The sequence below is a fragment of the Medicago sativa genome, chromosome 4 (genome assembly GCF_051527215.1).
Source record: "Medicago sativa cultivar Bolivia chromosome 4, Bolivia_mono, whole genome shotgun sequence".
NCBI lineage: Eukaryota > Viridiplantae > Streptophyta > Magnoliopsida > Fabales > Fabaceae > Medicago > Medicago sativa.
The window spans coordinates 26,667,983-26,812,161 of record NC_140752.1 but is presented as its reverse complement, the minus strand read 5'-3'; the positions used below and the strand labels follow the sequence as shown (position 1 = coordinate 26,812,161).

Here is a 144,179-nt window from a genome sequence, read left to right as displayed (position 1 = left end):
AGATGCTGTGAAATGCTCATGATGCAATTATGAATGCAGGACGGCAAAGATGATTTGACTGGGACGAGAAACAAACAACGGGATACCCAATTCGTTAAAGAAAGGGATCCGACACTGCTGGGGAATGTAGTTTTACTGGGGAAAAGATTGTCTACTACCGCATTAGTTTGGAACGATAGCTTAATGAAGACAAAAAAAATTTAGCGACATCACTTGAACAGATAAACTGGGGATGACACTTTTGAAATTGATTGGCGACGTCTCTAGAACAGATAAACTGGGGACGACACCATTGAACTTGAAATTGAAATAGAAATTGACTGGTGACATCACTGGAACAGCTAACGCTGGGGATGACACTGGAGAAAAATGTGATTTCAAACCGTTCATTGGTTGGAACTGAAAAGTGACGAAAGGTAAACTCATGCGGTCCATTGTTTAGGACTGGCTGCTTAAAACAAGATAAAAAGGAAACTCAAGCGGTCCGTTGTTTTTGACTGGCGGCTTGAACGAGATGAAAAGGTAGACTCAGGCGGTCCGTTGTTTAGGACTAGCAGCTTGGAACAAGGTGAAAAGCAAACTCAAGCGGTCCGTTGTTTGGGACTGGCAGCTTGGAACAAGATGAAAAGTAAACTCAAGCGGTCCGTTGTTTAGGACTGGCAGCTTGGAACAAGATAAAAAGTAGACTCGAGCGGTCCGTTGTTTAGGACTGGCAGCTCGAAACAAGATAAAAAAGGTAGACTCGAGCGGTCCATTGTTAAGGACTAGCAGCTTGGAACAAGATGAAAAGTAGACTCAAGCGGTCCGTTGTTTAGGACTGGCAGCTTGGAACAAGATAAAAAGTAGACTCGAGCGGTCCGTTGTTTAGGACTGGCAGCTTGAAACAAGATAAAAAGGTAGACTCGAGTGGTCCGTTGTTTAGGACTGGCAGCTTGAAACAAGATAAACTCAAGCGGTCCGTTGTTTGGGACTGGCTGCTTGAAACAAAAAGTAGACTCAAGCGGTCCGTTGTTTAGGACTGGCAGCTTGAAACAAGGCAAAAAGTAGACTCAAGCGGTCCGTTGTTTAGGACTGGCAGCTTGAAACAAGATAAACTCAAGCGGTCCGTTGTTTAGGACTAGCAGCTTGAAATAAGACAAAAAGGTAAACTCAAGCGGTCCGTTGTTTAGGACTAGCGGCTTGAAATAAGACAAAAAGGTAAACTCAAGCGGTCCGTTGTTTAGGACTGACAGCTTGAAACAAGATAAACTCAAGCGGTCCGTTGTTTGGGACTGGCAGCTTGAAACAAAAAGTAGACTCAAGCGGTCCGTTGTTTAGGACTGGCAGCTTGAAACAAGGCAAAAAGTAGACTCAAGCGGTCCGTTGTTTAGGACTGGCAGCTTGAAACAAGATAAACTCAAGCGGTCCGTTGTTTAGGACTAGCAGCTTGGAACAAGACAAAAAGGAAACTCAAGTGGTCCGTTGTTTAGGACTAGCAACCTGAATCAAGACAAAAGGAAACTCAAGCGGTCCGTTGTTTAGGACTGGCAGCTTGGAACAAGATAAAAAGTAAACTCAAGCGGTCCGTTGTTTAGGACTGGAAGCTTGAAATAAGACAAAAATGTAGACTCAAGCGGTCCGTTGTTTAGGACTGGAAGCTTGGAACGAGACAAAAGATAAACTCAAGCGGTCCGTTGTTTAGGACTGGCAGCTTGAAACAATTGAAGACTGAAACGAAAAGATGCGACCAAACAAGACTTGCGACAACTGATGCAACCATGTATGAATGATGTTGTGTATATATTGTGTATGCATGAGTGCATGAATGCGTGAAATGTATGAATGTATGATTGTATAAATGTATGAATGTATGGATGTAGCTCGTACGACTGTATAAATTGGATATGACAGGCGACTCGATGAAACGAGACAAGATATGTAGGATGGGAGGCGGACTGACATTGCAGTACAAACACTCAGCAAACTTCCTTGGAGATGATATTATTGTGAACAAATTGAGCCGTTGGCGGTGTAAAACCCGGCACAAGGTAGCAACTGATGCCTCTTGGGGAGAGAGCCCATTGTTTAACCAAAAGTCTGGAAGAAGTCGCTGTTTGTAAACTGGCGCAGAGTGTTCTTCCACTGGTATGCTTCAGCAGTCATGTTTTTTTTTTTTTTTTTTTTTTTTTTTTTGAAAATCCCTAACTTTTGCCTGGACCGCCCTTTCGGGTTTTCAGTCCAACGGGAATATATTCCTTTTTTGTGCCCCTAATTTTTGCCTGGACCGCCCTTTCGGGTTTTCAGTCCACCGGGACGCTCTCTATTGCCTAAGTCGCCTTTTCAGGTTTTCAACTTAGCGAGCTTTAAATTTTTTTTGTATTTCTTTTTTGAATTTCTGGATTATGACTGCGTCTTGCTCAAAGCAGAGGTCCTCTCCATAGTGCTTAGCTATGTTTCTCTTTCGGAGTGTAACCGTTCTCGAGGCGGATGCGGATGTACGCTTCAACTACTCACGAGTTCAAAGAGGATGTGTTTGTTGTTCACACTTTTCAAAAGATGTAAAAAAGGTTTTGTATTGTGAAAATTTTTTTTGCTTCAAGTATTGCCATCAAAAATAGAAGAAATTTTGCAAATAGAATAAATGAGAGTTCCAAATAAATGGGCACATGCTCAAATTTGATGAATTGAGTGGTGGCCGCCAATGGCGTGGCTCCACAGATCTTTGAATAATTTGGAAAATGGTAATTGTGATAGGGAGGTACATTGAACACAATAACCATTATACTCCCTAATAACTTTGAATGCCCCTGTTCCGAGTCTTTGATCTGCAGATGCTTCGAATTGGAGGTCTTTTGATAACTGAATGCCCCAAGTGGATTGTGCCTGACCGGATGCAGTTACTTTGTCATGATCCTTAACTTTTGCATAGATCGCCCTTTTCGGGTTTCAACCTATCAGGATAATCATCATCATGTTTTTTTTTTTGTCTCTAATTTTTGCCTGGACCGCCCTTTCGGGTTTTCAGTCCACCGAGACGCTCATTTTTGCCTAAGCCGCTTTTTATGATTTGCGACTTATCGAGCTTTTATTCTTTGACAGAGTATTTCTTGACTGCATCGGCATTCATGGGACGTGTGAGTTTGTCACCATCCATAGTCATAAGAGTCATTGCACACGAGCCTTCATAGTCGTCCACTTGCCCCAGGAGTCTGGTTGGAAAGTAGTACAAAGTTCCCTTCTTGAAATTCATGGGGACGAACCTTTTTGTTAGAAGCTTGTTTTAAACCTCTTTTGATGTATTTGCACAAGGTCGTCATGCGTTTAAATTCGATCAAGCTTGGATTTTAGCAGAACTTCTATTGACTGGACTTCGACCTCCACAGGAAGTATGACCTCCATGTTATATATTGGGGAAGGAGGGGGGTTGCCCCTGTTGAAATGTGTACTGGAGTATGATACTCATGAAGTGTAGACGATAGCATCTCGGGCCAATCTTTGTAAGCGACTGCCATCTTCTGGACAATCTTCTTGATTTTTGTTTGCAACTTCAACGGCTAAGATACCCCAGTGTGCGAGAGATCTCATCGCGAGTCTCTTCATTCCCTTCTTCAGCTTCGGACACAGGGAACTCAAAGTTGGAAGAGAGTACATGATTAATGTGTTCAACGGGTTTATTAATGCATGATTTGATTATTGATTTTGACAAGTGTAAGTTATGATTATGCAGATATTTGGGAATGATTATATTTTTTGGTTTTTTGTATTACCATTTTTCCAGAAAAAGCACAAAATAAAAAACAAGGTCAGGATCAAAACGACCTTTTTATTAATGATGAAAATGCTTAAAGTAAAAAGCCCTACACCAGTTCACTTTCGTCTCGGGCAGAACGAAAGGGTTTTTTGAAAAGTAGCAAACAACAAACCAACGCATTATTTGAACAGATAAGTAGTAGAAGGAACATCAAAGATGACCCAAATGTGGCTTGCAAGTACGAATTCAATCTTCGAAGAGCAATATATTGGCTTCAATCAGCTTCCGGACTTCAATCTTCAAAGAGAGACAGTGCTCAATGTCATGGCCGGGTGCTCCTTGATGAAAGGCACATGAGAGGTCAGGTTGATACCCAACCGGCAACTCGTTAGGCACTCGAGGAGGCTTTCTAGTTTTGACAAGGTTCTTCATGAGCAGGATGGGAAGTAGCTCCGCATACGTCATTGGGATTGGGTCAAACTGCATCTTTGGAGCCTGTTGTCGAGGCTATTGTTGATGTTGGCGTTCTGGCCTTTGCTGGAACTGCGGCTGCTTTGATTCGGCCTGGAGCGTTGTGGTCTCTTGTTCAAATTGATACGTTCACTCTTTTTGTTTGCACGAGTGTTGTAGCTGCGAGTTGGCCTTGGACGAGGACAGTCAGACCACTTTTGAGACAGATTGACCTTTTATGGAAAAGAAATCTTGTGAGACTCGGAATCGAGACTATGAAATGAAAAATGATGCATGATGCTTATGCAAAAATAGACACTTTTTCGAAGGACTTATAAAAGCAAATTTGTAAACATCATAATTGAAAAATTCATTGACTAATTAAAGTACTATAAGATAACTCCCTTTTAACAAAACTGAGCCAAAGGATAGACTCCAAAGTACATCACAAAAAGTTAGGAAATAACATAAAGTGGTGAATCAACTAGGAAACTCTTGAGCTCTTGTAGTAGACTATTCCTCGAAATCTGGGTGCACCCCTGCGAAGAAATCCATGCACTCCTTCTTGCTGATAAATTGTGCAAGCCTCGCACTTTGAGCTTGGATCTGAGCGTTTTTCTCGATCAATTGTCGCTCTTTGTTGAGGAGCTCATGCTTGAGCTGCAGTATTTCCACATCTTTATCCCCTACTTCAGACATAGCTTCCTCATACTTCCTTTTCCAAGTGGTACACACACGGTTTAAGTCAGCCATTTTCTCTTGGTACTTTTCTTGGGTACTAAGGGGTAGGGGTAAAGGTATTGTTGGAGTGGTTGAGGACAAGTACCTCGGTATAGGGTAAGGCATCATATACTCAGCAGCTCTATCGATAACCCATTGGGTATAGGTTTCATAAGTGAGGTTTGACTTATCCCCCAATTGATTGCTGTTTTTTCTGCGGATGGTACGCCAAGCTTTCATGAACTGGTCTCTCATACCCTTGCTATCGGTGAGGTTGAGATAGAATGTGCCCTCTAGTGCAATGTTGCAAGGCTTTTCTTTCATAGGATACCCGAACTGGCGTCTAGCTAGGATAGGGTTGTAGCTGATACCCCCATGAATACCGAGGAGAGGCACATTACCGAAGTCCCCACATGAGTCAATGATGGTTCCGGTATCGTAAGCTGGGTTGTACCAAACTACATCGGCTGGAGCAAGGGACATGATTTTCTCTGAGTATATAGCTTTGTCTTTGGAGAGGTATAATTGGGGTAGGTGTGAGATGTACCACCTATAGAGTAAAGGTGCACAACAAAGGATGGTTCCGCCCTGCTTATCGGTTCTATGGTGGATGGAGTGGTAAGTATCAGCAAGGAGAGTTGGGACAGGGTTTTTGGTGAGGAAAATTTGGATGGCATTAACATCGACGAAACCATTAACGTCGGGGAAAAGCACAAGGCCATAGATGAGCAAGGCCAAGATGGACTCGAAAGCAAGGGTATTCTTTGATGCAGCAAAAATGTTGGCTTTACTGATTAGGAATTTGGAAGTTAGCCCCTGGATTTTCTCTTTCCCTTTGGTAGTGAGGTTATCAGTTATGTCGGATATCTTGAGGTGAAGGGCTTTTGCAATATCGGATGCTGTAGGGGGCCCCTCGAGACCACTGAAAGGTATTCTGTCAAGTACTGGTAAGCCGACCAAGTAGGAATACTCTTCAAGGGTGGGGACAAGCTGGTAGTCCGGGAAGGTGAAGCAGTGGAGACGAGGATCGTAGAATTGGACCAGAGTCTTGAGGATCCCTCCGTCGAACTTTGTATTGAGAATCTTGAGCAACTTCCCATGGTGAGATTGAAACCTCGCTCGATTAGTGATGACATCTCCCAAACTCCTCAAGCTTTCCAGATCTTGGCTTTGGAAGCTATACTTCTTAATACTCCTAGTAGTCATATCTACAATGTTTACAAAAAAACTTGTTTAAGTCCTTCGATATTTTTTTTAATGAGAAAAAGAATTTGTTTTATGAATGAATGCATGTATGCATGATTATGCTAACACAAATGGTGAAATTATGGTGAGGTTAAGTCACATGTTGGAGTCAAGGGTAACAACGCCATTTGGTAAGGACTATGGTTTTGAATTGCACTCGTAACAAAGGTTCTACCAAGTTCCCAAATTACAACTACCCTTATGAACATATCGGTGCGTAGGACTGCTCCTAGTCCAATAATATTCGTAAGGAAGTCTAGTTTGAGTGTAGTATCGCGTGACGACTAAAGTCAAGACTGCTCTTGGTTTAGCCACCGCACTACGTCCTAAAAGAGGCCAAGATGGGTTAAGGGTGATCTAAAGGTCCTCAACGTTTGAAGGATTTCAAAAATAATAATGCCAATCACGACTGCTCATGGTGACATAGTACTACTCTTGAAACCCACGTTGAGTGGAGTTATATCACATGCACACATATCGCAGGACCGCTCCTGGTATGGCACTATGATCGTACCCCGTCCTATCTTATTTTTCACTCAAGCCCGGGTGTAGGACTTATGATCTCACCACTCACGTTTTAAGAAAGGAGAAAGAAGAAGGGAGAACAGATATACACGTAATTTCCATCTTTTATTTTTTTGGATTTTTTTTTTTAAGCAAGTTATAGCACAAAAATTAAATAAGACCAAGTTAGGCTCAACCCTCTTAGGGGGCTCCCCAGTGAAGTCGCCATTTCTGTCGCGTCATTTTTCGGAGGTCAAGCTATTTGATTAGCTTTTGACTCACTTTTTATTTCACGACTTTGAAAAAATTTATTTAAATTGGGGGGTCCGGGGGTTGGTTATATTTAGGGAAGGTATTAGCACCCTAAATATTCGTAGTACTCTACGAGAACCTCTTGATTTTATTTAACTTTTTGTGCTTAAACTTGCTTGCTTTTTTGAAAAAAAAAAAATGAAACTTTGAAATGATTAAAAAAAAGGAAGACCTAATTATCTACATTTTATTGATTTGGAAGGACGAGTGTCCTCTGCCTACGTACCCGTGAGGGATCAAAACCTCGTAGTTCGGGGTAGAAATTGACGTTTGATTTGTTGTGTGTTTTTTATTAGTTTTGAAAAAGGTTTTAAAATAAAAAGCCAAGTGGCAAATAAGATTTGGTTTGCATTTTTTAATTTAAAAGAAAAATGGACTCAAGGTATGATTAAATTGATTGAAGTTTGATTAAGAAAATAAAATGAAAAAAGACGGTCACTTGATTTAGGATCAAGGTTTGTTTATGAAAATATTTTTTGTGATTTTGTTATATGCATTTTTTTTGTTGTTTTCAAATAATTGGAATGAAAATTAAACTAACGGAGCAGAAAAAATAAAAGCGTAGGGACCTTATGGTGGCGTTGGATCACCACGAGGACCTTTGACCTAAACTACCAAGCATAAAAGGTAAACACACACACACACACACACCCGCGCACATGCACCTAAAGCTATTACATAAAAACCTACTATACATTCTAGGGTCTGCAGTGAAAAAATAAATTACATTAAAGCCTATTTTTACATTCTAAATTGTGCAATAATATAAACGGCGGAAAATTAAATATGCTTGATATTAAACCTAAACTAAACTCGAACAATTTACTACCTGTTAATTGATGAATGACTTTCAATTAAGGGAATAAGTGCATAGCAACAATGAAAGGCAATATCAATTTGGATTAAAGTGGAACAGCAGCGCAACAACAATGAAAGGAATTGGAATTGAATTGGTGCATCCCTTTGTTAATCACGGAACCAAGGAAGTAACAGGCTGCAACAATAAAATATGAGAATAGCAAATTGAAAGAAGTAGCGTGAATAAAAATAAGAAATAAAGGACAATTGAAACTTCAAAATTGCATGGGAATAAGGTTTCTCAAATTTATATAATCATATAGCGGCTGCAAATTGAAATCAATATAGAACTGCAGCGATTATATAACCATATAGCGGTTGCAAATTGAAATCGAATGAATTGAGGTATAGAACAACCGGCTGCAAATTGAAATCGAATGAATTGAGGTATAGAACAACAGCGATAAAAATAAAAGAAACAAAACGAAAATATTTACGGTGGCTAGGGCCTTTTTAGAAATAAAATTGAAACTGAAAACAGGGTGAATATTTGTGCGTGTGAAAATTGTTGTTGGGTGAAAATTGTGTGTTGGGTGAAAATTGTGTGTTCGGTGAAAATTGTGTATGTGCAGGTTGGCTTTTATAGAATTAGGATTGATGTAGAAATGGAAATAACTTAGTGAAGAAGAGAACGTGTTCCTGGATTTGGCAACAAAGTGTCTTGCTCCTAAAGTTGTGGCATAGAGAAGAGAAAAATATTTTTGGACATGGACATTTTAATTTTGGACTCATTGAACTTTGACACTATTATTTTTTGAACATTTTGGACAATTAGTAAAAACTAAAATAAAAGTGATTAAAGTAAAAAAAAAAAAATGTCTAATTAAAAATAAAAACTAGAAATTAAAATAAAAAGAGAATTAATAAAAGAAATTTTTTTTGGACCCTTGCGGGCATTTCAGACTTATTGGACTTTGCAGTTTTTTTTTTTTTATGCCTTGGACAACTAAATTAAAAACAAGTGATTAAAATAAAATATGAAACACTACTAATTAAAAAAAAAGATAAAAATAAAAATTGAAAAATTAAAATTGTAAAATCAAATAAAAGATGGAAATAATAAAAAAAACTAATAATAAAAATAAAGTGAGAAGAGGGCCCGAATCAGAACAAAAAAGAGGTATTTTAAAATATCTTTCTGCCGATTTTTTCACTAAAATGTCAAAGACTAATCAGGATCGAACGGTGTATGAATGTAGGACCTTAGGTCAAAAATTGGGGTATGACAATATGTATCAAATTTTGATAAAAAAAAGTGTGGTATTTTCTTGATTAATTGTTTGCTCTTTGTTGAAAATTGTGAAGTTTTGTGTGTTCTCGTGTCCAAACACCCTTTTAAAAAATTCCAAAAAATTCATGGGTAGTTCTTGATAATTTTGTGGTGTTTTGTGATGATTTTTACATATTAAAAATTGGTAAAAGATAATGTGGTGGTTCTCATACTATTTTCGTGATATTTTGTGCTAAAAATGGATGAAAATTTGCTTGATCTCAATCCCAATTGCTTGATGAATATTTGTGACCTATACCACTTGATTTCATGGAGTTTTAGCTACTGTTTGTGTTTGATATTGCTGTATGAGTGTGAATTTTGATTGGTTACTTAGTTTACAAGTTACTTGTGTAAATAAATAATGTAAATATGCTTAAGTTTGCTTCCAAAATGTCAAGTTAACCATGTTGCCTTAATTCTCATTCCAAGATTTGATTCTAAACCTTTAAAAAATGTATTGGAATGTGAGAATTATAGGTCATATGGCTCTTGCATTCTATGAACAAATTTTAGTCATGTTTGCACTCATTTTGCCTTTATTTTGGGTTGTTTTCCATGCTTTGTGCTATAGTGTGTTTCTTGCTCTATTTCTCTTGATATTACCATGTGTTACTAACCACTTCATTTCATGTTTCATATATTTCATAAGCATCTCCATTTCATCCCATATTCATCTCTATTTTTTCTTGCAATTTAATTTGTACCAAGGCTTAGAATGTAATATTTAGGAGCTTTTGTAATATTTTACTTCATGCAATATTAAATTTCTTGCAAGACCATAGAATGTATCTAGGCCAATGATGTAAAGGACAATGGACTCTAATAATGTACACCGACACAAGCACCGACACATGCACACACACCACTTTAGGTATATAGCTAGAATATGCATGTTTAGATGTATGTTTAGGATTGTATGTTTAGATGAATGTTTAGGCTTTATACTTAGAAAAATCATTTTCCAAAAAATATGAACAAACATCACTCAAACCATTTTCTAAATAAACCTTGGGATCAAAATCCCATTGTAATTTTCCCTTTTTTTTCTTAATCAAATTTCAATGAACCTTAATCATACTTTGACTTTCTTTTTCCAAAATAACTAATCAAACCCCACCTTTTTCCTTAAATCTCAATGCTTATGAAGCCTCTCAATCTCCATTCTTCAAAATTCCAATTTCCAAACTTAAAATCAACCAACAAAAACAAAAACATTTTTGGAAGAGAACTACGGTGGATTTGATCCCTTAAACGGGTACGTAGGCAAGGAACAAAATTCCTTCAATTCAAATAAAATAAAAATTCAAACACATTCTTCTCCCTCCAATTCTTCACTTAGAAACTTTTAGGTTTAATAAATACTTTTCAAAATAGCATTTAAAAATAGAGCGCGCGCGTAGAAATTAAAGACGGTTCCTATAGGATACTATAGTCGTTATGGGTGCCTAACACCTTCCCGTAGCGAAAACAACTCCCGGACCTCGATTCTCAAGGGTTTTGCTTACTTTTTCCCTTCCCAAGAAAAAATAAGATATCACCGGTTAAAAGGTTCAAACGTAATCAATGTTTGACACCCGAAAACCAAGATAAAACAGCTGGCGACTTCACTGGGGAGATTCGAGAGTTACGCCTAGTCTTTATTTCCACGCTTGCGCTTTCATTTTTACTTGCTTTCCTATGTGAATAAATGTTTAAATTCTTGCAAACGTGTGGGGTGAGAATATCAAAAGCCCTGCACCCGGGCTGAGTGAACTTAGGATTTAGGGGGGATATAATCGACAATTCATTCCGGGGGTTGCCTCGTGTTTTGGATTATGCGATCAATCCCACATAGCTGAGGCATTTTGGGGGTGATATTGTCGGCGCGTGTTGTCGCGTTTAGGCACTTTACTTCTAATTGTTCTATGACGCTATGAACCGTAGATAACCAAACCCATCCATGGCCATTTTCTAGGACGTAGTGCGGAGGCTAAACCGAGTGTTGTCTCGAGTTTTAGTCGTCACGCGATACTACACTCAAGTTAGACCTTCCACGGATAATCATGGAGCCAGTGTTGTCTCGTGACACCATGATATACGTCGGAGAGGTTGCAACTTGGGAACCTTTTTAGAACCCGGTTACTATTATCCTAAAGCCCTAGTCTCACCGGACACCGTGTCCACCCATGACTCCTCGACTTTGAACTTCAACCCACCATGTTTTCTCCGAATTTGAACATAATCATGCATTCATGCATACATGCATACACGCATAAACTTTTTCCATGCATTGTTATCGAAGGGCTTAGACAAGTTGAATTTGTAAACATTGTAGGGATGAAGAAGACTAAGTCCTACAAGTTCAAGGAAGTGGATTTGGCTAGTTTGAGAGATTTGGCACTCAAGATCGAGGATCCGACTGGTTTCCGACGTCGTTACGAGGCTTTACTCACTATTCTCCAGACTAATGTGGATGAGAAGCTTGTGCACACTCTAGTGCAATTCTACGATCCGGAGTATCGGTGCTTTACTTTCCCTGACTTTCAGTTGGTGCCTACTCTAGAGGCTTATTCTTCCTTAATGGGTCTATCTATTGCTAAGGGGATACCTTTCTCAGGACCTGAAAATCCTCCGACTCCATTGGTTATTGCTAAAGATCTCTATCTCAAGACCACCGATGTCTCCAAGAATCTTGTCACTAAGGCACGCATCCGAGGGTTCACTTCAGAGTATCTTCTTGGGAAAGCCAACCTCAATACCACTTGTCAGGACACTCTTGAGGCTATTCTTGCACTTCTCATCTATGGGCTTATTCTCTTTCCGAATCTTGATGGCTTCGTGGACATGAATGCTATTATGATCTTCCACTCCAAGAATCCGGTTCCTACTTTGCTAGCTGACACATACCATGCTATTCACGATCGTTCCGACAAAGGTCGTGGATACATTCTTTGTTGTGTGCCTCTCCTATATAGGTGGTTTATTTTGCACCTTCCGCAGTCTTTCCACGACAATCCGGGGAATTGGTCTATTTCACAGAGGATTATGGCTCTCACTCCTAATGAAGTGGTTTGGCTCACTCCCGCTTCAAGGGTTAAGGAAATCATCTTTGGTGGTGGGAAGTTTCTTAATGTACCTCTTCTTGGTACCCGGGGTGGAATCAACTATAACCCGGAACTTGCTTTGCGACAATTTGGTTTCCCTATGAAAGAAAAGCCCATCAATCTTGCTACAGCTCCTTACTTCTTTCACTACTCCAATGCTCCCACGGGAATTAGAGAGGATTTCATAGATGCTTGGTCTAAACTTCGGAAGAAAGAGGTGAAGCATATGGGTGTAAGGTCCGGTATTGCTCATGAGGCCTATACACAGTGGGTGATAAACCAAGCTGAGGAGATTGGTATGTCTTACCCCTCTATGAGATATGTGTCTGCATCTGTTCCTACCATGCCTTTGCCTCTACTCCCACCTACCCAGGAGATGTATCAGGAGCATCTAGCTATGGAGAGTAGGGAGAAGCATCAGTGGAGGGCTAGATACTATGAGGCTGAGAACTTGATCATGACTTTGGATGGAAAGGATGAGCAACAGACTCATGAGGTCTTGACACTGAAGAAAGAATTAGCTAAGGCTAGGAGAGAGATTGAAGAGAAAGATAGGTTGCTTATGAGAGACTCCAAGAGGGCTAGGGGTGCCCGTGACTTCTATGCACGATACTGCAGCTATGAGTCTGAGTCTGAGGATGATGCTTCCACTTCCTATGCTTGAGGATTTCTTTTTCCTGTTGTTATTTCCAGTTATTTATGTTGTTTTACATTTCAAAGTCTATCCCTTGGCTTAGCATTTCAAAGGGAATCGTCTTATAAAACTATATGTTGGTTGTTTGTTTCCCGTTTATGTTAATTGTTGTTTAGTAATGTTTACAAGTTTCTAGTTTGTCTAAAAACCCTTCGATAACACATAAAAAGAGTCTTTTTGCATATACATTAACACATTTCATGCATCATATGCATTCGTTGGTCACAAAAAACTTCTCTCGTGCTCATTGCCTCCTGGTTTTGTCCGCCGCAGTCTGAAAAGTGGCTCGTGTTCGCAAAGTTTATCAACCAGAGAGAATTCATCAAACAAGACTTCACAAGAGAAGAATGATGGCTAACTTTGAAGAAGAAAATGCTCAGCTCCGTGCCGAATTGGCTGCTATGAAGGAAGACTTGGCTAAGGCTTATGACGCTATGTCCGCTATGATGGCTGCACAAGAACAGCCAGCCACTTCTATTCCAGTTACTGCTGAGGTGATTCCCTCTATCCCACTATCTACTGTGGCTACTGATGCTCGTTTTGTTATGCCCAACGGCCGTCCTTATGGTCTCTCAGCTTACTACTCTCCTAATACTGCTGCTGGTGTCTCTGGTTTTGCTGGTCACGGACAGATTCCTGTGTCCACTGCTATGCCTCAGGTAACTACTGTTGTCACCGACCTTATTGTACACACTGTGCAACAGGTGATTGATGTTGACACTCCGCGTGGACAAGATCCCGCAATGGAAGCTATGAAGAGACAGTTGAGGGAGTTGGCTGGAGAACTCCGTGAGGTCAAGGCTAGCCGGGGAAGCAATGGTGCTCCTGCTAAAGCTCGTGATCTATGCTTGGTATCCCGATTTGAGGTTCCTAAGAAATTCAAAGAGCCAGAATTTGACAAATACAATGGAACTTCTTGTCCACACAACCATGTCATTCGGTATGTCCGAAAGATGGCTAACTACGCAGATAATGACGCACTGATGATCCACTGCTTCCAGAGTAGCTTGGCCGATGATGCAGCAGATTGGTACACTAGTTTGAGCAAAGACAATATCCATACTTTTGAGGAACTCGCTGCTGCTTTTGAAGGTCAATATGAATTCAATACCCGTCTGAAGCCAAATAGGGACTCTCTTAAGGCTCTGTCTCAGAAGTCAGATGAAACCTTCCGTGAATATGCTCAGAGGTTGAGAGGGGCAGCTGCCCGTGTTTCTCCTCGACTTGATGAGGAAGAATTAACTCAGACATTCCTGAAGACTCTGAAGAAGGAATATAAAGAAAGGATGATAGTCTCAGCTCCAAACAACTTCTCTGATATGGTTACCATGGGAACTTGTCTAGAGGAGGCTGTCAGAGAGGGTATTATTGTCCTCGAGAAGGGTGAATCTTCGACCAGTGCACCAAAGAAGTACGGTAATGGCCACCATAAGAGGAAGGAATCTGACGTAGGGATGGTATCTGGTAACCCATCTGCAGCTGCTACACAAATACCTTTGCCCTATCAATACATGCAATACTCTCAACATCCTTTCTTCCCACCATTCTATCAGCAATATCCTCTGCCACCGGGTCAACCACCAGTGCCCGTCAATGCTATTGCACAGCAAGTACAACAACAGCCTCCTGCTCAACAGCAACGGCAGCAACAACAGGGTCCCCGACCCAAACCTTCTTTTCCACCAATACCAATGCGGTATGGTGAGCTGCTCCCAACTCTACTTGCTAAGGGACACTGCGTCACCAGACCAGGCAAGCCTCCGCCTAATCCATTGCCTCCCAGGTTCCGTCAGGACCTAACATGTGAATTCCATCAGGGTGCTCAAGGCCACGATGTTGAAGGTTGCTTTGCTCTGAAATATATTGTGAAAGACCTGATAGAAAAGGGACGGTTGACTTTTGAGAATAGTGTTCCTCATGTTCTAGACAACCCGCTTCCAAACCATGCTACTGTTAACATGATCGAGGCCTTCGAAGGAATCCCTGTTCCTCAGGAAGAGCCCATATTGGATGTCCGCAATGTTGTCACTCCCTTGGTGCCGTTACATGTCAAGCTCTGCCAGGCTTCTCTTTTCAAACATGATCATATTTCTTGTTCAGAATGTCTTCGAAATCCTATTTGCTGTTGTGTTGTGCAAGATGATATCCAGAGGCTGATGGATGACAAACACTTGATCGCCAGTGATGTATGTGTGATTGTCCCAGTGTTCCATGACTCTCCTGTTAAAAATGTATCTCAGACAAGGGATGTTGAGCCTTTGGTGATCAGGTTACCTGGTCCGGTATCATATACCTCTACCAAAGCAATTCCTTACAAATACGATGCAACCATGGTCGAGAATGGAGTGGAACTGCCTCTGGTATCCCCAGCTATGGTTGACAATGTTGCCGGTGAAATTACAACTCTGAGAAGCGGAAAAGTCCGTCCACCCTTGTTTCAAAAGAAGGTGGTGACACCCATTGCCACAATAACACCACCAGTTGCTCCTCCTGTTGACAAGAACCCCGGCCCATCAGGCCAATCTATTGAAGAGTCTAATCTGGATGAAATTCTGAGGCTTATCAAGAAGAGTGACTACAAGATTGTTGACCAGCTGCTGCAAACCCCGTCAAAGATATCCATCCTGTCTCTGCTCATGAGCTCAGAGGCTCATAGGAAAGTGTTAATGAAGATACTGGAGCAAGCTTATGTTGACCACGAAGTCTCTGTGGATCAGTTTGATGGGATAGTGAGTAATATTACTGCCTGCAACAACTTGGGGTTTGGTGACGACGAACTCCCCGAAGCAGGGAAACACCACAACTTGGCTCTGCATATCTCAGTACATTGTAGATCTGACATGATATCCAATGTGTTGGTGGACACTGGATCGTCTCTGAATGTAATGCCTGAATACACACTAAGGCAATTGAGCCATCACGGAATTTCTCTGAGGGGTAGCAGCTATCTGGTTAAAGCTTTTGATGGATCCCGCAAGGATGTTCTCAGGGAGGTAGACTTGCCAATTACCATTGGTCCAGAGACATTCCAAATCACTTTCCAAGTCATGGACATCAATGCTTCTTACAGCTGTCTCCTCGGAAGGCCGTGGATTCATGACGCTGGGGCAGTCACTTCTACTTTGCATCAAAAGCTCAAGTTCATGAGGAACGGTAAGATTGTCACTGTGCATGGTGAAGAAGCATTTCTGGTTAGCCAAGTATCATCTTTCTCTTGTGTTGAAGCAGGGTCCGCTGAAGGGACGTCGTTTCAAGGCTTGACCGTTGAGGGTGCAGAACCCCGGAGGGCTGGTACTAGCATGGCTTCACTGAAAGACGCCCAGAAGGCTGTTCAAGCAGGGCAAGCTGCTGGCTGGGGAAAAGTAATTCAGATTCTGGAAAACAAGCGCAAAGAAGGCCTGGGATTCTCCCCAACATCGGGTGTTTCAACAGGAACTTTCTACAGTGCTGGGTTCATCAATGCTATTGCCGAAGATGCTGCTGGAAGTAGTCACGTGCCTACATTTGTTGTACCAGGAGGCATTGTGAGAAATTGGGAGGCCATTGATGTTCCTTTAGCCATGCATGCTTCCATGTAATGTGTCGTGTTACTCATGTTTTCTTTGTTTTCAAAATAACAATCCTTTCGCTCTGCCCAAGGCGAAAGTGATATCATTGTAAGGGCGTGTTTGTTTCGGCATTGCCGTTATCAATAAAATTTGTCGTCTTTCTCACGACTCTTTGTGTTTTTACCTTTTAGTGCCTTTTTCTTGGAAATAATGGTAATGCTAGAAAAAAAAACCAAAACATTTGTTATTTTCTTATTAATTTCAAAAAAATCTGCATAGAAAAACTTTTTCTAAAAATCATCCCAATCATATTATGCAGATTGAACCATAATAAACCCGTTGAACACAGTGACCCTATGGTTCCTCCAAATTTTGAATTCCCTGTATATGAAGCTGAAGATGAGGATGATGATGAAGAGGTACCGTATGAGATCACTCGACTGCTTGAGCAAGAAAGAAGAGCCATTCAGCCTCACCAGGAAGAAATTGAGCTTATCAACCTGGGTACTGAAGAGAACAAGCGAGAGATCAAGATTGGTGCAGCACTTGAGCCAGAAGTGAAAAAGAAGATCACTCAGCTTCTCCATGATTATCCAGATGTCTTTGCATGGTCCTATGAAGATATGCCGGGTCTAGATCCCAAGATTGTGGAACATCGGATACCGACAAGACCTGAATGTCCTCCTGTCAAACAAAAATTGAGAAGGTCTCGTCCAGACATGGCTCTTAAGATCAAGGCTGAAGTACAGAAGCAAATTGATGCGGGTTTCCTCATGACAGCTGAATATCCTGAGTGGATTGCCAACATCGTACCAGTACCAAAGAAAGACGGGAAAGTTCGAATGTGTGTTGATTACAGAGATCTGAATAAAGCCAGTCCAAAAGATAACTTCCCATTGCCTCATATTGACGTTCTTGTTGACAGTACTGCTCAATCCAAAGTGTTCTCCTTCATGGATGGTTTCTCTGGTTATAATCAGATACGAATGTCTCCTGAAGATAGAGAAAAGACGTCCTTCATCACTCCATGGGGAACGTTCTGTTATAAAGTAATGCCGTTTGGCTTGATAAATGCTGGTGCTACCTATCAAAGAGGTATGACAACTCTGTTTCATGATATGATCCACAAAGAGATTGAAGTATATGTTGATGATATGATTGTGAAGTCAAGTGATGAAGAGCAGCATGTTGTGTATTTGAAAAAGATGTTTGAAAGACTAAGAAAGTACAAGCTGCGGTTGAATCCTAACAAGTGCACATTTGGTGTAAGATCTGGAAAGTTGCTAGGCTTCATTGTCAGCCAAAGAGGCATTGAAGTTGATCCTGACAAAGTTCGAGCTATCAGAGAGATGCCAGCCCCTCAAACTGAGAAGCAAGTCAGAGGTTTCCTCGGACGTCTGAATTATATTTCAAGATTCATATCTCACATGACTACTACTTGTGGTCTAATTTTCAAATTGCTCAGAAAGAATCAGCCTGTTGTATGGAATGATGAATGTCAGGAAGCTTTTGATAGCATTAAAGAATACCTGTTGGAACCACCTATCCTTGTCCCGCCAGTGGAAGGAAGGCCTTTGATTATGTATCTGTCAGTGTTAGATGATTCAGTGGGTTGTGTTCTCGGTCAACAAGACGAGACTGGTAAGAAAGAGCGTGCTATCTACTATCTGAGCAAGAAGTTCACCGACTGTGAGACTCGGTATACAATGCTTGAAAAGACTTGTTGTGCTTTAGCTTGGGCTGCCAAACGACTGCGTCATTATATGGTGAATCATACAACTTGGTTGATATCCCGAATGGATCCAATCAAGTACATCTTTGAGAAACCTGCTGTTACTGGAAAGATCGCACGTTGGCAAATGTTGTTGTCTGAATATGATATTGTGTACAAAGCTCAGAAAGCAATCAAAGGAAGCATCCTTGCTGAGCATCTTGCTTGTCAACCTCTTGATGATTACCAGCCGATTAAGTTTGATTTCCCTGATGAAGAGATCATGTATTTGAAAGCGAAAGACTGTGAAGAACCACTGATCAATGAAGGGCCGGATCCCAATAGCAAGTGGGGACTGGTGTTTGATGGTGCTGTTAACGCTTATGGTAAAGGAATTGGAGCCATCATTGTAACTCCGCAGGGGCACCACATTCATTTCACTGCACGAATAACTTTTGAATGCACCAACAACATAGCTGAGTATGAAGCATGCATCTTGGGCATTGAAGAAGCCCTTGATCTGAGAATTAAGCACCTTGACATCTATGGAGATTCTGCACTTGTTATTAATCAGATAAAGGGTGAGTGGGAGACTCATCATGAGAAACTGATCCCTTACCGTGACTATGCAAGACGTCTGTTGACATACTTTACCAAGGTTGAGTTGCACCATATCCCTCGGGATGAAAATCAGATGGCTGATGCTCTTGCTACCTTGTCTTCCATGTTTCGTGTCAATCACTGGAATGATGTGCCTGTAATCAAAGTACAACGTCTTGATAGACCCGCTCATGTGTTTACTATTGAAAATATGCCAGATCAAGCTGATGAAGATGTGAATGATAAAAAGCCTTGGTATTACAACATCAAACAATTCTTGCAATATCATGAATATCCAACTGGTGCTTCCAACAGGGATAAAAAGACTTTGAGAAGATGGGCCATCAAATTCCTTCTGGACGGAGAAATCCTATACAAGAGGAACTATGACATGGTCTTGTTGAGATGTGTTGATAAACAAGAAGCTGAGAAGTTGATGCATGATGTACATGACGGTACTTTTGGGACCCATGCTTCGGGCCACACTATGTCAAGAAAGCTGTTAAAAGCCGGCTATTACTGGATAACTATGGAGCGTGATTGCCACAAACATGCCAAGAGATGCCACAAATGTCAAATCTATGCTGACAAGATTCATGTGCCTCCGCATGCTCTCAATGTTATCTCTTCCCCATGGCCCTTCTCTATGTGGGGCATTGACATGATCGGAAGAATTGAACCAAAGGCTTCCAACGGACATCGTTTCATTCTAGTGGCAATTGACTACTTCACCAAGTGGGTTGAAGCTGCTTCCTATGCAAATGTGACCAAACAAGTGGTTGTCAAGTTTATCAAGAATAACATCATCTGTCGATATGGTGTTCCCAACAAGATCATCACTGACAATGGTTCCAATCTGAACAATAGCATGATGCAAGCTTTATGTGAAGAATTCAAAATTGAACATCACAACTCTTCTCCTTATAGACCTCAGATGAATGGTGCAGTTGAGGCCGCTAACAAGAATATCAAGAAGATTGTTCAGAAGATGGTCACTACTTACAAAGACTGGCATGAAATGTTACCTTTTGCCTTGCATGGTTACCGTACTACGGTGCGCAATTCAACCGGGGCAACTCCTTTCTCTCTTGTGTATGGTATGGAAGCAGTCCTCCCTCTGGAAGTGGAGATTCCATCTCTTCGTGTGATCATGGAAGCAAAATTAACTGAGGCTGAATGGTGTCAAAGTCGGTACGATCAATTGAATCTGATTGAAGAGAAACGTATGGATGCTATGGCTCATGGACAGTTGTATCAAGTGCGAATGAAGAATGCTTTTGACAAGAAAGTCCGACCTCGAGAATTCAAGGAAGGCGAACTTGTATTGAAAAGAAGGATAAGTCAGCAACCCGACCCAAGGGGCAAGTGGACACCTAACTATGAGGGCCCTTATGTTGTCAAAAAGGCTTTCTCTGGTGGTGCTTTGATTCTTACACACATGGATGGTGTTGAACTCCCAAATCCTGTTAATGCCGATATAGTCAAGAAATACTTTGTCTAGAAAGAAAAGAACAGTGTGGTAGGTCGAAAACCCGAAAGGGCGGCCTAGGCAAAAATGCGCTTCCCGGTGGATCGAAAACCCGAAAGGGCGATCCAGGCAAAAGTTAGGGACAAAAAAAATGAATATGAAAAAGCTCGCTGAGATTGTACGCAACTCAGGCAAGAATGAGCGCCTCGATGAGCCGAGAACCCGAAAGGGCGGTTCATGCAAAAATGAGGTTGACAATAAAAGACAAGTAACTATATCTGGCAAATCACCATCCCCCCTTGGGGCATTGCAACTGTCAATGATTTTCTTCATCAGAGGCTTCTGTACTTGTGAATTCAAAATTTCTAGGAAATGTAGCGGTCATCGTGTTCAATGTATCACCAACCAATAAAACTACCATTTTCCAAGCTTTGTAAATCCGTGAAGTCATGCCTTTGGCTGACTCTCACTCTTCTACATCAATTTGAGCCTTTCTATTGTTTGAAACTCTATTTTCTTTCTACTTTCAATGCTATATACAAAATGTTTTCCTTCTATTTGATAATGTCAATGTCTGAAACAAACATCTTTTGAAAATTTGAAAACTCTTTCCATGTCTATTTTGAAAGCAAACCTGAGCAATAGGGTACATTTCAATGAAACATGCATGAATAAATGAGTGTCAATGTCTATTTCAATACATGTTACAAGCAGGTTACTCCCCAGGATGATCTGTGGTCAATGGCAAGGATGAAAAACAGAATAAAAATGAAAAATTGAAAATGAAAATGAAAAGCTCGCTAAGTTGAAAACCCGCAAGGGCGTCTTAGGCAAAAATGAGCACCCCGCTGATTGACAACCTATAAAGGCAATTCAGGCAAAATGGGGCAATGAAAAGAATTTATTCCCCGGTGAATCGAAAACCCGAAAGGGCGGTTCAGGCAAAAATGGGGCTTGAAAATGAAAAATGAAAGAATGAAATATTGAAAAGCATTGACCACAGATGCGAACATCCAATGTTTACCCAGCACTGACACGCCTAGCAACGGCGACCTGTATCCAAGAATTTTCCAAGGATATCTCCTCTGCAAGTTTTATTGCCCTCAGCCATGGTTTCAATACGTCTCTCAAACGACGGTCTCTCCAAAGAGGTTTTCCCCTGTGAATATGTTGCAGCACGAGCCACTACGTGCCCAATCTTCCAATGATTCGTCTGCCTCCGCGAAGTTTCTCTGCCAAATTACAAACCAATCATGCATTTCAAGCATTCATACATGCATAATCATGCATTTTATGTGCTCATACATCCAATAATCTTGCTATACCATACATACATGTTGCATATCCAACTCTCAACTGTCAAATTCAATCCAAGCTTCAACTGTCAAACTCAATTTCAATTTCGATTTCAATTCCAACTGTCAAATTCGATTCAATTTCAACTGTCAAATTCGATACAATCTCCAATCTCAATTTCAATTTCAATTGTCAAATTCGAAGCAATCTCAATTTCAATTCAATGTCAAATTCGAAGCAATCTCAATTTCAATTCAATATCAAATTCGAAGCAATCTCAATTTCAATTCAATGTCAATTCGAAGCAATTTCCAATCTCAATTTCAATCCAATGTCAATGTCAATTTCAATTTTCAATTCAATTCCAATTCAATTTCAATGTCAATTTCAACCCTCAATCCAATGTCTATGTCTCTGCTCAATCTCAATTCTCAATCTCTCTTCCAATGTCAGCTTTCAATGCAAATCAATGTCAATTCACTCTCAATTTGCTTTTGGGCCAACAAAAATGGTCATGTCTACCTTCAAATCAAGTCAATGACAATTTACCCTCAATTGGTATCTTGTTAAACCAGACTTTCAATTTGTATCTTGTTACTGGTCAAGTGCCAGGTTCGATCCAAAAAGAACCACTTGTACCTGCTTATATGCCTATGCTTCCGGACAGACGACAAGTTCAATCCAAAGAACAGTTTGTACCCAGCTTATGCTTTGTTATCGGTCAAACTGCAAGTTCGGTCTAAAAGAACAGTTTGCACCTACCCATATGATGTGGTGATAATCCAACGGCAAGTTCGATCCAAAGAGTAGTTTGTATCAACCCTTTTGTCTATATCTCCGGCCAAACAGCCAGTTCGATCCCAAGAACAGTTTGTGTCTGTCTATCTGTTTGTGTTTTCAATCAAGTGTCAAGTTCGATCCAAAGAACAGCTTGTATCTGCCTATATGTCTATGTTTCCGGTCAAGTGCCAAGTTCGATCCCAAGAACAGCTTGTACCTATCTCTTGTTTTGTATTCCTTGGTCAAGTGACTAGTTCGATCCAAAGAACAGCTTGTACCTCATTTTCTATCCCCTGGTTTGTCTACCCTGTCAATGTCCACCTGAATCCCCAGTGACATGACATGTTCCATAGACTCCAGTCGTTTGTCTTGCATTCATAATCAAAGTATTGCATGGCATTCATATCTTTGAAACTCTGAAAGCGTATTTTTATGTCCAAAAGCAGTGCAAATGTTAATATTTAAGTATCTTCGTCCCGTCAACTCAAAGACTTCGTCTCTTGACCCTCCGGACAAAGAAACTTAAATAGGGGCAGCTGTTATACCCTAATTTTGGACCTAAAAATACTTGTTCAATTCTTCTTTTCTTGCATTTCGGGCCATCTGATATGTCTCTGATCAATTACTTCTTCCTCTGCATTTTATTTCAATGTTATTTGCAAAATTCACATAGAAGGGTATTTTAGTCATTTCCTGCATTTCAACTCATTTTAATCCTTGAAAATTGTTTGAGTCTTTTAATTTGGTTTGTATAAGTCCTTGTTTCAATCTCATGTCAAAATCCGTTTCAAAAATATCAGTTGAGTCATTTTTTAGTCAGTTTAGCCCCTAGGGGGCATTTTAGTCATTTCCCATGATAAAGTCCTTTCAATCTTTAAAAATTTGTTTAAATCCCTTCAAATAGTTTGAATAAGTCTTTATTTCAATTCTGTGTCAAAATCCATTTCAAAAATTGCATTTGAAGTCATTTTGAGTCAGTTTTGCCCCTAGGGGCATTTTAGTCTTTTCCTGTGTTAAAGCCCTGTTTAATTTCTAAAAAATTGTCTCTGAGTCTTTTTTAGTTTAAATAAATTCTTGCTTTAATTTCCTGTTAAAAATCCATTTTAAAATTTGCATCTGAGTCACTTTTAGTCGTTTTAGCCCCCAGGGGCATTTTGGTCATTTCACATAAAATCTCTTGTCTGCTTCGTTGTTTTTAATCGTCTCGCTTTACGTTTATTCTCAATTTACTTTTTCAATTCAATTTTAGTTTTTAATTTTCATTTCGGTCCTTGTACTTTTGTTATTTACATTTTAATCCCTTTTTTAAGTTTGATAAGTCCAAGTGCCACGTGTCCGAACGCTATTAGTCCACAAAAGTTTGTTAGAGTCCAGTGCCACATGTCCCACTCCAATTGGTCCAAGGCTTACCACATCACCTATATAAGTCAAAGTCATGGTCAAAATAACACATTCAATCATTCTTCACAAAAATTCATAAAAAAATCACAAAACAATTTTTTCCTCTTCCCCTCCTTCCCTTTCACGTAACCAACTCCTCCACAACCAACTTTCAACCACCTCTCACCACCTCTAACAACCTCCACCACCACCCTAACTAACTCATCTTTGTTGGAACAAAATGTGTTTAACAATGAACCTTAAAGAGTTTTGATGATAACAAGGTATTAAAAATTGTAAATTGGACTAGCTAATATTTGTTCAAGTGTACAGGACCATAATTATAAAGTTACATCATCATTGGTTCTGAATGAGCAAATAAAGAGCTAAGGAAACAACAAAAATTTGAAGCTTGGACGCTCCTGAAGGCAACTTGCTACTGAAGAGAAAAAGCGCTCCTGAAGTTAAGTCGCTTCTGAAGTAAGGATAGTGCTCCTGAAGTTAAGTCGCTTCTGAAGTAAGGATAGTGCTCCTGAAGTTAAGTCGCTTTTGAAGTTGGAATAGTGCTCCTGTAGACAAGAAGTTCAGAAGCTGCATCATCAGAAGCTGCAGAAGTCATCTCATCAGAAGCTGCATCATCAGAAGCAGCATCATCAGAAGCTGCCTCATCAGAAGCTATTTCACCAGAAGCTGAATCTCAACTGGATTTGCAAAAGATTCAAGAATTGAAGAATTATCAATGCAAAAGCTGTCTATTGGATTCGAAAACACAAACAAAGGATTAGTGGAGTTTGCAACGGTCATTTCAAAGGTGTTTGAAGGCATGTGCTTGCAATTTGGACGAAAGCGTTGACATTGTACTTTGTACGAATTGTACAACCACGTTCTCCACTACTCTGTTTTGTGTCTGCGCTTCAAGACAAGAAAACAGCTCCAGAATACGGTCTCGCCTGCATAGATGTTCCTTTGGATAAGGAATGGATTTCAAATTGGTTCTTCATAGGACAACAACCAAATCAGGCAAAAGATCATTGGTGAAAGATCAAGCTTCAACAACGACTCTTTGGTGTGCTGGCAATTTCACAACGTCTCTTTCACACCTCTATATAAAGGAGTGAAGACCTAGAGAATTGGTAATGCAAGAACGCTGAACGAAAGACTCACAAGATTTTCACAAGTACCAAACCTCTGCTGAAATTGTTCTGCATTCACTTAGAATTTCTGTGTCTCAAAGTCATATCTTAGAAATTCTTAAGTCCATTGAGTCTGTATCTGATTTGTATTGTGAGCACCTCTGATTGTATATCAAGTGTTCAACCTTAAACAATTTTCTGTGTAATTTTGTTTAGTTAGGAAGTCTCTTGCAATTGTGCTTGAGCAGGAAGTCTCTTGATTGTGTTCTTGAGCAAAGGAAGTCTCTTGCTTGTGTGCTTGAGCAAAGGAAGTCTCTTGCTTGTGTGCTTGGGCATTTGTAATCAGATATTACTCATAGTGAAATCTCCTTGGAAGTGCAAGGGGGACTGGACTACTTCCGGTTTGTGGAAGGAACCAGTATAATTGCTTTGTGTCGTTCTTCTTCTCTCTCTCTATTTTATTCCGCTGCATTTAGATTCTGATTATCACTTCAGAAGCTGTCTCGCTTAGCTTCTGATCAGTGTGTTCAGTTTTTAGGAGAAACGAAGAATTTTTCTAAAACACAATTCAACCCCCCTTCTTGTGTTTTTCTCACCTTCAATTGGTATCTAGAGCCTTGGTCTGTTGTGTAACACTTAACCGTGCAACAGTCAAAGATCTGAGAAAAACATGACTACTCCTCCTCCTAATGGTTCTGGTTCTGGTGATACTAGCTATAAAAATGTCTCACATGATTATAGTGATAGTAAGAAATCCAGTGTTGGAAAAGTTCCAAAGTTCAATGGAGATGCTGAAGAGTTCTCTTGGTGGAAGACCAACTTTTACAGTTACATCATGAGCCTAGATGAAGAATTATGGGATATTCTGGAAGATGGTGTTGGTGATTTAGTCCTTGATGAAGAAGGAGCTGCTGTGGATAGAAAGAAACATACTCCAGAACTGAGGAAACTCTACAAGAAGCATCATATTATCAGAGGAGCTCTTGTCACTGCCATACCCAAAGCAGAGTACATGAAGATGAGTGACAAAACCACTGCTAAAGCTATGTTTGCTTCTCTCTGTTCAAATTATGAAGGGAGCAAGAAGGTCAAAGAAGCAAAGGCTCTCCTGCTTGTACATCAGTATGAGTTATTCAAGATGAAGGATGATGAAACTATTGAGGAGATGTACTCAAGGTTTCAAACCTTAGTTTCTGGGCTACAGATTCTAAAGAAGAGCTATGTTGTTTCTGATCATGTAAGCAAGATACTCAGAAGCTTACCTGCCAGATGGAGACCAAAAGTGACTGCCATTGAGGAAGCTAAAGATTTAAACACTTTAAGTGTCGAAGATCTTGTTAGTTCTCTCAAAGTTCATGAGTTAAGTCTTAATGAACATGAGTCTACTAAGAAGAGTAAATCAATAGCTCTTCCATCCAAAGGCAAGTCATCAAAAGCTCTCAAAGTGGTTGAATCTGAAGAGGAAGAACAGTCAAGTTCAGATTCTGAACCAGATGCTGCTGAAATGGCCATGCTCTCAAACAGACTTCAATATCTGGCCAAGAAGAACAGAAAGTTTCTCTCCAGAAGGGGTAACTCCAGAAGCTCAAAGAAAGAAGATCAGAAGGGATGCTTCAACTGTAAGAAGCCTGGACACTTCATTGCTGAATGCCCTGATCTTCAAAGAGAAAAGTCAAAGGACAAATCAAAGAGGTCTACATTCAAACCAAGCAAATTCAAGAAGCAGATTAAGCAGAGTTTAATGGCAACCTGGGATGATTTGGGTAGTGAATCTGGTTCTGATAAAGAGGAAGCTGATGAAGATGCAAAGGTAGCTGTTGGGTTGGTAGCAACAGCAACTTCAGAAGCTGGATCAGATTCAGACTCAGAAGATGAAAACGAGGTATATTCCAAAATTCCCAGAGATGAACTTGTTGAGTCACTTAAAGAACTTCTTACACATTTTGAAGTAAGAACCAATGAGTTGAAGGATTTAAAAGAAAAATATGCTGATTTGGTACAACAGCAAAAATCAACTCTATTGGATCTGAAAGCTTCTGAACAAGGACTTAGGGGCTTTGACTTCATGTGTAAAACATATGAAGACCAGCTCAGGTTCTTATGTCAGAAGCTACAAGAAAAGTGTAATGAAAAACCTTTAAGTAATCATGAAATTGCTCTTGAAGATTTCATTATATCTGGCATTGACAGAAGCAGAGTAGCTTCTATGATTTATAGCATTTACAAGAACAATGGCAGAGGAATTGGTTTTCCAGAAGTGAAACTTGAGAAAACCAATCTAAAATCTTGTTGTGAATGCATCAAGGAAGGTCTGAAAACATTCTTTGTACCAGAAGGGGCTGAGTTGGAAACTATTGTTCAATCAGAACCTGAAGCTTCTAGTCCTAAGGCTAAGATTACTTCAACGCCATCGAACTCTAAGTCAAAGGCTATGATCAAATCTGATTCCAAGACTTCAAAGGTCAGGATCCTGAAAAGATCAGAACCTATTCCTCAGAGTCTGGTGAAACCAAAATCTGGGGTTCTGAAGTCTAAGTTTCAGAAGAAGATAGTTACTGCTTCTGAAGTACCAAAACCTAAGGTGATGGTTAATCAGAAGCAACCCAACTCACAGCACAAGGTACAAGAAGTGAAGAGTAAAGCCTTAAGTACTAACCTTCCAGGACCCATAGAACAATGGGTACCTAAATCTAAAAATGTCAATGATGCAGGTATGTCTAAGAGCAGTGCCAAAGCAAAGGTCATGGTACCTAGACAGCGGTTGCTCAAGACACATGACAGGAGACAAGTCCATGTTCCTCAGCCTAACAATGAAAGAGGGAGGAAATGTGAAATTTGGAGGCAACCAGTCAGGCAGGATCATAGGTACAGGAACTATTGGTAATTCCTCTACCTCAATTAATAATGTATGGTTGGTAGATGGTCTTGAACATAACCTTTTGAGCATTAGTCAATTTTGTGATAATGGTTATGATGTGCTTTTTGAAAAACCCAACTGTACAGTAATCAACAAGGAAGACAAATCCATTGTGTTCAAGGGAAAGAGAGTTGACAATGTCTATAAAATCAATTTTTCTGAACTGGCTGATCAGAAGGTGGTTTGCCTACTATCAGTGAATGATAAGAAATGGATGTGGCACAGAAGGTTGGGACATGCTAACTGGAGGTTAATCTCTAAGCTTAGTAAGTTACAACTTGTGAAAGGGCTACCAGACATTGACTATCATTCAGATGCACTCTGTGGTGCATGTCAGAGAGGGAAAATTGTGAAATCATCTTTTAAAACCAAAGACATTGTTTCAACCTCAAGACCTTTAGAATTACTCCATATTGATTTATTTGGACCAGTAAGTACTGCATCCTTATATGGAAGTAGATATGGATTAGTCATTGTTGATGATTACAGCAGATGGACTTGGGTGAAATTCATAAAGAGTAAAGATGTTGCGTGTAATGTATTCAGTAGCTTCTGCACTCAAATTCAATCTGAAAAAGAATCAAAAATTTTGAAAGTCAGAAGTGATCATGGTGGAGAATTTGAAAATGAGCCATTTGAAGCTTTTTGTGAAAAATATGGAATTTTCCATGAATTCTCTTCTCCTAGAACACCACAACAAAATGGGGTTGTAGAGAGGAAGAATAGAACTTTACAAGAAATGGCCAGAACCATGATTCATGAAAACAATTTACCAAAACATTTTTGGGCAGAAGCAGTGAATACAGCATGCTATGTTCAAAACAGGATCTATATTAGACCTATTTTGGAGAAAACAGCATATGAACTCTTTAAAGGAAGAAAACCCAATATCTCTTACTTTCATCAATTTGGATGTACTTGTTACATTCTGAACAACAAGCTCTACCTAAAGAAATTTGATGCCAAGGCCCAAAGAGGAATCTTTTTAGGTTACTCTGAAAGGTCAAAGGCATACAGAGTGTATAATTTAGAAACACTCTGTGTTGAAGAATCTATGCACGTTAAATTTGATGACAAGGAGCTTGAAGATAAAACTTCAAAGCAAGGTGAAAGTTTTGCAGAGATACAGGTTCCTGAAGCTACTCCAGAACCTGATCAGATAGCTGAGTCTGAAGATAGTCCAGAAGCTGAACCCACATCAGAAGCGCAAGATGAAACTGCTTCTGATGAAGCACAAGATGGCTCACATCAAGCAGATCCTCCCAGAAACACATTCAAACACAAGTCTTCACATCCTGAGGAGCTAATCATTGGAAACAAAGATAGTCCAAGAAGAACAAGATCACATTTCAGACAAGAGGAGTCAATGATTGGACTAATCTCAATGATTGAACCTACAACAGTTGATGAAGCACTTTCAGATGATGGATGGATTCTAGCTATGCAAGAAGAGTTGAATCAATTTCAAAGAAATGATGTGTGGGATCTGGTACCCAAACCTCAGCACAAGAACATTATTGGAACAAAATGGGTATTCAGAAACAAGCTGAATGAGCAAGGTGAAGTAACAAGAAACAAAGCCAGGCTTGTTGCACAAGGGTATAGTCAACAAGAAGGCATTGATTACACTGAAACGTTTGCTCCAGTTGCAAGATTGGAAGCAATCAGGTTACTTCTTTCCTATGCAGTTAATCATGGCATAATATTATATCAGATGGATGTCAAGAGTGCATTTCTCAATGGTGTCATAGAAGAAGAAGTGTATGTTAAGCAACCTCCTGGATTTGAGGATATTAAATATCCTGACCATGTTTTTAAACTGAAGAAATCACTATATGGCTTGAAACAAGCTCCCAGAGCTTGGTATGATAGACTAAGTAATTTCTTAATCAAAAATGATTTTAAAAGAGGACAGGTTGATACTACACTCTTCAGAAGGACCCTTGAGAAAGATATTCTTGTTGTGCAAATATATGTTGATGATATAATATTTGGTTCTACTAATGCATCTCTTTGCAAGGAATTTTCGGAGTTAATGCAGGATGAATTTGAAATGAGCATGATGGGAGAACTGAAGTTCTTCCTGGGCATTCAAATCAATCAATGCAAGGATGGAGTCTATGTTCATCAATCAAAGTACACAAAGGAGCTTCTGAAGAAGTTCAAACTTGAAGATTGTAAAGTGATGAACACTCCAATGCAACCTACGTGCAACCTGAGCAAAGAAGATGAAGGAGCTAAAGTAGATCAGAAGCTGTATAGAGGTATGATTGGTTCTTTGTTATACCTCACTGCATCTAGGCCAGATATTTTATTCAGTGTATGCTTGTGTGCAAGATTCCAATCAGATCCTAGAGAATCTCATATGACTGCTGTCAAGAGAATCTTCAGGTATTTGAAGGGAACAACTAATCTTGGACTCCTTTATAGGAAATCCTTAGATTATAAGCTAATTGGATTCTGTGATGCTGATTATGCTGGTGATAGGATTGAAAGAAAGTCAACCAGTGGCAATTGTCAATTTCTGGGTGATAATCTTATATCCTGGGCTAGCAAAAGACAAACAACTATTGCTATGTCTACAGCAGAAGCAGAATACATTTCAGCTGCAAGTTGTTGTACACAACTACTTTGGATGAAACATCAGTTGGAAGATTATCAGATAACTGCTAACAGTATTCCCATCTATTGTGATAATACTGCTGCTATTTGTTTGTCTAAAAATCCAATTTTGCATTCAAGAGCGAAGCACATTGAAATCAAACACCATTTTATCAGAGATTATGTTCAAAAAGGAATTTTAGATATACAATTCATTGATACTGAAAATCAATGGGCTGATATATTTACTAAGCCTTTAACTGTTGAAAGATTTGATTTTATAAAGAAAAATTTGAACATGCACTTTGTATCTGATTAAATGCTTGCTTGCTCCTGAATAGGATTTTAGGTTCTGAAGTTAGTTCAGAAGCGGTAGTCCATCAGAAGCTCTTTATTGAGGTTCTGAGGAAAACTCGCTTCTGATGATGACGTCAGCATCTGAAGTCCAGAAGCTGGATTTGTTGCTTCTGAAAAGTTGAATTAGTGGAAACGTTGGAAGTTACCTTTTAAAAAGTAACTTCTGGCCCACTAACTTGGTAGTTACTCTGTGAACTTCTTACGTGGCCTGTATGTGTTGGTGTATAACTAAAAGGGCAATGATGATTTAATAGCTTTGAAAGTACTTTTCACGCGCCCCCAATTTTGTCATTAATGTTATGTTTGTTTGTCTCTTTTGAATTGCAATCGTTTTACTTTTAACACTTTGACAATTCACACACTACTCACTCACAACAAACACTTTTGCTCTCAAACCTCTTGCGAAGTAAGCGCATTCTCTCAACCTTAGAACCCTAAAATCTTCATCTTCTTCAAATCTTCGTCAATCATCAAATGGCATCATCAAGCTCAAAAGTCTCAGAATCTACATCAAACATGCAAAGCGTACCAGAATCCGGGTCCGTCTACAAAGAAAAGACTATGGATATTCCATGGGAATCCTTAATAGTTCAAATAGAGTCACCGGTGGATTTTACTTCACTCAAGAAGTACGAAGTAAACATGGAAGGATTGATAGAGACACAGGAGCTGTCTGAGTATTTCAGGATGCTAAATGGGCCAACATATGTGAACTTGGTCAAGGACTTTTGGTTAAAAGCTGAAGTGTACAATGAAAAGCCTGCAAAAGTTGTAAGCAAACAAGCTGGGTCAAAGAAAGGGAAAATGGCCATGGATATGAATCCTACATCGTTTGACAGCTTAGAAATAAGGTCTGAAGTGATGGGCATTCCTATAACCATCACTGAGGAAGTTATAGCTAAAGCTTGTAAAAGGCATGCAGAGGGAAGATTCCAAGAAATAGTCAGGAAGGAAGATGTCCTGCTAAAAGGTTACTACAACTCTCTTCTGGGTGGGAAGAAAGATGCCAAGCCTTCAGAAATGGAGATTCACAACAGAATGTTGGTGAAATTCAGTAATGATTGCTTCTTTCAAAGAGCAGGAGGGTCTGACCAACCCAACAACCAACAGAAGTTAGCAATTTATTTCATGACCAATCTGGAAAAGATAAACTTCCCCAGATATGTAATGGATCATCTCTGTTGGGCCATAAACGAAAGCACTACAAGAGGAAGAAAACAAGTACCCTATGGAAGATTGCTGTCTGAAATCTTTCATCAAGGAAGGGTGCTGGAGCTCTTAAAAAGGACAAGGAGTGCTTCTGATAAATGTTTCGAAGTCTCTACTGCTGAAAGGACAATCAGTAGCAGGAGCTTATGCTCTATGAAGTTCATCAAGGAAGTATCTAAAGATGAAAAGTGGCTAGAGATGACAACTGCTGAAACTGAGATAATCAGGGACTTTCCTTCCATCTTTAAGGAAAGTGACTCTGATTTCCTAGGTCAATCAGTAGCTGAGTACGTCTTGGAGGAAGATGCGAGGTCTCAGGAGGAAGCTGCTCCTGCAAAAGGGAAAGGCAAGAAGGCCAAAGCAGTTGCTGTGTCAGAAGCTGCTGTTTCTGATGCACCTAAAGGGAAAAGGGCCAGAACTAGTTCTGAATCTGATGCCGCTCCTACTAAAGGAAAGAAGGCCAGAACGAGTACTGAGTCAGAAGCTGCTAAACCTGTTTCTATCAAGGAAAAAGGAAAGATGCAGAAGGTTGGTGCTGCCTCTATTCCTCAGAAAAGAAGAAAAGGTAAGGCAGATTTGGTAATCACCCAAGAGCAGCTGGAGGAAGCTCTTGAAGAAATTGAAAAAGAAGAAGCTGATCCCAAGCTGAAGAAGAAGAAGGCTCCTCTTCAACTTGTGAGTCCTATGGTTGAGATGACTCCAATAAGGAAAAGGATGGCAGATGAACGTGCTTCTGAACTTATTTCAGACAAAAAGGATCTAAAGGCACAATACACTCATCAAAGAGATGAAAAGCTCAAAGCCTTGGGTATGGAAGATTGTGATAGGTACTTCAAAGAGAAATTGGCTGAAGTAAGAGCCATTGCTGGTAAGCCTTCTGAAGACAATGAGGAAGACGATATGATGCTCATTTTTGAAAATGCTCCAGAAGAGGGAACTTCAGAAGCAGTTCCTCAATCTGCTGGTCCACAGAAGATCACTTCTGAAGCTGGCCCTGCAGATCAGGTAATCCAGATTCCAGACACCTCTATCCCCATTTCACCCTCTTCACCATCAGCACCTGAACCATTAGAAGACACTTCTGTCTTAGACAATCTTGCTCTCCACTACTCAGGTGAGTTACCCATAGACAAGTCTACTTCAGAAAAGGCCTCTGAAACAACTCCAGAAGCAGCTGCTTCTGAAAATGTTGTTTCAGAAAACCCCCATCAACAAACACCTGAACCACATAAACCCACAACACCCCCACAATCACCAACAGCTACCATTGACCCCCAACTCAACACTCAAACATCATCTTCACCACAACAACCACAAACTGAAACTGAATTTCAACCTTTACCTGAACACTCCCCAGAACCAACTCCCATGGATGTTGACATCTCTCTAGTCAATGTTCAAGCCTCAACCTCTACCACTCACATTGCCTCTGACCAGCCTTCATCTTCAAACACACAAACACACCTTACCATTCCAGTTCCTAACCCTATTCAAGATTTAGAAATCAGTGATTCTGATCTTGAAACCCTTGAACATCCACCCACAAACATCCTGGAATCTGGATATATTAACTCTGAGCTTCTGACAATCCTGAGTCAGATGCATAATCTTGTGGATCAACGAAGGACAATTGATCTCACAGGTGCATATGAAGACTCCTGGGCATCTCTTCAGAACCGGGCAGCTGAGCTTATTGAAGAGATCAAGGCTAAATGCATTAGAGTCAAGCAAGCATCAGTCAGAAGGCTAATGGAGTATGTCAATCAGAGTCTCAGAGTAAGAAGTTCTACACTGCTCCTGGCAAACCAGCCTTTCTTCTTTGAAACGGACTACTTGACCAGAGAAGCCAGGTTGTGTAAGCTTCTGAAGAAACAGATGGCACAGCAGCAGCAAGAAGCTAAGGAAAGGGAACAAGCTCTTCTCCAGAGGCAACAACAACTTGAAGAACTGTTGCAGAAGAAGATTGAAGAAATGGAGGAGATGAAGAAACAACAACAAACCAACCCTTAGTTGCACACCCTTGTGTTTTACTTTTTGTTTGTTGTTTGTTTTATTTTCTTAGCTCTTGCTTCTGAAACCATCTTGTCTTATTTCTCTTGCTTCTGAATGCTTACTGATTCTGACTATTTAGCTGCTTCTGACAATTGAATATACATGTTCATATTTTTTGCTCTGATTTATTTGGTTCAATTCCTATTATACTCTCTCATGTTTGAGTTTTTCTCATATCTTTTTGTCTTTTTTGCTTAAATTTATTTCAATTTTTTTTGATAATGACAAAAGGGGGAGTATATGTGACAAGTATTTAAAGGCTCTGAGCCCCATTAATGGCATTTGAATTTTTTGAAAAACTTCTATCATTTTTTTTTACCTTATTGGTATAAGCTATGAACGAACGAAGGAGTATCAAAATTCAAGTAAAGTTAATTGAACCATTCTTCTTATCTATAAGTTAATTCTTTCAATGATTCAATTTTGTTTTTAAGCTCTGACAATATTATTGCGCGAAAAATGAATTTAATTAACCTGGATAGAACTTAGGGGGAGCTTACAAACCTCACCTTAAAGACTATCAGACTCAGGGGGAGTTTGAGCTTACAAACCTCAGATTCTGAGCTTACAAACCTCAGAACCCCAAAGTCAACTTGTTAATTAGATTAACAACAATTGATCAATTTTAAATACTTTTGTTTGTCATCATCAAAAAGGGGGAGATTGTTGGAACAAAATGTGTTTAACAATGAACCTTAAAGAGTTTTGATGATAACAAGGTATTAAAAATTGTAAATTGGACTAGCTAATATTTGTTCAAGTGTACAGGACCATAATTATAAAGTTACATCATCATTGGTTCTGAATGAGCAAATAAAGAGCTAAGGAAACAACAAAAATTTGAAGCTTGGACGCTCCTGAAGGCAACTTGCTACTGAAGAGAAAAAGCGCTCCTGAAGTTAAGTCGCTTCTGAAGTAAGGATAGTGCTCCTGAAGTTAAGTCGCTTCTGAAGTAAGGATAGTGCTCCTGAAGTTAAGTCGCTTCTGAAGTTGGAATAGTGCTCCTGTAGACAAGAAGTTCAGAAGCTGCATCATCAGAAGCTGCATCATCAGAAGCAGCATCATCAGAAGCTGCCTCATCAGAAGCTATTTCACCAGAAGCTGAATCTCAACTGGATTTGCAAAAGATTCAAGAATTGAAGAATTATCAATGCAAAAGCTGTCTATTGGATTCGAAAACACAAACAAAGGATTAGTGGAGTTTGCAACGGTCATTTCAAAGGTGTTTGAAGGCATGTGCTTGCAATTTGGACGAAAGCGTTGACATTGTACTTTGTACGAATTGTACAACCACGTTCTCCACTACTCTGTTTTGTGTCTGCGCTTCAAGACAAGAAAACAGCTCCAGAATACGGTCTCGCCTGCATAGATGTTCCTTTGGATAAGGAATGGATTTCAAATTGGTTCTTCATAGGACAACAACCAAATCAGGCAAAAGATCATTGGTGAAAGATCAAGCTTCAACAACGACTCTTTGGTGTGCTGGCAATTTCACAACGTCTCTTTCACACCTCTATATAAAGGAGTGAAGACCTAGAGAATTGGTAATGCAAGAACGCTGAACGAAAGACTCACAAGATTTTCACAAGTACCAAACCTCTGCTGAAATTGTTCTGCATTCACTTAGAATTTCTGTGTCTCAAAGTCATATCTTAGAAATTCTTAAGTCCATTGAGTCTGTATCTGATTTGTATTGTGAGCACCTCTGATTGTATATCAAGTGTTCAACCTTAAACAATTTTCTGTGTAATTTTGTTTAGTTAGGAAGTCTCTTGCAATTGTGCTTGAGCAGGAAGTCTCTTGATTGTGTTCTTGAGCAAAGGAAGTCTCTTGCTTGTGTGCTTGAGCAAAGGAAGTCTCTTGCTTGTGTGCTTGAGCATTTGTAATCAGATATTACTCATAGTGAAATCTCCTTGGAAGTGCAAGGGGGACTGGACTACTTCCGGTTTGTGGAAGGAACCAGTATAATTGCTTTGTGTCGTTCTTCTTCTCTCTCTCTGTTTTATTCCGCTGCATTTAGATTCTGATTATCACTTCAGAAGCTGTCTCGCTTAGCTTCTGATCAGTGTGTTCAGTTTTTAGGAGAAACGAAGAATTTTTCTAAAACACAATTCAACCCCCCTTCTTGTGTTTTTCTCACCTTCAATCTTCAACCTCTCAATTCTCTCTTTCCTCCATAACTAACTTAAACCACCACTCTAACCCCCTAAACCACCACTCAAACCCCCACAACCTTCTCCAAACCGCCACCATCATCATCAATATTCACCACCAAATTCACCACAAGCCTCCATAGCCAAAGCTCAATTTCAACTGCTCCAGACCTCCAAATTCCATCATCTTTCGAACTCCAATTCAGCGATACAAACCAAAACGCTTCTGTTCCGATCATCAACGAACCGGAATCAAACTCGTGTTCATCCAATTCAAAGAAAGCAAGAACGGTGGTGGAATCTGAAATAAAAGAGGACATACGAATCAACGCAAGAAGAAGGTTGTGGCTCCTCAGAATCGAAAAACCGTAACAGAGCCGAAACTGAAGATCATTGCAATTGAACCGCGAAAGGAAAGGATCCAGAGTTGAAGCTGAAGCAAGGAGTCCAGAAGATTGAATCTGAATCAAAGGGAAAGCGGTCCAGCATCACAAATCATTCAAGAGTTCGAACGTGAGCAAGAACAAGCTTTGGTGAAGCTTTCCGCATCCAATCCGTCGAATCTCCGATTCATCTCAGGTATCGCTCCATTCTTCCTTCTTGGATTCAATCTATGACCATTATTGTGCCCGTAATCGTGTTGTCTGTCCAAATCAATTGTTGCTTCACGTGCGAATTCGTTTTCTTTCTCCATTTTTGCGTCAAATTCAAAGCTTTTATCGTTAGTGTTTGCTTTTTCTTGTTTTGTACCTGCGTTCATTCTTGTTTCGAGATTGTGTGTTTGGGGATGAGGGACGATTGATGGTATGTTAGAGAAAGGCGATTCAGGGAATGGTTAAGAGGAGAATTTTGTGTTTTGTTTGCGATGGGAAAAGAGGGAATGGAACGATGGGGAAGAAGAAGAAAGCTTTTCACGTTTTGACTAGTTAACCCATTTTACACAAAAGCTTTGACCCATGCCCATTTGCAATACTGGTTCAGGGTCAACCCTACCCGATCCATCCCTTTTGTTCTTAAGCCCAAGTTGTTTCATTGCTTTCTGTTTCCTGCTTTGCCTATGCTGAGTACACCCCCCTTGTATCTGCTGCTTTTGTTGATTTTCGCTATTTGCACCCCTGTCCATTTAATCTTTTCATGAAAAATCCTAAAAATTTTCCTATGCATTCTTGGACTTTCATTTGATGTTTATATGTATCAAATTTTGATAAAAAAAATGTGTGGTTTTTTCTTGATTAATTGTTTGCTCTTTGTTGAAAATTGTGAAGTTTTGTGTGTTCTCGTGTCCAAACACCCTTTTAAAAAATTCCAAAAAATTCATGGGTAGTTCTTGATAATTTTGTGGTGTTTTGTGATGATTTTTACATATTAAAAATTGGTAAAAGATAATGTGGTGGTTCTCTTACTATTTTCGTGATATTTTGTGCTAAAAATGGATGAAAATTTGCTTGATCTCAATCCCAATTGCTTGATAAATATTTGTGACCTATACCACTTGATTTCATGGAGTTTTAGCTACTGTTTGTGTTTGATATTGCTGTATGAGTGTGAATTTTGATTGGTTACTTAGTTTACAAGTTACTTGTGTAAATAAATAATGTAAATATGCTTAAGTTTGCTTCCAAAATGTCAAGTTAACCATGTTGCCTTAATTCTCATTCCAAGATTTGATTCTAAACCTTTAAAAAATGTATTGGAATGTGAGAATTATAGGTCATATGACTCTTGCATTCTATGAACAAATTTTAGTCATGTTTGCACTCATTTTGCCTTTATTTTGGGTTGTTTTCCATGCTTTGTGCTATAGTGTGTTTCTTGCTCTATTTCTCTTGATATTACCATGTGTTACTAACCACTTCATTTCATGTTTCATATATTTCATAAGCATCTCCATTTCATCCCATATTCATCTCTATTTTTTCTTGCAATTTAATTTGTACCAAGGCTTAGAATGTAATATTTAGGAGCTTTTGTAATATTTTACTTCATGCAATATTAAATTTCTTGCAAGACCATAGAATGTATCTAGGCCAATGATGTAAAGGACAATGGACTCTAATAATGTACACCGACACAAGCACCGACACATGCACACACACCACTTTAGGTATATAGCTAGAATATGCATGTTTAGATGTATGTTTAGGATTGTATGTTTAGATGAATGTTTAGGCTTTATACTTAGAAAAATCATTTTCCAAAAAATATGAACAAACATCACTCAAACCATTTTCTAAATAAACCTTGGGATCAAAATCCCATTGTAATTTTCCCTTTTTTTCTTAATCAAATTTCAATGAACCTTAATCATACTTTGACTTTCTTTTTCCAAAATAACTAATCAAACCCCACCTTTTTCCTTAAATCTCAATGCTTATGAAGCCTCTCAATCTCCATTCTTCAAAATTCCAATTTCCAAACTTAAAATCAACCAACAAAAACAAAAACATTTTTGGAAGAGAACTACGGTGGATTTGATCCCTTAAACGGGTACGTAGGCAAGGAACAAAATTCCTTCAATTCAAATAAAATAAAAATTCAAACACATTCTTCTCCCTCCAATTCTTCACTTAGAAACTTTTAGGTTTAATAAATACTTTTCAAAATAGCATTTAAAAATAGAGCGCGCGCGTAGAAATTAAAGACGGTTCCTATAGGATACTATAGTCGTTATGGGTGCCTAACACCTTCCCGTAGCGAAAACAACTCCCGGACCTCGATTCTCAAGGGTTTTGCTTACTTTTTCCCTTCCCAAGAAAAAATAAGATATCACCGGTTAAAAGGTTCAAACGTAATCAATGTTTGACACCCGAAAACCAAGATAAAACACCGGTCAATATTGGATCAAACAATGGAGAGCCGTAGCACTGACCTATTTATTATTATTTTTATTCAATACAGGGAAAAGATCGTAAAGCTCCCTACCGATACAACAGACACTCTCAACGGATCCTCCGCGCTCCGGGCATACCTCTTCCTTCTGTGCGTCTTTCTCGTGGCGGGAACAGAACAACAGGGAAAGACCCGGCCGACCTGCCCAAGGCTCGAGGGCGAGCTTTATTTAAGAGATAATGGGGAGTGAATCGAAAGGCTTCCGTTTTCGTTCTTGGTTTTTTTGGGGCTCCTCTCGATCTTATTCGTAGTTGGGAAGGGGGAAGGAGTCTAAATCGATGGACATTAATGATGGAATTGTTGGATAAGTCTAATGACATAATTCTAATCAAACCAAGCCTTAAACCTTAATTTTATGTAACCCTAGTTTCCAATCTAAATTCACCGTTTTAACATGAATTAACAATTATCAAACTGTAGAAGCGAAAGTGGAGGGTAATTGTTAATTCATCATCTCAAATATCAATTCATAAAACAAAAGTGGAGTTTTGATATTCGAACAGGTGAATTTAGACAAGGATTGTGAAACATGAAAATAGTCTAGCAAACCTTGAGACATATAAAATTTCGAACTTCTTGGATTCTAATAACAATCAACCATGAAAATAGGCGTGATTGTTAGAGGAACACACTCACTGAGACCGAAAGGAGATGTGATAGGCTAAAGAGAAACTTGTCTTTAGAAATTAGGTCTAACATAAAGTTCTAAGTTTAAAGGTTTGGTTTGTGAAGGGTTTGTCACCATGATGGACCAATAATCCCAAGGCTCTCTTTTATTTTATTATTGTTTTTTCTTTTAATTAAAAATTCAAACTTTGCAACTTAAACCTTTTCTAATCATTGTTGAAAGTTAATTGAATTCATAACTCCCTGTCGGAACGATACTCCTTTATTACTACTTCGGTAGAATCGTGCACTTGCAGTTTTATCCCATCAGTAGCATTGAATACTCGAGTTAAGAGATCGAAAGAGTGCACAGGCAATTCAAGGATCCGAATATTCAAGGAGCACCAAATTCAAGGGGTACTTGAAGTTTGGGGGAGCTTTGTTTTACATAGAAGTTGAAGAATTTGGGCTTTAATCTGAAGGAACTCTTGTAAACATTGTAATCAACTTTTCATACATAGTGGATGGCGTTGGTGAAGGATTACTTCATCAAGAAGAGTAGACGTAGCCCTTAGCGAGGATGAACAAGGGTGAACTACTATAAATCTTGGTGTTCTCTCTCTCTCTCTCTCTCTCTCTCTCTCTCTCTCTCTCTCTCTCTCTCTCTCTCTCTCTCTCTTACTTTCATTATAGCACTTGAGTATTTGAATAATTGATTAGTGAATTGCTAGCTTTTATCTAAATAGTGTTTTTCTCAATAGATTAATCTGAATCCATTTGATTTAGGTTAAAACAATTTATGTTGGATCAATTAATTGCAATACCAATTCAATTATTCAAATTCATGTGTTTTATTTTTCCAATTGATAATTAGGTTTATTGCCATATAGGTTTGGTTTGAAATTTTATATCATTTTGTATCTTGTTTAAGGATTGTTAATAATTGATTGTGCTCAAAGATTTGTATCGTGAATCTCTTAATTCTAAGATAAAATCTTATTCCACATATATTTTGTATTTGTTGATTCATTGTTTGTGATTCCTCTAGCAAATTTCAAATAGTCAATTTGTTAAAATCGTTTTTCACAAATCTCCGAAAAGTTTTTCAAACGCGTTATTCACCCCCTAGCTTGGTAACTACCTAGCCATATAGACCAACAAGTGGTATCATAGAGCTTGGTCTCTTCTTACGGCTAACTACCGGAAGAGTTAGCAAGGAGCCCACAGGGTTGTATAATAGAGCACCTATTTTCGACGGAGAAAATTATGACTATTGGAAAGAATGCATGATTGTTCACATCCAATCGGTGGATATGGATGTGTGGGATGCCATTGTCAATGGTTGGTTTCAACCACAAATTGCAGCCGATGGTGACAATGGTGTAGTCCTAGATAAGCCTAAAGCCGATTGGACCGATGATGACAAAAAGAAAGTCCAATACGATTTGAAGGCACGAAATATTCTCATCTCCTCTCTTTGAGTAAATGAGTATCATTCTGTATCTCATTGTAAGACTTCCAAAGATATGTGGGAGGCATTGGAAACCCTTCACGAAGGAATCGATGAATTTAAACAATCAAAAATTAATACCTTTGTGTAACAATATGAGCTTTTTTGCATGAATGATGGTGAAACAATCTCATCTATGCAAATGAGATTTATTCATACTGTAAACAAGTTGCAAAACCTTGGTAAAACAATTTCAAACCAAGATTGCACTAATAAAATTTTGATATGTATTACAAGGGAATGGCAACCAAAAGTCACCGCTATCAAGGAATCACAAAATCTCAATGCTCTTAGTATGATCACACTCTTTGGCAAACTAAAGGACGATGAGCATGAAATCAATCGCTTCAAATCAAGTGAAGATGACTCCAAGAAGAAGGAAAGGAAATACATTGCTTTAAACACCACCTCGTCTGTTTCTACCTCTTCGGTTCAAAATGATGATGAATCCATTGACGATGCCATCGATGAAGAGGAAATGAGCTTGTTTGTTAGGCGGTACAACCGCTACATCAAAAGAAATGGGTTAAAGCACAATAACAAGAATCTATTGAACTTTAGGAAGGCCTCAAGAAAAGGAAGAGAATTGGATAATGATAAGAAAGTGGTTAGTTTCTATGGTTGCGGAAAGGTATGCCACTATAAGAATGAGTGTCCGGAGCTTGCTAAAGAAAGAGGAAGATCTGGAGCTAATCAAAGCTCAAAAGGAAGGAGGGCTTACATTGTTTGGGAAGAAGATGAAGTTACCTCCAATACTAGTGACATCGAAAACAAGTATGAAGATGACCTATGCTTCCTGGGTCAAACAAAAAAAGATAAAAATGAAGTAATCTTCTCAGACTCTGATTCCGATTCATACTCTGATTTTAAACCCACTTATAAGGACCTACAAGATTCCATTAAGGAAATGCATGCCAAATCTTTAAATGCTTTTGATAAACTAATTGCTCAAAAGAAAACTATTTTGAAACTAGAAGCCGAAATTTCTAAACTTAAGGAAGCATTTGAAAGTTTGAGAGATGAGCATGCTTTACTTGTTAATGAGAAGATTGTAAGTCCCGCAATTGAGTCACCTAAGACAAAGTCACCCAAATATGATAATTGGATGGACTTTGCTAGTTGTGAGACTTGTCATAGTCTTCATGAAGAGATAAATTCTCTAAATAAGAAGCTAGATCGTATCTCTAAGGGAACCATGATTTTTTCTATGAGTTCAAAAGATGAAAGAATTCCTTTTAAAAGACCTTACACTAAATATTCTTATGTAAGGAAAAACAAGTTTCATAGCAAAAATTATGTTCCTACAATTAGGTGTTATTATTGTGGCATAAGTGGCCACACCACACCTCATTGTCACATTAGGAGGGTTGAAGTTCCTAAAGGGATAATGATGTGGGTGCCTAAAGTTACTTGTTGTGAAATCCATCCCAAGGCTCCAACTTGTGTTGGAAGCCAAAGGAATCCTAATTGATTTGTGTAATTGTGTCTTGCAACTTTGAAGGATCTTTGTCCCTCTAGGTTGTCCAAGACATTAAAAGTTAGATGTGCTCTCTTTATCACTTTCACATTATTAAGTGCATCTTATATCTCACAAATCAACTTTGGTATTCCTTGTTTTCCACTTACTCCCAAAAGCTTGGGAAAATGTTTGTTTTGTTCTAGTATGTGTAGGTTTGATGATGATTGAAGCATGTCAAGGATGATGCTCCACAATAAGCTCCTTAATTCTTAAGGACATCATGAGCAAAAGTGTGATGAAGACGTATTCGAGGACTTTAAATACTAACCTCTCCATTTGTATTATCATGTTGGTTGATCACGAGTGACCTCTCTTTCATCACTCTCATTGAAGCACTCTAACAAGGGAGTAAGTTTACTTTGATAGTAGGTAAAATTCTCTAAGAAGATTCAAATGCGTTTGATCTATCTTGGGAATCTCCTTCTTACCTCTCTCGCTTTATCCTTGATATCTTTTCTAATTGGTTAGTTATGTTTATCTGTGTGTTGGTTGTCTTCTTTTTTCATCCTTTCCGTGCTTTTTTTTTTGTGCCTTATATTGCATGCTTGCTTGTATTTCAATTGCGGTTGTCTACTTGCTCGGTTTAGGATGTTCTTAAATGACTTTCTATCACATTATCATTAATATGATCAAATTTGTGCATTCATATTTTAAATTTTAAAACCTTGTGCATAAATTTTTTTGGTTATGAATCGATTCACCCAAATTTCACTAAAGAAAATGAATTGATTCATGCTGAATCGATTCATATGCATAAAATCAGATATTTCCTCTACATCCTGGCCATTCATTACAAATACAACTTTCCCTCTTCCAACTTCTCTGAAACCGAACCCAAACACTAACACAAACCCTCAACTGCTCGAAACTCCTCAACTTTTCCCATAATACATTCTCTTCACATCCAAATGGGTTCAAAAGTGGGTACATCAACAGGAAGAGGCAGAGGTCGAAGGGGTGGTGGTGTCCGTATTGGGTCTGACATGGCTGGTGTTCTTGTGGAAGAGCTCATTCTTTCGGAAGAATATGACAGGTATATTACTGAATTTCACAACTCTAGGGTAACTGCCAGCCAATTCTAGTGTGATATTGATGCCTTGGAAAGATCAGGTTTTGGCTTCAAGGTCCTCTTAGCATTTCAAGGTTTAGGGACTTTCCTTGGCTTGAAAAATAAATATGATTCATCCCAAGTGAAAGCCCTCTATTGCATTGCTAAGAGACAACCAGATAATGTCAACCTTATGTGTCAGTTTAGGAATAAATTTGTTACCCTAACCCCTGTAATTTGGTCAAAATTAACTGGTCTGGAGTGTGCCGGTGTGGATATAGAGAGTCCGGATGTATTTCCTAATTATGATAAGGACCAATTTGAGGTAAGTGTCTCTAAAGCCTGCATTGCCCCTTTAAGATACTCTAATTTTAATGCCATGCAACTTAAATGTGAAGATAGGATACTTCACTGGATTATTGACAAAATGATTATTTGCAAACAAGACAACTTTGGTAGAATTGATGTATTTGACCTTCAAGTGATGTTGATTATTAAGAACAGGATTAAGGTGAATTGGCCTCTCTTCTTTTGTAATAGGATGATTACTTATAAACTTGATGTTTCCAAAAAACTGCCTTTTCCCTCGTTCCTTGGCCTTGTCTTGAATGAAGGTGGTATCCAATCATCTAACCCTCTCCTAAACAAGCCTAGCCCTAGGAGTGGTCTTGACAATGGTGTTGTAAACAAAATGCACTATTATCAGGATTCTGAAATGGAGTGGTTCCATTCTGATGGTGATTTCTGGTATTATGATGACATTGTTGTTCCTGCTAATACTGAACGTGTGTTGGTGGAAGAAGTAAGGGCTAATCACAACAATGAGGGTGTTGGGCTAGAAGGAGATGCTGAAATGGAAGATGCTGAGGAAGACAGTGATCCTGATTATGTCCCTAACTCTGAAGAAGCTGAGCCAGATGCTAATGCTCAAGGATCTAACTTCTCTCAGGTGTTGGATAGCATTAGTGATCTGAAATCATTCATGTCTCAAAGGTTCAATGATCAAGAGGATCGATTTGTGGAGATTAATCACAGGCTTGATACCCAAGAAAACCAATTCAATGAAATGAAGATACAATTTCATCAGTGGAATACAAATCTTGGCGTGTCAACAGATGACTTCTTTACTGAAAAGAATGATGATGGTGGCTCCTTCAATCCCTGAAATGATGGGACCTAGTGTGGTTGGATGCCTTGGAGCACTGAATTTTTCTCATGCATTTTAAGTTTTTATGTCTACTAATTTAGACGTACATCCCTTTTTGATGTTATCAAAGGGGGAGTATGCATATGATATGTTTGGATATGTTTTTTTTTTATGTTGTTAATGTTTAGGTTCTTCTGTTTTGAGAAATGCTTATGTATGAGATGTTGTCATGTCTTCTGTGTTGCCATATTCATGCCTATGATATGACATAAGCCTTGGTTGCTATATTCTGTTGTTCTGTTATATTTTATAAGTTTCAGGGGGAGCTGTGTTACATAAACCAACATATCCTTCTTTTTTTGACATCATCAAAAAGGGGGAGATTGAAGCCTAGAAAAGGTTTTTGATGATGTTCTCTGTGTAATGGTTTATGCTGTTAATTAGATAGTTTATTAGGTGTTTGTTAGTTCATTATTAACTAGCTTTTAGTTTGTACAATGCACCATAATAAGCCTACATACTCTAGATCAATGTGTCCCTATGTCTTGTGTCCAAGTCATGTTGTCTTTCCTTTTGACTCTGAATGAATCGTATCAAATAGGGGTTGAATCGATTCAATAGTTTGTGGGATCAAAATGGTACTCTCTGACTTACTATGAATCGTATCAAATTACTTGTGAAACAATTCAATAAAGTTTCTGACTTCATATGAATCGATTCACATATATTTGAATCGATTCATCCATGCATCGTTTCTTTCTTGGTTGAATCGTCTCACAAAAGTTTTTGACTTGCTCTGAATCGATTCACATGGTGGTTGAATCGATTCAATCTTCATCTGGGTACATTTGAATCGAGTCACAGGCACCTTGAGTCATATCATCCTTCATACTTATCTGATGTGCCTTTTTGCTGTTTGAATCGATTCACATATTTAGTGAATCGATTCAACCTATTGTTTTTGTGCGAAAATTTAGTCTTATCTCCTCTTCATATAAATAGTCTCATCCTCATTACTTCCAATTCATTGAATCATTTGCATCTATTCTCTCTAGGTGTCAAAAACTCATTGTTCATACATTCTTTAAGATTAAAACTTTTTCTTAGAATCACTTTATCTTTGAGGGTGTAGATTCTCTAGGGTGCTAGTAGGGATTGTAAGTTGGTTCTCTCAAGGAGATTGATTGCGCTTAATCAAGGCTCTAAAGGAAGTGAATAATCTCATTCCACCTCCAAAGGGCTTGGGGGTCTTTCAAACCGTTCTTGAAATCGAAGGGGGTTCGTTTGTCGGACGTAGCATTGAAGACTCGAGTGAAGAGATCGAAGGAGTGCACGGGCAATTCAAGGATCTGAAGATTCAAGGAGCACCAAATTCAAGGGCTACTTGAAGTTTGGGGGAGCTTTGTTTTACATAGGAGTTGAAGAACTAGGGCTTTAATTTGAAGGAACTCTTGTAAACATTGTAATCAACTTTTCATACATAGTGGATGACCTTGGTGAAGGCGTACTTCATCAAGAAGAGTAGACGTAGCCCTTAGTGAGGACGAACAAGGGTGACCTACTATAAATCCCGGTGTTCTCTCTCTCTCCCTCTCTCTCTCTCTCTCTCTCTCTCTCTCTCTCTCTCTCTACTTTCATTATAGCACTTGAGTATTTGAATAATTGATTAGTAAATTGCTAGCTTTGATCTAAATAGTGTTTTTCTCAATAGATTAATCTGAATCCATTTGATTTAGGTTAAAACAATTTCTCTTGGATCAATTAATTGCAATACCAATTCAATTATTCAAATTCATGTGTTTTGTTTTTCCAATTGATAATTAGGTTTATTGTCATATAGGTTTGGTTTGAAATTGTATATCATTTTGTATCTTGTTTAAGGATTGTTAATAATTGATTGTGCTCAAAGATTTGTATCATGAATCTCTTAATTCTAAGATAAAATCTTATTCCACATATATTTGGTATTTGTTGATTCATTGTTTGTGATTCCTCTAACAAATTTCAAATAGTCAATTTGTTAAAATCGTTTTTCTCAAATCTCCGAAAAGTTTTTCAAACGCGCTATTCACCCCCCTCTAGCTTGGTAACTACCTAGCCATTGGGTGCTATGCTCTAGTTGTGAGCAAGGGAATTCTTCAAGAAGACGGAAGGCATTCCGGAGTTTGAAGAATGTATTGCATAACTTGTGTGATTACCTAAAAGACCAAGGGTGGTTGGATGCAAGGAGATCTTCAAAGCAGCGAAAGAAGTTCTGTGGTTGAAGAGGGTTTGATGTAGACTTGTGGAACTACAAAAAGGTAAAGGTGGAAGCTTGTAGAGATACATGGTGTAGTTGGAAGCAAGGGAACATGAAGCACGGAGAGAGCAGCATGGTGGTTGATAGTTAAATTGACATCATCACTAATTTAGAGTCAAGATGGAGAAATGTTGAAATTGACTCAAAATCTGATGGATGAAGAATATTGTTGCTAAAAATATAAAAGATTTGTTTTAAATATATTTTGTGCTGAAAATATATTTATAAACTATAAATATATTTTTGTACCGTATGAAGGAAGATTTGATGCAAATATATTTTGAAAGGGAATATTTGATGCAAATATCCTTTCACTGAAGGAGAAAAAAAACGTATCTTCAACGTGATATCCATTCCAAGTTTAAGAGTTATATTTCTCTATAAATATACACCTTGTATCAGATGAAAGAAGAGAGAGAGAGAGAGAGAGAGAGAGAGAGAGAGAGAGAGTAGAAAAACAAGGGTTTATAAACCAACACTAAAAATAGGGTTTGTAGAGAATTCTCTTGGGAACAAACACTAGGGTTGGGATTAATTCACCTGGGATAAACACTATTAGCATAGAGTCTCTTGGTCACGGGAAGAGATTCGGGACTTTGGGTAAAATTAGGTTTGAAGACTGATTCTTGTAACCATTTGATATCTCTTTGTAAAGTTACTCATCATTACAGTGGAACGAAGAGCTGCTCTCTCCACCAGACTAGGTTAGTATTGGACTGAACTAGGTAATCAAATTTTTGTGTGTTCTCTCTCTCTCTCTCTCTCTCTCTCTCTCTCTCTCTCTCTCTCTCTCTCTCTCTCTCTCTCTTTCTCCTTTTATTCTATTATTTGCTTGTGTTTATAATTGTTACCCACGTTGTTTTGGTTGCTTGATTATTTTGCTCCACACATCAAGTATTTTATTGGTGTGATTTTTGACGAATTCACAACAATTTGTTATCATCATTTTTGTTAACATAAGAGTATTTTTTATAAGGTCTCCCACATGGAGCCCTTTTTCCTTTTGACTTCATAGAAAACATCATAGGGCCCTTGGAGACTTGTTGTAGTCTAAGTCTTAGAGATTTGATCTCTTCATGTAAACTAGGACAAGTTTTACAATTTGCGAAACCCATCCAATATTTGGGTGAACTTGTCTTAGGTAACTCAATTCAAGAAATTAGAAATTGTTCATTAAATAGAGATGCATGGTAATCTTTCAAGCATTCAAAATAATATTTTAGTTGTGAAAGTTCTTCTTCCAATTTAAAATTAACTTTCTTTTCTACACTTAATTTCTTAAATGCTTTCATTGCATCACCATGCATATCTATTAGAGCCTTTTGTAATTCTTCATAGGAAGGATTAGATTCGGAGTCAGAGTAAGTTACCTCATTTCGCTTTTTCTTGTCACCCGTGAAACACAACTATGCAATTTTGTAATTTTTTGAGTCACTAATTGTGGATGCCAAGTCATCGTCCTCCCAAGCAATATATTCTCTTCTACCTATTGACTTCTGAAAGGAATTGGTTTTTCATTTTCTTTAGTTAGCTATGGACAATCAGTCTTCATGTGACCGACTTTTCCTCATCCAAAGCAAGTTCTAGACGTTGTTGGTGACAATTACCTAGTCCCAAGGAGTAGAAAATCGACAATAAACAGAATAGGTTAGGCGACACCAACCAATCTCCGTCTCATTGGCCTAGATTTCCCACAGTGAAATGGTGATCCTGAGATAGAAAATATAACCTAGAGTATATTTAACCATGTAATGCACCGTCATCCACCCAACGTCGACAACCTATTTCCAATCTCTTTAATAGTGATATATATATATATATATATATAGGGTTTTGCTAGAAGACACCTTTTATGAAGGTGTCTTTTAGCAAGTTATCCTATTAGCATTAACTAAAAGACACCAAGTAATTTTTATGAAGGCGTCTTTTAGCAAGTTATAACTAAAAAGTGGATAATCATACCTTGAGGTGTGGATTGCTAAAAGACACCTTCATGGGTGTCTTCTAGCAAAACTCATATATATATATATATATATATATATATATATATATATATATATATATATATATATATATATATATATATATATATATATATATATATATATATATATATATATATATATATTGAAACGATTCTAATGAATGATGTGGAAGATTGCACTTTAGTCACCTACGAAGTGACCAACAACAGTAGTTAATTGTCGTTCAAATCATTTTTTTCTTTTTAAATTGGCTTAACTGATTTAAAAAGTGTTGAAGGTAGTTAACTATCGTTTTGGCAGGTGCCTATGACCGATCGCTAGTTGCCTAAAGAGCGACTCTCATGAGTTGGATACGTAGAACTCACCTAAAAGTATCAATAGAGTATTGGGTGAAAGATGTCCTTTGGTATCTTAGACAGTACAAGGTGAATGCTGTCCAATTTAATTTCTGGCCCCAACAAAAATGCTAATTGATCAGCTATACGCATGCAAACTTAAAGTACGGCTAAGAGGCCATTGGAGAAAGTACACATAAGAAGACTTATTAGCATCTGGTTGGTGATTAAACTAGTAAAAGGACTTTGTGGTCTCAGATTCTGAGTCAGCAGTAGTTACACAAGAACACTACTCTTATAAATGCATGCATAATTATGACTTTAAAAAAAAAAAGTATTCCCACTAGATTTTACAATAATTATGACCACAGTGCTAAAAGCTTCCTCTGTACCGAGTCATACCAACGGTTCTAATATTTTGGTGCCAATAAAGACTGAATTTTAAGGTATTATTGATAACGAGTGCCTTCGTGATAAATTAGAAAAGGGAAATGTTAACTTGTATCCTTAATCTTAATGTATAAATTAATGAATCAAATATAGAGAATTTTAAGGTATTGTTAACGTGTGTATTACATTTAATCTTTAACTTTTTAATGAATTGAATGCACCAAATTTTAGAGAATATTTCTTCTTTTGGGTTTCTTAACATGTGCCCTAAGGGCACAAGTTAACACCACCCCATTAGAAAATTATTTTAAAAAAAAAAGATAAATAGTTCAATTTGCAATGCATTAAATGCATAAGTTCTTATAAAAAAATTACCATTTAAGGTCGTTAAAGAAAGTTCGGAAGCACTCGTTAATATTCTCCTTTAAAATTTAATGTCTTTATTTTTATTTTTAGGTATGAAATTTCCACCACTGATAACTAGCTAGCTATAACTAATCTTCGTCGAAAAATTTATAAAGCACATCCGGAAGATTAATCCTGATAAGATGTGAACAAAAGTTTATAAGTAAGGTGGTTACTTATAAGCTAGTTTTATAGGTATCTTCTCTAATAATTATGTTTTCCTCTATTAACTATTTATTTATTATTAGCGGTTCCAATTATATGTGAAGTTCTTGATATGACTTATATGAAAAAAGTTCTTGTTATTAGAATATAAACGTGCTTGAACTCATTATGGGTTACCCACTCAGTTTTATTGTTCAATAATAATTCAACCAACAAAATGTACACGAGGGGATCCAGGGTTACCCAATAATTTGAAGTCACAGACATAGTTTAAGATCATCAATTGCTTATTGGAGGAAATATAAGTTTATGAATAATATACCCTCTGCTAGCTGAAGTTGTGGCATAATTTCTTGATGTCTCGACCTAATTTGTCAAAGTTCCAAGTTATCCATTGAATGAAGTCCATAAAATTCAATTATTTAGTGAAGAGAAAAAAAATAATATATATTTATTAATTTCCATGTACTCAAGTATATGGAACCAAAAGCAATGTTGACATATAGATAGTTAATCTTTTTTGCTGTCAACCTTCCTGATTTAAAGAAAAAAGAGACTCTAGTAATATGAAGTTTGTTCGTCAAATATAAATAATATTCTCATGAATAATTGTTTCATCTAAGATTTGAATTTAAATTCTTCCAAACAATTCGTTGAGTCTAAATAAATAAATAAATTTATTTTATAATGACCAAAACGCATTTCTACATTTCCTCCTATACTTGGCTCATACTATAAAGAGATGAAATTCATTTAATAATTTTGGTTTCACGAATTTAGCATGATAAACTATTACTACCTAAATTCAAAATAAGTGTTGTTTGTTTCACATATTTCAACATTAACAATAAATAAATGTAGCGTCTGTTTAGCAAGGCCATGAAGGAAAATAAATGTTGGGTCTGTTTGACAAGTTCAGAGTTTCAAATCACTTGAAGGAAAAAAAAAATCAATTGGTTCTTGACTAAAACAAAAAAACAAGGGTGAGTGAGCAAAGAAATCGTGCCAGGTTCTTCGCTATCATTTCGTGAGACTAATATTTGTTGTATGAGTATGCTAGCAACAATCTCTCTTAAACATTTTCTCTAATATTCACTATTTAATTGGATTAAATTAATGTAGGTCCTATATTTTGGAAATGAAACCCACATAAAGTGGTGATGCATATATTGATTTCACCCAATAAATGAGTGAATGTTCAAAAGAATGTTGAAAGATAGTATTGTTAGCATTCCTCTTCGTTGTATATAACATTTTTTTAATTATAATAAATACTAACATCAAGACTAAATTAATAATATCAAAAATAAATATATAATTTCAGATATTTTTGTCAACTTTATGAATTCATGATGAATTCTTAGCGCCAATAACTTTAGGAATGGACTTAGAGAATAACTCAACTAAAGCCATTGCAAGTTCCAACTAATTAAAATGTGAGTGATATTTGTCAAAAAATGAAATGGAAGATCAACTTTTATGTCTCCTCCCAAACTATTTATAAATTTGATTTAAGAGTTCCACATGCATTATGGCTTCAAGGTGGAAAGATGACAAAGTCTTGTTAATAATTGATGCAGACCAAAAGGTTCTTCAACATTGAAAAGTTTAAATTTCAGAATATAAAAACGTAGAAGTTAACGTTTTGTACTTCCTTTTATATTAATTTATAATAAAAAAAACTGTATAGTCGATTTCCGTGTCCTTATATGGTGTAAAAGGTATAAGAATGAAAGAATTAAATAAAAAGATGTTAAAAATGATAAACATAAAGTGTGCCGAAACTGACTTTTGATGTCGATTTAAAAACCTTTTTAAGTTGGTTATTCATGTTGTTTAAATAGTTTGGACTTAGAAATTGGGGATTCTATAAATCAGTCAAGAAAAATATATTCTATAACGGATTTATAATGTTGTTTCAAAACATATTGTTAGCCACATTTTAAGCGATATTTTAAATTAAATAGATTTAAAAGGTATACTTTTAACGGGCTGTTGTTATTATCCGATTTAAAAGTCTTTTACATCACTTTTGAAAGTTTTTTAAACAAAAGTCGATTTGAAAAGAGTTAATCTTTTTCCTTTTAAACTCTTTTAGCGACAAGAGCGGAAAGAATATCATAGAGCAGACCAAAGTCTTCACAATTTATTTAAAACAATAATTTAATACGACAAATAAGTAAGTCATAAAATCATTAGTCACTTAAATTGAATGGATCTATCATTTTAACCCTAAAATTTAAGGACAGACAAAATCAAACATCTTCAATATTTTAAGACATCAATAAGTTTAATTAGTTTTTTCGTTACGCCATTTTCTAACACCGCATGGCTAAGATAGTTAAATGCATATGTGACACTCCACACTTGCAGCCACGCTTGTTATGTGTCATAGAGATGAAATTGAAGCTTTGTGTCTTTGAAATTATTGTACAGTAGTTTTACTGAATCATTAAAACCAATGCTACCCACACATAGAAATTATTTTTCAATGACACCCAGAGTTTTTGTTAATGCTAAAAAAATGGATTAAATATTACAATTTTTCATTTTTATCTTTGAAGTTACTATCTAGAGCTAAAGCAAAAAGATAATTATTTTTGCGGTATAAAAATATATGCTTAACATTCATTTAGTATTGAAATTGAATTTTGCACTTTATGCACTTCAAAGTTTATAGCTTAAACTAGGGGGAGCTTACAAACCTCACTTTAAGTTAAATTATGTTTTATTGGTTTGAAAAATTATTCTTTGATGTTTGTAATCATCTAAAAGGGAAAGATTGTTAGACTAAAATTGGTTAAATAACAAAGCCTTTAAGTTTTGATGATAACAAGTCATGTAAAAAGCATGTTCGTGAAGAATTAGGATACTCAAATGTGTGTTTAAGTGTGCAATAAATTATAAGTGTAAGAGAAGTTCTACCTATAGACCAAGTTAAAGCTCGGTACATATGTCAATACTGTAAACTCTAGTCAAATCTCAGGACCTTGATGAAGCTCTGCGTCATAGATAAAGACAATGCTCAGTATCAAGATTAAGGTAAACAATGTAGAAGTCAACTTCGTGGCTAAAGCGTTTAGACTGAGATCGTTTGTACTATCATTGACTCAATTATTCATTAATGATGCATGCAACGACTCTTTGTTAAGAAAGGAAACTTTGTTCTGATTTATGCAAAGAAGTAAATTTATTCAGAGAGTCATTGATTGAAATGAATGGATGGAACGTTGACAACATTTACTAAAAAATATTTCAAAATTCAGTCAAACATTCAAATACAAGGTTAATCTTGAGCAATGGTCATCGAGCTTTAGCTCTATATAAAGGACCAAGATTTGACTGAAGAAGGTGACACACGTAAAATAGATGGATATACATACGTACATGTGAATACAATATACACATTTGTTAATATTGTATACCTTGTATTGAAACAATCATACTAATTCATTAGAAATACACTTAAAAGTGTATTAAGCTTAAATTTGTTTACTACATGTGTGTAAACACAAACTTTTTTGTAACCACTGGTTGTTTGATATTTTTAGATTGAGATTATGAAGTCTTATAGATTAAGGCAAGGATATCTAGGACTAGTTTGTCATATTGGAATTGTTGTAATTTGTTGATTATAGTAAAATCTCTCGGAAGTGCGAGGAGAAACGATTAGCCAAGTATTATTGAGTGAATCAAAATAAATTTATTGTGCCTTCTCTTCTCCTTTATCTCTTTACTTTCAGCTTTTACCTTCAATTAAAAAGAAATTCAAAAAGAGACCAACACAATTCAAACCTCACTTTCTTGTGTGTTTCGCACCTCCACCAATGATCTTCCTAAGGCGATTAACCAACACCTTAGCCAAGACTTTATACTTGCACCCAACATTAGAAATGGGTCTAAAATATTTCAAACTATCAGTCTTTTGAATTGAAACTTAAAATCTACAATTTAGCCCTCTTGCCAATTTACAATACCGATGAAACTTTGATAAAAAATGCAACACTTCACCTTTAATCTCAACTAAAAAGTCCTTGGTAAATTCAATAATACCTTACAGTCCAAGACTTTTAATGGTATCACAATCCCGGACAGCCTATCTAACCTCCTCCTCACAAAACAATTTAATGAAATCTCCCTTACTAATTTAAAACACTAAGAGCCCGTTTGATACACATGATAAGATATAAAGTTGGATAAGGATATGATTTGATAGGGACATGATAAACATGACCGTATCATACGTTTGGTGTACACAAGAAAGTTGCATGATAGCATTATTTTATTCTATCTTGTGTTTGAAGCCCATTTGCTATTGACACGATAAAAAAACCTATTATATTTAAATTACAAAGTTATCCTTGTAAAACAAATACATGTTTTTTATGAAAAAACTATTTTCATATTTTAAATTGTCAGTAAAAAATATTAAAAAATGAAATAATTTCATATATTTGCAAAAAAAATAAAAAATTAATTTATGGGCACTACTAAAATTAAAATATTCAAACACAAAAGTACCACTAAAATAAGTAAATAAAAATAAATAAATATTTCGTCAAAATGAAACTTGTATCAACTTTAAATTGTCATACAGATAAGTAGCAATAAAATAGATGCAACAAAAAATGGCAAAGCAACAAAATATTGTCAAATATTTTCATCAAACAATACAAAAATTATTGCGCCAATGACTTCACAAAGGCAATACCATCATCAACATTAGCATAACTCCAGAATATGTGAAGACGATGTGGCACCAATAAAATGTTATTAGAAGCAACAAAACAAATTTGTTCTGTTAACTCTGTTTTCTCAAATTCTGCGATAACATTTATGGAATCATCAATCACGTATTTGTCGAAACCTAGATGATTTGCAGCTTCACACAATCGTTCTGAGCTTTTTTCAATTAAACTCCTGAAAGTCTTTCCTAACTCAAATATACTATGAGCAATTATATTTACTCCTTTGTTTCTTTTTCTGGATTGGCTTTTCATTTGGTCAATTTTTCTTTTAGATTGATTAATAGAAGGCGACTCTGAGATTTCTTCTTCATTCTCCTTTCCATTAAGTTGTTGTTGTTGTTGTTGTTTATAACATTGTTAACAAAAGGAGCAGCACCTTTACCAGTAGCATGATCTTTTTCAAAAGCATGACCAAGTTTGTCAAAAAGTGGGGTTAAAGCAGACTTATAATCTTTTGCATTTGGGTGACTATACACAAGAATAAAAAATATATAAAGTAATCAAAATGAGCAAACTAAAACATTAAAAAAATATTAATAAACACTAACCTTTACATGTTCCTTCCAAACTTAATTACTCTCCACCTTAATCATTTGTTTCTCTTCATTCCAACCAAATCCATTTTTGTTTAACATATCATAAATTATTGGCTAAATTGATATTTTCGTCCCTTAACTATTTAATTAGTATCGTTTTGGTCCCATACTTAAAATTTGTTCCGGTTTGGTATTTTAAGTTTATCTCTATTACACATTTTGGTCTTTTCCATTAGATTTATTAAAAAAAACGTTAAGGTTCTTCCCCTTTTCTTCATCTTCATATCATCTACATCAACCTTCAACAAAAAAAATCCCAGAAAAATTCCAGAAAAAAAATTAGAAAAACCTTCATTTCATCTCCAACTTTCAACAAAAAAAATCCTAGAAAAATTCCAGAAAAACAAAAAGATTCTAGAAAAATCTTCATATCATCTCCATCAACACAATAAGACCATCATCTTCTTTAACAGCACTCTCCACAAGAACTTTCAACACATCAAAAACAGTAAACGTCTGCTTCTTCTTATCCTTCCCAGACCCCCTTTCAACTTGTTAGGTTTCAACATTTTTCTCCAAAGAATCAAACATTAATTTCAAATTTTCCTCATGAAAATAAGAAATTTCGTTTTCAAAATTTCTGAATTCATTATAATCCTGCTCAACATTCTATGATTCAACTCTCAAATGATCAAACCCTAATTTCAACTTTTTCATGGGAGCCTTATCAAAATCAGAAATTGCCCATCCAAAACACAAAATTCATCGAGATGAATCTCATAAAACTCACTGAATCGATCTTCCTCAAAAGAATGTGATTTTCAAACCCAGAGAAGTTAACGAACATTTGAGAAACATCATCAACATCAATAACAGCTTGATTAAACTCACAGTGAGGAACATTAATAAAGGAAGATGGGTCCTCCGACAGAGTGTGAAAAACTTGGTTATCGACGTGCTGGGTCTGGAGTGGAGAAGGGAATGATAAGGAGAGTGGATGATGTTGGAGGGATGATCTCAGCAGTGGCGTCATGGTGGTGGTGGTTGTTGCAGTTGCAGGGTGAAGTGAGAGTGTCTCCGACGAAGGGGACGCTGTTGAGAAGTCCTTCTTGGGAAGTGGATATGCGAAAGGATTCGTATGGATCTTCCATATTCGATTTTTGTTCTTCCAATTTCCTTGGTAACTTTGTGTCTACAAAAAAAACTTACCCAATTTCTTACCATCCTCTTTCTTACTTTATTTTATCGTACCTGAAAATTATTTTCCAGTGTATATTTTCTGGAATTTTTTTGTTGAAGGTTGATGGAGATGATATGAATATGAAGAAGAAGGGAAGAACCTTGACATTTTTTTTTAATTAAACTAACGCAAATGACCAAAATGTGTAACAGAGATAAACTTAAAATACCAAAACGGAACAAATTTTAATTATGGGACCAAATTGATACTAATTAAATAGTTAAGGGACGAAAATAGCAATTTAGCCTGAATTATTTAATAAAGTATCCTTAGTCTGTTCATACTCGATTCAATATGCAGTTTTACCTTAACTCCACATCCAGAAAACATCTCTTCCAACTTTGTCTCAAATTTTTTTAGGGTATATGATTTGAATTGCCTTCATCCTCTAATTCAGACTATTGTCTACGATCTCTCTTTTGATTGTTGGTTTGTTGCATGCTGTTCTCAAATTCCTTTCCTATGATATTACCAAATTATCAATCATAAAAACACAACCGACTATCAAAAAGTATGCAACATTGAAATAATTAATGGTAAAATAAATCAAAATACGGTGCTCCTTTAGTTTCATCATAAATTCAAATTTCCATGTAAAAGTGGAAAGAAATCAAATCAACAAAATAGGCAATCAAGCAAAAAAAAAAAAATCATAAAGCCATATTGAAGAATGACTCACTATCATTAAAATTTGAAAAGAAAAAAAAGTTCAACCATATCTAAACACGATTGTTGCAAAGTTAGATATAGCATTATGTTCAGTTGTTATTGTAAATCAACCAGTTTTAGTTATAGAAAGGAACAAGTATTCTAAGAGCACTCACATAACCATTCAGACAATATTAAAATAAACAAATACACAAACTTTTCTTCGAAGAAATCAAACAAATAATCAAAATGATAATATGTTAATTATCCCACGTGAAAACAAAAAAATGCACAAAAAGCTAAAAACTGGGGGATCTAAACCACCCGAAAACAACACAACAACACAACTAGCATAAGGAAAATAATACACCAAAACTCCCCCACATGAAAACAAAAAATATAGTCAATCATGTGAACAAAACAACATCTCGATAACAACATTCTCACAAAAAATTTCAATCAAAACGATATTAGCATAACCTATTACATGTAGTATTTCAATCGACATGTTTTTTTTCTTCCAATTAGAAAATTCATTTTGTTGTCAATCGTTACAACTTTTCAATCAAACCTTCAATCGTGAAGCACAAAATATGAACAAAAAATAGGAATGATTAGAAGAACAATGATGTGATTAACAGGAAAGCCATACTTGAAGGTTTTGAGAGAGAGAGAGAGAGAGAGAGAGAGAGAGAGAGAGAGAGAGGAGAGAGGAGATACATGAAAAATCCTGAAACGTAGAACGTGAAAGAATATTGATATGCGATATAGGTTTCTAATCCTATGAGATTCGTAACCAACCAAAAAATAAGGATCGAAATAACAAAGGAGGAGTAGGATAGGACTAGAAATAGGTTAAACTTATCATTTCCTATTAGTGCACCAAACAACGGACTGAGTCAGGATAGGATATTCTAATCATATCCTATCTCTTTATCCTTCACACCAAACGGGCTCTAAGAGTCTTAATTAAAATCATCCATCCTAGGTCTCACCACATTATTTTCCTAAAAGTTATTAAAAAAACGGTCCTACATTGTACCTCGAACATTAGCCACTCCCTCAACCTGATCATTGTTAACATTGATTGAAATTATAGAATTGATCCTCCTTTTACTAGACATAATCTCGTTATTATTTTTTTTAATTGCATCATCCTCTTTGAGCCAATTAAGTTTAGACTTTATCTGATGTGCTTGCATATTTGTATGAATATAAGACAAAGAAAACAAGCTAAATGTAAGAGAATGTACCTCTTCCACCATTCGATTCCTTTAATTCTCCATCCTGCCCTTAAAAATCAAGAGAGAAAATATGATCTTTCATATCTTTCAGAATTTAAGAATGGTTCTGATGCCCAATTTTAAGCCTTCTTTTGATTAATTTTAATTTCTCCTTTTGGACGAATCCAACCAAACAATCCACTTGAAAGAACGCCATTTATCAATAACAAATTTTTTATACTTAAGGAATTCAACCTAGGATTGAAACATACACGATGGTATAGGTCCCAAATTTTCCTCATCAATAATCAATATAACATGGAAATGATCATGCATTCCTCGAACCAAAGCGACCATGTTACAATTTGGGAAATGTAAGCACCAATCCTCTGTCAACAAGAATTTATCAAGAAAGTTAATAGAATAAACATCACCATGGAATCACGTAAACCATTTCCCATAAAGAGAAAGGTCAACTAACATACTATCATTACAAAAGTTGTAAAAATGAGTAAATTTATCCTGTCGAGGGGTTGTCCCCTACATTTTCTTTCCTTCTCTGGGCGAATGGCATTAAATTTAGCACATACATACCAATTAGCCCTTAGAAGATTCTCAATTAGGCCTCTTAAAAGAGCCTAAATAGCTTATTTACGACCCAAATCACAAGGTGCATGGACATTAGCAAAGAAAATATACTTTGCCACTCCTTTGGAATCTACCTTGAATAATGAGAACATGATAAAAACTCATAGTCAGCCACACTTCCACTTGTGAACTATCCCACATCATCAAAACCCCATCGGAGGCTCCAACTAAAGACTAATAAGAAAAACAAATGAATTAATTCTAACATATAAACACACAAAAACCATCTATGACTTCCATCTTCCTCTCGTAAATATACAAAATCGATGGCCTCTTTTCCAGGACCAGCTGCACCTCCTTCCTCTTTACCAACCCTCTAACATTATAAGAGTTAATCTTCATCTTGACCCCCTACTCTTATCTTTACCTCCATCACCTATTCCCTTCTCAACATCTTTCGCTTTCAACTCTTTATCCCTCCTACTACCTTCATCCCCTACCACTACCTTTTCATTTATCATCCACCTTGGAAAACACATTGAACATATTAATTTTATCACATCTATACAGAAGAGGAATGTACATTTTTCAACGAAACTCCATTACCTTTTAACATTGATTAATACACTCCTCACACCTCTCTACCTCTTTCTTTTATTTCTTTTCATATTCTTGAGCATAGTTTTCCTAATTTTACTGGAAAGCCTCACAATGTTTCGCATGGGCAAAAGAGATGGTTGTTTAAATTTTTCAACTGAATTTTTATCCGTAACCTTTCTTTCCTTTAAGATTGTTCGTCTCCAAGGTCCTAACACATATTAACACTGGTGTTTGTGGGTGGGGGGGGGGGGTGTTAAGATTGAGGTTGTTGTCCCTTCTTAATTGTTATACCCCCCCCCCCCCCCCCCCCCCGTGATCCTTTTCCATAGGTAAAATGAATGAAGAGACAATGACTTCTTGATCCATATTCCCACTACCACTCTTAAATATTCACTTGATTATCATTATTTTCTGCTACCTCACTTTTCTCCCATATCCTACCTCCCTTAAAAATAGTCTGTATCACTTGCAAGTCCAAGTTTACGTCTTCACCATTTTACCGAGCCTCTGACAAAATTTTACCTTCTGGCACAACATTTGATTTCACTTCACCAATCTCTTTGTGTGTTCGTGATGTTCTTTTACAAGAGCATCGACATCACGATCGTCCTCATTCAACCCATAATCCTCATCATTCACAAAATTATCATAACCATTCTCGGGCTCCGCATATGGAAATAAACATATTCACCTAAAGCCATACATAATTCCTCCACTAAAATTATATCACACAACTTTTGGTCAATCTGAATATCTTGGACAAAATTAATTACCTCCAATTAGGGAATATATATCATAATGCAAATGTAATGAAAACATAATTTATTCCCCATAATCCAATAAACCTATTGAAAATGACCTTTAGAAGTGGCAATCAATTTAGAAAACAAATCATTACAAGCATGGATCAGAACACAATAAAGTTGTAACTGCACCCTTCACTTATAAACCAACGTCTTTTGAGTCCAAGCACTAAGATTATTAAAGAACTGGCTAAAAATATCAGAAACATCATTAAAACACTCAAAACCTCCTGTGAGCCTAAGAATTGCAAAAACAAATTGAAATTCTAGCGCGTTAGTTAGAAGATGTTCTATGTGATGTTCCAACACCAGGCATACAGAAAACGGATGTTGAGTTTAATGTTTAAACATCATGCTAACAAACATAAAATACGTAAAAATAAATGACAAGACAGTAAATGGCACAGAAGGTTTGTTGACCCAGTTTGGTGACAAACACACCTACTCTAGGGGCTACCAAGTCAGGAAGGAAATCCACTACTGTAGTCCTTATTCTAAAGTTCTCAGCAAACCACGTTTACAACTTAAGACCTAGGACCTACCCGTCTTGATTTCAACCTAGGAACTCCTAGATTTGAGATCTCATCTCACTATCCCACAAACAATCACAGCTCCTGTGATTATGAGATTACAACTCAAAATAGTGAAGTTACCTTCAAACACAAACTACTACCTTGCTTCAAAGCTTTGGTGTAGTAACAAGTTACAACTCAATAAACAGTCCTACGCTTGCATCAAGGTGATACAAGAAAGGCTCACAAATAACAAAAACACAGTCCTAGACTTGCATCAAACGATACAAGAGAAGCACAAAGAACATGACTCAAAACCCTAAAAGCTATTCTTTTGAATGACGACTTGAATGAATAATTAGGTCTTGAAGTGTTGAATATATACTGAAGTAACATGGGCTAAAAAGTCTTGTTGGACTTCAGAACAATGTAGATCCTTCAGCTGATCTACGTAACAAGAATCAGTAACAAATATAGAAAGTACTAAAAGGTATGAACATCTTTAGGAACCGCCAAACAAATCCAAAGATTCCCTAAAATATTGTTACTCCTTTAGGAATAAAAACACAGTTGATTATGAACAAATAGCGTGTTGCTTGGCCAGCAAGAAATAAAGGCGTGGATTCCTTAATAAGATAAAGCGCGCGTACATCTAGGCATAAAAATAGGGCACACTGAACCGTGCCAGGATGTTGGAACATCACATCCAACATCTCGTAGAAATGCCAAAACATGTTGGAACATCGTATCCAACATCAACACATGGATATTTGTTTTAGTAATAATGAAGCCAATACAAATACCCAACACAAATTTGTCTCCACCTAACGATACAACATAAAAATCATATGAACCCGCATCCATTATTAGCTGTTTAATGAGAGGTATTTTTTCCCTTCAAACACCGTACCAACCACTCTTTTGCTGGCCCATATCACATCTTCCCTAACATAGCTATACTTCCATACATAACCTTTAACCAAGTAACATCCCCATATTTCCCTTCCTTCGATAAACAACCCCCCTCCATGACTTCAACATTGTAGCATACATTTTCATATCCCTCTCGCGTTCCACCCGTACGACCCTCATTCTTCCCCACTCTTGAATACCCTTGCTCCTCCCAATTACCCAAGGTTATCTCAACCCTTTTATCTTTAGTATTCCTCTCTCCCCTTATCTCCTTCATCAACCCTCCCCTTCACCACACGTTCACCAACCCTACTATTTTCCTTTTATTTTTTCTCCCTCCTTCCTCACTTCTTTCACACCGTCCTCCCTCAACAAAACCACTCCATTCTTTAACACTTCCTTCCAACCTTCAAAGCCATCAAAATGGACAACATTCGCCCCCTACTCTATACTGGCCAAACCAAAGATTGTTAAAGGATCGAGCAAGTTTCTTTTCATCTCGAACATGACTATAATGAACAAACCCAAAAACCTGGATGCGGGGATTTCTTTTTTTAGACAAGTACACATCGAACAATATACCACACACATCAAACCCTTTCCTTAATTCAACATACGAAATTTGCAAGGGCACATTGGTGAAATATAAAGAAGCGACACCTGCCCCTCTTTGAACATGATTTCGCGGTGCACCGTGAATATGATGATTGACTCATATTTGTCTAGCCACGCATTACTAAAATCCACGTGAATAAAACTGTTCTAGACGATGTGATCATGTTAACACTGTGATCACTACTAAAGGCACGCCACAGTTGACCAGTCTGTTGCAAATGTACCCATAAGCGCCCACTCCTTGACCCCGTAACCACAAAACCCTAACCTCTGAACCTTGTTGAAGTCTTCAACTCTTTGATGACTGTCGATTCTGCCCCTTGTCGAGAGAAACTCTGAAACTTGGCATGCCCTTGATTATCCTCCCTTATCCCCTATTATATCTCACCCTTAGTGGAACCTTTCCGCTCCCATGATGTCTCACCTCTGGCGAAATTGAATAATTTGTAGTGGTTTTATCTTAAAATTGCATAATTTTATTTACAAAATATAAGAAAATATTCAATCACATAACACTTTCATGATAAGTTGTGATATTATTTCATAATATATATTCATGAATATTCAAATAATTAATTATGTGACTGGAACACCATGTAAATTCTTCTTACATTATTTTTGGGGAAAGTTCTTTTTACATTGTCAATTATACTATTAAAATTTTAATTCAATGAACTTTGATATTCGGGATAAGTATAAAGTTAACAAAAAGGTTCACTACTAGAAAAAGCAAAATTAGAGATGGAAATTAGTGACGGAAAAAATAAAATCCCTCACAAATTTCTTGATAGCAAAATTTAGTGACAGAATTAGAAAGTGGTTTCACGTTTTCCCTATCTAAATTTCCCTCACTAATTTTTTTCTTTTTTAGTAGTGGTTCAGGGGATAATTGTAAATGTTTAATTAAGTAGAAAGTGTTTAGGTTCTACAACTGTTTTTGAGTCCCAAAACTTCATATATTCCTTTGCAGGTATACTTATTCTACAAATAACCAACAAGACTTGCAAAGTTTAACGACATGCTGCAGTGTCCGTACACATTTTTTCTTAAGATACTATGCATAGGTTTATTATTATTTTATTTAATTAGGTTATAAGCTTTTGTTTATAATGTTTCATTGGCTACATGAAAACTCCTTTTAGTTTAACCATTCAATCATTTCAAAACCAAGTTGATAATTTTTTTAATTTACTTTACATTTCATCACTTTTAAGACATTTTAATTATTCTTTGGTCTTTTGGGGGGATGGGGAAGGATCAATGTTTTGCCGTTGTTATCCTTGCATTCTTATAGTGGCTTTTATATTGTTGACATGCAATATAAATTTCATATCTATGAAATTATTGTGTTGTATTGTGTACTTTTAAAGGTTTGTTTTTTCTATCTTGTTTTACAAAAGGTTTGGGAGAAGCATGTGCAATGGTGCTGAATCTCGAGGAAATATAAATGGTGAGGTAGTGATATCAAAGGTTGAGAATTGCCATGAAGAAAGAATGCGAAATACAGAAGGTAGTGAAAGAGCTTGCCATTGTGGCACTGGTCTTCTTCAACGTATATATCATCATCTTAGTACTCTTCTTCCTAACATTTCAGTATCTGAGGTTAGTAACCTCGATCTATCATTCTATCTATCTATCTGTCTGTCTATCTGTCTATCTCTCTCTTCGTGTTTTCGTTATTGGACCGAGCAAAGTTTTTCTCATGTTTTCTAAACTTGTTTGTTGGGTTTAAAAGATGAATTTAAAACATTTTGAAAACCTAACATGATATCATATAATGAACTAACGTTTTTTGTTGACACATACACAAATGAAAACAGAATATAGGTGTCGTGGGATCCAAGTCCAACCCACACACCTACACTATGTCCCATTACTAACCACTGCACTTCAACAACATAAGGGGCACATAATGAATTTAAGGGTTTCCATAATTAATGTTTGTAAGGTAACTAGAAGAACATATTCATTTATAGCAAAATGATAATGATATTCTCGTGAAAATTTTTGTAGGTTTCAATATAATTTTTATAACCAACCGACATCAGGCTTAACAAACATGAGTAATAATGTAACAAAAAAACATGAGTAATAATGTAACAAAAAAACATGAGTGATACTTGGAAAAAAAAAATGTCTGAGTTGTTATGGCTTCACCTCGTGAAATTGTTCAAATTGGTAGGAAGCCTCCTTTAGAGGGATGGGTTAAGTTGAATACGGATGACTTTTGTAGAGGTAATGAGTTATCTGGTTGTGGTGGTGTTATCCATGGAAGTGATGGTGAATGGTTGGGTGGCATTGCTAAAGGTGTTGTTATGTGTAGCGCCTATATAACATAGCTTTAGGGAGTGTTTGAAGTATGCGAAATTGAATGTGAATTCTCTAGTGGTTTCTAATGTCCTTTCTAATAATGAGAACGGAAGCCTGGTTGGTAGATCATTGGTTGTGAAGATTTGTCGATTGCTTGAGTTGGAGTGGGAGGTAGTGATAAATCACTCTTACTGTGAAGCCAATCAATATGCTAATACCTTGACAAACTTCAGATGCTCGAATGCTGAAATTGTTTATTACGAGATTTGTCCAGTTAAATTATCTCTTTTGATTGACATTGACGTTAGAAGATTTATTGCCCCGCGTTTAGCTCATTGGTTGTCTGTCTTTTTCTTCGACTTTCGGCCTCTATGTAATAAAAAAAAGAAAAACATACGTAATACTTAAAATCTATAATTAAATCGGAGATTCGAGGTTATATATTGTACCCTTCCATTAATAAAGTCAATTGCTCTTTTTTTTTTGTTCGGGGTTTAAACTTCGGACCTTGTATATATTATACATTGTCCCTACGAACTGAGTCAAGCTCACAAAGACAAAGTTAATTGCTCTAAAAAAACAGATAACTTTTTCCAGCCAATTTGTCATTTCATGGTGACGTGTAGTATCAGTAGGATAAACTAGAAAATGTTGAAAATTCGGGATATGATAATTATGAAGAAAAAAACATTTTTCATGAGTAAAATTCTTTTGCATAGGAAATATAAAATATAAAGGCATGCAGTCTACTTCGAGTGTTTTCAATTTTTATTTTTAGCGATAAATTTAACATGAGATAATTACAATGATTTTTCTTAAATACATTTCAAAATACATTGAATATTTTAAAAAAAATTATAAAAAAATCATAATATTAATAGAAGGAAAAAATACAGCTATAGATGTCATTTTAGTTACTCACGTACAACGTAAAAAATAAAAATAACATTAAAAATATTATTAAAAAATAAAATGAGACTTTGATTTTCAGTTTTGCAAAATACAATCTCTTATTAATCGTTATATTTAAGATTGACTCGTTCTCTATTTATTCGACACTGACAAGAGTAAAAAAATATAATTTTATATAATTAAGTGATTGAACTCAAATGTTAATGAGGTTCATCAAAAGATGAATCGTTCGAAAAAAACTAGAGTTCAATTTTTAAGTGGAACAATTCATGATTAAATTTTACTTACTTCACTCTTGATTTCAGATTATTAAAGACCCCTTACCGTAGGAGTAAGAGGGTTAACACAAAAAAATAAATAATAATCTCATATTGTTGCGGTCGGTTACTCCACACACGCTCACATTAAGAAGATTTGTGATCATTTGATTGTCGATTGTACTATCCAAAAACTAAGAATATGTTTTTTGTAAAAATTAAAATTACCGAGCCCAAGATCATTGTGGATAGTTCGATCTCAATCAGACGTAGATATTAAGCCTTGATGGCGTGAATGCAGGAAACCCGAGTTAATGAAGTATATTTCATTGAAACTACTGCAACAACTAGTATATAAGAAATGATATTTATACAATAATTTTTTAATACAACATTGCTATTTTCCACGATACAAATCATCCCGACTGGTTCCCGAAGATTTGCCAGCCGTTGGATTTGTTTTTTTATTGGAATACATGGGTTATTGAAAAAAAGGAGGCGGTACCCACATGGCTATTTTGCACTATCGGGATAATCTCGTGAGATTTGTTTTCGGGAACTCTAGCATTTTCCTTTTTAATAACTTAAAAATCATCCGTTATGTACTTTGTCATGAGTTGGAACTACAACCTTAAACATCAAATAACTAATCTCTTCTACTGTACAATGAGAACACAAAGGAACATCAATAGAAAATTATAAACACAAGAAAACACAAATGGAAGATATGCCCATGAATCAGATTTTGGGTTTCCATCTTCATTGTTGTGAATGAGTCAGCAGTGTACTATTCCATATTATTTAATATACTAGTATATACTACTATTATAATACTACTATGCGCGTGCGTGTGTCTAATACAGTTCATCATAATAAACCATGTCTTGTTCTTCATAGTGTTTGTCCATAATTCTTGAATATTTTATTTTTGTCTAATAAATAAATTATGACTATGATTATGGTGTTCAATACTATGCCTTTAAAGCTTCCATCATTTCTTTAATATTAAGTTTTAGATTCAAATGATTCTTGTTTTATATGACCCCAATTTTTTCTTACTATATATTTATGATGACGTCATTACATGGATCATCTTCCCTTAAAAAAATATGTAGTACGATATCGTAGCTAGTCTTAACTCTAATTGTCTAGGATGCTACTAATATATTATGAGAGAAGTGAGATTTGGGAGCAACTTTACATTACTATTATTTTCTTTTATTCATTTTCACTTATTGTGTCTCTTTCTCCCTCTTAGCTACGTTGTAAATAATAATACATCTTGCTAGATTCCTATAATGTGACGAATCAAGGTTTGAATTCTATTTGAGAATGATATTTACATTTAGTGGTCGACATTCATCATATAATAGTACCTCCACTCTAGGGAACTTAAGGAAAAAAAATACTTCATTAATACACCCTGATTCTACATTAACAATCTAAAAATATATCATAGAATGTCGATAATGTATATTTAGGTTTAAATGCTCAATTAGTCCCTTAACTTGATTTCAAGTATCGGTTTAGTCCTATAAGTAATAAAAGGTCCGTTTAGGTCCCTTAATTTTATTTAAAGTAACGGTTTGGTCCCTTCTGTTAATTTAATTCAAAAAAAACGTTAAATCTTGGTCCCTTAACTTATTTAATTAGTATTAGTTTGATCCCTAAATTTAACGTTTTTTTGAATTAAATTAACAGAAAGGACCAAACCGATACTTTAAATAAAGTTAAGGGACCTAAACAGACCTTTTATTACTTATGAGACCAAACTGATACTTGAAATCAAGTTAAGAGACCAATTGAGCATTTAAACCTATATATTTATAATGTTTAGAAAGTGATCTCAAACTGAGTATATAGTAAGATATGATTAGATACATGTGTAATTTTTTATTATTTAATTAATGTATAGTACATATTCTCCATTACAGTTGCTCATTTCATGGCCCTTTTGCCAGCAGTTTTACTTGAAAGTTCAGCATGGATTGATTTTTCATAATACATAAAGGCTTGATAATCATACACAATAGTAATTAGTAGTATCTTCTTGATGAACAATAACACAATAGTAATTAGTAAAATTACAATACTTTTCGTTGAAATATTTGCAATAACAAAACAAATAATTTGCATGCAGGTGAAAGAAGAGTTGCGATCGCTCTCAAAGATTGCATGTCCCATAACAATGACAAGCCTAATGATGTATTCTCGGTCAGTTATCTCAATGCTTTTCCTTGGTCGACAAGGAAAAGCAGAGCTAGCTGGCGGTTGCCTAGCGCTTGGTTTCGCCAACATCACCGGAAATTCCATTCTCAAAGGCCTAACAATGGGAATGGATCCACTTTGTTGTCAAGCTTTTGGAGCCAAAAGATGGTCAGTTCTAAACCAAACACTTTTCAGAACACTCTCTCTCCTCCTACTAGTTTCAATTCCAATTTCACTTTTGTGGCTAAACATGGAACCACTTCTTCAATTACTAGGTCAAGATCCTAGTGTCACAAAAGTTGCACAAATTTACATGCTCTACTCAATTCCTGAACTATTAGCTCAATCTTTTCTCAATCCATTAAGAACTTTCTTAAGAACTCAAGGCTTAACAACACCAATTACTATGATTGCATCAATTGCAGCACTATTACACCTACCAATAAATTATTTCCTAGCTACATACTTAAAATTAGGTGTAAAGGGTATTGCATTAGCAACTGGAATGAATTCAATAAACATAACATTAGGGTTGTTGGTTTATATTGTTTTCTCAAATAAACCACTTAAGCCATGGCAAGGTGTTAATATATTTGACTCAATTTTTCATGGTTGGAAACCATTGCTTAGCCTTGCAATTCCTAGTTGCCTTTCAGTTTGTTTAGAATGGTGGTGGTATGAGATAATGCTATTTCTTTGTGGTTTATTAAGTAACCCTCAAACTTCGGTTTCTACAATGGGGATACTTATTCAAACACTTGGTTTTCTGTATATTTTTCCATATTCACTTAGTGCATCTTTGACAACAAGAATCGGTCATTCATTAGGGTCAGGACAGGCCTCTCGAGCACAAGGAACAGCTATAATTGGAATTTTGGTCGCGTTTCTACTTGGAGTTTCGGCTTTTATTGGATCGATTTTAGTGAGGAAAAATTGGGGGAAATTATTTACCAACGAGGTACAAATTATTGATATGATAAGAAAAATACTTCCGATTTTAGGGTTATGTGAAATTAGCAATTGGGCACAGACGGTATCGTGTGGGATTTTAGCTGGCACCGCACGTCCTTATGTTGGTGCTAGGATTAATTTGTGTGCATTTTATTTAATTGGGTTGCCAGTTTCAATTTTTGCTTCATTTGTGTACAAATTTGAATTGGTTGGTTTGTGGTGTGGAATGTTGGCAGCACAAGTTTCTTGTTTTTGTATGATGGTGTATACATTGATTCAAACTGATTGGGAACAACAAACTAGAAGGGCATTGGAGTTGGCTCAAAAAACAACGGAGCAAGAAAGTGTAATCATCGATGAGGAAAGTGTGTTGCTGGATTCTCTTTAAGTGAATGTTTGGATCTGCGGTTGAAAATTGTAAAATCGCATTCCAATGCATGTGATTGTGAAAGTTACAACTTTTTGTTGCCGCGGTTCCAAACATGCTATACGGCTTTTAATGCTATTAGAAGCATTTTTTTCCCCTTTCAAATTACACTTTATTAATAGGTGGATTTTATTCAAATTTCATTGATATAAAAGAATTCTCAAATTCATTCTCTTTTTAGTGAAATTCATGGAATACCCCCTATCATAAAGTGTTAATTTTGAAGAGTTTGCTTTTTAGTCAATGAGATTTTTATAATTTTGAAGAGTTTAGCAATTTTTGTTTAGTGATGGTAGTCTTTGAGTGTAAGTTATTTTCCTTTTTGAGTAATTTTATTCATTGTTCATTCATTAATTGTAATAGGCAATTTAATTTGTAAACTTGCTGGTGATTAATATTTTTTCCATGATACATATTCACTATTGTGTGCAAAGAAAAAGCTAGCTGCATTGTGAACAACTCGTTCACAATCAAGCTTTTATCAATATTGTTGAAGTGTAGATGGAATTTGAATTAGTATTAGTTTGTTATTGATTCATTTAAGTTTGATTGTATAAATACTAATTCCATGGTAGCATTTCAGTTAGTGTAGATGATTTATCCTCTTGCAACATAGTTTTTTATGATGTGAGTTTTGAGAAGGTGTAATCCTTACTATTACAACAGAAGCATGTAAAAAAGGTATATTATGTTTCACAGATTTATTAAACAAAGTTTTGAAAGTTTTTCCATTCAAAGAAAAACCCAATTTTTTCTTTAAAACATTTTGCTACTGTATTTTTCAAATTTAATTTTCTTCTTCTAAACTTGCAAAATTTTCGCATTTGAAAGAAACATTAGAACATCTAGTAGTTTGGGATTTTTTATAAGAAAGCTTTAAGGATTTGCTCAAATCTTTTTTTAAAATGGAAAATTTATTTTCTTAAATATATAAGGTTTTCTTTTGAGAAGTAATTAGTTTAATGATCATATTGGTTTTCACTTATAATTCCTCATATGTAGGCAATGGATTAAGTTTATTATCACTTGCCTCATTATTCTCCTTGTAGCGAACATCTGATAAACTAGCTTATCGCGTATGGGCTTATAACGAATATTTGATAAGCTATCTTATAATGGATGAGCTTATAACGGATGACTTATAAGCTAGCTTACAACTGATAGCGGATAAGCTAGCTGATTGAATTTGTAGTGTTTGAATAAATTAGTTGTTAAAGTAGCTTATAAATATGAAATGACGTAAAAAATATGTATTTAATTAATATTTCTTTTTCAATTAAGATTACATGGGTAAAACTTAGATAAAAAGTTTTAAGCTATAAACTACTTGAATTATAGCTCATCACAAATCACTATAAACTCATAAAAATAAACTATAAGCTCATGAGAAAGTGACCGTTAACAAATAAGTCTTTCTTAATCAAATAAGCTTACATGACATAAGTTATAAGTCATAAGCTCAAAAATAGGTCTTACCAAAAGACCCTAGACCCTTCTTCCTTTCTTGCCTTCTTTTTGTTTTTTTAATTTTAAAAAAGGACATCTTTGAAATGGAGACCGAACATTGCATCTTCATATGTGACCGGTTTTTTTTTTTTTTTTTACATTCATAGCATGTGTAATGGATGAAAAAATTTCTTCCTATTTTTTTTCAAAAGCAAATTTATGTTGATAATGGGTAAACTAGCACAAGAAGTGCAAAGCAACTCCAAATGAAACATATATATATAAACAAGGTCTCCCCTAACATTCTTAGGGGATTAGGCTAAGTTTGAGAAAATGACCTAAATATTTTATAATATTTTTCCTGATAAACGATGACTGTGATACGCATTAATTATGGCGGTTGACATCTCAAATGTGTTGGCACCCAAGTTACCATAATACAATATTTTTAATTACCAACTATGCTGACATCCAAAAAATAACGTGTATCAAATGCACCTCATCCTATGTATTATTAATAAAAAAATATTAACAAAAAAAGTTAGGGGCCAAACAAAACCCAACAAAACTAAATAAAACGATATGTAAGCATATCAAACATATCTAAAAAAAATAAGCCCCAATAAAACTAGGATATACATATTGAAGCTGACCTTGGTGTTGGAGTTGTTTTGGTGATGTTTGATTAAGACTAGCACCTAGTGATCCATGATCTTAAGTTTCTTCAAAGTGTCTTGTGTGTCAAGTTTCATTTTGTGGCAAAACTCCATTCTCTATACCTTTGAATCATATCGAAAATTGTCGATTCGTATCATACTCCGCAAGTCTAGTTCTTAGAAGTGTATTCTTTGTTTTGGTTCAACAAGTGTGTTGTTAGAAAGATTGTCATGTTTGAAGTCAAGTTTTCTGTTCAATGTGTTCAAAATCATTTATTTTAGTGATTTGATTCGATTCACATATTGCATTCAAACTCTTGGATGTTTGGCTCATGAAAAATTGTTCAAAAACAATTTTTTAATGTTTTGGATCGATTCATTGAAATTCTCGGGTGTTTGGCTCATGAAAACTGCATTTGAATAGATTTAAATATGTCCTGAAAGTTTTGATTTGAATCAGAGTTTTTCTGATTCTAATCATTTGATTCGAATCAAATTATTTTGAATAGATTCAGAGTTGTTCTGGAAATGCTGATTCGATTCAAAGCTTCTTTGAATCAAGTCAACCTTCATCTGTAATTCTTTGATTCGAATTAAAGATTCTCTAATTCTATTCAATCTTCATGACAACCCGGATTTCATATTTTACACTATTGAATCGATTCAAACTTTTATGATTCGATTCAAACCCATTTTTTAGTGTTATTTTGGGTCAAACTTACTCTTATCTTACTGACCTATATATACTGTTACACACACACACACACACACACACACACACACACACACTCATTTTTCTATCAATTGCAAGTAAGATTTTAGAGTCTCCAAAAGCTCTCTCTCCACTTTTTCTTCACATTAAACACTTTTTCTAAGATTCTTTGTGGATTTTGAGTCATAGATTGCTAGGGTGTTATAAGGATTATATATTGGTTTCCTTCAAGGAAATTGGTTGGGAATCAAAGGTCCAAGGGTAAATGAGTGATTTCTTTCCACCTCCAAAGTGAATTGTGGGAGTCTTTCTAATCTTCTCAAGTTCAAGGGGATCCAAGCTTCGAACATAGCAAATAAGAATTCAAGGTGAAATAATTTCAAGGATTGCATGGGAGCTTGATTTTGGAAGACTTAGAGAATCTTCGGTTTCAAGGGTTACTTGAAGATTGGTGATGTTGTGGTTTCTTAGGATTGAAGATTAGGATTATCGAGGAAATTCTTTGTAATCATAACAATTTGTAAACAATTGTCGACAATAGTTGAAGTCCTTGATAGAGACTTTTTCTATCAAGAAGAGTAGACGTACCCCGGAGCGAGGACGACCGAGGGAACTACTATAAAATTCCGGTGTTCTTCTCTTCCTTATCCTTTAAGATTTTTGCATTATTTTTTGTATATGAATTTTATGTTTGAAGCTACTTTATTTGATTGTGATTAACTTTTTCACTTAACCTAATCTTGATTCATTGAATTAAGATTCTTTTCAAATACAATTTTATCACAATTAAACTTCAATTAAGTTTCACATCATTAATTTATATACATTGTGCTCCTTAGTGTTATTGTGGTTTATTGCAATTAGGTTTGGTTTAAGTTTGTGTAGTTTTGTGATTTGTATAGTTGATTATTGATAATTGATGTGCTTAATAAGATTTAATTTAACATTTGAACCTCTCAGTTCAATTTAATTTGTTATCGTTGTTGTGCATAAATTTGGTAAGTCATAACTTTTCAATTCGCGCTTTCGCAAGCTCTTTTGAAAATCGAAAAATGCCATCCACCTCCCCCCCCCCCCCCCCCCTAGCGCACATTCTTGTTCGCCATATAGACCAACACATATCACCATCGAGAATCTACAAATTGTTTTACAAAATCTCAACCAAAAAAAAAAAGCTTCACTTTTATCTGAAAGTCATAAGATTGCAGTTTCTTCGAACATTTTGAGATGCAAAATCATCTAAAATGTCTTCGATTTCTCAAATATATTTTTTACAAAAGTAATTTCCATATAAACAACAATAAAAAAAAAGTTAATTTTTATGAATTCTTGATCAAATAATTTGTTGTAATAAATATTATCTTAATTTAAATGTATTATCAATTTTTGATCAAATAATAAAATGTGTTTAATTCTTGACAATTTGTATTATGTATCTTTAAATTGTAATTTTCATTTATGTCATTTTAATAATTTATGTCACTGTTTTCAAAAAAACTAGTAAATCATAATTCGGATTATAAAACCCGAAATACAACAAATAAGTTTCGAATTATTAAGTCCAAACAGAAAAACTGATCAATTTGAAAGCACTTAACAAGTGAGTAGGGTGAGAAAAGAAATTCTAAAAAAAAAAAGAAGAAGATGAAAGTCAGTTGGGCTTAAATTTGTTATTGTTTGGAGCCATGTGAAGTAGTTTTGCAAGAAACAAAAAAGAGAAGAGTTGTTGAGCTTAAGTCTGTCGGGACCTTTTTTTTATACATTTTACTATATACACCCCCATAAAATGTAGCCTTATTATATACACTCCCTTCTTATAAAAAAATATTTTGGACCCCCTTGGTTGGGCCCTAGGACGTCGCACCTCTGAACTATGTCTTGGGTCGGCCCTATATTTAAAATACACACGTTGGCTCCCACACCAGTAACTTTAAAAATAATTATCGAGCATATTTCAGCAAAAACTAGTCCCCTGTAACATAAAACCAATTATTTATAAAGAGAAAACCACCTTAATATATAAAGATCCATCAATGAAGTATCATAAATCTCCAAGATCTTCAATTACATCACGGCAAAATGAAATGCATTGGAGACAATAAAGTGGATTCGCCACCAATCTTTTTTTAAAAAAAAACTAAGCTTTTGTTTCCTACTTATTTGACTTGTTAAAGAGCCTTCCATTTTTGTTCGCTCCATTTTGGCCTTTCACTTTGATACTTGGTTTCAATATCTTCATCATTCATCATTTTGAATAGTGCATATTGTTGGACAAAAAGATTTGTTTTGGTTTCCTTCACTTGTTGATTTCCCTCATGAGTTGAACAGATGGAATTAAATATACTCTTAGCAGCAAATTTGTCAACGATTTTGGTATATTATGGAAAAGGAATAGTTTCCACCATGATGCCATAAGCTTTGTGATGCTTCTTGTAAACCGTTTTCTATTCCTCTGTCAGCCCTTTTATATCCAGATATGCTCCATCCACATTCATTGGAATTTTGATATCATCTTCAATTACATTTCATAGTTCTTCATCAATGTCAATGATATATGACTATATAACTTGTTTTTTTCCACCAAGAAAATTACTCAGCATCTCCACTGAAGGTTGGATGTCTAGACAAATAAGAGTTTTTGATATTAGAATAGGTGGTGGAATTGTTATAATCACCAGAAGGAGGGACAACATTGTTAGACGTGGAAGTAGACATGTTTTTCTCAGGATTATAGTTGTTACACGAATAAGTGTTGAATCAACATACCATGCGCTCTAGTACCGACCGAAGATGAGAAAAACACAAGAAGGGAGGTTGAATTATGTTGGTTTTTTATAAAAATCATTTTCGAAGTTATAACACAAAACAGAGTATGCAAATATATATTTAGAGAAGAGAGAAGAGAGAAACACAAGAAATTATTCTGATTCATTCCACAATCCGAGGCTAGTCAAATCCTATAGCACTTTCAAGGGATTTTCCACATAAATCACACAAGATTACAATTACTTAGACACGCATGTCTAAGATTTCATACCTCTCCTTGAGGGCTTCTACAATCTGAGTTTACAAATAAATTGATTTGTGTTTACACTTGATTCTAAGAGAGTGGTAAACTAACTTAAAGCTCAATTTTTTTTGAACACTTACAAAAATCTAAGATTGAAACTTTGTAAGATTTTTTCTAAGTGTTTGTGCGCTATAAAATTTTTATCAGAGTTTTGGCACAACTTTGATAAGTGAAGTCTATTTTTTTTAAATGCTTCAGATTCCTAAATAGCAGAAATGAATAAAGTCGTTATTTGAAGAAGTTCCAACATAAATCTTCCTAGAGAAGCTTTGATCACGTTGGAATACTTTTCCTCTAATGGATAGTTCCGTTGAATGGTACTAGAGGTATCTTTTTCTTCTTATGTTTCATTCTATTTATCTTTTAAAAGCTTTGTTCGTTTCCACACTGATCAGAAGATGACAAACTGTACTGCAAAACTTGGACAACAATGTTTCTTCAGAAGAAGACAAAACTAGTCAGAGTCCATCAAATTGTTGATTGTTGATATGAGTGCCTTCAAGGCTTGATGCAATTCTTATTAAGGCTTTGCCTTTTGTTGATCTTTCTTCAACTCATAGTTTAGTCTTCAGAGCTTCTTCTTGAGTACTAAATGTGTTTCACTGTGTTCATAGTTTGGTATTCCGGAATCATCAAATTGAATTCAAAGTTAGAATTTAATTATGTAGTTTTGCATATTTAAACAAACGTCAGAGTATCCACTTGTTCTTTCAAACATTGTTATCATATTTATAGGGACTAAAACGAAAAGTTGACATATTTATAGGGGACAAAAACATATTTAATCCTAAACTTTAAATATAACATATTTGGGGTTTAGGGTGTTACATGTTATAACCTCTACATGCAACTGTATATACTAATCCCTCGAGTCAGATATGACTATCATGAGTGACAAAATTGTCCCTAAAAAAATTAAACATTAGTGCATTCCTACGACTAGATTTGAACTTGCAACCTCTGTTAAAGTTTGAATAGATCTCTTATTGTATCATCCAAGTGATTTTGGGTCTTATTGATTTGATTTTTTTTTTTTTTGTCAATTAAGCAAGTAGCTCACCTCTTTAAGATGAATAAGTGAGATGTATGAGTTTCAAACTCAAGAGATGGGTCTTATTAATTCCATATATTATGTATTGTCTCTATCAACTGCTAAAGTCATGGGATGAGTCTTATTGATTTAATATACCATTTTTTTACAACAATTTAATATACCTTCTTTTTGGGTGTACATTTTAATATACCTTTTTAATAAACCTTTATTTATGGTACTTCTTGTAATGGTTTATTTAATTAACGTATATTAAATAACAAAAATAACTTGACCCCAAAAAAAATAACAACATTTAAAGAAAGATAAAGTAACTAATAATAATGAGTTGATTCAAATAGATAGAGATTCATACTGGGATGAGGATTATATAGTGAAAACTTTTGTACTTATAACATGATAACAAAAATAAATAATTGTGTTTTTTTTTTTTGTCAAGTAGTTTATCGGCTAGAATTCACCTTTTTAAGGTGAATAAGTGGGGTGTCCGGAGTTCGAACCCCGACCCCTGTATATAACAATGCATGTTCCTGCCAACAGAGCTATGCTCACAAGGACTGTGTTAAAAAAAATTTAAAACGTGTGTTTGGTTGTCCGGTGAAGAAAATTGATTTTGATGGAATTGATTCTATATAATTGATTCTGGTTAAACATGATTTTGATTAAAAGTGATTTATGTTTGAATACATTTATCTAAAAGCGAGTTAAACTTATGGAAAACAATTCTATAATAAAAAATTCCAAATACTAACTTTAACCAGAATTAATTCTATAGGTAAAATCAATTCAACTCAATAATAACCAAACATTTTTACTTAAAAATTACTCTCTCCGTCCCATATTAAGTGATACAGTTGACCTTATTACACATAACAATACACAATTTTGATCTTAAATAACTTTACTAATCTCTTAGAAAAAATTATAAAAATTTAATATTTTGAAAATATTCATCGAGACGAATTCAACGACATCTTATATATATTATTTATCTTTGTATATTAGTAGAAAAATACAGTCAAATATATTACTTCAATAATACATATTTTTAAATATGTCATCTATTCCACGACGGAGGGACTATTAATTATGAAACTTGTAGAAGTGGAATGAAACATTGTAAATGAATGTTTAATTTCATACTCCCTCCGTCTTATAATAATTGTCTCTTTACAATTTTTTCTTTTTCTCAAAATAATTGTCACTTTAGAATACCAATGCAACATTTATTATTTTTTTCCAATAATATACCCTTATTTATTGAAATTCATCCAACTTAACTACTCCACTAACTACAATTAATAAGGGTGTTTTAGTAAATTATACAAATTTTACCATCAAAATCAACTCAATTAATTATTTCCTTAATAACCGTGCATAAACCTTAAACGACTATAATTTAGAGACGGAGGAGTAGAAAATGGAAATGTTTCCATCCTTTACTATTAAAGCCTAACTTGATGTGCTGGCACTTTAGCCCTAATCACTCCCTCTTTTCCCTCCCAAATCACGTCATTAATGCTAATCTCACCTGCCCACTGCACACTTCATCTCAGCCGTTCATTTCATGACCTTTCATGTACTTGGATAAACCAATCAGAATCTTTGCTTTTACACTTCCCCATCCCTTATACTGTTTGACGTGCAGCTCTAGACAAATTAGCATTTACTGTTTGATACTTTCAATTCAAACAAAAAAAAAAAAAGCATTCTCTCAATCGCTCCTCTCCATTCCACTCTACAACGTTTTTCATCCCCAATTCATTCTGCAAATCCAACGGGATACCACTTCCTCTGTTTCTTTTCCATTTCATCCCTCCTCTCATCAACTGAATATGACTCGGCGGGGAAGGCACCTACATCTCCACCCTCCTCCGTCACCACTGAACGCAACTCCCCTAGCTTCAGCCCAATTTCACCACCACAACCTTCCTCCCTTCCCGTAGTCGTTCAAGATCATCGACCCAAGCAAATAATCAAAGTTTCGAGTTTCGGCAACGTGACTCCTTCTGGTTTTGTGTATCTCACCAGGATCAATTGTTGGTTGAGGTAGTATCTCTCTCTATCTTCACATTAAGCACTAATAAATTTCACGACATTCATTTATCACTCTGTTTGAGAGTTTTGACTTATGAAATTGTTTGATTTGGGTTTGGTTTTGGTTCAGGTGTCGAGGAAGGTGATGGGTTTGCATGAATGGAGGAGTAATGTGTGTCAAGGTGTGCCTAATCTCGCTGGGATGCATTATACATATGTGGAAGGTGTTATTTCTCTTTCAATATATGCAGACATGATAAATACTAATTGTTGTACCTCTTTCAATTTGCAATATGACCAAGGTAACAAAAAAATTTCTCATTTCTTAATTTTTTCTGGTGTATATAGAGTAAGTAAAGTCAGTTTTATTCTGATTTAATTTTAAAAATTGATGGGATTGGTTTCACTTTGGAAGATGATCAATTTTAATTCTCTTAAATCATTGAACAATGGTCTCCATTAACAATGTTCCATTTAACTTGATTCATTTCATACAATGGCGCTGGCATAAAATTGGTGTTTTATTTGTTTGGTGGTTTGTTTTCAATCCATGGAACTAGGATGCCAGGAATGAGGGATCTTGAATGTGATTAAATAGATTTGTTTTGTTCTTTCATTTTTATTTTTCAATCCTCTACTAATCTTTGTATTTCTAATAGGAACTAAACGTTGATGACAACTAAAAGAAGATTGGGATGAGGCTTTTTAGCTATAGAGTGATTTGAAAAACATTAATTGGGTAAGATGGATTACACTTTGATGTAAACTTAACTAACCAGTTTCTTGATAATGGGCTATAATCTTTTTTTTTAGTAACATGGGCTATAATCTTGATGGTAATATAATATGTGAGAATTTTTTATCGACTTTGGAGAATAAATTTTGAAAGCGATATACTTTTGGTTTTCTTAACGACCTTTTTTTGTCATCTGCAATTCATTTTGTTTTAGATTGGGTTATGCTTTGTGAAGAATTGCATGGCTTATTAATTTTTGAGGCCTCAGTGATGCAATTTCATACTTCTTTTCTCTGCAATTTCATACTTCTCTTTATGCTCTTTATTTAATAATGTGATGGGTATTAAGTGATTCTACCTCAAGCTATGATGCAAAAAAGATGCATGTCAATCATGATTTAGTTCCTGGCCGTCAAAAGAACTCAATAAACTTATGGTTAAATAGTTGATTTCATAGTGAAAAATATCATTATTCATTACTATAATTCATGTTTATGAATCATATATTAGCATAGAAGATAAGTTCTGATATATTCCTTCAAAAAAAAGTTCTAATATATAGTTATAGAAAATTCAGTAAAATGGTTTTCTTTTTTATTAATTAATATTATTAAAACATATTTCTATCATCATGTTTCCTAATTTTAGCAATCCTAACACTCTATCTACATTGACAGCAAAATTGCTATTGTGATATGAAAGTCCATGATGACATCAGTTTGCATGCAATGAGATTGAAATGTTTTCTACCTTAATGATTATACCATTAATTATTGTGATAGTTCTAATTATGTTTTACATGGACTATGTAGTAGAATGTCTACAATTTGGCGGAGTTGCATCAGATATACAAGTGGAGGACTAAGATGCATATTGCTATTCCAACAAATTAGAAATCAAGTTTCAAATGGTATGAGTATATTTGGTCATCCAATTAGGATATTGTTCAAAAACTTTTTAGGTTTCTAGGGGTGGAATTTTCTTCTATTATATCTCTAATTGATTTGTTTCAGCAATGCATCAAATTGAGAACTAGCAGTGAGGGGAGACAAGACGAACAAGGAAATAAACAACGAAGTGAAAAACCATTAGCCACTAGCCCGTGAGTGTTTCATATACAACCCTTGCCTTTTATTCTTATTTTTTTCTTTTTTTTTTATTCAAAATATTGGTCTTATTTTAGACAAATTGCAGCCTTAAGTCGTTGCATAAAGAAAATGAATTGAAGAAAATCTATTTTCAAATCCATTGGCCAGCATGCTCTTTTGCATTTATTGATGAAAGAATTTGAAACCATATTGCAAACTTCAATGGAAGATTGACTGGATAATGCCTATTTTCATTTTTGAATCTGTTTTAGTAATTAAACCGAATTCATAACAGCTTATATTAGACCCAATGGTACATTGTATTTAAGTTAAAAAACTGTATTTGGTTTGCGGATGGATCCTCCCATGTAATTTACACATGAGAGAGTTAAGTGTGATTTATCACCATTCAAACTCACCTTATCAAAATTCTTCATGAGTTTCTTTCTCTTGATACACATTGTGTTACCAAAGCCACTTAGCCATATAAATATTTAATAATTAGTATAACTCTGATTATTAATTACATCCTACCTTGCATATTTATTGGTTTATATGGGCATATTTTCCTAATGGGATGTTGTAATTTGATTCTCAAAGCATCTGTTTTTTCTAATTGCAGATGGAGGATAAGTTTAGTTACTATTCTGGTGGAAATGATAAGAAATATAGTGAGTAAATGCAATGTGCAACATGCGCTTCATAGAAAAATTGAAAGGAGCATGTTCTAATTGGTTATTGTAGTACATTGGTCACTCCATGATCAAAATAAACAATGTATGGGCTATGGGTAGCTAGCTACACATGTTATTATTGCCACAAACCTACAACTCTTAAATGTATTTATGTCAACTTAAACAATCACTGTATCAAAATGAATAATTATAGTCTTTCAAGTTAGAACCCGTGCGACGTCAAAAGTTTAGAAATACAATAATTAGACTACGATATTATCAGTTTGTTATCATTATTTTTAATTATACATGTTTAATATTTATCATGTTACTTCTTCCGGTTACCTATATACTCATTATGCTATAACTATATTCTTTTAAATTTCACTTGGTAGGACCCGTGCGATAGCACGGGTCAAGAGTCTAGTTTCTTTATACGTTGGACACACAAGCAAGAATGAAAGGTCAAGATATTAGACAAAACAACACGCAAACGTTTGTTTTTAGATGAAAAGTAAACTGAAGCTGATGAAGTCAATGTCTCTTTTGACAAACTAACCAAACGGAGTCTCCTATGGTTAGAATTTCCAACACTATTCTACACTGTACGATGATGTCTAGAAGTTAGAAAAAAACAACGAGGTTTTGTTTTTGTTTTACAGAGAGGAAAAAAAAACATTTAGAGAGAAAAAATCAATTAAACCTTAATCTCTCTGAGATCCATTGATTTCACCTTCAATCAAGTGTTTTACATCAATACAAAAATGGGTTGTCCTCAAAAGTCATGATTTTGTGGATTTATTCATCTGGGTCAACTTTGTTCAATGACTTATAAACTCACATAGTTAAAAATCGTGTCTTTTTGAAGTTTTTGTAGGATTTATTCATCTGGGTCATTGTAATTTTGTTTGATTGTTGAGTTAAATTTGGTTTTTGGTTTAATTTAGAATCTGGGTTGGGAGAGTTTTTTGATGAGATATGGAGGAGCATGTAGCAGCTTTGCACACTGCTACTAACGCTTTGCAAGCATTAGGAAGGGGTTTTGATGTTAATTTTGATACTAGGTTGCTTTATTGTAAAGGTGGTTCAGGTTCTAGGGTAGTTGAGATTGATCAACAGTATCAAAGGGATTTGTTTTTGTATGAGGATGTTGTTGTTCCTAATGTTTCAAGGGATATTAGAAGCTTTCGCGAACCTGTGGGGCGTTTGAGTTCTGGTGTCTGCAGTTTTCAAGAGGTAAAGTTGAGGATTCAATTTTTGTTTTTCTTTGGTTTTCTGATAAAATGTTGCATGTTGACTTGCTGACTGTTGTTTTTCTCTGTTTTTCGAAACGTTGAATGTGTCGGTCTCTTTTTGTTTGGCGAATTTGAGTGTGATTTTAGATTTCAATTCATGATTGTGAAGAAAAAGTTGCTAACAATGGATATGTTGAAAACCCCAAACCCAAAGTGCTATCAGGATATCTTAAACATTTTAGAGGCTCTGTTTAATTTTGGGCCCTCAAAATTTTGATGCCCTGTGCAATGACTCACCTTGAACTTGTTAGCCTACCCTGAGTTATATTATTGAGGATGATTTTGTTTCTCGCTTATGTATAATATGGTTTTGTATGGGAAGTAGTGGTTTAAAAAGTGGTGGTTTAGTATTTGTCAATTATATAGGTATGGCCTAAACTAAAGTCATTGGAGGCTATGCCTTTAGCTAGATATAGCCTGTCCTTTTTAGCATGGACACAAAGGTCATGGTTTTCAACTGCGGGAGAGATTTGCTGGTTATGGTTGAATCTCTATATTGCAGCCGATGCGGATAAATGGCAGTTTTGATGCCTTTGCGGGGAGACCTATCACGTGTGCAGCAAACGCATGAGAGGATAAGTGTCTATACTGTCATTATCATATCCTATCTTTATCCATTTTCTAATCCTATACTGTCTCTATCATATCCTGCGCACCAAACAGGCCCTTATATTGCGGCTGCAGACTGCAATTTCCAAATCATGTTTACTAGCGAAATTTATATCTTATGCTGTACTTTGTCTTTGTAAATTGCTTTGATAGTGTGCAGTGCAGGATGATTCCCTGATAATTTGTTTGCATTAAGTTTTTTGAGGCAACCAATGTATAATAATTTCAGATTTCCATGTACTATAGAACTAGTCATATTTTTCCTTTTTTAAGGCCTAGTTTTGTTAGCATCAAGTTTATGCGAGTTTTTTTAATTGAGATAAGTGTTTAATTCTTAACCATTGGTTATGGAGAAGTTATATGGAGGAGCTTCCGAAAATTTTGTAATGAAGAAGCTCATTTCAACTCATAATCATTGCAGGATAATTGCAATTTTATTTTACTTGAAGTCGTTGTTGAAAAGTTTATCCAATTTGGCTTGAAATCGTAGATGCAACTTCCAAAACTAAAGACCATAGCTATTAGTTGTCACATGATAATGGAAGCCATATGTTGTAACCATTGTTTTTAGTATGTTACCATACATTTGATACAAAACTGAACTCAACCGATACAAATTCCTAATGTGCATCTATTTTTGACATGAATCCCATCTTTAAGCCAGTTTTTGTCAACTTTGAATCATGAATCATTTTGAGTTCTGCTATGATATTGTAACTTACAATTTTTGCTGTGTCACTTGTTTCTTATCTAAAAATGTCATTTTTATTGGTGATGTGTTTTCTGATTCGATTCACAATTTTAATATCGACTTGGTAACCATAGTTATATCCTTTTTTGTTTCATATTTTCTCAAATCTTTGATTGTTCATTTGTTACTTGACTGCAGATGGTAGATTATTTTAATCACAAGGCAAATATATCAGGGAGCTTTCCTCTTGGAAGCTTCAACTCTGCATTTAGCTTTACTGGTTCAAAACATGTTGATGCCGCAGCTACAAAAACCTTATCTTCAGATGGGTTTTACATTCCCCTTGCAAAGGTTCAGCTACAAAAATCAAATTTAATATTGCAAGAAAATGTCAAAAGGGCTATCCCAGTCAATTGGGATCCACCATCCTTGGCAAGGTATTTATATTTATACAAGTTATCATTATGTCCTGTTTGGATAAACAACTTAAAAAAGTGCTTATCATATAATTTCTTATGTATAAGCTATTTCTATAATATTTTAGCATTAACAAGAGTAAGCAAATATTAAAGTAACATCATCAATTAGGGGCACTTCGGATTTCATTTTTGAGTTGTCCAGTTGTTATAGCACGCACATCTTCCTTGTTACCTTAAGTCCCTGATGGGACACAACGACGGATTCCATGACTATTGATTATGTATACTTGTTGAAGGAGGAAAGTTGGCTTAACCTTACCGAAACAATATATAAGTGTAGAAAAACATATGGGTGATAATTGTCTGTTATCCGATTGAACCGTTTGCATCAACATTGGTATTACACCAAGTTGTGCAAGTGCAACCTTGTATTTGCCCTTCCGAGTGACAATTGTAGAAAGGATACCCAGTCCCAAAGCAACGGTCTTAGGCAAATTTTCGCTCTCGTTTCTGATTATCTTAAGAACGGGTTTAATGACGATATCAATTGGAAAATCCATGTGCTTTACTAAAGCAGGAGCAAAAACCGCTAAATTGAAAATCAACTGAAGAACAGAACGATGAATTTCTTCATCTTTGCACACCAACATGTCTGCTAAAGACAGCATAATCTTTGGTGCAACCCTACTAATCTCTATAGCATTTTCTGCATTATTAAAGCAGAGATTTTTTAGAACATGGAGTGAAGATGTTTTCACTTCAAAATCTGATTTTGCAAAAAACCGGTGAAACAAAGGAATTCCATCATCTATTTTAATGCCCCGAGGGCAATCAATTAGATGAGCAATTGCGTTCATCACCACGCAAATTGTTTCGGTATCAAGAGCTGAGGAGGATTCCCGACGTTGACAAATTTCCAGAATGTTCATGAGTTCCTTAATCACGCCGGAACCCTGAATATGTTCTTTATGTTGCTCCGAGTCCGAGCTCGAGCAGATCCGCACAAGGGTTTTGCAGCAAAGCCTATGCATCTTAACAGATGGCCCTTTAAGATGCATTAGTATATCGTCTGTTATACTTCTAGCCGCAAGCATACCCCAGAGAGGCAGTACGTGCAACAATGTGCCAACTATGAGACGAGGCTCAACCGTGTAGGCTATACCCCAGAGATTAGCCATAGGGTTTTGGTTGACATGGCTGAGCATAGGAAGGAGCTGGAGAGGCAAACTAAGCCCATCCTCGATACTCTAAGGAGTTACCAAGACTTGCCTCCGGATAAAGCTCTGGCTGCCTTAGCAATTGAAGATAAAAAAAGGCAGTATGCCGCTGCTGAGAAGCGTCTTGAAGACGTGTCGTTGTCGAAGAAAGTATTGACCGTATCCATGCCACGCTCGTAGCTACTAATTTTGGCAACAGGACTGCATACACGAGGGACTTGAACAAATTCTTGGAAGCGATGGATGATCTCCAAACACTATTAGATTCTGGTGTAGACTTCGGTATGCTTGCGGCTAGAAGTATAACAGACGATATACTAATGCATCTTAAAGGGCCATCTGTTAAGATGCATAGGCTTTGCTGCAAAACCCTTGCGTGGATCTGCTCGGGCTCGGACTCGGAGCAACATAAAGAACATATTCGTGGTTCCGGCGTGATTAAGGAACTCATGAACATTCTGAAAATTTGTCAACGTCGGGAATCCTCCTCAGCTCTTGATACCGAAACAATTTGCGTGGTGATGAACGCAATTGCTCATCTAATTGATTGCCCTTGGGGCATTAAAATAGATGATGGAATTCCTTTGTTTCACCGGTTTTTTGCAAAATCAGATTTTGAAGTGAAAACATCTTCACTCCATGTTCTAAAAAATCTCTGCTTTAATAATGCAGAAAATGCTATGGAGATTAGTAGGGTTGCACCAAAGATTATGCTGTCTTTAGCAGACATGTTGGTGTGCAAAGATGAAGAAATTCATCGTTCTGTTCTTCAGTTGATTTTCAATTTAGCGGTTTTTGCTCCTGCTTTAGTAAAGCACATGGATTTCCCAACTGATATCGTCATTAAACCCGTTCTTAAGATAATCAGAAACGAGAGCGAAAACTTGCCTAAGACCGTTGCTTTGGGACTGGGTATCCTTTCTATGATTGTCACTCGGAAGGGCAAATACAAGGTTGCACTTGCACAACTTGGTGTAATACCAATGTTGATGCAAACGGTTCAATCGGATAACAGACAATTATCACCCATATGTTTTTCTACAATAAGTAACAAAGCAAACCATAGAATATGCCGTTTATAAAATATTATAGAGAATAATTACAATATATATTTATGTTTAAAAAATAAAATATTATATATTTTCATGCCACAAATTTATATAATATATATTGTCCCCACAACTAAAAATTTCTGGATCCGTCACTGATGGGACACAAACATGTTGCACAGCACTTGTTGCGAATGAACAAGCATGGCTTCGTATGGTGAGTCTGTGAACATCGATAATCACATGTAGCACCATGTTCTTCTGCAAGATGTGATCCCTCACCACCAGCAGAGAAAAGTTGGATCACAAAAGCCATGGCGAGGATGAAAGTTGGATCACAAAAACCATTTTAGCCAGAAAGCCTTGTTGTTTGATATATTTTAGACTTTTCCAATGAAGATGACTAGTATGCTCAAGCTATTTCTATAATAAAGATTAAATAAAGTAAAACTATTTCCATATATGTTAAAAGCTGTTTTTATAAGTTATTAAGGATAGCTTGTGGAAATAAGCTGAAAACAACTCATAGATATGTGATTAGTTGTTTTCTTAATCTCTTCCAAACACTCTCACAAGTGGTTATTGGTAAATAAGCTGAAATAAGTGAATTCAAACAAGTTCATAATGCTGTAGCAAGGTTATCTTTGGATGGCCTCTGACTTTTAATTACATTTTGACAGTTTCATTGAAAATTTTGGGACGCATGTCATTACATCAATAACCATCGGTGGTAAAGATGTTATTTATGTCAAGCAACACCATACTTCACCTTTGTCGAAGTTGGAGATAAAAAACTATATTCAAGATATTGGAAATCATAGGTTCTCTGACATCAATAGCCATACAAGTTCAGGTCAAACAAAATCCAAGGACAAGGCTAGTTCACTAGAATACTTTTCTGTCATGAATTGATATTATTTAGGTTAAATATATAATGAAATATAACACTTGGTTATATTAATTTTATAATTTGCAGGGCGTTGAACCATTTTCATTCAATAGTCAAGGGATTTACCCTCAACCTACGACTGCAACATATCTTACCGGGAAAGAAGTATGTAATTTATGTTGTAACATAATATTTATAAGAATTTATTTGCACTGACATCCGAAATCTTGGTGATTTAACTATGTTCTGATGAACCATTTTTTTATTTGAAACAAATACACTCTTGGTATCGAGTCTTATGATAATCTAGTAGACATTTAAGCATGATAACATGCAATTACCAATGTTATGACCCATTCAGGACTCACCTTAGAGAGCCTTATTTCCAATTTTCCCATCGCCTTGCAAATAGATATCTATCTAGAAATCCCTGAATAGATATGACACCTTTACGACACATGTATACTGCAATTCTGTAAGCACTGAAGCTTATATTATTTCTTGGTTACATAAAGTTTAGGCAAGTTGGGTGCCTGAGGCTCACCAGGGACAGAGAAAGCCGCAAGGCTTAGAGAGCGCGTACAAAGATACTTACATATTATCCTCCAACAAGTTCCTCATATCGGCAGCAGGATTCAAACTTGAGTCCTTTTGGAATCTGAGCTGAACATGTTGACAGTGAAAGATAGATTATGGAAGAACACATGACATTTACCTAATAAAAATAGGCTTAAATACCTTTTTGGTTCCATAACTTATTTTTTAAGTTCTGTTTGGTGCCTCATTTTTTAAAGAGTCAGTTGATCTCTTAAGTAATGTCTGTTGGCGCAAGTTGGTCCTTTCTATGAAAACTGACATAAATGCCTTTAACTCTTGCCGATGTGGCATCTTCTTCTTGAAACCTATTTAGGGTTTATGAGTTTTCTCTTAGTCAAGGATGTCAAATCTGTTGGTCGATTTTTTTTATATTTAACTGGAATCTGGTCCTATATAAGTCTGCTAGTGGTGTTTCTTCCCCTTTTCACTTCCACTTTGTCATATGGGAATATAAGTGCATAGTAATGCGTGGATAAGGATCTGTGCACCAGCATGCAGCTGTACTGTGAAGCCTTCATGCTTATTGTTGAGAGTGTGCTTGCATGTTTTTATGGTCATCGATTGTTAGTTGCTGGCTGGTCTGGTGGAGACAATGTTGTTAAATGGTGTCGCCATGGTGGAATGGCATGGAGGTTTTTTTCACAACTGCCACAGTAAATTCGTGAAAGGATGTCTGCCATGGCGGCACCATACGCGGTTTCTCCATCTATTTATCTTCTGAAAAGCAAAGAAAAAAAAATAAAGTTTGTTTTCCTCTTAACACCAACTAATACTTATTGTTCAGGATGTCACAGTCATTTTCAGAAGAAGAGGAGGGGATGATTTGGAACAAAACCACAGTGTATGGTTAGAAACTGTCAAGTCCTCGCCCGATATCATAGATATGACTTTCTGTCCAATAACAGATCTCCTTGAGGAAATACCGGCTAAGGAGCATTTGACCCGCGCCATTGGTCTTTATCTAGAATGTAAGTCAACTTATCTTTTATATTAGATGATTTAGGGCCTGTTTGATTAACTTATTTGAGTCTATCGACCGGCACAAGTACTTATTATGAGACTATTTTGGAGAACATATGGAAACAACATATGACATGTCCATAAGCTATATTTCAGCTTATTTTCACAAGTTCTCCTGGATAGCTTATTAAAACATCGTATAGCTTATATGAAAATAGTTTGTCTTTATTAATTTACCTTTTGTTATAGAAATAGCTTATATAAGCCCTTAATTGGGTTGTTATCCAACCTAATATCAATTGCCTGCATTTTGTGCTCAGATAAACCTCCTATTGAAGAACTTAGATACTTCCTAGAGTTTCAGATTCCTCGTGTTTGGGCTCCTTTAAATGACAGGGTTCCTGGTCAACAAAGGAAGGAACCTGTTTGTCCATTTCTACAATTCAGCATAATGGGCCAAAAGCTTTATGTCAGTCAAGAACAGGTAAATGATCATATGCTAGATTTTCTTTTGAAACTTTTTACTTCTTTTGATTGCTTAACCAATGCCCATAGGGCACTGTTTACCATTCTCCTTTAATTGTATTTGTAGTTTCTAAGTACGTGGGGGTTCCCCCCCTTTTTTTACCATGATGTTTCTTGCTACTGTGAGTTGCTTTACAATATGGTGCCTCTAGCAAACTTCTATGAAGTTTTAGGAAACAAATGATTGTATTTAGTATTTAGATAGCGTACACAATAAAATGAGTTACTCCCTCGGTTTCTTTTTATTTGCGCTTGTAAAATAGTTTGTTCCTATTTATTTGTTGTTTTCAAAGCTCAATGCAACATTGACTATTGTTTTGTCAATATGATGGTTCTCATTGAATGCAGATAACAGTTGGACGTAGACCTGTAACTGGCATACGTCTTTGTCTCGAAGGAAACAAGCAGAATCGGCTGAGTGTTCATCTTCAACACTTGGTGTCCCTTCCAAAGATCCTCCAACCATATTGGGACAGCCATGTAGCGATTGGTGCTCCGAAGTGGCAGGGACCCGAGGAACAAGATAGCCGATGGTTTGAGCCGGTTAAGTGGAAGAATTTTTCTCACGTGAGCACTGCACCCATTGAGAATCCCGAAACCTTCATAGGAGACTTCTCTGGTGTTTTTATCGTCACTGGAGCACAGCTTGGAGTATGGGATTTCGGATCACGTAATGTACTTTACATGAAGCTCTTGTATTCAAGGTTACCTGGATGCACAATCCGAAGATCACTTTGGGATCACATACCAAATACTTCACCTAAATCTTCGACTGTCGGAAACACTTCGAACACAGATAACACAACAAACTTGGGTTCGAGAGAAAACAACATAACAAACAAGTTGGTGAAGTATGTTGACTTGTCAGAAATGAGTAAAGGACCTGAAGATCCTCCTGGTCATTGGTTAGTTACCGGCGGAAAGCTTGGTGTCGAAAAAGGGAAAATCATTTTGCGATTGAAATACTCATTGCTTAATTACTGAATTCACCATCAATGTTTTTTTTTCTTCTTTTCATATACCTTATGCTGGTTTCGATCTAGAGTTTTGGAAGGCGTAAGAATGATCTCAAGACCATCCAACCAATGAAGAAACTGGCATTCACCATCAATGTTGTAGTAGACTAGAGTTTAGTCCTCCCTTGTGGTTAATGTGAAAATCATTTTACAGTTTGGCAAACTGAGTTGAATAGGAAACTTAATCTGTTTAGTTGGCTGCTACTACTTGATCCATATTGTGGTAGCAGATGTTGTTTTCATTGCTGCTGCTGATATGGTGATGTTGATATCCCATAGGTGTTTACTTAGAACCTTTTTCCAACCATGACAATGTCTATATTCTTATAGTATTGATAATACAAAATATTAGAAAACAAGAGGGCAAAATGTGTTTTTGAAGTCTCGAACATCCTTATTATTTCTCAAACTCCTAATTGTTGTTAGTATGTTAATTGAAATGTGAAATCGTTTTTAGTCTGTTTATTGACATGTTAGTTTTTTTATCTTTGCTGGGACTTGAACCTTAGACCTCTAACTAACTAACTCTTAAACCATTAACTCAAATCAGTTGGCCTACCCTACCCCACCTAACAAGCTGTGCATCTATGTACCTTTTTAAGTCACAATACCTATTTGCCTTACAACCTTTTAGACTTTGTTGCTTGCAGACTAACATTTTATACCTTGAGGAATAAAGAGTGGTTTGATGGAAGTGATATGTTTGTAATGTGATAGGAAGATAAATAAGATAGAGAAAAAAAATGAGGTGTTGAGTAAGTGTTGTGGTGTTGTAGATGTCTGAATATGATCACCCTTTCACCACTCGCTAATCCTATAGCACCTTTGGGTCCATGATTTAAGATTCTTCATATTTATTCTTCATAATATATCGGACTTGAAGGTACCTAAACTCCTTCGTTGTTGGTTGTAGCCTATTGTATTGATAGAGGCGTGTTAACTATTAGTCTTGAAACAACTTATGGCAGAACCAAATATATGCAGAGAAATATACGTATTGACACGAAAACAATAACAATATAGAGAGAGATAGAGATAGAGAGAGCAAGAACACAATGAGAGTATTGAGAGTGAAGTAGATAAAATAGTCACAAGGAAGGGGGGTTTGAATTGTGACCCTTTAAAATTATCCTGTAACCTAAAAAGTAATTCTCAAGCTGAAACTTGGAATGGTTAAGTTAATAACAGACTTCAGAACGTTCTGATGTCTGAGTGCAGAAACAGTTTAACAAGATAAATGTGTATGTGTGTGTTTGTGTTTGCAGTAAATAAAGAGTATAGGGAAGAGAGAATAAACACACAGAGATTTATAGTGGTTTCCCCAATGTGGGTTAGTCCACTCCTCACAGTCTTGTGAGAGTTTCCACTATGATGCTTGAGATAACCTCTCAAATCCTGCACCTTACAATCTGTGCTCACCTGAACACTTACAACTCTGTATTCTCTATGCCTCAGCAGGCTTGCACCTTGTTGCTAAGTTAACCACTTAGACTTTTACAACCTTTGCTCAAACTAACACTTTAGTACCCCTAAAGCTAGATGAAACTTTCTTTGCTTCTTGCTAAGTTACCCACTTAGACCTTTACACCTTTTGCTCAAACTAACACTTTAGTACCCCTAAAGCTAGATGAGACTTTACAAGATGTTTGGAGTTTGAATGTTTGACAAACAAACAGAAGAGGGAGAAGAAGAAGAAGTTATCTTTAAGAGAGATAACAAAGAGTATTGATTTACACTACAAAGAAGGTAAACAAAGCCTTCAGTGATGATCAATTTCAGTTGCAAGAGCTTCAAACAATCTTTGTGATTTTCTTGTATGCTTTGCAATTTGTGTGAAGTTTGAATGTTTGAGAATCAAACAGAGGAGGGGGAAGAGAAGTTATCTTTGCAAGAGATAACAAAGAGTATTGATGTGCACTAAGGAAACAAAAGCCTTAGAGATTGATCAATTTCAATTTGCAAGAGCTTTTAAACAATCTCAAGTTGTTTATTTGTATGCTTTGCAATGGTGCAAGTTTTGCTGAGTCTTAGATCTCTATTTATAGAGTCTTTGGGCTCATATAGCCGTTGTAGGGCGTCCAATGGTGTTATGCCACGTGTCCTGGGCCCCACAAGATTTTAAATGAAAATCTGGGTGAACATTCTAACTATCAGAATGTTGTTGTGTTTCCAGGATGAACATCAGAATGTTGATGTTTTCTTCATCAGAATGTTGATATTCATGATGTTCTTCATCTGGGTTCATCAATGATGAATGTCTGATGAGTTTCTGGGTTTGTTCAAGGCGTGACATGAGATTTGTTAGGCTTTATCTACCAAAAAGTAACTTCTCCATATGCATCAAAAGTTGCTGGATAAAGTAGGATAAAGTTGATTCAAATCTGCCTTGGATATTGTGCATGAGAGAGAGGATAGTGGGTCTGCAGCTTCAGGCCCATGCTTCTAGGAGATTTGCTTGATTCTGATCAGAGGACAAGTTATCTCTGATGCAAGATCTCCTTTTGCTACCTTTTTCACCTTTCTACCAACTACATTGTTCATAGCTGGAAGCATGTGCAGGAGTGAACATTCTGACCATCAGAATGTTTCATTTGCTCTTACTTTAGGATGATTTGTAAGACTACTTTTGATGTAATCAATCCTAATAGTAGAGACATAACTGAAGTGCAGTAAAGTAACCTCTAGGATAATATCCTCTTTGGAATATTCCTAGAACTTCAAGTGTTCATAGTCTTGAATGAACCTTGAAGACCTTTTTGACACTTTTCCTTGTCCAAGCCTTTATTGCTGATATATCCATGCAATTGTACTTTCCTGGACATATATTTATGTCACGTTGTAGTTTGCATGTTCTTCATGTTCTTGATGATTCTGGGTTTGCTTATGAACAACCTTCTGAACTATCATCAGAACGTTCTGATCAACTCTCTGATCAACATTCTAAACTAACTTTCTGAACTTCAGAATTAGTTCATGGATTCAATGTCCTTTGATTTCTTGTATCTTGGTATTATTTAAACCTTGTTCCTGTCTTAGTAAAACCACCAGAAAACCGATCTTCCTGGGGTAAAACTAAATCTGCACATTTAGTTTTACCCAATTTGGTTTTTTTGCCCAAGAAAGCTGCTCACTACTTATATTTTCCCCAGCATTCCCACTACTTATCATTCTTTCCCATTTTACACCAAAATAAAGAAGGAAAAAAAGAAGGAAAGGAAGAAGATTAAAAGGGGGAGAGAGTGAGAATGTGAGATGGTGTGAGGAAATTGGGAAGTTTAGAGGTGTATTTATAGGGGGAGATTGTAACATAGGTTATATCTACCATAAATAAGGTTAAAAAACGTGTAAAAACTTAACAAAAACGTGTAAAATCAATTAAAATGCATTGAACAAAGTCAAAAAAATGTGTTCTTGAGCCCCAGGATTAACACTAGCGTGAGTTAACTCACGCCCAGGATTTACACTAGCGTGAGTTAACTCACGCCCAGATTAACACTAACGTGAGTTAACTCACGCTAGTTAGGCCGGTGGTCACAACTCAAGAACTCGTTTGTTGGACTTTGGTCGGTTATTCAACCATGGTTTTATTGTGTTTTACACGTTTTTTTTACTGTTTTTTGACTGACTTTAGTGCATATAAAACCTATGCACTAAATAATTTTCAATTAGGCCTTTATTTTTTTTTTGATACATTGAAGACATTTATTCTAAATTAATTTATTAACTTTATTCTAAATTATTTTGTTTACATTAATCTAAATTATTTTCTTAACTTTATTCTAAATTATTTTGTTTATATTAATCTAAATTATTTTCTTAACTTTATTCTAAATTATTTTGTTAACTTTATTCTAAATTATTTTGTTTACATTAATCTAAATTATTTTCTTAACTTTATTCTAAATTATTTTATTAACATTATTCTGAAATTATTTTGTTAACATTATTCTGAATTATTGATTCGATATTATTCTTTAAATAAATACAAATATAAATAAAAGTAAATGGACTAAATTAATATTTATTCATTAAATACAACATTAGAAAATAAAAGCAAATATAAAATAAAAAGGAATGAACAAAATTGAGGCATATAACAATATCTCATTTTATTAATAATTCATACATTACAATTATTCATACAATAATTTTGAACAAATTCACTAAATCTACTTATTTTCTCCTTTTTGGTGTAAAAAGTAATCAATCTTCGTGGGGTAAAATAATGAGCAGCCTTCTTGAGGAAAATACATCATCATCCCTTGGGCTAAATTTAAATCTGGTTTTCTTTTTACCACAAGAAGTTCTTTTTACCCACGGTAAAAAGTTTATGCGGTTAAAAAAGCAGATTTAAAATTATCCCAAGGGTCGATCACTTCCCCAAGTCGGCTACTCACTACTTTACCCCGACGAAGTTTGATCAACTTTTGCTCCCAAAGAGAATATTGAAAAAAAAAAGAAGAGAAATAGAGGGACAGAGTGAGGAGGGGGAGAAAGTGATATGGTGTGAGGAATTAGGGAAGTATGGAGGGGTATTTATAGGTAGAAATGGAAACCTAGGTTGTATCTAACATAAATGTGGTCAAAAAAAACGTGTGAAAGTGGTAAAAAACGTGTAGAAAGAATGTTGAAAAGATGACAAAAGTTGGAAAAACGTTTGTTCTTCATCTGCCAACTAGCGTGAGTTAACTCGCGCTAGTGGTAAGTGGTGCGTGACTTAAGTCACGTTCATAATACACTAACGCATGTTAAGTCACGTAGCGTGACTTAACATAAATTCAGAATACACTAGCGCATGTTTAGTTGCGTAGGGGTATTTTGGACTTTTACTTTGGGAGTGAGCAAAAGCATTTGGGTAAAGAGCTGAATTCAATTGAGAAATCCGAATCTTTTTCTTTAGGAGAAAGGAGATATCCATCAATAAATCCAATATTGTTCTTGGATTTGAGCGCAACAAACATGGAACCACGCCAAGTGTTGTAATTGTCACCGTTGAGAAGACGAGACACGTTACCACGATTGTTAGCGGTCAAGTTTCAAAGAACATAGTTATTATAGTTTTAAATGATAGAAACTAAGGGTCCGTTTGGTTTGAGAATTAGGAGGGGAGGGGAGGATAGGAATTTTAATTGAGGGGAGGGGAGGGGAAATATTTTAATTAAAAGTGTGTTTGGTTCACAAGGGGAGGGGAGGGATTTTAAAATTATTTTACTGTTTTACCCTTAAACTTAATTAAATAAGGATAATAAAGTAATGAAACAATAATGATGTAATCGATAACAACATGATGTAGATGGTGGAATAATGGATTAGTAATAGGGTTGTTACAAGGAGTAATAAAAGTTGCTACAAGTAAAAATTGTTAATAATATGGAATAAAAGTTGTTACAAGAAAAAATTTGTCAATAATATGGAATAAAAGTTGTTAGAAGATAATATAACCTATAACCTAATAATAGTAAAAGTTGTTTGAAGGATAATATAACATAATAATAATAATAAATGTTGTTACAAGGATAATATTGAGATTTTAAATTAATATAAGGATAATTTTGACAGTGCAATAAAATTTGCTCCCCTCCCCTCCCCTCCCCTCCTACAAATTGAACCAAACACTTCAAATTAAAAATCTTCCCTCCCCTCCCCTCCAAAACTCTCGAACCAAACGGACCCTAAGTGTATTGTAGAAATTAAACAAGCCTATTCAAATTGATATCGGAGAGATTCAAACCTGAGACCTAAAGAGAAGCGCACGATCTCAAGCCAATACCATGATACCAACTCAAGTGAGTTAATTTCTGATGTAGGAGGGTTTCATTAATCTATACTATATATAAAGAAAACTACCCCTTTCAGCACACTTTTTGGTTGAAATTTTCTTTCCAAAAATACCCTTAATTTTAAATACTAATAGTCAATTATAAAATAACACGTGGATTAATAATCAATGTCACTAATCGTCACCGTTAACTTTCTTTTACCACAGTTAACAACAGATCAAACTCACAAAAAGTTTAAAAATTATATTTGCATTCTTTATGTCTCTTCTCATGAATTCAAATCGATCCAGAATTTATCATAGTACCCTCTGATCACATCTCATCACCTCTAAAAAATTAGAAAGTTCCAAGGCTCACGAACTTGATTAATACTTCTGAAGCACCATTGAATGGAATATCTTTAAGGTTCACTTCATGAATTGAATATCTTTCTGTTTTAAGCAATTTACTTTACGCCAACATTACAATTCAAGCTTTGTTTTTACTTTTTTTTTTGTTAGAAGAATGAATGAATCAGAATTTGAGAAAATCAAAGTTGAACAATAATCACTTATGAAAAAAATAATCCAAAGTTTATGTTTTTTCCTGCTTTATTTCTCACGAGTCTATGAGTTTTTTTAATATTTTTTAAACAAAAATAATAGCCGATGAGGATTGGACTATAAATCCTCTAAAAAAAATTAGTAACAAACGTGAGCAAAAAATATTGTTAAAGATTGGACTTTAAATCCTCTAAAAAAATGATTAGTAACAAACATGAGCAAAAAATAATGTTAAAGATTAGACTTTAAATCCTTTAATAAAAGATTAATAACAAACGTGAGTAAAAAAAAAGATTAGTAACAAACTAAGAAAAAAATAAGGTTAAAACTTGGACTTTAAATCCTCTGATAAAAATATTAGTAACAAACGTGAGCAAAAATATTATGATTCGAAATCTTTTAGAAAAAGATTTGTTAGCACTATATTAAATGGACTATAAATCCTCTAAAAAAAGATTAGTAACAAACGTGAGCAAAAAATATTGTTAAAGATTGGACTTTAAATCCTCTAAAAAAATATTATGAACAAACATGAGCAAAAAATAATGTTAAATATTAGACTTTAAATCCTCTAATAAAAGATTAGTAACAAACGTGAGCAAAAAAAAAGATTAGTAACAAACATGAGAAAAAAATAATGTTAAAAATTGGACTTTAAATCCTCTGATAAAAATATTAGTAATAAACGTGAGAAAAATATTATGATTCAAAATCTTTTAGAAAAAGATTTGTTAGCACTATATTAAAAATATTAATAAGTAGGGTTCTCACAGTTCATAGTTCGTTCCCGCATTGTTTAGTTTTTCTCAACCTCTCTCCGCCCTCTGCATCAGAATTCAGAATTAACATGTAAGTTTTTTTTTCTTTCATGTTACAACTAATCAAAGTTGATTAATTTTATGGATTATTTGACTTTGCTGGTTTATAAGTGATTATGATTCAAATTATTTACGATTAATTTTAAGAATTATTTGACTTTGCTAGTTTATAATTGCTTATACAAACTATGATAGTGTGCTTTTTTTTTTTTTTTTTTTATATCTGTAAGCACACCTTTGGGTTGGACTTTTCTTTCCAAAAATAAACTTAATTTTAAATACAAATAGTCAATTATAAAATAATACGTGGATTAGTAATTCATGTCACTAATCGTCACCATTAACCCTCTTTTACCTCTATTAACCAAAGATCAAACTCACAAAAACTAGCACAAAACAACAACTCATGTTACTTTTTATCAGCCGCTTTTATGTTGTACATCTGTGTTGTTCCCCTCAATACAACCGACAAAGATTGTCAAGTATTTTCATATCCCTTCCACAAAAAATAGTATTCCATATTATTTTATTGATATAAATTACTCATCCTTAGTCTTTGATCAATTGTAACAAACGTGAGTAAAAAATAATGGAAAAGATTGGACTTTAAATCCTCTAAAAAAAAGATTAGTAACAAACGTGAGCAAAAAATAATGTTAAATATTGGAATTTAAATCCTCTAAAAAAATTAGTAACAAACGTGAGCAAAAAATATTGTTAAAGATTGGACTTTAAATCCTCTAAAAAAAAGATCAGTAATAGACGTGAGCAAAAAATATTGTTGAAGATTGGACTATAAATTCTCTAAAAAAAAAGATTAGTAACAAACGTGAGAAAAAAATAATGTTAAAGATTGAACTTTAAATACTCTAAAAAAATATTAGTAACAGACGTGAGCAAAAAATAATGCTAAAGATTGAACTTTAAATCCTCTAGAAAAAAATATTAGTAACAAACGTGAGCAAAATATTATGTTAAAGATTTGACTTTAAATCCTCTAAAAAAATATTAGTAACAAATGTGAGCAAAAATTAATGTTAAAGGGCAGACCATTCCCAATGTCGGAATCTATCTTCCACCACATGTTTTCAGTCATGGTCAATTATATGTAGCTTTATCGAGAAGAGTTTCTCAAAATTCAACAAAAGTTCTCATTAATGAAGGGAAAATAGAAGGAGAAGATGGAGACTTTACGAAAAATGTAGTTTTAAAGATATTCTTTTATCGCAATCATAACAATGTTTCTTTCACATAAAATGTCATTTATACATTTATGTTATGATGTTACTAATTACTATTAGAATAAACAATAAAAAATCATTATTTTTTCTTTATTTTATATGCAGACAAACTAAAATATGTTGAGTTCATCTATACTTCTATACTATATATAAAGAAAACTACCCCTTTCAACATACTTTTGGGTTGGAATTTTCTTTCCAAAAACACCCTTACTTTTAAATACAAATAGCCAATTATAAAATAACACGTGGATTATATTTACATTCTTTTACCATACGTGGATTATAAAATAGCCAATGTCACTAATCGTCACTGTTAACATTCTTTTACCACCGTTAACCACAGATCAAACTCACGTAAAGTTTAAAAATTATATTTACATTCTTTATGTCTCTTCTCATGGATTCAAATCGATCCAGAATTCATCATAGTACCCTCTGATCACATCTCATCACCTCTAAAAAATTAGAAAGTTCCAAGGCTCATGAACATGATTAATACTTCTGAAGCACCAATGAATGGAATATCTTTAAGGTCCACTTCATGAAGTGAATATCTTTCTGGTCCACTTCATGAATTGAATATCTTTCTGTTTTATACTTCGATCAATTTACTTTCCGCCAACATTACAATTCAAGCTTTGTTTTTACTTTTTTTTGTTAGAAGAATGAATGAATCAGAATTTGAGAAAATCAAAGGTGAACAATAATCACTTATGCAAAAAAAATAATCAAAAGTTTATGTTTTTTCCTGCTTTATTTCTCACGAGTCTATGAGTTTTTTTAATTTTTTTAAACAAAAATAATAGCCGATGAGGATTGGACTATAAATCCTCTAAAAAAAGATTAGTAACAAACGTGAGCAAAAAATATTGTTAAAGATTGAACTTTAAATCCTCTAAAAAAAGATTAGTAACAAAATGAGCAAAAAATAATGTTAAAGATTAGACTTTAAATCCTCTAATAAAAGATTAGTAACAAACGTGAGCAAAAAATATTGTTAAAGATTGAACTTTAAATCCTCTAAAAAAAAGATTAGTAACAAAATGAGCAAAAAATAATGTTAAAGATTGAACTTTAAATCATCTGAAAAAAATATTAGTAACAAACGTGAGCAAAATATAATGTTAAAGATTGGACTTTAAATTTTCTAAAAAAAAATATTAGTAACAAATGTGAGCAAAAACTAATGTTAAAGGGCAGACCATTCTCAATATCGGAATCTATCTTTCACGGCATGTTTCAGCCATGGTCAATTATATGTAGCTTTATCAAGAGGAGTTTCTCAAAATTCAACAAAAGTTTTCATTAAAGAAGGAAAAATAGAAGGAGAAGATGAAGACTTAATGAAAAATGTAGTTTTTAAAGATATTCTTTTATCGCAATCATAGCAATGTTTCTTTTACATAACATGACATTTATACATTTTTGTTATGATGTTAGTAATTACTATTAGAATAAAAAATAAAATATGTTGAGTTCATAAATAATTGTTATATGCCTTGACAATATCCTGTTTATAAATCAATATATCAATAATTTCTATTAAATATTTAAAAATTTAAATCAAAATTATACAAACAAACATAATAAAATAATCATATGCGTTAGCGCAGTAGAAAGAGCGGACAGACGGGCACGATAGTGCCCGTCTTTCCGCTAGTAAATAATTGTTATATAACTTGACAATATTTTGTTTATAAATCAATATATCAATAATTTCCATTAATATTTAAAAATTTAATCAAAATTATACGAACAAACATAATAAAATAATCACATGCGTTAGCGCAGTAGAAATAGCGGACAGACGGGCACGATAGTGCCTTTCTTTTCGCTAGTATTTTAATAGTATTTTTATTTTAGCACAATTTTAGTATTTTTCTGTTTTTATTTCAGTTTGTTATTTTCAATTGCATAAATATAACTTCTATATTTTCCAAATCAACCCATCTTTGGAGGGTAGTTTCTTGTTCATTGGCGGGGTCAACATCCATGGGATGATCTTTATTAGAATGAGAACTCGGCGGGGGTGAGTTCTTTGGAGGTGGAGGAGACTGATGTAGGAGAGTTTCTTTATTATTTTAATAGTATTTTTAATAGTATTTTTATTTTAGCACAATTGTAGTCTAAGAGACAACTTTTATTCGTTCAATAATATTTTAAAGAGTTTTCTCAATTTCTGGTGGATTACGGAACCCTATTTTCACAAGTTTGTCGATTTCAAACTTATTTCTTTTCTATATATGTTTAGCGTTTACTAGCCTGCGTTTCTATACTGCGTCATTTCTTAGAATGTTTAATTCATTTGTCTTATTATCTGATATATAGATCTAGAACTTTATTTCTTAGAAAGGTTTTAGTTTTTTGTTTTTTTTGGCATTTTAACTGCTTTTTTTTTATAAAAGATGAGATAAAGGATTATTCTGATAACATGATGAAAATTCAGAAAATCAATTAAAATAAGAGTATGGAGATAACAAAATAAAAACCAGATTAAAAGATTAAAGCTTATGTTTTCAGGTGGATGGGTGGGGTGGTTACGTTTTGAAAGAAAAATTAAAGCTTATGAAATTGGCTTTAAAAGATTGGCATCAGCGTCACGCAAAAAATTTACCATCAAGGATATCAAAGTTGAAGGATTGTATAGACACAATAGAGTTGAAAGCCGAGTCAGTGGTGTTGGAGGAGGATGAAATCGAAGAGCTCCATGGGTATACGGAGGATATGTTCTCGTTATCTCGGGTTCATTCTAGTATTTGTTAGCAACAATCGCGGATGCAGTGGCTACGTGAAGGGGACGCAAATTCTAAATTTTTTCATAGTGTCATGACTAGTAAAAAACAAAGGAATGCAATTCAATGTCTCATGGTGAATGGTCAATTGATCGAAGGGGTTGACAACATACGAGCGGCTGTGTTATCCCATTTTTCTGAACATTTTCAGGCACATAGAAGGCCACGGCCTAGTATGGGTGCTCTACAATTTCGGTCTCTTTCTTGTCGTCAAATGGGTGGGTTGATCAAACCTTTTATGCTGGAAGAGGTAAAAGTTGCAGTGTGGGACTGTGGTAATTACAAAAGCCCGGGTCCGGATGGTATTACTTTTGTTTTCATAAAGGAATTTTGGGATATGCTGAAGGATGATGTGATGTGTTTCTTGGTGGAGTTTCATAGGAACGGAAAATTGACTAAGGGGATAAATATCACGTTCATTGCGCTTATTCCTAAGGTTGATAATCCACAGCGGTTGAATGATTTTCGTCCAATTTCATTGGTGGGTAGTTTGTACAAAATCTTGGCGAAAACCCTTGCCAATAGGCTCCGTTTGGTGATTGGTTCCGTAATTTCAGAAACTCAATCGGCTTTTGTTAAAGGTCGTCAGATTCTTGATGGGATTTTGGTGGCAAATGAGGCAGTTGACGAAGCTAGAAAATGTAAGAAGGAGTTGCTTCTTTTTAAAGTCGATTTTGAAAAAGCATACGATTCAATTGATTGGAACTATCTAGATGAGGTGATGCTGTTAATGGGGTTTCCGACTCTTTGGAGGAAGTGGATAAAAGAATGTATTGGGACTGCTACAGCCTCGGTATTGGTGAACGGGTCTCCCACCAATGAGTTCTCTTTGGGTAGAGGGTTGAGACAGGGTGACCCTTTGTCACCTTTTCTTTTTCTTCTGGCTGCAGAGGGTTTTCATGTGTTGATGAAATCAATGACAGATAACAATTTATTCTCCGGCTACACAGTGGGGAGGAACGAACCGGTTACAGTTTCTCATTTGCAGTTTGCGGATGACACTCTAATCTTGGGTGAGAAATCATGGGCTAATGTTCGAGTTATGCGAGCAGTTCTTCTTCTATTTCAAGACTTGTCTGGACTAAAAGTTAATTTCTTAAAGAGCATGCTAGTTGGGGTGAATGTCCCCGCCTCTTGGTTATCTCAAGCAGCTTTGGTTCTGAATTGTAAGGTGGGTTCTATTCCGTTTTTGTATCTTGGGTTGCCTATTGGTGGAGATGCACGTCGGTTGATTTTTTGGGATCCCCTTTTAAAGCGCATTAATTCTAGACTGTCAGGTTGGAGTTCGAGATACTTGTCTTTGGGTGGTCGTTTTGTTCTGCTGAAGTCTGTCCTGTCATCGTTGCCTGTATATGCTCTTTCTTTTTTCAAGGCTCCGTCAGGTATCGTATCCTCTATCGAATCTCTTTTTATTAAATTTTTTTGGGGGGGGAGTGTAGACCACGGGAAAATATCTTGGATTGATTGGCAGTCTATTTGTCGGAGTCAGGAGGTTGGTGGTTTGGGGGTAAGGAGAATTAGGGATTTTAATACTGCATTATTAGGGAAGTGGTGCTGGAGGTTGTTGGTAGATAGAGATAGTTTATGGTATAAGGTGTTATCGACTCATTACGGGATGGAGGGGGGTTGTGTTAGAGAGGGTGGTCGTGAGGCATCTGTTTGGTGGAGGGATATTTCAGCGTTGCGTTCGGAGGAATGGTTTGGTGGTAATGTTAGTCGTTACGTGGGAGATGGTAGAAATGCTCTCTTTTGGACGGATGCTTGGGTGGGTGGAGTGTCTTTTAGAGATAGATTTCATAGATTGTTTGAGTTGTCGATGTTGAAGAATGAGTCGGTGTTTGTTATGCATGTGTTAGGTTGGGGGAGAGATGGGGCGGCGTGGTCTTGGAGGCGTGGGTTGTTTGTGTGGGAGGAGGAGTTAGTGGGAGAACTTAGGCTTTTACTTCAAAATGTCTCTTTGCAGGTTGACAGGGTAGATAGGAGACTTTGGCGGTTGGAAACATCTTCCGTATATAGTGTTAGAAGTGCATATAATTTTTTGACTGTTAATGATCCTGTTGAAGCTGCGGTGTCTGTGCCTGTGTCGTCTTTGTGGCATCGGGAAGTTCCGTTGAAGGTGGTGCTATTTGCTTGGCGTCTCTTACGTGATAGTTTGCCTACTAAGGACAACCTTTTTCGTCGTCACGTTGTTGGTGTTGATGACCAGTCTTGCGTTAGTGGTTGTGGGGAGGTGGAAACATCTTCTCATTTATTATTACATTGTGACTTTTTTGGGACGGTTTGGAATCATATTTTTAGGTGGATTGGAGTATGTTCTGTTTTGCCTTCTGATGCTCTAAGTCACTTTCATCAGTTCAATCTCATTGGAGGCCATGCTAGAACAAGGTGTTTCATCCTTCACGTTATTTGGTTTGCAACCGTGTGGGAAATTTGGAAAGAAAGAAATAACAGAATATTCTCTGATAAAAAGTGCTCTATTTTGCAAGTGGTAGACAAGATAAAGTCCTTAACTTTCATGTGGTTGAAGGAGAAATATGTTACTCTCCCCTCTAATTATCATGGCTGGTGGCTCAGTCCGTTTACCATTTTAGGAATTGGTTAACTGTTTATTTCTTTCTGTTTTGTTTCTTGGGTTGGGCGGTTTCCCTGTAAATATTGCTAAGACTCAGTTTGTACTTTGGTGTTACTTCCTTAGCACACCTTGTGCTAGAAAGGCCTTTTTGTTGTGGTAATATATTCCATTTTAGCCTCTTCAAAAAAAAAAAAAAACCAGATTAAAATATTTCACTACGTAATTGTAATTCATACAACGATACAGTAAGGACTATCCAACAAGTTTGGTAAGAGGATGAAGCCATAATAGCACGAGCCTCCACCACTCTCATTTTTATTCTTAATAACATTAATGATACTCATATACTTAAAATTTCCATAACTTTGGAGCTGCAATATCATCTTCAAGCCCTGATGCTGTAAATATGACCAACAAAAAAGAAAAATCAGCAACTATTATAAAATAAACTAGTAAAGAAACAGTAGATTAGTAGTAATGTAATCTAAAACAAAAAAATACAAAAACAAAGAATATATTATAAAATATAAAAATAATATAAAAAATTGAACAAATAGTGTATATATAAATTTTTCTTAGAAATTGAAATAGTATATTCTATTTTTGGTGGTGATCGATGTTTGAACCCCGGACTTTGCATATATTATGCATTGTCCCTACCAACTGAGCTAAACTTATGAAGACGAAAAAATATATTCATAATATTATCCAAAAATTAAAAGTATAAATTAGTTCTATAAAAATTCAAATGTTATCACAATAGTCTATAAAAAGACTAAAATAACCACGAATTTGATGAATAGTTTTTTAGGGTTAATAGGTCTTTACCCACTGTAATATAGGTCATTTTCGGTTTTTTTCCCTGTAAAATTTTTATTTTGATTTACCCCCTGTAAAAAAAAATTGTTTTGATTTACCCCCTATAATAGGCCAAACAAAAACGAAAATTTCTTGAAAAATAAAATAAAATTGGTTTTTGTTTGGCCTACTAGGGGGTAAATCAAAACAATTTTTTTTTACAAGGGATAAATCAAAAAAAAATATTTTAAATGACCTATATTACAGGGGTAAAGACCTATTAACCTTTTTTTAATTACATGTTGAGAATGAAAGTTTTTAAGTTAGATAAACATACGTAGCACAGTTGGTGGAGGTACTGATCTTGTAAGGAATGTTAACACCACATTTGCCAGGAAGAGAAGAAGCTGCGCCTGTATTCAAACCAGAAATAGCACCAGCAGCACTTTTCAAGCAGTTGCAAGCAGCCTGACGGTCAGGTGTGGTAGTGGCGGCGGCGTTAAGTCTCTTCACTCCAGCACAGCATGCTGGAGATGGACCAGCACCACCTCTAAGATATCCAATGCATGGAGAAAGAGCACCACTCACTTGTCCACATGAGATTGCAGCATCTGCCATAGGTGCAACAATCATGCACATCACCAAAACAACACATGCTACCTTCATGTTTGCCATTGTTTTTCTTAAAATAAAATTTGTTTTTCTTGATTTGTTTGTTTGTTTGTTTTGTTAGTGTAAGTGTAAGAAGGTGGAGGTTTATATAGAAAAAAGAAGAGGTGGGATTTGGAATTTGGAGAAGGTGGGAAGTTGAGCATAGTGATGGCATTGGTATATTATTACTGGACACTTGTCTCATTATTATTCAATTTTAATTTAATACAACCATGAGCTGGAGAAAATCTTGTGTGGACCAGGACCAAGAATTTTAGTTTGGTCACACACAAAGAAAGAAGAGAGAAGAGAGAGAAGAGAGAGAAAATGGAGAAGAGAAAAGTGAAGAGAGAGAATGAAAAAACTTGTGTGTGTGACCAAACCAAAATTCTTAGTCCTGGTTCACACAAGTGTTTCTCTCATGAGCTGTTAGATTTGATGATAATAATGGACCATACTCACATTCGACCTAGTGCTCAGGTGGATTGTATAACTCTGTAGTGTGTTTATTAGTTCTTCCTTTTCTAAGATTTTGTTTGCGAGTTTGAAGAAAAAAGGAGGGGAGGGTTTAGAAGGAAAAAAAGGAGTAAGTGGAAGATATAGAGGGCACTAGAAGGAGGGGCTTTGAGGGGCTTATTTTTTTTCAAAATATAAAACCCTACTCATTTGAGAGAAGTAAAAAACTATATTTGAGAAAGGGTTTTGGAGGGTTTGAGACGGTTTATAGGAATTCTTCAATTTTAATATATGTTAATATAATATTCTTTTTTTTTTTTTGAAGGAGTTAATATAATATTCTTAAAATTAAAAATATATTAGCCATGAACATTAATTTATCACTCTCTAAAAAAATAATCTTTCAAAAAATGTAAAAGATTTCTCAATTTTCCCTTATATTTCTCTCCCCCATCCTCTAACCTCCAAACTCCCAAACAAAGCCAAATAGTCTCTTATAAACTGAACTACGCAATTTTATTTGAGATCAAATTCAAATGAAACATAGGCATATAAATGAGATAAATTTAGTCACATCACCTTAGTATTTTTTTCTTTATTTTTTTCATCCATGTGTGTTTAAAAAAGATATATTTATGTTTGTGACCAAATAAATATTTTTCTTAGATGCAATCACTTTTTTCATATCAATCATTAAAATATTGATCATCCGATCTTGATGTGTCTGTCTCGAAACAATAAATTTTTTGAAAATTCTAATCCATAAAATATTGAGTATAAATTTGTACCATTTGATTTTAATCGAATGGTCAGAAACTCGTGAATGAGTGACTGTGTAACTTGATGACTGCAGCAGACCGACATCCCACTTTGACGAGTCTTTCTGTTTTATCATTTAAACCATTTAAACGCATCTTTTACTCATCAAGTTCTTTGTGTTTTTATTTAAACACATTTTCTAATCTTTAAGTAAATTTTGATTTTTTTTCCCTATTGTCTCCTCTTCTATTTGTTTGAGAGTTTGGAGGGGAGTGGGAGGGAGACTTTTGAGGGGTGAGAAATATATAGAGAAACAGAGAAATCTTTCATATTTTTTGAAAGGGCGATTTTTTAGATAATGCTAAACTAATGCTTATGATTAACATATTATTTTTAATTTTACGAATATAAACCTTCTAAAACCCTCAAAACTCTCATCCAATACAATTTTTGAGTTCTCCAAAATGAGAGGATATTGTATTGAATAAAAAATTAACATCCAAAGTCCTCTCCTCTCAATATCTTATATTCCTTCCACTTTCCTTCCTTTTATTCAAACTAGAATGGGTTTCTAGGTGTCCATAGATTATTTTTCTTTTCTTGATCAAATATAAAGTGTAAAAGAATGACGAATAAAAATATTCTAACACCAACCCTCTTTTTATGACTATTCAAATCGTTTTTAAGTATTTGTTTGTGATTTTTTGAATGATTTTATCTCAGAAAATAAAAGATAAAAAAAATTTCCTTCAAAAAAAAAAAATATACATACTAAATAAAATATATATATTTGGGTGGTAGTTGTGGGTTGTATTAAATGAATTATGGTACACAGTCTCTTTTTATTGGCATCCTGTCGCACTAGCATTCGATTTTAATTTATTTCTATCGTATGTGTTATATTTGATGATAATGACTGTATGACTATGTAATATACTAGTTCCTCCTTAAAAAGAAAAACGTTTTTTTTTTAATTTTTTTTTTATCTATATATCATCAACTAATTTATGTAGTAAAAAGGCTTTAAAACGTGAATTAAATTGTTTAAAATCAATTAACGAAAAAAATAGGTTTTTTAAAGGTTTTAAAATCATATGTTAACTCAAATAAATAAATAACATATCTGAACTTATGCATGCACCATAATTTATTTGGAGGTTGCCGACCATACTGTTTGTCAGCAAAGCTAGCATAGTTCACCGAATTCATAAATGCCATATATAGTCGGGGGCTATTTGGCAAACTTATGCAATTTTTTGATAGATAAAATGACAATAATTTCTTGAAATAAAATTGGTTTTGTACAATGCCTCCAAAGTATTGATGATAACAAGTTATTAAAGAACAATTGGATATATTAATATGGTCATGCTAACTTGTGTTCTAAGAGCATGAGTTAAGACTTAAGAAGGTAAAAAAAAAAAAAGAATTAAACAATAAAGGCACATGTTAAAAAGATAAAATTTAAAGCTTTCATAATTAACAATACACAACATCCAAGATTTTATTTCTACTTTTGTTTTCTTATCTTGTGCCGTTAGAGCTTCAAGTATGCAGGATCATAGATTTAAATTTAACAAAATCTAAACATGTATAGGAGAATCAGAAGTACAAGAGAAGTTAAAAGACTCGGTAGAAGATCTGAAGAAATGTCAACCAGAAATCAACACTTTGGATCTGAAGAAAGGAAGTCACTTAGAAGCAAGTGAAGACCAGACTCTGAACACTCAAGCTCTGAGTCACTCAGACTCTGAGTCACCCAGACTCTAAGGTATCTAGACTCTGAGGGACGCAGATGTCTACTCATCTTTGTCTTCTTCTGAATCACGTGTTTAGTCAAATTCAAGGACAAAAGGAATGAAACGGGTAATTTTATTTGCAGCAATAAATTTCGAATGTCTCTTCAAATGACATTAACCATATCAGGAAACATTCCAACGTCTCTAAAATTCTTGCCTACGTAAGAAGTTGAAGACTTGAAGAGTAATAACAAGATTCTGCTATTTTCATTGTGCCCTTACTCTGTCAAATTCAAAAGAGCATAGAACACATAAGAATTTCTTACTGAGTTCATATCTTAGAAATTCTAAGTCTTTAAAGTTTATTTTGTTCTGTAATTGTTTACACCTCTGATTGTATATCAAGTGTAAGTAAACTCTTTTATTGGTAAAATCTTAGAAGTCTCTTTAAGTTGTTATTGCCCATTTGAAAGTCTCTTGCTTGTGTGCTTGAGCATAGGAAGTCTCTTGGTTTTGTTTTGCATATTTAAATTTTGAATGAATGAATGATTCTATGAATGTATGTATGAATGAATTATTGCAGGAATGAATGAATACATGGATGAAAATGAAGTAATGTATGTATGGAAGTATGAATAAATGAAGTAAAATAGGGAAGAAAAAAGACCAGAGATAAAGAATGATACTATTCCAGACAGTTTGAATCGAATCAGGCCTTTTGTAAATGAAGATTTACGCCATAAAGAGGAAACTTGACACGCAAGACACTTTGAGAGGCCCTAAGATCATGGATTTCTAAATGCTTTAACATGAGCTAAACAATATAGAAGAAACAATAAACATCATCAAAAAATTTAGCAACCTAATTAAACATCATAAAAACAAAAACTATACTAAGGGCGACTTCATCCTTTGTAAACAACTTATTGTTGTGTATCTCTGGATTGATATTAGGAAGACCTCTAAGTTGACGCAACGAAATCTAGAGCAATGTTGTCTTAGTAATGTTGTTGTAATCGAAATTTGATTACTGTAGAAAAATCCCTTGGAAGTTCAAGGGGAGCAGAAGTAATCTCGAATTGAAGGGTGAACCAAGATAAATTCTTTGTTGTTGTTGTTGTTGTTGTCTCATTCCATTATTTCTTTACTTTCCACTGTTATTTGTATTTTCGAAAATTCAGGGCGAGGTTACAAACCTCACTCTACGTTAATGCGCTGTCTTTTTGAAAAATTGTCCATCAATATGCTAAAGTCTAAATAAATTGTTGGTGTTTGTCATCAAAAAAAATGGGAGATTGTTAGTTCAAAATTGGTTAATAGTACAAAGCCCAAGTTTTGATGATAACAAAGCAATGTATGAAGCATGTTTTAGAACAACTGGGATTTTATAATGTATATTTAAGTGTATGGGAGATTCTATGTACAAGTGAAGTACAACCTCTGCACCAAGTCAAAGCTCTGGAAGAAAGGTTAAAGATCTGAACTATCACTCAAAGCTCTAGATTTGTGCTGCTATCTACGCTAAGTTCTTGGAAGCCTTGGACCTTGATTAGTATTGTGTCATAGATAAAGACAAAACCTTGCACCAAGATTAAGGTCAACTGTGGAAGTCAATGCTAATTTACAATCCTCTGGAGTGAGATCCTTTGTACCAAGCATCTAACTTGAGTAAATCATCATCGATTTATGCAACTTCTAGTATCTCAAAGAAGAAAAGTTTATTCGGAATTATGCAATTAAACAAAACTCCTTTAAGATAATCATTGATGGAATTGAAGGACTAAAGCTCTGATTTCCAACTCTCAATGATATCTCAACATTCATTCAGGCATTCAAAGACAAGGATTTCATCATCAACGGTCATCTACTTCATCTCTATATAAAGGACCAAGAGTTTGTTTGCATAAGGTTAGGACAAAACACTACCCTAAAGAATACATACAAAGTCTATCTTGTTTATATAAACTATTGTAATTATATACATACTCGTATATAGTATATACCTTGTATAGAAAAAGAAAAAGAAACATTTGTAAGGTTACACTTTAAGTGTACTGAGCTTCATATCTGTTTACTATTCCTAGAGTTTGTGTAAACACTATCTTTTGTTGGTCTATATGGCGAACTAGAAGGTTCACTAGAGGGAAAGAGTGAATAACATTTTTGAAATTTCAAAAGAGTTTAGCGAATGTGTAATTAGAAAATGTCTGACTTTTCAGATTCGTGCACAATAATGATAACAAAAATTAAGACAATGATTAAAACACTAAGATTTAATATTGAATCTTAATATGCACGTCAAATATCCATCATCAACAATACAATTCATAAAACTTGAATTTGAGAAGAATATTAATTCAATGAATTAAGATTAGGTTAAGTATAAAAATTGAATATTAATTGTGATAAACTTGAATTTGAGAAGAATATTAATTCAATGAATTAAGATTAGGTTAAGTATAAAAATTGATCAAAATCAAATCAACTAGATACAAACTTTAAAATTCATATACTACTAATAAAGCAAAATCAAAGAGAAAAGGGAAAAGAAGAACACCAGAATATTTATAGTAGTTTCCCCTTTTCGTCCTCGCTTTAGAGGTACGTGTAGTCTTCTTGATAGAATACGTCTCTATTAAGGACTTCCACTATTGTTAAAATTTGAATACAATTGTTATGATTACAACAAATTCTCTCGATAACCCTAATCTTCAATCCTAAGCAACCACAACCCCCAATCTTCAAGTAACCCTTGAAATTGGTGATTCTCCAAGTCTTCAAAACTCAAACTCCCATGCAATCCTCGAAGTTCTTCACCTCGAACTCTTATTTGCTATGTCCGGAGCGTGAACCCTCTTGAACTTGAGAAGATTAGAAAGAACCCCCAATTCCCTTGGAGAGGTGGAAAGACATCACTCTTTTTCCTTTGGACTCTTGTTTTCCAATCAAGTTCGTTGAAAGAAACCAGTCTACAATCCTTATAGCACTCAAGCAATCTATGACTCAAACACCACAAAGATTTTTAGAAAAAGTGTTTAGTCTCAAGAAGAAATGGAGAGAGTGAGAGGGAGAGAGAGAGAGAGAGAGAGAGAGAGAGAGAGAGAGATTTGAAGACTCTGGAATGATAGTAGCAATTAATTTAGTAAGTTTGACAGTAGTATGAGTATAGCTATATATAAGAATGATAGTTGCAATTGATTTAGTAGGTTTGGGAGTGCAATATTTTAGGCAAAAACAACGTAGTAATTTGAATCATGTAATGTGTAATTCAATTCAGACATGTGTAAATGGACATATCTGGAGCTATGGAGGTTGATATGATTCATGCAATATGTGAATCGGATCAAAGTAGTCCAAATAAATATTAATATGAATCAAAGAACAATGAAACGATTCAACAGGGTAAAACACAAGACCAGAGAGAAAACTTAATTCGATTTAGCAATTTGTGAATCGTTTTAGGCATGATATGATTCAGAAGATTGTGAATCGAATAAAAAAAATGAACTCATAAGGTCAAGACCAGAGATAGATAATGATACAATTCAAGACAGTTTGAATCGAATAAGACCTTTTGTAAATGAAGATTTACGCCACAAAAAGGAAATTTGACACACAAGACACTTTGAGAGACCCTAATATCATGGATTTCTAGGTGCTTTAACATGTGCTAAACAATATAGAAGAAACAATAAACATCATCAACATTTTTAGCAACCTAATTAAACATCATAAAAACAAAAACTATACTAAGGGTGACTTCATCATTTGTAAACAACTTATTGTTGTGTATCTCTGGATTGATATTAGGAAGACCTCTAAGTTGACGCAAGGAAATTTAGAGCAATTCTCTTAGTACTGTTGCTGTAATCCAAATTTGATTGAAGTAGAAAAATCTCTTGGAAGTGTAAGGGGAGTGGAAGTAATTCCGAATTGAAGGGTGAACCAGGATAAATTCAATTCTTTGTTGTGATTGTTGTTGTCTCTTTCCATTATTTCTTTCCACTATTATTTGTATTTTTGAAAATTCATAATACACAAAACAGACCAGAGAGAAAACTTAATTCGATTTAGCAATTTGTGAATCGTTTTAGGCATGATATGATTCAGAAGATTGTGAATCGAATAAAAAAAATGAACTCATAAGGTCAAGACCAGAGATAGATAATGATACAATTCAAGACAGTTTGAATCGAATAAGACCTTTTGTAAATGAAGATTTACGCCACAAAAAGGAAATTTGACACACAAGACACTTTGAGAGACCCTAATATCATGGATTTCTAGGTGCTTTAACATGTGCTAAACAATATAGAAGAAACAATAAACATCATCAACATTTTTAGCAACCTAATTAAACATCATAAAAACAAAAACTATACTAAGGGTGACTTCATCATTTGTAAACAACTTATTGTTGTGTATCTCTGGATTGATATTAGGAAGACCTCTAAGTTGACGCAAGGAAATTTAGAGCAATTCTCTTAGTACTGTTGCTGTAATCCAAATTTGATTGAAGTAGAAAAATCTCTTGGAAGTGTAAGGGGAGTGGAAGTAATTCCGAATTGAAGGGTGAACCAGGATAAATTCAATTCTTTGTTGTGATTGTTGTTGTCTCTTTCCATTATTTCTTTCCACTATTATTTGTATTTTTGAAAATTCATAATACACAAAACAGACCACCCCCACCCCACCCCCCCCCCCCCCCCCCCCCCCACACCACACACACACACACACACACGCCCAAGTTAGATCAAATGTTATTCTCTCTATTTTAATGCATTAATTGTTATTATTAAAACATTAATTTAAGGAGAATTTTGTGATTTTCCTCAACATAGAACTTGTAAGTGATTCACATTGATTCCTCAATATTGTGACATACTTCGATAGCTGGACAACCCTGATTAAACATCTGAAAATATCTTTTTCGTGATAGTACGAAGCATAGAATTCAACCAATAAGGTGTTTATTCAAGTGAGACACCAAGTATGCACACCTAATCTACTATCTAGATTTAGAAATATGGTAGACATGCATATGAAGTAGAGGTGGATGAGCATTGCATTAGTATGCATGATTTGCTCATATGATTGGATTGTTTTAGGGTTTATTATGTGTTGTTTATGTATTTTCTATTCACTTCTTAGTGTTAAGGATATGAAATTTTGTTATAAGGGACTTACCAATATATGAACAATGAAGTTTAACGTTGTCTTTGCCGTTACTAAATAGAAAAACGATTTCAACATGCGTAACACTATTCTCTATAGTCTTTCTGAAATTATTTTATTTTCTTTATATTTTCTTCTCTTTGATGTTCTTTTGTATTGGTCATCCCAAATTAATAGTGTTTAGAACATCTTTTAACTTGTGAGGTACTATTAAAGATATAGATTGGTTACAAGTTATTTATACTAATGTCTACTAGGACCAATGTACTAGTAATCTATATCTCCAATAATTAATTTAGATTTTTAGATGTTACCTTATAGATGTTGGTTTATCTAATAGATGATTGGTTAGGAACTAGTTACTGTATTGCCAAACAAAAACTGTAATTCAGTCAGCCAAATAGCTAAAGTCTGTATTTGAATGGGTAACAAAACATGGTAGGTCCCCAAGTATATATTGCATTATGAATTCGGTGCCGTGATTATAAAACACCGACGGTGAAGTTTGCTGACAAACAGTATGGTCGGCAACCTTCCAAATAAATCATGTGCATGCATAAGTTTTAGATATAACCTACTTGGGTTGTTTTGGTGATATTTACTTGAGATATAGAAGTGTGTTTCTCTTCAAGGTCTTATGTTTGATTCTATTCGGTATCAATTTAGATGAGTTAATTTAACTTCTTAACGAAAAAAAGTTTTAGATATACTAATAATTTATTTATTTGATTTAAAATGTGATCTATTTAATTTTTTTTTATTATTTAGTTAAAAAAATTAAATCCATGTTTTAGTTCGCTTTTACTATATAAAGTTGATATCATATTGAAATTAAAAAAATATATTTAGATTCGCAAAATTTATTTTATATATAGAGAGACGTGTTTTAGTATAATTTATTATAATTATTATTATTGCTCGCGAAAAGACTGGCATTCACGTCTACGTCTTTTCTGCTCTTTTTATTGCGATAACGTTTAAAAATTATGAACGATGTTTTTATTATGAAATTTTGATTTTGATTAAAACTGAAAATATAAATATTGGTTGCTTTCTAGTTATAACAAACCAAATAAAACATGATTATTTATTTCAATAACACCAAAAACAATCTTTATTATAAAAAAAAGTTGTTTAAGGGTATAATTGGATAATAAAAAAGTAAGTATAAATATATTCATTTAGTTTGTTACACTTTTTAAATGATGAAGAAAAAAATCAAACATATATTCATATCGTGTTTGTTACATTTTTTTAATATTTAAATTTATTCTTATTTATTTGATACATGTGTTATTTGTATTGAAAATTGAGGGCATTTTTGGAAAGAGAAAAAGACAGCCAAAAAGTGCTGAAAGTGGTAGTTTTCTTTATATATAGTATAGATTATTATTATTATTATTATTATTATTATTATTATTATTATTATTATTATTATTATTATTATTATTATTATTAATATTATATATATATATATATATATATATATATATATTAATGATTAATTACACATGAATAGAAGATAAGCAGACAACAAACTGCGCCGCTAGGCTTTTTTGAATAGCAAAATCAATCCTCATAAACACAACATTCATAGACCTAGGAGTCATGACATTATTGTAACTCTATGTAGAAGGTCAACATCATCTGGTTCTATGAAGCTAAAAGTGTCAAAAACATACTAATTGTCTGCACACGCTTTCTCATGTTTGACCACTTTACTTGACCCCTCTTTTATGGTTGCATGTCCTACCGTAAAAGCATCGGCCCCTAATCCCACGAGTGGTAAAACCCCTGTGCAAGTCCACACATGCATGTTTTCATCATACTCATCTGTACACCATAACATCTGCAGGCTTAAGTATCGATCTTTTCTCTAGTGGGTCAGTCAAGAAGTTCACATGAACCTTCTTCCCTGAATATATTGTTTCATCTCTATACTTTTGTTTGAGAAGTTTGTTTGATATTGTATAACAGGCATTTTTGTTGACTCAATACATTGGGTCTTAAAAGACCCAATGGAAGTGCAAGGTGAACTCTCTTTGGAAGTGCAAGGGGAACATGACTACTTCCGGTTTGTGGAAGGAACCTGTATAATTGTTTTGTGTCTTTCTTCTCTCTCTGTTTTTATCCGCTGCATTTAGAATCTGAACATCACTTCAGAAGCTGAACTCTATCTGCTTCTGACCAGTGATTTCAGTAGGAGAAAACGAAGAAAAAACTAACACAATTCAACCCCCTTCTTGTGTTTTTCTCACCTTTATAACTAAGTAGAAAAATAGTGGTGACGCAAATTTTTTAAGAAAACGAACATGTACTTCGTTTCTATGAAATCGTTGAACTTGCTATTTTTAAGAAAAACTTGTTTCTAACCACCTTACTTCTTTTAGTCGTGGAGTACATTGTTTATCTGACACTAGAGTCCTTTGGCTTTTAATGTTACTTTGTTTATTTTGGTTTTGTTGTTATTTTTAATAAATGCAATTTTCCTAAAAGAAAGAGACTTATTTTTTTTTTTTTGAACAAAAAAGAAAGAGACTTATGACTTTCACTAAGTTTACGAGACTACACAAAATTCGAGTAAGAAGTTGTAGGACAAAAATTCAAACTAATAATAGTACAAACCTTGCAAATAAAGAGAAAATGGTAAAGTTACACCAGAAAAAGGAGTAATTTAATTTAGTTGATAAAGAAGTTGATTCATTTGCTATATTGTGGATTAACTCTCGCTAAGTGAACACTTTTGTGAGTAATTTGTAAAAGAGTAAAAAATGCTTAAAAAGTTTAATTAATGACTCGTGAAAATGAGAGAGACTAGTAAGGAAGGGGAGAACCAGGTTGAAGGGACTTAAAATATGAATCTTTTTTTTTTTTGGGTGGTGTCCGGGATTCGAACCCCGGACTTTTCATATATTATGCGTTTTGTCCTTATCATTTTTTAGAACAATTTATTATGCGTTTTGTCCTTATCATTTGAGTTAAGCTCACGGGGACTTAAAATATGAATCTAAACCATTGCAACACCTCTTCGGTTGTGTTTAAACATGTAGAATGATTTTTATATTGATAGAAATATATCTATGTATAATTACAATTACATATTATATTTTTTTAAAGAATTAAAAATTATATATATTTATTTTCTATAGGATACGTATTTTATTATTATATTTACCGCATACATTAATGTTTAATTGTGTTGTGATTTTTAGTTCAATGATCTTTTTTATCTTTTACATTGTGAAATTTTTATATTTTATGAGTATTGAGTTTTTTTATATGATTTATGGAAAATGATAACATGTGCCCCAAGGGCATATGATAAGAAATTTAAAATAGAAACAATTGTCTCAAAAGTTGTGCATTCAACTTTATCCAACTTTTAAAAGTCAAAATTTTGTTGTTTTCTATGTAAAGTTTCTAATTTTGAATTCCTTAACTTGTGCCATAAGGGCACAAGATAACAAGACCCATGATTTATTAGATACCATTTATCATATTTAATACACATATAAATTATTTATAGATGTCGATTATACAACCAAATCATCTTATTCAATCATGTGGTTCAATCAACGACTCAATAATTCGACTATAATTAATAACTTAATGAACCTACTGATTTAATGATCGAACCGAATTTTAAAACTATACAAGACCCTAGAAAGTCCCATAGTCATACTCATCCTACACTACACTACACTCGACTTGTGTGACATTATGTCACGGTGACATTAAATCTGGGCCACACAAAGGTGGTGTGTTGTGTGGCCCAGATGTGTTGTATGTGTTGTGTGGCCCAGATGTTGTGTGACAATGTGTGTTGTGTGGCCCAGATTTAATGTCACCGTGACATAATGTCACACAAGTGCTGTCCCACTACACTCATTATCATCAAATCTAACAGCACACGGTGGTATTAAATAAAAATCGAATGATATTGGGACAAGTGGCCAATGATTATGGAGCATGCACCATACATCATTTAATATACAACCTACAACTACCACCCAATCCTGACATAGCCTATGTGCATGTTCTCGAAAGGAACTCGTCTTCCCACCTTTCTAAATTCCATCTCCAATTTTCTATATAAACCCTAACCCCTAACACATTACACTCACAAAACAAACCAAACAAACAAACAAACCAAGAAAAACAAAGACACATTTCTCTTTACAAAATTTCTTCTAAGAAAAACAATGGCAAGCAGCATGAAGGTAGCATGTGTTGTTTTGATGATGTGCATGATTGTTGCACCTATGGCAGATGCTGCAATCTCATGTGGACAAGTGAGTGGTGCTCTTTCTCCATGCATTGCATATCTTAGAGGTGGTGCTGGTCCATCTCCAGCATGCTGTGCTGGAGTGAAGAGACTTAACGCCGCCGCCACCACCACGCCTGACCGCCAGGCTGCTTGCAACTGCTTGAAAAGTGCTGCTGGTGCTATTTCTGGTTTGAATACAGGCGCAGCTTCTTCTCTTCCTGGCAAATGTGGCGTTAACATTCCTTACAAGATCAGTACCTCCACCAACTGTGCTACGTATGTTTATCTAACTTCAAACTTTCACTTTTTTATCCTCATTTTTCAAGTGGTCTAGTATTCATAACATAACAGAAGTAACCAAAGTTAAACAACTAAATTTTTTACCATTTGAGATTGTTGAGGGTAAATCATTCTTTTAATTTTAGGATCACTTTATAGATATGCTATTTTATTTTCTATAGTACGTAGTAAAATTTTATAAATTCATTTTTGCTGAAGGATGTTTTAATATCATATTTTGTTAATAAAGATTTTATATTATTCAATGTTTTTGGGAATTTTTTTGAGATTAAGGTACTACGAATCTACTTTTTTATTGGTCTATAAAATAGAAAATTAATCACTGACTAGGTTTTTTTTTTTTTTGTCATGCTTACAGCATCAGGGCTTGAAGATAATGATGTGGCTCCAAGATTATGGTAACTGCTCAATAGTATATGAGAGTGCCATTTAACGCTATTAAGAATAATAATGAGAGTGATGGAGACTCGTCTTATATGTGTCCCTATCCTCTTGTACAAGACTTGTATCAGTTTATAAAGTGAAATATTTGAATTATGTTTTTGCCTTGTTATCTCATTACTCTTATTTTAAGTTGAGTTTTAGATTTTTTTTTTTTAAATGCCAGTATAATTTCCCTCCTCCGTTAATTTAAAATAGGCGCTTAATGGAAATCTACAATGACACATAACAAAATTTTAGTGTGGGAAACCTTTTCAATGAGTGTAAGAAAAACCACGGGACACGTAAGACTCTTAATCTCCACAATAATAATAGTTGGAATACAAATATTCATCCTACGAAAGACCCAACTAAGTCTCTGTTTGATAAAAATAATGGATAGTTGATGTGATAATTGTTAATTTGTAGGTAATAGCTAATGTTGATGGCGGATAGTTGATAAAATAATTAAAGTGTGTAGCAAAATTTAGGATTCAACTAGCTGATAGATGTAAAATGATATAAAAGGATATTTTTATATGTACTTTTAGGAGGACAAGAACAACATGCCTTTTTTCCTTAAAAAGAACAAGTACACTATTAAGCCATCAAATCATTTTGGAACATTATACATTTTTTTTTATATCAACAAATCATATGAAATCGTTGTTTGCTATTAATCTAAGCAATTTATGTTCTCGTGAGCTTAGTTCAATTGGTAAGGACAATGCATAATTATGCAAGGTCCGGGGTTCGAATTTCGGCCACCACCAAAAAAAAAATCTAAGTAATTTATGATATCTGATTTCTCTCAATTGGCATGATTCTTGAATTCCATGTGGGGTTTCTCTAAAAACAATAAAAAATGACAACATTATAATTTAAATAAAAATTAAGATAATCTTATCAACAATAATATCAATCCAAAATTAAGATAATCTTAACAACAATTGTGTTAATTTGAAATAATAATGAAAATAATTTTATCGTCTAATTTCATCTCAAAAACAATAAATCTATCGTCTAATATTTCATAATAAAGCAACAATGTTGTTCCACATTTTTTTCGTCTTGGTTGATCTCCCCTCTGGTCTTTCACTACCTTGATAACTATTAACTGTATTAGGAAGTTCATCATGAGGTATGTAATTTGGATGTTGCTCAAAAACAGTAAAAATTGCATCATCTTGTGAGTTAATGCGAATATAATTATGCAACGCAAATGCAACCATTAACATCAATTTGGGTATTAAAACTTAATTGCGGCATTTTGTTAAGTATCTTTCACCGTTTCTTCAATACTCCAAATGATCTTTTTATACAACGTCTAAGAGATGAATGTGCACGGTTAAAGGATTCTTGAGCATTAGTTGGGAACTCATGTTCAAACTGAGACCGATGATACCATATCTTAGGTTAAGGCACCATATTTCCTTCTTTATGATGACATCCTTTATCAATTAAATGATATCTACCTGTTTAAAGCAGGCAAAAAATTATAAAACAAACTTCCTCAAAAAAGAACTTGTAGAAATACGTATAAATAATAATACCTTCTGGTGGTTTTGGAAAGTTTAATGTCGATGTATTGATTGAATGAAGTAAAACATGTGTGTCATGCGTTGATTCCAGAAAACTATACCAATCCACTCTTGATATTTCCGATGACTATTAATGAATCTGAGTGGTTGTTCGCGGTGCTCCGGTGTGGCAGAGGTGGAGGAGAAAGGTTTCTGCAGGCATGTTAGCACTTCAACGCCAAAATCAGTATCTGAAAGAGGTGGTTATGTGCAAAAGTGGTGAAAAGTGAAGTGTACCCTGAGGGTGACGTTGAGTCATGCTTATATAGGCGCAGAGGATGCTTAACGATCTCTGTGAGATGCGACGTCATCGAAGGAGGCCGTTAGTGATGATCTGGACGGTGAGGATGAAGTTAGGGCGTGCTCTTGTGCAATGATCCACACAAGACTTCATGTGCTCCATCGCAGTGTTCTTATTGGTTTGTCATGGGTCGTGGCTTAATGGGCCTTGCTTTTTGGGCTGCTAGCCGATCTGGAACAGTTGCCCCCAAGTCAATATTGTCTTTATGACATAGGTTTGTCTTCTGGAGGCATGAAGTAGGTTCCGCGAAGAGAAACCGCCTCCGCGAGGTTTGTTTCTTGGTGCCATTGGATTTCTTTGTCATGTTAAAGCGCTCTGCATAAGAACTCTTGGTGGTAGGCTCTTAGTGAGTGGAGTTAGTTGTCAATAAATCATGTGACTTGATGGGATGCCTATTTAGTTTTGCTTTACACATGTCCACATCGTGCAAAGTACGCGTCTAGGTTACTGGGATCCACGCGTCCCAATCTTGACTACCTTCTGCGTTTCGAGATGCCTCCTAATTGATATATCGCGATTCATTGTTTCTAATTGATCTAAGCCCTTGGTTTGAATTTTTAAAGTCTATAAAAGGTGAGAAACTCTCCATTTCTACTCTTTTCACCTTCTTTGCTCAATTTACTTACCTGTTTTGCGAATTTCTCTCCTATTAACATTCCTTCATTTCCATATTTCTTTTGTAACTAAATCTAGATTTTGTGCCCACTCCTTTCAATTTGGTCTACTAAGATCACATGATTTGCAGCTCTTGTGACTTCCTGTGTTTTTTGGTTGAAGACTTGTGTGTTCCACTCGTTTTCTCTTGCTATTTGCCCGGGTACTTTATTTCCCTTTAATCTCATTGTTATTTTTCTTCCTTTTTGTTTTCTTTTTCTACTGAAAGATTAAATGAGAATTGAAGTATCAACTAACATGAATTCAGATGGTGTATTGAAAGTTAATTCAAATTTAGTTAAAATGTGAGCTTGCGTGTTGTGCAAGTAACTAAGTTGTTAGGTTTCACTTTTTATCAATGGCAGTTAGATAAAGCATATATTTTTCTTTTGTGTGTATGTGAAATAGATAGTGATCATTGTGTCTATATAATCAATTTTATGTGACCAATTATTTTTCCTATATATTATCTTGATGGAAATGTAGATTATTGTCGTTCGGAGATAGGTTGGTCATTATAAACTCGATATTGAGTAGTTTACCACTTTTTTTTCTTTCTTTAAAGCTCTAAAGAAGGCAATAAAAGAATTGGTGAAAATTCAAAGAAGTTTTCTTTGGGGAGGTGGTTTGAACATTAGAAAGATCAATTGGGTGAGTTGGGAGAAAGTATATTTTGCTAAGGATGATGGAAGGCTCAGAGTAAAAAAAAAACTACAATTGTTCAATTTGTCTTTGTTGAGGAAATGGATGTGGCGGATATTAACAGATTCAGAGATTATTTGGAAGGATTTATTGATTTTTAGATATGGATCGACAATAGACAAACTTCTTTGTTCGAAAGGTTTAAGTTGTACAAGGTTAAATCCTTTGTGGTGGCAGTATTTGTGCTCCATTTTGCATTTGGAAAATAAAGATTCAAATTTGAATTTGGAAAATTAAGATTCAAATTGGCTTTCTAATGTGACTCCAAAAGAGTTGGGAAACGGTGAAGATAATTTATTTTGGAAAGACAAATGGATAGGCAGGCAACCCTTATACTTGAGGTTTCCTAATCATCTAGGCACGCGAAAGTCGCAAACAATGGGCAGTGGCACGGTCGTGGTTAACATTAGGTTGGTGCTAGAGAAGCCATTTTAACTTTGTTGCAGATGCTTCTGCTGCAGAACTCCAGCTGTTACTGTCCACTTACAGTCCAAAGCTTGATGTCGGCGATGTGTGCAAGTGGCTGTCAGACTTGGGGCATAATTTTTCATAGAATACATGCTACAAAATGTGGTTTGAGATGTGTTTTTTTTTTTTTTTTTGCAGATTTTGATGATAATTATGTGGCAGCTGTTGGGCGTTTATGGAGAATAGTTTGTTGATGTACCGTCTATAATCAATACATTTGGATGGAGTTTGTTACAAGATAAGCTGCCAACAAGATTAGAATTGTGGAGGAGAAATGTAATTTCGGATGTTCATCAATGAAAGAGATCCTTAATTGGATGGATCTTCGACTTGTAGGGTGGACAATGGATGTGGTGAAAATTTTCCTACTTTTTAACAATGGGTGCTAAAACTAGAAAGGAAAAAAGGTGTCTCATCTGGTGTGATTGACAAGGTCTTGGTGTATTTGGTCGGAGAGAAACAATATTTTATTTAGTGATAAAAATCCCGTGTAGGTGGTTGATAGAATTAAGTGTCATTCTTGGTCTTGGTTCATCTGTAAAATAGGTTGTAATAAAAAAAATTAGGGCCTGTTTGAAATAGTTTTGATTTTGGCTTAATTGCGCTTTTCCCCCTATAGTTTGCCAATTGTGCGATTTTGCATCTCATGGTTTTAAACGAGCGATTTTGCACCCCATCCTTTTCCACCTTTCTGATTTTATGGTCCCTCATGACTTTTAGTGATGATGTGTTGGTTTTTGATCATTTAATGTGTGCCACGTGTGTAATTATATTTTTTTAAAAACAAAAAAAAATGGTATTTTCAGATTTTGAGAAAGGGAGTCACGCGACAAAAATGAAGTCCTTGCATGGACATTTTTCAATAGGATTGATTATTTTTTACAAAACAGTTTTACCCTACAAGAACATTTTTCAATAGGATTGATTATTTTTTACATACAATTTACAACCTGTGATGAATTATTAAATTTAGATGGCTTTGGCAATGGAATAGATTTGGTTTGATTAGCATTGTCCTAATAATGAAGAATTATGATAACTGTGTCAAGTTACCATGTTGATAATGTATGGAACATTGCAAAAGACTTCATCACTACCATTGCCATAGGTAGTGGCTTATACAACTCAAAGGTAAAGGACACTTTTTAATATAATTGATGTCTTATTTCAAAGCAAAGCACTAAAAGTTTGTGAAAACAAACAACTGCAAAATTGTAGTGTTCCTATATATGAATGTAAAACTTTTGATCTCTAAATTTGTAGTGTTCCTATATACAATCAAACCAGCAAGAACATTACAATCAACGAGGAAGAAGACTGATGGAAGAAAAGGATAGGAGAAAGCGAGCAAAAGGTAGCAGGAAGCGAGCAAAAGGTAGAAAAATGAGGGAAGAAGATCGAAGGAATGAGGAAGAAGATGGATGGAAATTAGGGTTTTTAGTTTTTTATCCCCTTTTTCAAGGGTCACAAAGGGGTCACGTGACTCCCTTTCTCAAAATCAGATAATTACTTTTTTTTGTTTTTTAAAAAATAGAATTACACACGTGGCAAACATTAAATGATCAAAAATAGCCACATCATCACTAAAAGTCATGGGGGACCTTGAAATCAGAAAGGGGGGAAAGGATGGGGTGCAAAATCGCTCGTTTAAAACCATGGAGTGCAAAATCGCACAATTGGCAAACTATAGGGGGGAAAAGTGCAATTAAGCCTTTGATTTTTAGCTTTTAAATTCTATTTTTTAAATGAGATTTAGCAAACTGTTTTGAAGAAGAAACTAAAAAAAAATATGTTTGTTAATCTCAATTTTAAAAACTGTTTTGGAGAAGTTTGAAGGAAAAAACATTTTGGCAAAAGATTTTGATAGTGCTGTGCAATTCTAAACGAAAATGACCGAGAAAAAATAAGAAAAAGTTGCAAGTATTTATAAGATTGCCATTATTGAAAGAGAAAATCTTCCTTGCACACAAACATAACACGTCATCCTTGGACACAACAAATAAAAATTTGACACATGTCAAAATCTTTTAAAACCAGTTCTCACAAAAACTGACTTAAAAAGTCTAGAATAAAATAAAAAATGAGACATTGGTTTCTTAAAAATCCAAATGGAAAAATTATCCTTCAACCTTGGTATTTAGTTCCAAACTATCAAGATATCCCAATAGTAAAAGCACAAATTAGATGGTGCAAAGAAACAGCTCGGTATTATCTAAAAGAAGATTTTGACTATTTTCTTTTAAAGAATGCGTAGAAATGTCTGAGGCTTTAAAGAAAGAACTCAAAAGATTAGCCAGATAAATCATGGATTGGTTAATAAATCCATTTGGAAAGATAATACTACAACCATTCATTTTAAATCCTAGTTATAATGAAATAACTAGAATATAAAACCAGATTAATTGGTGTAGAGAAATATCATTTTGGTTTCTAATAATTGAAGATGATTATTTTACATACTGGGAGTATGAAAACTTAGCGAATCTCTTAAGTCATAGAATACAAAAGTTTACACATGGCTAATAAAGGGTTAATTGAAAATATACAAGACATTTTTGAAAATCTAATAATACTTCAAAAACGATTAGATAAGATAGTAGAAGTTCTACTAGAAAATGAGTTCAAAGAAAAACTTGAAGAAAAATTATTTAATCTAGAAGAAAATCAAAAATTGTTAGATGAAAAACTTTGCCTAAAAATAGACGATTTAATTGATCTGTTAAAACTCTTACCTATAAGAGATAAATGTCTAACCCTAGAAGAATTACAAACTTTTGTCAAAAAAGAAGGGGGAGATATGATAGAAATTTCAGAAAAACCTGAAAAATCAGAACAAGAATCTCACTTTTTTGCTCCAAAACCATAATGGACGAAACAGAAGAAGAGATAACCAATCAGTTACAAGAATTACAAACCCTAATGGCTACCCTAGACATTAGTGAAAAAGGGAAAAACATCGAAGAACCAGAAGATGAAAGCAAATTCATTTGTGATTTCGATTCGGAAAGTTCACTTGGGAGCTTCGAAGAAGAAGAACCACAGGTAGGACTTGTTAAAACTGATAACCCAGAATCATCAGACCAAGGTCGTAAAAGAGGACGACGTGAGGGTAAGGAAGAATATATTGACCAACAAATCATTCAAGATAAAATGAATGAGAGAAAATATGCTAATATACCACCAAAATATATACCAGTACTAAATCGACATAAAGACTTAGAGGTCTTAGACTTAGACTGTAGTGGAGATGCAGCAAAAGAACTAAGAGAATGGTATCGTAATAATATGTTAACCAATCAATTAGATCCGCAATTAAAAGCTTTTGGACCAAGAGATATTTTTAATTATCTTAAATCTAAAACTACAGGAAATGTTTGGAATTATCTTTCAGAAAATCCAAACCAAGAAATACCTGAGACAAACCCAGGAGTAGCTACCTATGTGTTTGAAGAATTAAGAAAAGAATTTGTCGGTTTTGATTCAAATGATGGACAAAACGATCTTGAGACAACTAACATTCATAAAATCTTTAATTTAAGAATCTGTGATATGCGTCAGATAGAACCATTCATTTGTGAATTTCAAAAATATTATTATTCGATTCACTCAAATAAAAGAGTTGAACATAACCTTCTTGGTTTGTTTTATAACAAACTCCCACCAGCAGTAGGAACAAAAATGAGAAAAGTTTTCCAAGAAAAATTAGATATTGTAATGGGAATGGAATAAAAAGCATTAAGTAATTCACAGATAGCCAAAGGAGAAGGAAATTTAAAATATGGAAAAATAAAATACGATATAAATTTACAAATAGGCTTAAGCCTAAGTGATATAGATCTGAATAAATCTTTAGTAATTCATTATAAACTCAAAGATCAAAATCTTATGAGACCAGGAAATCATCCTTTTAGTATAAGTTACAAGATGAACTATGCATTAAGTAACTCTCATTATAGCATAGAATTTAGTGGAAAAGAAAAGATACAAATAGATGAACTATTTGCATCATTAGTAAAATTAGAATCACCAAATCTGAAACCATTAAAAAGATCAAGATCTATTATGACAATAGAAAGGACACCTCTTTTAGAGCAAGAGGAAAGCACTAGTGAATCAAGGTTCTTACCACCAAGAACTTCACTAGATAGTAAAAAGTTTGACAAAACTTTATCAGAAATTAAAACTGAACTTTTAAAAATTAATAAAAAACTATAATGCCTGGAATAACAATAAAAAGCGAGTTAAACTTATTCAAAATAAAGCTAAAAAATTTAGCTGACAAAATAGAAAGAAATTTTCTAAGAATAGAAATGAAAAATACTCTTTGGGGATTCCGTGACTTAATAATTCTACATATTTCATATGTGGAAGAAATGATAGAAGAATTAGAAGAAACAGAAAATATTTCTGCCCAACAAAGAGAAAGAGCTGAAACCTTACTATGACCTGCTCGAAAATTAATTCACTTAGAAAATCTTTTGAAAAAGGTTGAAGAAAATTCCACCAATAACTCCGTGTATAATCAATAATGCCCGGATTAAATCTTAAAACAGAGTTAAAACTCTTTAAAAAGAGATTGGAAAACATAATATTTGAAATAGAATTTTATAATGAAAGAATTATTCTAAGACAAATTCTTTTCCATGCTCAGGATCTAGTACTTTATCATATTGAATATGTTGATAATTTACTAAGAGAAATAGAAGATTTAGAAATTCTCACAAGTGTACAACAAGAAAGAGTTAAAACACTCTTAAAACCATTTCAAGGTCTAAATAAAATCGAACAAATGTTAGAACAAGTTCGAAAAACTTCCGCTGGCAATTCTGACCCCAATCTGGTATCAGAGCTCGTAATACAATCCTAAGGGAGGAAAACAAAAATAAAAATGAAAATAAATATATTATATTTTCAAAAAAGGCAAAAACTTTTTAAAATTGTTTTTTTTACTCAACCGACTTAAAAGAGTCTTATATGATATCAGTTAGTCTTTTAACCGATATAAAAGCTCATAAACATGAGTTGTCAAAATTCTATTGGCTGTGCCCAAAAGACAGGTGTTAGGTCTGTGCCTATGCAAGTGTTTATCTTATTGAAAAGTGTCTCTTCTATGTGTTTTCTGTCTTTCAATTTGGAGAACTAAAAGCCATGAAAATTGAAAAGTAAAACTACTATTAGCTGTTTTACATTTTTAGTTTTTAAAATTGATATTTAGCAAACAGTTTTGAAAAATACTTTTTAAAAATTTTATTATCAAACAGGTTTTTTGTTTTGAAATTTTTAAAAACTAAAAAACTGTTTTGTAAAATTGAATCAAAGAGGCCATTAGTGTTTTCCAATTGGTGGACAAATCCAATTGTTTGCTTTCAATGTATCTAACTATTGTTACTTTGTAATGGGTCTCGTGTATCCCTTGTTTAATACTCCCTCCGTTTCAAAATGAATGTCGCTTTAGCCAAAAAAAAATTGTTTCAAAATGAATGTCACTTTCGGTTTTCAATGCAATAATAACTTTTTCTTTTCAATTGTACCCTTCAATTAATACTATGTTACACTACTTCCAAAGTATTATTTTTTCTTTAATGAAAAACAAACCAATAGTTGATTAGGATAATTTGGTAAAATTGCTATAACATTTGACTATTTTACTCCATTCCTTAATTTGTGTGCAATTGGCTAAAGCGACACTCATTTTAAAACGGAGGGAGTATGATTTTGTTTATAAAAAAATACGACTAAAGAATCACGAGTGTGAGATTTAGTTTTTCATTAAGTCTCCATATTTTCTCTCTATTATTTTATTTTAGATCTTCCTCTTCCTATATCTTAGCACAGTTGAGTGTCCAAGAAAATCATTTGTGAGAGTTCTCTTGATCCAACATTTATTTTGAAACAATTTTTTTACTAAATTCACATTCAATTTAATCAAGCAGAAGCATAAACTAGTTATTACTTTCTCCGTCTCATTTTAATTGTAACTTTAACATTTTTTTTTATTTTTCTTAAAATTATTGTCACGTTAAAATATCAATATAATATAAACTTGTTTATCATGTGCAATATTGCACATGTTAAAGGAATTAAAAGTAGCAACTTTACATTGTAAAAGAACAATTATTAAAAAGTTATATATTTAACATAAAATGCACAAGTTTCGATATTATATACTTTTATTTATTTAATTTCATCTCACTTAACTACTACTCAACTAACTACAATTAATAAATGAGTTTTAATAAATGATATCCTTGAAATAATCTATCTAACTAATCTTTTTGCTATGTATCGATCCGAAATGACAATTACTTCCTTGTCTTTTTTTATAGGAATAGTTTTAAAAAATCGCGTATATTAAAAATAGTGTATGAAGTAATAAATTTGTCATAAATTTATGTTACTTTTACTAAATTACCCTTTTATTTATAGATATTTAATGCTAATTTTTTTACTATATTCAAGGTATATTAATAATATTAATCAAGATGTATTTATAAAAGAGTAATAAATATGTCCCGTAAGTGTAGCTCAAATGGTAACTACCAGAGATAGTTTGTGCAGTGGCCGGAATTCGAACCACGAATTCTCCACTTCTCCACACATTATGTGTATGAATCTAGCCACTAAATATTTGACAAAAAATTACTTCCTCCGTTCCTATATATAAATACCCTTTATCTTTAATAAAAATGTGCTTACATTTAGAGACGGATGGAGTAATAAATACATCTAAAAAATTTGCTTAAGAATGAGATGGGAGAGCACATGTGCCAAACATTTACTGCAATTCAGTCTGCCAAATAGCAAAAGTTTGGATTTGAATGGGTACCAAAACATGGTAGGCCCCAAACTATATTTGACATTATTAAATCGGTGGCGTGGTTATAGAACACTGAACACCTATGCCAAAATCAACTAGCTTTGATGAAAAACAGTACTGTCGGCAACGGGAAATACTTGTGTGACATTAATGTCACGGTGACATTAAATCTGGGCCACACATTGGGTGATATTAGATGTGTTGTGTGGCCCAGATACAATGACAATGACAATGTGTGGTTCAGATTTAATGTCACCGTGACATTAATGTCACCAAAGTGCCACCCGTCGGCAACCGTCTAATTATGATGCATTGTTTTGATTTATTAAAAAGACTAAAAAGTGGAAATGCTGACTTGTACTCGCTCATGTCGCTATTATAAACAAAAATTTACTTTTTATATTTATTTAATAAATGATATATGTAGTCTATATATAAATCACATATATCATTTATTGAATGAACCTAAAAAGCCAACTTTTGTTTATAATAATGACCGGAGGAAGTATATGTTAAGGAACTCAATATAAAAAAAGTCTTGCTAACCAATGCCCCAAGGACAATGGTTAAGGATTCTAATAATATGAACTTTGTCTTGAAAATACAATTCTCTACTTTTTTCTTAACAATAATTACACTACTTTTCAACGCAAACTTACTTATTTTAGTACTTTAACCAATACCCCAAGAGAGAAGTCGTGCATTCAACTTTTTAAAAATTAAAATATTATGTTTTTCAATGTAAAATTGTTTTTTTAAGTTCTTTAACATGTGTCCTTAATGCACAAGTTAACACGACCCAAAAAGTTATTTTAAAAAATAAGTGATTTTTAAAAAATTAGGAATAAGTTGCATTAAATTAATTTTATATATTTCGTTTACGGTAGTGATGAATTCCTTTTATCTAATATGAACCTCTAATTTTATTTTTTTACAAAAACAAAACGATATTAATTCAAATTAATAAAATACATTAGATACAAACATCGCTAAAGACGTAAAGGTTGAATCTGCGAACAAACTCACAACACCTAAGTTAATAGCATACACCGACAAAATGCCAACAAATAATATGATAAAATCTAAGTCACCGAAATACTCATGTTTCCGGATCGGCAATGTTGAGACCCAAATCATTGATTGAATTTGTAATTGACGGATGTCGATCTTTCAATAGGAATTAAACGAACACCACACAAGACACAAAATCAAACGCCGCACAAGACGATGAACAACACAACACCACACTTAGACGATGAAATCACAAAACACACAAGAAAAAACTTGATATATGTGAAAATCACTTATTTAGATCGAAAGAAAAAGGGAAGAAAAGATGTAGAGAGGTGATGTTAGATAAAAAAAAATGACCTAAAACCACCTCTCCTAAATGAATGTAGAAGAAAATAAAGTTTACAAAGAAGTTGGAGTTTCTCTCAATAAAAAACTAAATTTTTTATTTTTCTAAGTTGGACTAATAATTTTTAGTAAAAAATGTAATTTATGATAATATAATAAAAAAAGGATAAGCATGTAAGTGTTTTATTAATTTTTTTTTAAATACAGTGCATTTTTTACAGATGTTCATATTACATTTTTCCGATAGTGTTTTAAACATTAATTTTTTTTAAATACAGTGCATTTTTTACAGATGTACATATTACATTTGTCCGATATTGTTTTAAACATCTTAGGATCTATTTGGATTAGACTAATTATTTTGAGTTTATTTTTTTTGAAGGAAATTATTTTGAGTTTATATAAAGTAGCTTAAGAAAATAAATAAATTTTTATGTATCATTTAAATATTGTTTACGAAAAAACAGTTTATAAATGTAAGTTCAAGGTAACATTTGTAGTTTTTTAATATAAAATCCTAGATTGCATTAATTTGGTCCCTGACTTTTGTATTAACTAAAAGAAATGTTAGGTGGAGTTTAAGTGTGTTAAGAATGCATTTGGCCCGACTTTTTTTTGGGTGTAAAAGCTACTTTATGGTTAAAGTAATAGATAAGAACTTTAAATATAAAGTTAAAGTTGTTTGACAATTTTAAATTTTTTTAACTTAAAAGTTATCTTTAAACTAATATTTGTTTGTTGATTTTTATTATTTTTTTTGAAAGTCTTGACCATAAAAATATATAATAAATGAATAAAATATTTTACAAATTGAAGAAAAATTATTTAAAAAATATATTTAAAAACTGACTAATTTTTTTAATGAAATTTATAAAGATTCAATATTTTTTAGAAATGATAATTTTGTAAAATGAAATAAGGAAAAGATTATGAATTTTGTACAAGATATAAATAAAAAATTAATTTTATCAAACGCACAAAATATTTTACAAGAGTTCCTTCAAAAAAAAAATTACAAGAATAATAATTTAATAGTATATTATCTATAGGTTATAACTATAATATTATCTATAGGTTAAAACAATCGTTATTATAATACTAATTTATATAGCATAAGATGTGTATACATCGTTAGCAGAAGGTAATATCATAAAGAAAAAAGAGAGTCGTTTTTATTTATTTTAAGAATGTCGGTGTATGTGTTGTTAGCTACCAACGTTCCAATATTAAAATGAAAATATAAAGTCCCATGAGCTTAGCTCATTTGGTAAGGGATAATGCACAATTTGTGCAGGGGCCGGGGTTCGAACCCCGGACACCCCACTTAATCATCTTAAAGGTGAATTTCTCTAGCCACTAGGCTACTTGACCAAAAAAATTGAAAATATAAAAATAGTTGGAGTTGGGTATCGAACGAGGATCAAAGAAAAAAGGAGCCGAAGTTTTTGAAAAGTTGATATTTTTAACCTTTTTTTAGGCTCCTTCTTCATTGTTTTTGTTCACTAAAAAAATTTCCTTATTTCATGTAGAGCTTCTTTCAATTTGTGTTTGACCCGACTTCTTCTTAAAATAACAACAAAAGTCATAAAAAAGCTCGGCCAAACGGTACCTAAGACTTTATTGCCTTACTCAAAAAAAGACTTGATTGCCATCGTGTTATGTTAACCAAAAGGCTTAATTGCACTTTTGGCCCCCTATCTTTCTAAAAGTTGCGGTTACAACCCCCTAATTAATTTAAATACAAAACAGCCCCCTAAGTATTGATTCTTTGGCAGTTTTGGCCCCCTGGTCCATTTTTGGCTTGGTCAACGCTGACGTGGCACCCAGACCCCTTATGTTTGGTGCCACGTGGATATTATTATTATTATTTTCTTTAAAAGCTTGCAAGAATTTTTAAATTGGAGAAAATTAAAAAAAAGGAAGAAATTAAAAAAAAAAAAAAGGAAAAAGAATGAAACCGGTTCAAACTCCATTATTTTCAAAAAGGACCGGAAAACAATCAAACATGGCAGCAAGAATTCAGCCAAGCCCCTGCTAACTTCGCACCATCTCATCTCCGACCCATACACCCGCAAGCAAACAAGCAGGGACACAACCAGCACCTGGCCAAAGCAATACCATTTCATGCTTGTTTGTAAAAAAAAAAAAAAAAAATCAGATCTTGAAGCAGAAAACAAGTAACCCATTTCACTAATTCACTAATTTTGTTGTTTGTGTTTGTTGTGTAGGTGGGGCTGGTGGATATGGTAACCTTTACAGTCAAGGGTATGGAACAAACACAAACATAAGGGGTCTGGGTGCCACGTCAGCGTTGACCAAGCCAAAAATGGATCAGGGGGCCAAAACTGCCAAAGAATCAATACTTAGGGGGCTGTTTTGTATTTAAATTAGTTAGGGGACCATAACCGCAACTTTTGGAAAGATAGGGGGTCAAAAGTGCAATTAAGCCTAACTAAAAATAGAGTTAAGATCTTTCTATTTATCAAAATAAATGGAGGATATAATTTAGAGAGGGATAGACATAAAAAGGAGATAGTGAATATTTTAATTAAATGGATTCTACCATCATTAATTACAATATACTTTTTTTCAAAAAAAATTGTGTCTTTATCTCTCCAAATGGAGAAAATGAAGGCAATTGTAAATGGAGAGGATCTTAACTCCTAAGAACATAACATAAGTTGTATATATGATAAATTAAAGACTAATTTGATCAACATGAGTCTTATGGATACTTTCTTTCTAACACTTTTTTTAACAATGATTCTTTATTGGGTAGAATCTATGCCAAAAAAAAAAAAAATCTATGTGGGTATCACATTTTAAAAATGGATCTCACATAAAATGATGAGACTCACATATATTTCACCATTATGAGAGTGAGTGTAATGTTAAAAACAGTTTTCCTAACATTTCTTGTATTCTAAAATATCAATTAAACGATGGAAGTCGTAATTGAGAGCAATATCTAATTTTTGAGAGTATATTAAATATGGGTGTTGCTATAACACACCCAACCATTTTTATGAAGGTGTGCATTAGCATGCAACACCTTTTTAATTGGACACTCCTTTTCTCTCTTTTCAATTGTGATCTATTGAATGCCTCTTAAAGTAATTTTCATACCCAAACCTCAATTTCTCTCTCTTGCTCTCATTTTTTTCGGCCAATCATTTAGTAGATAGAAGAAAAGCTGGTACATTTATTTTTTTTAACAAAGAAAAGCTGGTAGCCTGGTACTGTTCGTTCCTCTTTGGCATTTTAATAAATTTGCATGTTCACTACTAGAAAAAGCAAAATTAGAGAGGAAAATTAGTGACGGAAAAAATAAAATCCCTCACAAATTCTTTGATCGCAAAATTTAGTGACGGAATTTGAGAGGGATTTCGTGTTTTTCCTCACTAAATTTCCCTCACTAATTTTTGTTTTTTAGTAGTGGTTGTCAAAAGAATAAGAAAAAAAACCCAGCAATAGCAACGATATTATTATTTTTTTTTGACGTTCGCTGTGTTATTAACTCATATATTGTACCATTAAAAAAAAACTCTGCTTTGTACCAAAAGAAAAAATAAACTCAACACAAGCCAGTTATTATTTGAACCGTTAAATAGCAAGTTAGGAAAAAAAGTGATCATTTAAATGCCAAAGAACCACATGAACTAGATTTTCTTCCTTCTCTGAAGCAAAAAAATCCGTTGGCTGAGAGCAAGAGAGAGAAATTGAGGTTTGGGTATGAAAATTACTTTAAGAAGCATTCAATAGATCACAATTGATGAGAGAGAAAAGGGTTTTTATTGTCCAATTAAAAAGGTGTTGCATGCTAATGCACACCGTCATAAAAATGGTTGGGTGTGTTATAGCAACACCCATTAAATATTTACCCATTTGCTTTTAGATCCTCATGCATGTTTCAATCCTTCGAGCCAAATAGAACTGCAATAAATTGATAGTTTCCTCTCAAAATTTAGATTTGAATTTTTATTTTTATTTTTTTTGAGGGAAGTTAGATTTGAACTTATTACCTATATTTAAGTTCAAAGAGATTCCTCACAATATCATATAAGTGTTCTTAAAATATATAATTTTTTTCCGCTTTTAATTAGTCCATGTAAAGTTTTGTTTTGGTTTTTAGTCATTGAAAAGATATCTCTACATTTTGTTCTTGTCGTTGTTTACGTTTTAGTCATTGAAATAATAATAATAATAATAATAATAACAATAATAATAAGAATAACAATAACAATAACAATAACAATAACAATAATAATAATAATATAAAAATATGTGTCACAAGCAATTTACATTGTCAACCCGTTTAGAGTACTTTATGAACAACTAAAATGGGCCACGATATTAATCATTTAGAGTACTTCGGTAATCAATAAAATGCAAGTAGTAGATCATTTACTAAACATAGTTATAAAATAGGAAATTTTAACAAATATTTTTAGAGCATTTGTTAATAAGTTTAAAGGGAAAATTTTGTCTTAAAAATAAGGTATTCAACATATTAAAAGTTTAAAAAGTAACTTTCATTATATAAAACTTATAAATTATTTACATTTTTAAATTTTTAACAAGTGCCCTAAAAATATTTATTAACAAAACCCTTATAAAATAACTGAAGTACATAGATATCTCATTAACCTCTTAGAGTATTTCGTTAACCACAAAAATTCAAGTCATTAATAGCTTAAGATATTTTACTTTATTAAAAAAGCTTAAGATATTTTACTAACCACGAAAATATGAATTAGTAAGTGATTAATATCTTTCATTTTATAGCTTAAGGAAGTACTTTTAAGGGACGATTGGACTGTTGTGAGACCAAGAGGTTGAAAAGCAATTCGACCGTATTATCAAGGACAGGACATATTTCACAGTTCGTCGAAGCAAGGAGGATTATGGTTTGATTAAGGGTTTCGAGCAGCAAGGGTGTCTGATGGATTTGGGTCTGATCACAATCAAATTAGGGTTGGTAATGTTACGGATTCACGTTGTCATAATTATGTTAGGAAGTATTTTGATGCGCGTGCAACATCTGTTTATGGTGCACGTCCAGGTTATGTCAAGTGTGTTGTTCAGAATGCATTTGGAGTATAATTGCAGCATGATAGAGGGAAGTCATGGATAAGAAGAGGTAGGAGGAAGCCAGGTTCACGTCTGCATGATACAAGGGTGCAGTCAGGTTCCCTTTCACAACATGACAGAGAAGCTCCTGTAATGGTAGCATTCTATATTACAAGTTTTCCTCCTTTTTTTTACCTCATATAGAACTGAGAAAGGGATTAGAGGTTTGTGGGATTTTGGAAGATGTTTTTGTGCCCAGTAGGAGGAATATTCATGGCCATGTTTTCGGATTTGCCAAGTTTTCTAAGGTACGGGATACTTCCAAACTACTTAAGGCTTTGAATAACATTGTCTTTGGCGAGTGGAGGCTGTTTACAAAAGTGGCAAACTTCAAGAGGAGTTATTTAGTGGAGGGGAGGGTTCAGATAGGAGAGGGAGAAAATATTGTTTATTTTGAGGGAGAAAAAAATGTGAGGGGGAAGGAAAAAAGTGGGGTCGACAGAGAGAATTTGAGGAAGATGGAGTGGGAGAGGGTGAAGAAGAAGGAAGTAGGGAGTGAGGCAGTGATGGAAAAGTTAAGATTGGGTACGTTTGTAGGGGTCTCAAAGATGTCGGAGGAGGGGGCTGTGCAAGTCGAGAAGGAAGGGAAGGGGAAGCCGAATAAGGAGGTGTTAGTAGGGAATGATAGTAATCAAAATGTGCAGACAGAGGTAGTGACACCAGTGATGGAGGTCAGAAGTTACGAGTCAACTAAAGAGGATGTAGAATGGGCTGTTAAAGGTATGATGACAAGAGTACGTAGCAAAGTTCGCGTGCCGGAGTTACAACAAAAAAAAATTGATGATGGTTTTGAAGATTTTTCTATTGTTCCTTTGGGGGGTGATATGTGTTTTTGCATCATTAAGGGAAGGAAGAAACCATGATAGTGTTTACCAAAGCGGTGGAATTCTTTCATTATATTTTGTACGATTATAGAGCGTGGTCTAAGGACTTGGATTTTGAATACAAAGGATGAGTGTGGGTGTGTTGTTATCGTGTATCGTTGCATGCTTGGAATGTTAATTTTTTTTTTATGGAACTTGCTTTATTAAAAAGGGAGATTATTACAAGTTGATGAATGCACCACTAATCGGGAAAGGTTTGATTATGATCGCCTTTTGGTTTCTAATTCATGCTTAAGCAAGATTAGTGATGTTGTTGATATTGTCGTTGATGTGAAAAAAATTAATATTCCGATGGTGGAGGATTTAGAATTTGGTATTGCTGATGATGGTTGTTTGGTGGAGTATGAGGAGGATAGGACGTCTGTTAATACTGACCCGGTGAGTTTTCAGGAGGATGGACCAATTATAGAGTCGCTTGTTCAGGAGTTGCAAGATGAGTGGATGCATCAAAGTGATAATATTTGTTCCCAAAAAATTAATGAAGGCAAGAGGGTGGTGGTTAAAGATGACGTTGAACCGACTTTGAATATACATAAGTTAAGTGCAGCAGATCCTATTTTGAAGAATAATCATGTGAAGAATGTGACTAAGCGAGCTCGTTCTTATCCTCCTGATCAGCCAGACAGTGTGGGTAGTGGGCGTTGGAGCGTTGAGTGGTTGAAGGAGGTTCAGTTACATCGTAAAAGAGAACCAATGAAGTCTGATGCTAGGAATGGTAGTAAGGAAGAGGTATATGTGGCTAAGATTTAAAATTATGCAAAAAGAGAACAAATAAAGCATATTCCTTCAGTAATTGATTTGGACCAGTTAGCTTGTATGTCGTCTGAAGAGAGGTATGGCTTACTTAGATCCCTTAAACACTAAAAAAGGAAAAAAGGAACTATTAAAAATCCCTCATGTATGGTTGAGAAACTCAACGGTGAATCTTTGTCAGCGAGATCAGAAAATTCTGTTAGTAATGGTGATTGGAAAAATTGGGTGATTTTACATGGTAATCAGAAGGTTGTTGCAGAGGATGTTGGGGAGGTAAGTGAGGCTATTAAGATGCACTATAAAGGGGACAAGGCGAATATGTTTAATGCTTTATCTCGAGTCACCGTTAAATGAAAAGAGAAGGAATGGGTTACAGAAGGAGTTAAAAGTATTTTGGTGGAGATTAAAGAGGGTGTTAAAGGGGTTGGAGCTAGCGAATAGGGTGGTGAGGGGTTGGTTGGTGAGGGTGTTGGAGGTTATAATGAAGCTTATTTCCTTTAATATTTGAGGTTTAGGAGGATGGGAGAAACGCCGAGAGGTTTTGAAGTTGTTTAAGGAGTATCGTCTTTCGGTAATGTGTATTCAGGAGTCAAAATTACAAGTTCTGGATGTGTTTTTTTGTAAGTCTGTTTGTGCTTTGGATCATTTTGGGTTTTCCTATCGGTCCTCTATTGGGGCCTCGGGAGGGTTGTTAACTATGTGGGATGCTCAGGAAGTGGAGGTTTGGGTTACTAGAAGTATGTATCATCTGTTGATTATTCAGGGTTGTTTTCTGAAAAGTGGGGAGGTGTTTTCTATTGCAAATGTGTATGCTCATTGGGATAGTGAAGGAAAACAATTATTGTGGGATAGGTTTGGGTTACCAGAGAAGCAATTTGGTGTGTGAATGGCGACTTTAATGTTATTTGCTCAGCCGAGGGACAGAAAAGTTTTATCTGGTACTATGGTGATGGGTTAACTATGAGCCGTTTGGATCGGTTTTTTATATCTGAAGAATGATGTGCTATCTGGACGAATTGTATTTAAACTGCGTTGTGTAATGCCCTATTTTATTATTTATTTATTTATTTGAGTTTAGAGTCTTTTCCGTTGTAATTTAATTAATATGTTTGATAAGTGATATTTTTATTATTATGTGTTGATATTTATTAGTAGCCCCTATTTTATTATTTAGTGGAGAAATATATTTAGTGGAATAATATATTTAGTGGGAGAATATATTTAGTGGAAAAATATAATTATTTAGAATAATGAGGCTTTGGGGCAGAATTGGAAATAATGGAAAATAAGTAGGTTAAGGTTTATATAAAGAAGAGAGTCAGAGTTAGAAAATAAGGATTACGTGCAAACTGTTTTTGGGAGAAAGAGGAGCAACCTAGAGAAAGAGGAGAAACCTAGAGAAGAGAAGTCTGTAGAATCCTTGCAATCAATTAATCTAAGGTAAGGGTGGGACTATCATTCAATAATCTTGAGTCTATAATTCTGGAAATTTCATTTAACATGTTGTAGGTTTAGTTTTAGAGAATTGGAGAATTAGGGTTAAGAGTGATAATTGATGATTTAAGTTATGTTGTTGTTGATTTGTGGTTATTGATGATTGTTGTTGTTAATGTCATATTATGAATTGGATATGAATTATGTTGATTTGTTGTTGTTAATTGTGATGATTTTGAATGAAGGTGAAGTTTGAATAATATAAGTTGCTTTTTCTGATTTTTTTTCTTATCTCTGTCACGAATTTTGAAATAAAAACTGGTATTGATCGGTACAGAATTGGTCTTAGGTGTAAACACGAAAGTTGTAGGTATGGATGTTAGTTTTCTAATGTCGTTGGTCTGATGTCAAAATGATTTATAGAACTTGAGTTATGGTCAAATTACTGCACGTAGGTCACGGTGAATTTTTATGGACTTTCTGCAACTTTTTCGAATTTGAAACGAAAACTGATATTGATCGGTACATAATTGGTCTTAGGTGTAAACACAAAAGTTGTAGGTATGGATCTTAGTTTTCTAATGCCATTGGTCTGACGTCAAAATGATTTATAGAATTCGAGTTATGGTCAAATTACTGCATGTAGGTCACAGTGAATTTTTATGGACTTTCTGCACAACTTTTTCGATTTCGAAATGAAAACTGGTATTGATCGGTACAGAATTGGCCTTGGATGTAAAAATGAAAGTTTTAGATAATTTTGTTAGCTTTCCAGTGGCTTTGGTTTGACATGGAAATATGTTATTGATAGAAGATTGGCAAGTGCACCAATAACTAATGAAGTAGTAAAAATATCGATCCCACGAGGACTGTGTTAATCTCAATTCAGCAATAAGGTTAATATTTAGGATGTGTAAAATATTTTGTTTATATTTGATTTGATTGCATAAAATTAAATAACATAAAATAAAGATTCGGTTAGAAAATATGAAGAGAGATGAGATCAGGTCTTTCGAATCATCTATGTTCCCCTAATTGGTATACTGCACCTATTCTTATGAATGATTTTCTAGTTCCACGATAGTTAACAAAATAGTCATAATCAATCCCATGAGTTAGGACCCTCTTCTCAAACTACAGCCCCTAATTGCTTAGATGGTCTAATAATCTTTGAAGGTTTAAGCACGTCAACCTAATATCACTAACAAACGATTATCCATTCATAGACTAACCCTGTTTATTAGAACAATTCAATTAGGTCTAAGTAGAAAGCTATGGTCAGTAGTCATTCATTCTCACTAAATCATGTTTATATTTGATCAGGATATAAAAAGCATTAAGAACAATTGAATTGAATAAAAACTAGATTATCATTCACAATAAATAGAGTTTCACAGCAACATGGATCAATTAGGGTTACAAAGAATCATCTCAGACCTAATCTCTAAGAGATTTAGCTACTCATTATTGAGTTTACAAATAGCATAATCAATAGTGGAATCAAAACATACATGAACTGATAGAAGGTTGAAGAAATTGCCCTCCTAGCCGTCTTTTTGTCTCAAAATCGCACTTGGCTTTCTCCAATTGGTAACCCTTGTTTCTGGAACTGACTTTAGCTTAAATAGGAAATATTTTCTGCACCAAAAATCATGTCACGCCACCGGAAATCGTGTCACGATTTCAGCAAAATCGTGTCACGCCACCAGAAATCGTGTCACGATTTTAGTGGCAGAGCCAAACCTTCATTCTGGACCAAAAATTGTGTCACGCCTCTGAAAATCGTGACATGATTGCCTATTTCCAGCACTTCCAGATTTTCTACTTTTCCCACCCCCAGGCTGTCTAAAATTACTACAGACTCAATAAAAACATCAGCACAACTGTTTCTTCAAAATCTTCTATTTTTCTTGCTTTCCTTGTTGTTTAAGCTTGCTTGTGAACTCAAAACATCATGAAAATGACACTAAAAATAACGTAATGACTACTATCATCGGTTATGTATAATTTATTATGTTTTTACAAAATTGCATGATGAATTGTTGATGTTTGAATACGATGTTATATGATGAATTGTTGATGTTTGATATTGTTATATCTTGATATTATTGATGTGCTGCCATGTTGCTGTTTACTATTGATTAAAGCTGCATGTGTCGGTCTAAGATGTGAGATGTTGATCCAAATTATTGGAGTCATATAAGATGTTCATGTTGTCTAAGTTGTAAGATGTTGAGTCCATGCATACTCATTTAAAGACGAGGGCTCATGCCCTAGGAGCTTTTGCTCAATAAAGACGAGGGCTCATGCCCTAGGAGCTTTTGCTCAATAGCGACGAGGGCTCATGCCCTAGGAGTATATTTATGCTCAAAAGCGACGACAGCTTATTCCCTAGAATGGTACATGCATGAGTAAAATGATAGAGTTGCATAGTCGAGTTAAGTTGCATTATTGAGTCAAGTTGGTAAGTTGATTTATGAAGTTGATATTGATGTTGATTATAAAGTTGATTATGATGATGATAATGATGCTACATGACCATTGTTATGATATGTTGATGATGTTCATGTTGTTAAATATAATTGTTGAATTATATGCTGAACATTATTGTTTGTGAATCTCACCCCTTCTGCTTGGAAATGTTGCTCTTCGCATGAGTAACTTGCTGGTGATCGAGAATAAGTAGCTGTTGATTGCTGTCGTGAGTGGTTATCTCTCACTGTGTCTTTAGGTGCTCTGATACGTAACGGGATGGGAACTTTTGTGGCTATTTTCTATTCCTTACGTACTGCTTATGATTTTACATGACTATGATTTAGTTTTTGGATTATTACGAGATGTTTTGATGAGGCTTTAGTGCCAAGACTAATTATGTTGTTCAATTAAAATCCGCTGCGAAGTTTTTGAATATTTATGTTGACCAATTTATGAAGGATGAATTGTTATTTATTCCATTTATGATTTTTAAGAAGTGTAGCATTCCGTTTATGTTGAATGACTCTGATTTATATGTGAAATTTTTATGTTGGGAAAACAGGGTGTTACACGTTGTCATGAGGTGTTTTTGATCATTGTCCTATTTTGTTGACTATTGATGAAGAGAATTGGGGACCTCAACCTATTCGTATGCTTAAATGTTGGGCAGATTTACCAGGCTATCAACAGTTTGTTATAGAGAAGTGGCAATCATTTCAGATTGAAGGGTGGGGTGGCTATGTATTAAAATAAAAATTGAGAGGAATCAAAGGTAGCTTGAAGGAGTGGCATTTAAATCATACTCAAAATCTTGAAGGCAGAATTCCCGACGTAAAAGGAAAAATTGCCGCTCTTGATATTAAGGGAGAAGATCACGACTTAATTGAGGAAGAAGTGGTTAGGATGAATTCTTTATCAAATAACCTTGTGTCTTTAAACCATTTAAACTCTAATATTCGTTTGCAGCAGTCTAGGTTGAATTTGTTGAAGGAGGGAGATGCTAACACCAGGTTTTTACATGGTATTTTGGCTTCTAGGAGGCTGATTAATTCTATTGTTAAAATTAATGTTAATGGTGGTGATGTGGAAGGATTGGAGAATTTTAGAGGTGTAGCGTTCAATCATTTTCAGCATCATTTCCAAGCTATTATGACAGATTTTCCCGGGATGGAAGGTCTTACCATTAATGTTATTAGTGAGTCAGAAAAGGTGGATTTAGTGCGACCTTTCTCTTTGGAAGAAGTGAAGCAAGCGATGTGGAATTGCGATAGCTTTAATAGCCCTGGACCAAATAGGATCAACTTAGGCTTTATAAAAGAATTTTGGCAAGAGATTAAGGAGGATTTGATGCGTTTATTTATGGAATTCCATCGGAATGGCAAGTTTTTATAAGGGCATAGCACCTTTATCGCCCATTTTCCAAAGGTGGAGAGTCCCCAAAGACTGACTGATTTTCAGCCCATCTCCTTGACCAATAGTGTCTACGAAATTTTGGCAAAGGTCTTATCTAATAGGCTAACGAAAGTTATTGGCAGTGTTATCTCTGAATCGCAACCATCTTTTGTGCATGAGAGCCAAATTTTAGATGGTATCCTTATTGCTAATGAGGTTGTGGACGAGGCGCGTAAATCAAATAAAGAGTTAGTTCTTTTTAAAGTGGATTTTGAAAAAGCATATGATTCAGTAGATTGGAAGTACTTGGAAAATGCTATGATAAAGATGAATTTTCCAACTTTATGGCGTAAGTGGATTTTGGAGTGTGTTACTACTGCCACAACATCTATTTTGGTGAATGGCAGTCCTACAGAGGAGTTTAGTTTTAAACGTGGGCTTCGTCAAGGGGACCCTTTATCACCTTTCCTCTTTTTACTAGCAGGTGAAGGCTTGAATATAATGATGAAGGCTTTGATGGCAACATGGTTGTTCATTGGTTATAAGTTGAGGTTAAACAATGAAGTTACTATTTCCCCTCTTCAGTTTGCAGATGATACCCTGTTAGTGGGTGCTAAAATTTGGGCTAATGTGAGAGCTTTGAAGTCGGTGCTCTTATTGTTTGAGGAGGTATCTGGGTTAAGGGTTAATTTTCATAAAAGCATGTTGACTGGGGTAAATGTAACAGACTCTTGGCTACATGAGGCATTAATGGTTATGCATTGCAAATATGGCCATCTTCCTTTCTTGTATTTAGGGCTGCCTATAAAGGTGATCCGCGAAAGTTGATTTTTTGGAAACCTTTGATTGATCATGTTAAAAGTAGGTTGTTGGGGGTGGAAGAGCAAGTATCTTTCCATTGGGGGTTGCTTGGTCCTATTGAAATATGTTTTGTCCTCAATTCCGGTCTATTTTATTTCCTTCTTCAAGGCTCCTTCAGGTATAATATCTTATGAGAATTCTTCTAAAAGACTATAAACATATACAAAGAACGAGTACAAGTAGTACTCAAGCCAAGTGATAACAAAATCAAATGATCCCTCCCACAATAAAAAAAAAAAAAGAGGGGGAACTAAAACAACGCTATAACTCCATCTAACCTTATATCAAAATCACCAAATCACAACCAAACAAGAGAAAGACTAGGAATAGAACCCTCCAGTCAACCAACCCCTATTTAAATCCACCACATAACACTATTAGTGCCAAGATATAATAGATTCATGATCTCACTCATAAAAGGAACACGTGTGACCAAAATGTTTTACTAAAACTCACT

At 34.7% G+C, this 144,179-nt stretch overlaps 6 protein-coding genes, 1 long non-coding RNA gene and 2 pseudogenes across 10 annotated transcripts; 5 read left to right on the top strand and 4 right to left on the bottom strand.

The window, feature by feature from the left end:
- Positions 1–3,785: 3,785 nt before the first annotated feature.
- Positions 3,786–7,276, bottom strand: LOC146927368 (uncharacterized). Its single transcript, XM_085700654.1, has one exon. It carries the CDS (start codon positions 6,104–6,106, stop codon positions 4,694–4,696), a length of 1,413 nt encoding a protein of 470 aa, XP_085556780.1. The 5' UTR covers positions 6,107–7,276; the 3' UTR covers positions 3,786–4,693.
- Positions 7,277–55,051: 47,775 nt separating this feature from the next.
- LOC146927367 (uncharacterized) lies at positions 55,052–55,755 on the bottom strand (annotated as a pseudogene).
- Positions 55,756–56,082: 327 nt separating this feature from the next.
- On the bottom strand, positions 56,083–56,845 carry LOC146927366 (uncharacterized; annotated as a pseudogene).
- A 7,112-nt stretch (positions 56,846–63,957) lies between these two features.
- Positions 63,958–70,273, top strand: LOC146927365 (MATE efflux family protein). Its single transcript, XM_085708147.1, has 2 exons — positions 63,958–64,399; positions 68,417–70,273. The coding sequence occupies exons 1-2, from the start codon at positions 64,211–64,213 to the stop codon at positions 69,821–69,823; spliced, it is 1,596 nt and encodes a 531-aa protein (XP_085564273.1). The 5' UTR covers positions 63,958–64,210; the 3' UTR covers positions 69,824–70,273.
- Positions 70,274–78,231: 7,958 nt separating this feature from the next.
- On the top strand, positions 78,232–81,663 carry LOC146927364 (uncharacterized). Of its 4 annotated transcripts, none has more exons than XR_015005653.1 (6): positions 78,232–78,846; positions 78,965–79,058; positions 79,494–79,573; positions 80,386–80,480; positions 80,584–80,672; positions 81,281–81,663. It is a non-coding gene; the product is annotated as an uncharacterized LOC146927364 (long non-coding RNA). The 4 variants fall into 4 exon arrangements; XR_015005651.1 differs by having other exon boundaries at positions 80,383–80,480; XR_015005654.1 differs by lacking the exon at positions 81,281–81,663 and adding an exon at positions 80,765–81,114 and having other exon boundaries at positions 80,383–80,480.
- Positions 81,664–81,871: 208 nt separating this feature from the next.
- LOC146927362 (MACPF domain-containing protein CAD1-like) lies at positions 81,872–90,980 on the top strand. The gene is made up of 7 exons (XM_085700651.1): positions 81,872–82,568; positions 84,126–84,364; positions 87,293–87,488; positions 87,589–87,666; positions 88,883–89,066; positions 89,379–89,542; positions 89,932–90,980. Exons 1-7 carry the CDS (start codon positions 82,311–82,313, stop codon positions 90,565–90,567), a joined length of 1,755 nt encoding a protein of 584 aa, XP_085556777.1. The 5' UTR covers positions 81,872–82,310; the 3' UTR covers positions 90,568–90,980.
- LOC146927363 (uncharacterized) lies at positions 85,666–86,785 on the top strand. Its single transcript, XM_085700652.1, has one exon. The coding sequence runs from the start codon at positions 85,803–85,805 to the stop codon at positions 86,643–86,645; it is 843 nt and encodes a 280-aa protein (XP_085556778.1). The 5' UTR covers positions 85,666–85,802; the 3' UTR covers positions 86,646–86,785.
- A 13,559-nt stretch (positions 90,981–104,539) lies between the features above and the next one.
- Positions 104,540–105,875, bottom strand: LOC146927361 (non-specific lipid-transfer protein-like). Its single transcript, XM_085700650.1, has 2 exons — positions 105,483–105,875; positions 104,540–104,745 (listed from the first exon to the last, which is right to left on the bottom strand). Exons 1-2 carry the CDS (start codon positions 105,818–105,820, stop codon positions 104,733–104,735), a joined length of 351 nt encoding a protein of 116 aa, XP_085556776.1. The 5' UTR covers positions 105,821–105,875; the 3' UTR covers positions 104,540–104,732.
- A 12,191-nt stretch (positions 105,876–118,066) lies between these two features.
- LOC146927360 (non-specific lipid-transfer protein 5-like) lies at positions 118,067–119,045 on the top strand. Its single transcript, XM_085700648.1, has 2 exons — positions 118,067–118,468; positions 118,851–119,045. Exons 1-2 carry the CDS (start codon positions 118,128–118,130, stop codon positions 118,861–118,863), a joined length of 354 nt encoding a protein of 117 aa, XP_085556774.1. The 5' UTR covers positions 118,067–118,127; the 3' UTR covers positions 118,864–119,045.
- The last annotated feature ends 25,134 nt before the right edge of the window (positions 119,046–144,179 follow it).

Coding starts and splice junctions, on each gene's coding strand:
- LOC146927362 (XM_085700651.1), top strand. CDS start 82,311: ATGGAGGAGCATGTAGCAGCTTTGCACACTGCTACTAACGCTTTGCAA. Junction 82,569..84,125: donor GTGTCTGCAGTTTTCAAGAG/GTAAAGTTGAGG, acceptor ACTTGACTGCAG/ATGGTAGATTATTTTAATCA. Junction 89,067..89,378: donor CATTGGTCTTTATCTAGAAT/GTAAGTCAACTT, acceptor TTTTGTGCTCAG/ATAAACCTCCTATTGAAGAA.
- LOC146927360 (XM_085700648.1), top strand. CDS start 118,128: ATGGCAAGCAGCATGAAGGTAGCATGTGTTGTTTTGATGATGTGCATG.
- LOC146927368 (XM_085700654.1), bottom strand. CDS start 6,106: ATGACTACTAGGAGTATTAAGAAGTATAGCTTCCAAAGCCAAGATCTG.
- LOC146927361 (XM_085700650.1), bottom strand. CDS start 105,820: ATGGCAAACATGAAGGTAGCATGTGTTGTTTTGGTGATGTGCATGATT.
- LOC146927365 (XM_085708147.1), top strand. CDS start 64,211: ATGTGCAATGGTGCTGAATCTCGAGGAAATATAAATGGTGAGGTAGTG. Junction 64,400..68,416: donor CTAACATTTCAGTATCTGAG/GTTAGTAACCTC, acceptor ATTTGCATGCAG/GTGAAAGAAGAGTTGCGATC.
- LOC146927363 (XM_085700652.1), top strand. CDS start 85,803: ATGGATGATCTCCAAACACTATTAGATTCTGGTGTAGACTTCGGTATG.